At 33.1% G+C, this 144179-nt stretch overlaps 4 protein-coding genes across 5 annotated transcripts; 2 read left to right on the top strand and 2 right to left on the bottom strand.

Annotated features, from left to right (window-relative positions):
* Positions 1-45970: 45970 nt before the first annotated feature.
* On the top strand, positions 45971-58881 carry LOC129216201 (uncharacterized). The gene is made up of 4 exons (XM_054850388.1): positions 45971-46047; positions 51648-51951; positions 56338-56556; positions 58590-58881. The coding sequence occupies exons 2-4, from the start codon at positions 51662-51664 to the stop codon at positions 58750-58752; spliced, it is 672 nt and encodes a 223-aa protein (XP_054706363.1). The 5' UTR covers positions 45971-46047; positions 51648-51661; the 3' UTR covers positions 58753-58881.
* Positions 58882-63599: 4718 nt separating this feature from the next.
* LOC129216200 (tubulin-specific chaperone cofactor E-like protein) lies at positions 63600-95770 on the bottom strand. The gene is made up of 7 exons (XM_054850387.1): positions 95651-95770; positions 89882-90190; positions 81149-81324; positions 74517-74859; positions 69621-69778; positions 67901-68204; positions 63600-63617 (listed from the first exon to the last, which is right to left on the bottom strand). The coding sequence occupies exons 2-7, from the start codon at positions 90164-90166 to the stop codon at positions 63600-63602; spliced, it is 1284 nt and encodes a 427-aa protein (XP_054706362.1). The 5' UTR covers positions 90167-90190; positions 95651-95770.
* Positions 95771-95966: 196 nt separating this feature from the next.
* On the top strand, positions 95967-116656 carry LOC129217550 (PAT complex subunit CCDC47-like). 2 transcript variants are annotated; one of them, XM_054851874.1, is made up of 12 exons: positions 95967-96085; positions 97957-98193; positions 104284-104400; positions 104933-105107; positions 106181-106362; positions 107395-107496; positions 109404-109511; positions 110651-110733; positions 112349-112407; positions 113510-113619; positions 114664-114831; positions 116398-116656. In XM_054851874.1, the coding sequence occupies exons 2-12, from the start codon at positions 97957-97959 to the stop codon at positions 116467-116469; spliced, it is 1413 nt and encodes a 470-aa protein (XP_054707849.1). In that variant the 5' UTR covers positions 95967-96085; the 3' UTR covers positions 116470-116656. The 2 variants fall into 2 exon arrangements, with proteins under 2 accessions (XP_054707849.1, XP_054707850.1); XM_054851875.1 differs by lacking the exon at positions 95967-96085 and adding an exon at positions 96422-96560.
* Positions 116657-117542: 886 nt separating this feature from the next.
* On the bottom strand, positions 117543-143259 carry LOC129217549 (uncharacterized). The gene is made up of 10 exons (XM_054851873.1): positions 143136-143259; positions 140179-140297; positions 137986-138131; positions 133989-134150; positions 131823-131953; positions 125288-125390; positions 124237-124368; positions 123901-123986; positions 122716-122802; positions 117543-117893 (listed from the first exon to the last, which is right to left on the bottom strand). Exons 1-10 carry the CDS (start codon positions 143159-143161, stop codon positions 117791-117793), a joined length of 1095 nt encoding a protein of 364 aa, XP_054707848.1. The 5' UTR covers positions 143162-143259; the 3' UTR covers positions 117543-117790.
* Positions 143260-144179: the final 920 nt, after the last annotated feature.

Here is a 144179-nt window from a genome sequence, read left to right as displayed (position 1 = left end):
ACATTGAACTCTGTTACATGATTATTCCATTTCATATATACGAGAGTTCCCTCCCCCCCCACACCATAAGAGTGATGGTGCACCCATAAAATGATATAAAGCGCCCCCCCACCTTAAAAAAGCAACCTCTTGAAAATGTCAATGGCACAGTCTGCGTGGTGAACGCCCCTCGTCTTCTCACCATATGTGCATTGCATATTAATAACATAGTATTTAAAAACTGATCACTTTTAAAACGATGACATGAACTAATATTACTTTTTATTTCAGCATGTAAATGCAGCTGTTCCATTTTTGCCACTGACTCATTCCTAATGACTGTCATACATTAAACTAGTATATTATTTTCGGAACTAATGTCAAGGAATTTTTCAATTGTTAACCACATTTAACAAAATGAATAAGCACATGAATTAATTTCATAACTATGTTCTTTCTAACAGATAACATGGTCATTTTCTAATGGTATAAATATTTTTAAATGAATGAATAAATTATAATAAAAAAAGATAAATTATACCGGCACATTTTTTGTGAAGCATATTACAATACTAGAAAATATTTGCATTACCATATTTCTAATGAATTAAACAATTGATTTTTTTTTCTTTTTGAACCAAAATGTATGTACATCCAAGTATTTCGAAATAACTTTTCTGTGATTGCTTCTCAAATATAAATCTTACTTCTTTTGCGTAATTAATCAGTTTCAGTTGGTTACAACAAATAGTACACCGCGCACATAGGTATGTAGGATAACTTTAAATTAATTCGATAAACCCAAAAACAGTTACAATTGGAGCCTCATCAAATGCAAATCAACAAAAATATAAATGTATATAACAACATGTTTTAAAATATTCATTAATACTTACAAGTGAACATGAGCGGAAGAAAATCTAAGTACCTCCATTACAACTGAATAAGTAATCCAAAGGGTTTCGTTTCATTAAGTATAAACACGGGTGTTAAAACTATTCACGCTTGAACACACAATATATATCTAATTATGGTCACATTGGAAATTGTAAAGAAGCAAATGGTTATTAACTAACTTAATAGCTGCGTACATCGTCTAAAAAATCAAGGGCAGTCCAAAATGCAAAGGCGTTAAATTAGTTTAGACACATTTTACTACTCTCTAGACATGAAATAACAAGCAATCCAATGCTACACAGTTGCTGACTGCAGCAACCATAGATAAGAAAAAAAGAAGTTCGCGTTATTTCCGACTCATTGGCGCCTGTGTTGGAAGGATGAAATAGGTTTCGAAGCGTTGCGTCATCACTTCCGCTTCTAGATATCTTGAAATAACAAAAAGCTTTCTGAATATTGAGGAGTTCGCTATTGGATGAAGGATTCCTACTATTTCGGAAACGTTTCCGATATATCCAGAAACGTTTCCGAAATTTGTTACAGTGTACGAAGGCGACGGCCACAAACTCCGTTTAAAAATGACCGAAAATGAATTTTTTTTACTACATTCAATGACAATTTTCTCAAAGCGCCTTCATGATGCACCAATGTTTTTACATAAATTCCTAGCTACACTTGCATACATCAAAATATGTAATAAAATTTGTGTCACTATAAGGGCGCCAGAAGATATTGGAACTTTAATGTGGAAAATTTCACAAAAATGCAAATGTTTAAAATCTAACTACTACTCTCGCCCTCATAGCAGAGATCTGAAACTAATTAAGTTTGGTAACCAACATGTTCGTCTAACATATGAAATAAAAAAATCGGTGTCACTCCTATTACTTTCTGATAGATAATCATTCGAAATTAGTATGTTATGGAGTTATTTAAAAAAAGACTTTTCTAATTCGAATGGCTTTTTGCACGGTTTGTTTTAAACTTTAATATAAAATTAAAGTAGTGACACCTTAAATAATATGTTTCTAATGCTTTTCATAAAAAAGCTTTATAAAAAGCATTAGAAACACAGTAAATCGATATATGTACAGATGGACGTATTGTGTAATGTGCATTATGGCTAAAATAGTCGTACTAATATTCATATTTTTTCAACCGTACTAATTTTTTATCTGTTATTTATATTAAAAATGTAACTATTTATAACATAATATCATAAATAGTGATGAACATAATGTATTATATAGCGAGCATTTAGAATCTGAAACATAATTTGAGGATGACGTAGACTAAAACAAAGAAAACATAAAAAATCAAATCACCCAGTTTCAGAAAGACGGTCATCTCTTATTGATATCTGGTAATTTTGTAGCACTAAAACATGGTATCCTGGAGAAATAGTAGAAGTTGACCATTTGCTAATCTGAATACAACTAGCCCCCTCATAGCAGAGATCTGAAACTAATTAAGTTAGATAACCAACACGTTTGTCTAACATTTGAACTAATAAAATTAGTGTCATTCCTACTACTTTTGGAAATATAATCATTCGAAGTTAGTATGTTGTAGTGCATTTTTTTTTTTTGCATTTATTACTATTATTTTTAATTTAATGTTTTTTGTTAATTTAATCTTATCACACCCAGATAGTGTTTTGACCATATTTATTTTTAATTTATTACAAAGAAGCAACGTTTAACATAAAAAGCTTTGGCCAGTAAGAGCGTCTTTATTTTGAATAGAAAATGCTCGTTTTGATATAGGTACAGGTGGATCTATTGTGCATAATATGTTTCGATTATCATATCAATACTCGCCTTTTTTCCTGTCAAATAAATTTATTTATTCCAATCCTTCTTGCCATGCATTTGACCTTTACTTGCAAATGGTCAACGTCTACCATTTCTCCGGGATACCATGTTTTCCCAAGCTTTAGTGCTACAAAAACCTGCCTGATCCTTACAGACAATGGCTCTTAAATTTGTCTGGTTTTCCTTCTTTTTTTTTAGTACTTTTTTTGTATTTACTAGATCAAAACCAAGGGGTGCACCGTTGGAAATTCACACCTTTTTTTAAAACCATTTATGTGCGAACCACACTAGTGTGCTCTTTAGAGTATAGCTATTGAACAGGAGCTGAAAAAATATCTCTCAGTGAGTGCTCTTGTACATAAACACCTCAGGTTTGAGAGAGCAGGAGGGGTAGGTTAAAGCACTTGAAACAGGTATCCAAAATTTTCTGCGATGACAATTACTGTTTAAAATAATGTTGACAGTTAAAATGCTTGCTGTATTTCAAGCAACTAGAAATATTGATGTAGAAAGGGAAAATTTCACTGTGGAAAACTAAAACTTTCGGACATTCTTTGAGTAGAAAAACTGATTTCCACAACCCTTTTTTTAAGGGAAAGTAAGAAAAAGGGATATAACCAAGGGATGGGGAGGGAGATCCGAACCTAATGGCTTCTTCCTTCTTGTTTCCAAAGACGGCCTACAGCTGTAAAAGCACTTAATTTCGTGAGCCGTAATTTTCGCGAAAATTAAGACATCGGTGATTTTGCAAGCTGAAAATTTCGCGAGTTTTATGTGAAGATAACCGAAAGTTGACTGTAAATATAAAGTTAAAACATTTTGCAATCAGTTAATTTTCGCGATTACGTTAATTCGACGCCTAACATCGCCTAAATTAAAGTCTCGTGAAAATAAGTGTTTTTATAGTATTCAGAGAACCTCAGTTTCTTCAAAAATTCTAGATAAGAGTCCTCGAACCGCCACCACTCACAACATCATCAAAGATGATCTGCAATTGCGTTTTTGGAACTTCGATTTCTAAAAGTTTCCAGAGGAGGGTACCGAGCATCATACCTTTGCCTAACCTCATCAAGAGTAGCCTATAACTGCATTTTTAGGAGTTCAATTTCCAAAAAAATCTGGAGGAAAACCCTGAATCCCCCATTTTCCCCAAACCTCATCAAAGTTCGTCTACAACTACGGCTTTAGGCCTTCAGTTACGAAAAATTTCCGGGAGAGTGCACTGAACCCCAATCCTTCCTTCTCCTAACATTTCCATGGAAGATATCCCGGACCCATCCCCCGATTTCCGGACGAACATCACATTTAAGAGGTTGTTCATAGTAATAATTATCTTTCTCCACATGTATTACGCAAAGCTTTCGATTTCTGTGATCATATTCTGATAATGATCCCCTCCAAAACAAAAAGTTGGATTCGCTTAGTATACCATGCTAGGAAAAAAAATGTAAGTCTCCAGTCCCCCTCTCCTGACATAAGTCTTCAGGAGTGCCCTGCAATGCAAGTCCAGTGTTCTATGCCTATTAAAGCCCTACCTCGCATCTCCTTTAGCCATGACTGCCATGACCGTCCACTTTTTGGTGCACCAGCCACCTATGCGGAGAGGGGGACATGTTCGGCATGACGCGCGGACCTGCATTTAATTTTATTTCAATTTTACTTGAGAATTAAAATCACAATGTGATTAAAATTCTCAAGTCAAATCTTTTCAATAAAGCTCAATCTTTTGGTTGTGCATGAACTGATGCACATGTAACAGTAACGAAATTCGCAAAAATGTTGTTGCATATTTGATTTAGGAATAGAATCACTCTGTACGTTCGAGTGTCTATATATGAGTAGTGGCCTATACAAATAATGCTCACGAATTAATAAAGATGGCAGCACCAGCAACCGAACTCTTTTTTTTTTTTTTTTTTTATAGAATAAGAACTACAATACGAGGTGAATATTTCAACTTTTTATGTGTAGATTAATTTTATACCTGAGCTTTCCACTTTCAAGAAAAAAATTGCGTCATTGTTATCGTTGGCATTCTTAGAAACAAAGAATTTAGTGTTTCAGCTTCTTGTTGTTTATAACAACTTTTATGAGTTCGAGTCAGGCGTGTCATCTCGAATTTTTACGGGGGGGGGGGGGGGGCAAAAAGTATGTGCACAATAAGTAAATTACGCCGAAAAAACCCAGCAAAAATCAAGCTCACTGCCGTGCAAATACATTAATTTCGCAAAGCCACGGGCGGGGAGGGGGGGGGGGGGAACCTGCCGGATCACCTAAATGACGGACCTACTTTTTTTTTTCTTTATTATTTCTTCATTTACGCATAGGGCAGGGTGCTCCAAGAAATTTTATATATTTTGAGTTTTTGAGCACTGTAAATGATTCAAGTATCGTTTCTTAACATGCGACTAGCGTTCATTTTCAAATAAAAGGGGCAGGGGCGCCCCGATAGGAAATCACTGATGATTACTGCAACATCCCAAAAAATTTTCTAATGCGGCAAATCTTGTCTGACGATTCGGCAAAACAGACAGTGCTACAATAATGCAATTTTTAAATTCCGAATGTCCCATATTTCATTAGAGGTACGTATATGTGAGCTTGTGTGCATTGCTCGGTATTCTGTGTTCCATTCGGTGTAAAGTGAGCACGCGCCCCGCCTCAAATATAAGCTCAGGGCGACGCGGGGAACTCGAACTGTCTAGTCAACCCGAAATATAGAATCAGTATCAGAAATATATTTTTATCAAAAAAAGGAAGTCACAATAATAGAATAAAACTTTGGTAAACGTTTGATTAAAATATTTTATAGCAAACGTAGACATTCTTTGTTGAACTTGCATTTGTGATTTCAAACTTTAACAGTCATAAAATATAAATATTTAAGCGATTACAGGCTTAAAAACTTTCTTTTAAGGTGGTCGAAACAATGAAAACGTAGAGAAAATATCATAGGTAAAAATTTGGTTAACAACTGCTCAATTAAAATTAAAAACCATTAAAATACAAATTACATTTAATTTCACAGGCGTACTATTAAGTAAATCATTTCCTCTGTCAATGAAACAAATGCACGCTGTTCGTTTTTATATCTTTAGCAAACCACCCTAGATAATTAATCACTAAATTGAATTTATTTCTTTGAATAAAAGTTGAATTGCATTGAATTTCTGCTTTAACTACATCTGTATCTGACCGACTCAAAAGGATAGCATCTAACTTCAAATAATACATCATAAATTATTATTTTAGATTAAATGCGTGATAAATACATTATGATGTGAACCGAACCAAATTTCCTAACAATTGAGGCTCGTTGGTCATTTAAATGTAACGAATCACATTTTCACAATCAAATAAGCAGACAAAACACGATGTAACTTATTAGTCTACTAGAGAACCCGACAGACGTTGTTCTGTTCAAACTTTGTAAAATGAAAAATAAAAAATGTTCAATAAACAATCAAGTGTTTAAACGGTTTTGTTGAAAAAAATTTGTCAAAAGAAAATGTTTTAAAGATAATTCGTGTTACAATGCGTATATTTATTGCAACTTGATTTAGCTAATGCCCACTGAGCAGTCGTTTTATGAACTATTTTTTCTCCCGTACTTGAAACATCTTCATATATTACATAATATGTTCCTTCAGCCACACTCAAAGGTTGAAAATCTTCCTCGGATATTAAATGGAAAAAACTAACTACTCAGTATATCTAGAACAAACGGGAAATCTCGCTGCAACGTTCCCTATACAAAAAATAATTTAACAATCGAGAAGTTAATTTTTAAAGAAATGATAAACGTAAAAAAAGATCCTCGAAAAAGCGAAAATCACTTATTCCCCTCCCTCCTGTAAAATAAACATTTTCTTCAACTGAAATGACGAAACACTCTTTAAAAACCAAAATCAATTCTTTGCAATTTAAAATATTTCTCCAAATAAACAAATAATACATTAACAGTAGCTTTAAAATGTAAATGATCCCGATACTCTATCGTTTATCGCCAAAGTCGTCAAGCCACCACGCTACTGTAATCCAGCCGATTAGTGAGCGAAGCGAACTCCGATCGATTAGCGGTCGATCTTTTGAACGAAAACTTTTCAATCTTCATCACTCGCTGAGCATTTGTTTCACTTAACTATCTCTCCTCGCATACTTGAATGGTCTTAATATATTGCCTGATTGTTCCTTCCACCAAAGACAAAAATCTTCCACTGCACTGATCTTTTGTGCACAAAACTACCCTGTTGTGATTTATCTGAACGGAAATAAAATTTGTCTTCTTTAAGTCTGATTAGTTTAATAATCCTTAAAGTCTTCTTGCCAGTGACGTCAAAACTCATATGGATTTGAGCCGAGAAGCAAATGCTGCTAGTGCGGTACTTTCTGATCATTTGGTTAGGAAAACCTGAGGAATGATCCCGCCACATGGTTCAAATACGACGACAGGAATACACGTTCTGCTTGAACTTAGTGAAAGAAACTCGATTTCTTCCAGATGTACTGTCAGACCATGGATTGTATGGAAAGGCAAACATCCGATTTACAGGCTCACAGGACCTAAGATCTTTGCTTTTAAGAAATGAAGGCTTCACTCTCTCAAAGTTTTACCTACGTTCTCCACTGACGTATCACAGAAGGAAATTTTCACTAAAAAAGCAGAACTGAATTTCTTATTATCCTTTGGCAATGGTTTAAATATTTACTTCTGTTCACGGTCAATAATAGGCTAAAATAAATATTAATCATTTGGGAAATATAACCATCCAATGTTTAAATAAATTAATTCACTACAGGAAGCAGAGCTGAATTTCTTTTTGTCCTTTGGCAACGGGTTGAATATTTATTTCAATTCTCGCTCAACAATAGATTAAAATAAATATTAATCATTTGAGAGATATAACCATCCAATGTCTAAATTAATTAATCAATTAACAAAAACGTTTCCGATTCGATCCATCGCGCTTCGAAACCATGCTTGCCACAACTTAATTACACACAAAAAAATTGATCAAAATCGATCCAGCCGTTTAAAAGCCTTATGGTGACAAACGTCGGCACAGAAGATTTTTATATATTAAGATATCAGCGGTCGGCAACCTAAACTAACTGGCGATCTGCTTTCTAAATTTGGAGGACACTAAAATCGACTTTGGGAGGGGGGTGGGTGGCGGCTGATGCTTACATGATAGACTAAAACTTTAAAAAGTTAAGACTTCTAATTGAAACTTTTTTTTTAATTTTAAACATTTAAAATTCGGAAACCGGTGCTAAATTTGCAATTAAAAAGAAAAAAAGTTTAACATTATATTTCTTTATTCTAGAAAAAAAATAATTTATTAACCTTAATTTACAGTTAAAAATAGCCCTAATGTGGATCTTTTGCAACTTTTTAATTGAAACAATATGTAAAATCCTATTCAAAACATTATCTTACTTTTAAAAAAAATTTTAAACATTCATATCAAATTTAACCTGTAAATCCATAACAATTTTTACAGAGTATTTTTTCAAGAACGAAAGTCAATTTTTTTTTTTAATATTAAAAATTGCAGCACTTCTAGCTCTTTAAAAAAGTTGTGAACATTTTCAAAGAACTTTTGTTTTGAAAGCTGTTATCTCCCCCCCCCCCAGAAAATAATATTCATTGAAGGTACTCTAACAAAAAAAAACACACACACACACACACATATACACACACACTAACACATAAAGTCCTGAATGTAGCCTGTAGCCTCAATCGACTACAATTGAAAATTTGCTCGAGATCTACGGGTTGCCGACCGTTGGTTTGTACTTTTACTTTCTGTTGTCGTTTGTTTGTCTGTAACTCTATATCCTCCAGACTGACAATGTGTAACTTAAGATCAATACTGATACCGTTCGATGCATCCAGAGGAAGCCATTCCGCCTATTTCGAAAAAAATATCGATGGAAGATCTTTTTTTTTAAATCCAATTTAAGACACAATTTTCAAATAAATTCATTATTGGGGGGTGGGGGTGAAAAATTATTCGCTCATATTAACATTATATGCCCTCAATGACGTTTGGATTTTTGGAATATTTTTCCATATTGAAGTTCTGAAAGACAAATTTTAGACGATCTTCAATGATGTTGGCAAGAGTGAAGGAAGGAGTGGGGAGACGTTTTTCGAAAGTTTTTTTTTTACTTTAGCTTTAAAAACGTAGTTCGTGCAGATCTATGGTTGTATAAGTGGAAAAACAATTCGGTGGCATCCCCCAAGAAATCTTTCGAAGTTGAAACTTCAAAAACGCAATTGTAGATTGTCTTCGATTATGTTATGGAGAAGAGAAGTTAATGGGCTCTCTCCCATAACTTTTTCAAAATAACAGTTCGTAAAACTTAGTTTTAGTTGACTCTTAATGATGGGGAGATTATCTTTCGGGCATTATGGTGGGGGCTCTCTACTGGAAGTTTTTCGAAGGTGAAGTCGCGTGAACCAAAAGGATGGGTCTCTCAGAAAAATATTTTTTTCGGAATTTATCAAAATGGGTTCAGCGATTCAGAACACATCAAAGTTCAAAAGTCGAGAATTTTCACCGAATCTAGCACTTCTTTCTAATTTCAACACTTATATGATATAGAAAAAAATAAAAATGATTTAGGAAAAATAATTAAAATACATTTGGAGCAGTCTGTTTTATTTCCACCTGGCGGAATCCAATATCATTAAACGTTTGGTTTAAAGCATCTAATGATTAGTTAAAAGAACAGTCATTTCAAGCATGGTAGAAAAAATGAAAGCAAAGTAAAATAAAAAATTCTACACAAATTTAAGAAATTTTATGAAGAAAATGTATTAATTGCAAATAAAGGGCTAAAAAATATGTTCACAAACTTCAATACTAGTTCTTAACGATTTTTTGGTGTAAATGAATCCATAAAAGACTACAATATAGTGATCAAAAGTGTTACAAACAACAAATAACAGAATTAAAAATAAAAAAAAAACACTAAGCACTTTTCATTATGCACTCAAAAGGACAAAATAACTTTTCTGGGTCAGAAAGGACAATTTCAGTACTCTGTAATTTTCAATTGCTCCAAGAAAATGACGCCACAAACGAAGAAAAGTGCGGTTCAAGTCATGTACAGAATTTCTTATCATTATCTAGCGTTGAATCATAAATTTCAGTGTTGAAACATGCATATAGGGATTGCAATGCCGGACCAAAATTCAATACCGGTATTCGGTATTTTTAAAACGTGATACCGGAATACTGGTATTAATACCGGTATGTGAATTAAAAAGAAAAATGCTTGAAAACATATTTTTCATCACCCATTTCATAATTTTGTACAAAAAATGTATTATTTATGAAAACGTATTGTGAACAAATATAAAATGAAGGAACAAATGTCATAATAATAAATCAATATCAGTAAAGACATAAACATCTATTGGATTGTCTCTAAGCCTGGAACTTATTTTAATGTTCAACTTTCTTAGAGTTGAAAATATACTCTTTTTGAATTCACGCGGATCGGTGATACTGTGAACAATGCGCGATACACCTCCTCTAATTGTCTAGAAGTCCTTCATCTTCAAATAATTCGGTTTGTTGCGTGTTTTTTTTTTTTTTTTTTTTTGATAAGGTTTTTGTGTTTTGTGCATTATTTATGTTACTTTTTAAAAATTTATAGCTAGTTGTAATTCCTTTCCAAGAGTCGATACTTTTCCAATATGAACATCATTCTCTCTTGAGTAAGATAGGTATATGCTTGCTTTTTATTAGCCCTTTGGTTTGAAATTTACGACTAACTTGACTAAATTTGATTTTGTTAGTTTCTCTTATTCGTTCTTACTTTCTTTTCAAAATTCTTTACAATTATAAGTATGTAAATGCCTGAAAATATGTTTCAATTGATTATACTCTACATCTATGTAAATTTTTGAGGCACTATATAATTTTTAAATATTATCTTGCCAAGAATAAAGCTAAATAGCGAGACATGAACACAAACCAATACTGGTGACAACAAATTACTATTTGCTATGCTAGCAGGAAAATGTTTTTGCCAAAGTTAGTGCAGTTGTGAAAATTACATTCGAAATCAATTTTCATAAAAAGGAAAGTGAGTGACCTGGGAAATGGAAAAATAGAAACATGGTGTACAAAAGCGCACGAAAATGCGATTCATCTCACCATCAAGTAATGACAATATAATTTTGCAATCTTTCCGCAATTTTTGTTTAATGATATTCTGTTAGTTCGTGTTTTTGAAGCCAAATTTTTACATCAACAGACTGATTTTGTTCTGTATTATGGAAAAAGCAATGTACATTTAAAATATAAGTAGATATTTAATAAATTTAATTGAATATTCTTTAAGTAAAATCATTTTTTATTTTCAGCTAATATCGAAAATACCGGTATTTTACTTCAGCAAATACCGGTGTTTCGAAATTGCAAAATTGCTCGAAATACCAGTATTCAGTATACCGGTATTGCAATCACTAGTCAACGTATAGACCAAATTTTGTCTGATTCCATCAGTTGCTTCCTAAGATATAGCAGACACGCATAACGGTAAAGACGTTTAATTGCTTCACCTCCTTTGTAAGAACTGGCGCCAAAAACTACTGAACACCAGTTCACATGGGGACACATATGTATGCCAAAGCAAATACCGGTATTACGAAATTGAAAAATTGTTCCGAACACTGGTATTTCGTATCTCGGTATACCGGTATTGCAATCACTACATGCATATTTTTCTTAATGGGAAAGTTTGATTTTAAATGATTCTAGCCGCACCTTCCTTCGTTTCTCGCGTCATTTTCTTGGAAAAATTGAAAACTAAAGGAATACTTAAACTGTTTTTTCAGACCCAGAAAAGTTATTTTGTCCTTTTAAGTCTATTATGAAAAGTACTTAGTATTTTCTAAAAAATTCTGTTGTTTTATTCTTTTTAGGATAAATGTATTTCAGAAATAGAATAATATTAGTGTCACGAAACTTCACCCTATGTTTTCATATAAATGCTCCATTCTAAAAGAAAAGCAATCCTAAATACGTGACTAAAACTTTAAGCAATTGGCACTAAATTAATCCTTGTTCGTCTCTAGGATTTATTTGTGTTATAATTTATTAATCAGAACTATTTAAAGATTGAAGGTTTTTCAAACTAATTTAGGGTTCACAACATACAAGTTACTCGTCATAAAACTCCTAATGTGTCTCTTTACTTAGCCCCGTTATCAACCAAATAAACTTTTTTTTTAAAAAATCTAGTATCAGCCATTTGTGACATCCCTCCTTCTCATCACCCTCACATGATTTCATCATACAGAAATATGCTACTTCCAGAAGATTCATAATAAATTAAAAAGAAATCAAATCGTTTGATCATGTTTTGCATCGAACACTGACTCTATCCCGTCTCTGATGTTCTTTCATTGAACAAGCAACGATAAAACCAAAATTGTTAAAAAACTCCCGACTGAGTCGCAACTGTAGAATCAAGAGGGAAAATTGAAAATCCTTTTAAAAGCCTTATATTATTAAAAATCAATGTCAAGTACTTTATTTGCTAACAAATAGAAACTGGCAACAGATAAAAATTTTAAATCATAGCATTTTATTTTCTTGTAGCCCAACAATGAAGTTGGTTATCAATCGCGTAGATAAAGGCTTAACCGTTATTAAAATCGACTTTAAAAAAACATTATAGTTCGAATTCTATGAAACATAAAAGTTCCAAATACATTCTATCAGACGCGGAAAAAATTCTCTATATTTTGGTATTAAATTTGAAATTTTTTAACTATGTTTTCACTGCAAAAAAACGTTTAAAGGTTGTTAATTAATATCCTCGTTAATAAATGTCATCCAAAGATGCAACCTACCTAAGAACATTCTCGATCAACTCTCCTTTCAAACAAATTTTTTTTCTTCAAAATCGGTCTTCCCGTTTCTCTGGAAAGAGTATTTGAAAAAGTATTAATTAGGCATTTATGTCTTGATGGAAAATATTTTTTTCTTCCAAAACTTTTTTTTTCTTTCAAAAAAAAAAAAAAGACTCCAAACATTTTGATGGGACAACATGCGTCATAATCCTCCTGTGGGCACGACTGTTCGGGGTCAAGAGTGGCGTAGAAGACTAAATTGGGGATACGTTACTAAACGGCTACACACCGTTCTCACTCGTGGTTAAAAGATTAATTGTCGCTTTATTTTTTTTCACTATTTAACGAATTTTTCAAAAGACGAAAGTGTCAATTTGGCCACCTCTAATGTTGACATCCGCTTCTGTTTTCGTTTACACCGCGAGAGGAAGCTGAACCGCAAACTTTCCAGGAATCGCTTGAAGTTATATACTGCGTGTCTTTCCATTGCAAGTTCTGCGCTGACCTTTTTTGCGAAATCAACCATGCGTTAAATCGGAAACTATTCTTTTCAGGCAACGGATTCGACCTTATCATACTTTTGGTTGCCTTGGTTCCTTGGATAAAGTGATGCAAGAGATGTGGCAAAAATTACCTTTTCCTTCGTACGTTTTATTACGCAAGAACATTAAATGAAAAAAAAAAAGAAAACTTTTTCTGGTCGAATTCACTTTTTCTGAACAAAAGCTAAATTTAGTAAATTATTCAAAAACATAGAAAACATTAAGTTATACCATTTTTGATACCAAACAGTTTAGAATACAATAAACAAATGACAAAATACAAACTTTAAAAAGGCACTTAACTGCACTCAAAACCAATTTATTGTTCGTCGAAGGGTAGCTGACACGCCGTTGCCATGCAGTTTATGACGAGATATCTCGTCCATTTAACATGTAATTCTGGGACTGTCCAACTGCAAGGGGGTTAAAACGTAAACAAGAACTCTTACTGATGCCAAGACATGTTTCAAAATATCATAAAATTATACATTAGCAAACGATAAATTAAAAAATTTAAAATAATTTTGATAACAGACAATATTCTAATTTCATTTTTGGTGTCTATCTGCCATATGGCTTAAAATTCTATTTTAAATTGATAGTACATTACATGCGTACAACACAGCCCGTTACTGCATCCAGAGGCTACAGTTTCACTTTTTTAAGAGATTATCAGTCTGGAATAGCCATAACAGAGGTGGTGATAGTAAACCTTTAATACTACTTTCAGCTCCTCTATGATAGCTATTTCACACGGATGATTTTTAATAGAAGTGAAACACCAATCTCTGGCTGCCGTAATAACGAGCTGTTTGGTGCATTGAGAAGAGATAAAATGGAGGGAGTGAAGACTTACATTCGGGAAGCAAAGATCCCAAGTCTCGTGATAGATTTTAACTCAAAGCATTGGAAGAAATCAGGTTTCTTTCGCTGGTTTCCCCTCAAACGTATCAACCATTCGTCGTTGTCGAGTCACGTGACTTGGGGTCTTTGAATCCAGGAGTACCCCCCCCCCCAAGTTCAATGGCACGAATCCCCCCCCGCCAAATCTAACAGAGTCTTTCCCTTTTTATTTTCGTAGCGCACTTTTCTTACTTTATTTACTTTTTTAATGTATATTTTTTATTTTTTCATTTTTTTGTTTCTTTTTTTATTTTATTTACGTTTTTTATTGAATATTTTTCATTTATCTATTTTTAGCTATTATTATTATTAGTGTTATTTCATTAGAAAGTTCTGTGTTACGCCAATGACGTACACACACACACACACGAACGCACACACACAAACTAAATAAATCAATAAATAAATTTTAAAAAACTAAAAATTCCTCCCCCCCCCCCCAAAAAAAGAAATTTTTTATGGCACAACTTGCGCCATAATCCCTCCTGAGGGAACCTCCCCCCCCCCCCCCCCTGTTTCAATCAGCTTTTGCTGAGCAGTTTTGCTGAAGATTAGACTTGTTCCCTCCCCTTACTAATTCCTGCTCTAAGGTTTAATGTTCGGTTGTACTTCTGCCCTGCTCTGGCTAAGGGGTGGAAAGTCTTCGTGGTTCCTTCAACTGAGCTATAGTTCACTGGCTTCCTCCACGAAAAGCATTTTTGTTTTGAGTGGTGGAAACAATTACATGATTTGCCGCAGCAAAACTACTGACAACTTCTCGGTTGTATGTAAGGAAAAATTAAACGTATAAAAGCATTCGTGGTGGATGAACACTAATTAATTACGTGAATTACACCGCCAGCTCAGTCATTTCCAGCCGAGCACTGCAGTTTCGTGCTTATTAGCACTCATCAGCCAGGCATAGGAAAGTGACTGAGCTGGAGATGGAAAACCTCTTAAGGAAGCCAAGAGTGCGAAACAAACTGGTAGCTAATATAGAATTAGCAGACCAGACGAGTGACCGAAGCAATGGTTCGGTTCAACTCGAAGATTGAACGCGAGGCAAGGTATATTCAGTAAATTTACTGAATACTAATTAATTAATTTAACTCGCACGAGTAGAATTTTATCTACACTCATTTTCATAAACCTAGTATTTTAATGCATAAATTATCTTAAAATTGGCAGCTAAATTTAAGAATAGAAATATATTTACGTAATTCAATTTAATGCTTAAAACTTTAAGTTACTTCCTGCTGTTGATAGCTTTGATTTTTTCCTAATAATTAATATTAAAAGAAATCATTTATTTAACAGGTACATTATGTAGTCATAATCAGGGTCCGACAAATCCCGGGTGCCAGGTCATCCGAGAGACTAAAAAGACCTTAGCGACAAATTCTTTTAGAACGAAGGGGATCTAGATCAACTCTGATAAATAATTTGTCTGGTGCCTAAAAAAATTTCCTAGCTCCTAACATTTTGCAATATATATCGGAGTCGGACTGTGGTCATAACTCTAAGTAATTCACCAAATTGGAAAATCCGGTACATTTAACTAAGTGCACTCAAACCATGTGCTATACATTTCTAAAACATTTTTATAAGCGTTAAATGATTTCCGATAACATTTATATAAATGATTTAGAAAATAATAACATCGGAAAATGACGTCGGTATTTAGATTATGGGGACTCCCGAATGTGATCCATTTCTAATTAAAAATTCGAAATAAAAATTAAAAAGTTTGGCCGATTTCAAGAAGAAAAAAAAATGCTCTCAATTCTACAAAAGAGCAGGTTCTTTTCGGTCGCGCTGTGACGCAAATCAATGAGTTAATCTCTTAGTCTTCAGGATATCGTCGAATCTTAACCTTTCTCCGAAGGTCGCGCATCCTAGAATCTTAGATTGCTGTCCAGTTTTAGTTGGACTCGTTTTTCCTCGTTTCATCAGAGGCTGATTGCAACGTGAAATATCCACCGTTCGTTCAACCAATCAGCTCAAAGAAGAAAAACAGGGCTTGAGTAACGAAAAAATTTCTTTTTGCTTTAGATTACTGGCATGTTGTTTCAAGAAGTTATATTTTGCTCTGAGCACATGAAGATTATCTGTATTTAGAATGGTAGGAGGATTACTTTACAGCAAGGCCCCCAATAAATACGCGGTCCTGCAGGTCCATGGACTTGGGTACCACAATTTCAGGGGCATCAAAATCGAGAAATATTAACGTATTTCTACCCTTTCTTTTTTTTTTTTTTTTGGAAACTACTACATTGAAAATGTGCGGCTTTTCTTGTGAAAGGGGCACCAAATTTTGCTAGGACTTGGGCCAGGGAAGGACTGGGAAGAAAATTTGGCAGAGGCACATTAAAAAAATAAATAAATAAAAAACGGCCCCTTGGGAAAAGAAAACACTATGGATGAGAAGATGAGGTTTACGGACTCTCTCCTAAACTACGTTTTTCGGAATTGAACTTCTAAAAACACAATAGAAGTCTTATAAGCAAAAATTAGGACGATCTTGAATGTTGAGTAAGAATAGGTGTTCATGTGCTCTCCCCCAGAAGTTTTTCAAAATTGGGATTTCAAAAAAAGAAAAAAAAAAAAACACACACGCACACACAATATAAACGTAAACCAACTTCGGCCATGTTTGGGAAAGGACTTGGGTTCATGGGCTCTCCCCGATTATTTTCGAAATTTAACTCCAAATAAGTGATTACAGACAAAACGTTGATGATGTTAGAGGAGGGGATTTCAGGGGAGAGGATTTCAAATTTGCATGTCAGCTTTGATGACTTTCGGGGAAGACATGGGACTCAGCTCGGCAGCTCTCCGAAAATTTTTCGAAATTGAGCCCTATGTCCTATAAGCAAAATTTTAGATAAGCTTCAATGATGTCGAGTAGTTAGTAGTAGTAGTTCTTCAGAAATTGGGATGGAAGGATTTTAGGAAAAGATGAAGAGCAACTGATCGCATTTCAAAAAGAGTTTAAGAAATTAGTGTTTTGTGATTTACCATGAAAAATAAGCTATTCAGGGCCGTAACAATACTTGCAGTTCTGATCACCAGATCAACTACAGTTTGATGTTTGATTGACAGCTGTCAACTTCTTTTCTATTTTCTGATATTTTTCCGATATATGTTATGTGCGTGCAAGAAAGAAGTAAACAGAGGACTGAATCATTAAGTGGTGCACCCTTGGCTACGATCTTGCGGTGCGAGGAAATTCGTGATGGCGACCCTGACCTCGGCGAGAGATTTCCGAAGACATTTCACAAGCTCCGAGGACAACACACCTTCCATCCCCCTGGGGACGACGACCTTGTGCCGGAAGGAGCTTCTTCTCCTTCTGGGTCATCGGGCTGAGACGGGAAGGTTGCCGCTTCTTGGCGACGCATCCGTTTTCATGAATAGGATCTCAAAGGGAGGATTTTTTTCATCCTCCTGTTCATTTACCTGAGAACTAGAGGGGGAAACATGAGGGTGAGTCTTTTTAATGCCTGAAATTTGAGAGAGTATCCATCGACACAGTTTTCATATTTTATTTTAGGGGCTCAGGGATAATACCTTCATCCCTCATTGGAAATTTAGTAAGTGTGGTGAGGGAGAGGGAGAAAAAAAATTTTCAATCTCTTCTTTCAAATAAAATGGAATCACGAAAATTCAACCTAATGTGGGTCGAAAAGTGAGCGAAAATACTGTCGTATACAAAGAAAAATTCGACGATGGATATGATTAAATTTCCATTGGATATTTTAAGCTTTAGTCCTTCTCTATGGTCAAAAAATGCAATTTTCCGAACTTCGGAAGGAAGGAGGCAGCCCCAAAGGTTAAATACCCCCTACCCCTGCATACACAACTGAGTGAAAATGCGTGAAAATATCATGGATGCGTGCAACGTATTTTTCGCGCGATATTTCTTTTTTCATCCTGCCAGAAAGTGACCGAGTTTAATGGACCGATGGTATCGACAGCCGAGATCTTGGGATTCTACTGCATTCGGTTTCAGCAATTGCAGAAGTGCTCACAAGGGAAGATCATGGTGGAAACTATGTCATTGTAATTTTTAAATGTGGATGCTTGCACGGATTGTTTTCGAAAGGAAATACTCCGTAGTATATGATGGGGGAGCGCCAACTCTATTACGGGGATGGGAAACCTTGGCTATTGGCTCTTCTCTGCACAAGAGCTCGCACTGTATTCTTGATCATTCTGTAAGCTCATCCCCTTCCACCTCAACCATGACAAGGGGCATAAACTTGGAGAGGGTTCGGGGGGGGGGGGGCAATGTGTAAATTTCTTGTGAAATGGAGAGTAGAAATTTGACATTCACCAAGGTGCATGATTCGCTCATTATTTGTTTTTTCAGTTAAAAATTTCAAATTACAATTTTTTGTGAAATTGATTTTTTCTAACTTTACAATTCACCAAGATATGAGGGGCAGTCAAAAACGTATTCAAATCTACTCCATTCTTTAAGTTTTTTTTTCTTTTAGTAAAACTTTCTCTATTTAACCATTTTCTGGGGTCGGAGTAGAGATTCAAAAAATATTAGGACACTGTTTTGATAAACTCTTTGGACATTTTTGCGTCAACAAGTGTCAAGAGCTATAAAACAAATAGCATTATTTTAAGCATATGCTTCGTTTTTGTTAACTTTGTTACGAACTGCACCTCACCCCTCTCGTTTTTTCTTAAAAGGGAGCGATTCTTTTATTTTATCATAAAATATAAGTATAACATAATTTCCTCTCTCTCCTCTTTGAGTTTAAGTGCAAAACTTTCTCTTCTCAAAGAAAAGTGTCATGCATGAAGATGGCTTGCTTTATGATATCGAAATTCTTGGACGCATATTAAGGGCAATAACCACTAGTTTTGAATCCCATCTGCTGTGTCTTTCCTCCCCTATACAGTTCAAACTTCATGAAACATCATCACAGGGACAGAAATCTGCTCCTATTCCTAAAAGGAGAAAAAATTACCTTAAAACCCGACACATGCTTACTTTAAATGCAACATACCGACAACCCGGTTAAGACATTCGAAGACTACAGTTTCGTCCTTGTTATGGATTCATCATCTGGAATTGTCAATAACCGAGTTGTCGTCTCACTGAAACTGAAAGTTCCAACAAACTGGTAGCTGAAATAAATTTAGTTCACCAACGAGAGTCCGCAATTCTTACTTTATATGGCAAGAAAATATAAAAATAAGGCTAAAAAAATTTTTTTTGAAAAAAAAAAAGAACTGACTTCAAAATTGCTCTAAAAAGTGAAAAATAATTTTATTCTTTAAACATAAACTCGATAATACTTTTAAACATAATTTTTGAAATTTGGCGCAAAAACAAAAAGTAAAATCCAGTGTAACCATACTTCGTTCATATTTTTTGCAGAAAATCATCCTAAGTTAGGAACGAAACATTTACATCGTTGCTCAAATATGCTGTCATCAATGCATAATGTATGTGATAGTGAAGAAACTGGGAGTGGTTAATTTTATAGTTGTAGTTGAGTTATGGCTAAGAATGATTTTATCTATAGTTTTTGTGTCAACTTCAAAAATTATACTTAAAAGTATTATCGATTATGTTTGAAGAATAAAATTATTTTTCACTTTTTAGAGCAATTTTGAATTCGGTTAGTTTTTTTTCTTTTTTTTTTCCTTCAATTTTTTTTTTATTTTAATTTTGTTCTTTTTAGTGTAAATATATTTCTGCAATAGTAAGTAGTTACCATCATAAAACTTCACATGAACTGATAACCGCCTCCTTTTTGAAGTCAGTAAAAAAACGAGCTGATGTGTGCCTCACACGACTTCCTTTTACTCCAATTTAATGTCATTTTCCCATTATTAGTAATTTTAATGTGATTCAATAATTTACTCTCTAAATATCACCAACAGTGCCAAATTAAAACCAGATTTTAAAAAAAATCGCCAAATTTGTCGCCAAGTTGGCGACAAAACTTGGCGACCAAAAGACTGGCGATATATTGCCAAGTGTCCGCCAAATTGTAAGACCACTTGAGTTTACATCGAAATTAACAATGATTTCCCATTAGAAATACCCGAACGCAACCAAAAGGGGAGGTGCACAACTGGACCCCACTAGGAGTCTACATACCAAATTTCAACTTTCTAGGACATACCGTTCTTGAGTTATGCGACATACATACGCACATACAGTGGCTCCCAAAAGTGTTCGTACACTTTGAAATTTTTTAGTAAAACCAAAATAACTCGAAACTGAATTCGAATATGAAGTCCAATATTTTTTTACGTCATTCCTATGTCATTCTAAATGCAACCCATTGGTTTTTTCAAAATATTGAAGGATCTTCTTTTTGAAATGGGTCAGAAAACGAAGAGACAGAGAAATAAAACGCCACAAAAGTCATCGTACACTCAAATATTTTCGAATAAATTCACGATTAAAATTATCATATGCTGTTTTATTAATATTTTTGCATTGTGTTGACCCTCATAAGTCATTTGCCTTTAAGTTTTTGTTTATTTATTCCTTAATATTGTGCTTATTACTGTAAAATGGCTGGTATTCGTAAAAAACCGCAAACACCATTCAAAATTTGAATTTTTTCCCCACAGTAGTGGTAAATTGGTTTGAAATGTCTTTAAATTAGTTAATTTATTTGTATGTATAGTAAAGTGCTTGATAAAATGCTTTAAAGAAAGGAATCGGACCGAAAACAAGGTAAGAAAAGGTCAACCGGCAAAGTTGACAAAACGTGATCGGAGATTTAAAGGTAAAAAATTTATGAAAAATACACATTTGAGTGCTGTAAAAGTTTCTACAGAGTTAAATGAAACATTTTACATTTAATTTTCACCTAAAATTGTCTGCCAAGTTCTCTGATCAGCTGGATTAAATGGGACCTCTTCCCGCAGAAATTTTCTTGGTCGCGCGAAAAAACAGAAAGCTTACGTTTTTGTCGCAAAATCAATGATAAATAAACTAAAAACGTTTTAGAATCACGTCTTACCTGCAGATAAAAATTAATTTAACATTTTTTATTAAATTTTTGTACAACTGTAAATAGAAGAAAAAATTAGGAACTTATTCTTAAGAACTTATTTGGATCAGTTAATCAGGACGGTGGAGGTGTTCTAGTGTGAGGGTGCATATCAGCATCAGGACTTGGTAGTTAGTAATTTTTTGATGAAATAATGAATCATGCTGTTCCTTTAAATATTTTAAAAACCAATTTTGAACTCTTAGCCAAAAATTTGGTTATTGGAAACAACTTCGTTTTTTATCAAGATAACGATAAGAAACATACGGTTTTCAACGTTTGCGTCTAGTGCCTCGAAAATTGTCCTAAAGTTTAGAAAAAAAACATCAATCTCCAGATTTTAACTTAATGTAACGTATTTAGAGATATCTGGAGGCTAGATTACGAAAATAGGGCTTTAAAACGAAAAGAGAGCTAGAAACAGTAAGATTCGAATTGTTCTTGAACACTTACTCAGAAATTACGTAAAAAAAAAGAAAGAAAAAGAATGAAATATATTCCTAGACGTTTAAAAGGGGTTATGAATACTGTATGATATTCTACTAATTAATAACTTAATCAAAAGTTAGATTATTCAATAATATATAGACATTTTATGAAGTGTACGAAGACTTTTGTGAGATAAAATTTCCGGCACTTTTTGGTTTTTGATTTTTAAAAAATTAAGTTTTAATATTTTTTAAAAACTTTTTATGTAGTTTTATTAAAAATTTATCATAGATCTTATAATTAAATACCTATTCCGAAACATTAATTCTAACCAATGGATTGGGGCCTATTTCGTTGAAAGTGGTAGGTGTACGAAGACTTTTGGGAGCCACTGTACATACGTACATGCAGACGTCACGAGAAAACTCGTTGTAACTAACTCTGGAATCGTGAAAATGGATATTTCGCGCGTCTATACGTTCTCAGGCACTTATCCACGTGTGGTAGAGTCGAAAAAAAAAAAACTCAACATTCATTCAAGGGTGAGCAAAATGGATATTTATGCCGATTTTTGAGTGAAATTTTTTTTGCAAAAACAATACTTCCTTTTATAAAAAAAAAAGGAAGTATTGTATTCACAAAAAAATTTTCACTCAGAAAACGGCCTTAATTTCCATTTTTCTCACCCCCGAATGAATGTTTAGTTTTTTTTTCGACCCGACCACACGTGGATATATGCCTAGAAACGTACAGACACCTAAAATATCCATTTTGACGATCCCCGAGTTCATTACAACGATTTTTCTCGTGACGTCCGTATGACGTATGTATGTGCGCATGTGTGTATGTGTCTCGCATAACTCAAAAACGGTATGTCTTAAAAAGTTGAAATTTGGTACGTAGATTCCTAGTGGGGTCTAGTTGTATACCTTCTCTTTTGGTTGCATTCGGATTGTCCTAAGGGGGTCTTTTGCCCCTTTTTTGGGAGGAAATCATTATTAATTTCGATGTAAACTCAAGTGATGTTCTAATTTGCCATTCTTTTGTCGCCAACTTGGCGACAAATTTGGCGACTTTTTTTTTAAATTTGACTTTAGTTTGTCCGCTGTTGGTGGTGTTTAGAGAGTAAACTATTGAATCACATTAAAATTACCAATAATGTGGAAATGACATTGAATTGGAGTAAAAGGAACTCATGTGATGCACACATCAGCTCGTTTGTAAAAGGAAGTATTGTATTCGCGAAAAAATTTTCACTCAAGAATCGACCTTAATTTCCATTTTGCTCACCCCCGAATGAATGTTGAGTTTTTTTTTTTTTTTTTTGGACCTGACCACACGTGTACATATACCTAAGAACGTATAGATGCACGAAATATCCATTTTGACGATTCCCGAGTTAATTACAACAAATTTTCTCTTGACGTCTGTATGTACGTATGTATGTGCGTATGTGTGTATGTCGCATAACTCAAGAACAGTTTGTCCTATAAAGTTGAAATTTGGTACGTAGACTCCTAGTGGGGTCTAGTTGTGCACCTCCCGTTTCGGTTGCACTCGGGTGTTTCTAAAGGGGTTTTTTCACCTTTTTGGGGGGAAACCATTGTTAATTTCGATGCAAACTCAAATGGTGTTATAATTTGGCGGACACTTGGCGATATATTGCCAGTCTTTTGGTCGCAAAGTTTTGTCGCCATTTTTTTAAAATCTGGTTTCAATTTGGCTACTGTCGGTGATATTTACAGAGTTAACTATTGAATCACATCAAAATTGCCAATAATGGGGAAATAACATTAAGTTGGTGTAAAAGGAAGTCATGTGATGCACACATCAGCTCGTTTGTTTTTATTTGCCATGTCTTCGCTGCACGGTTGTATTGCAGTGTGCAAATTGGTATTTGAATTTAAACTTCCAACTTTTTCACTTAATTGGTATTTTCAAAAATATCTTCTTTTTACTTCCTTCTACAGAAAAAAAAAGTATTGTATTCGCAAAAAAAATTTCAATCATAAATCAGCCTTAATTTCCATTTTTCTCACCCCCGAATGATTGTTGAGTTTTTTTTTTCGACCCGACCACATGTGGATATATGTCTAGGAACGTACAAACACCCGAAATATTCATTTTGACGACCCCCGAGTTAATTACAACGAATTTTCTGGTGACGTCCATATGTACGTGCGTATGTGTTAAGTGTGTATGTATCTCGCATAACTCAAAAACGGTATGTCCTAGAAACTTGAAATTTGGTACGTAGACTTCTAGTGGGGTCTAGTTGTGCACCTTCCCTTTTGGTTGCATTCAGATGTTCCTAAGGGTGTCTTTTGCCCCTTTTTTGGGGGAAATCATTGTTAATTTCGATGCAAACTCAAGTGGTGTTATAATTTGTCGGACACTTGGCGACATATCTCCAGTCTTTTGATCGAATTTGGCATTTCTTTTAAAATTTGGCTTTAATTTTACCACTGTTGGTGATATTTAGAGAGTAAAAAATTGAATCACTTCAAATTGCCAATAATGGGGAAATGATATTAAATTGGAGTAAAAAGAAGTCATGCGATGCACACATCAGCTCGTTTAAATTTATGAACACACGCTGTAATGTGTAGTAACAGCTTACATATGTAAGTACTTTTCTCCACATCACACCTTTGATTATAGTGCCTTGAGATTGTGTTATTTTTTCCATAAGAAATCATAAATAAAGTGACTTTTAAGGGGGGGGGGGCTCAAATTATTTTCCCCATGGTTCACAGTAAAAGTCAGATTTCCTTCTCTGTTAGTTTATGCTATGAAGTAAATACACTGCTCGACATTGAAAATGCAACACCAAGAAGGAGTGGTCAGAAATTTATGCAAATTTTAGAGTAGACGTACATTACTGAGTTATGTAAATGATGTGAAATGTGCAGCCCTCCGACACACGTGAAGTTACAGTTGACATTCACTTCGCAGAATAGGGGAGGTAAAATTTGTAACATTTACTACTTATCAGAGAAAGCAAACTGCAAGTTTCGTTTGCTCCTGGAAAACTTATCAATTGCGTATTCATCCAAATTCATGTCGTTGATTCTACCTCCGTGAATATTTAGCACAAACTTAGAAGACGCTCTTGATCCATGGTAGTTTTCAATAATGTTTTGATCCACCTGAGGATACTAAACGATCGCTCAACAGTGTATGTTGTTGGAGGAATCGTCGTATAGAGTTCTCTGAATCGAAGGCAAAAATTGAGTTTCTAAGAGAAGATAGATGAGTTTTATAGTCTGGCTAGAAAATAGCCCGTCAAGGTATGACGGCCGAAAATTGCTTCTTAATTTGAACGAAGCCATTGCCTGTTTGTTGACATTTTGATACTTGAAATTGTAACCCTAACTCCAGTGGATCAACCCTAAATTCCAGTAGGTAGCTTTCATTGTTGACCATTCTTTCGTTTCTTCATTCCCCTGAAATGACGCAGTCTTACCAGTAAAACTGTTAAGTTGCGTATCTGAGTTCAGCCTTGTCACAATAAAGCTTTTCCCAGCATGTTGAACATTACCAAAACATATTATCAAATTATCATGCCATGGCGCGAGTTTCATTGTTGAAACACATGAGTTACTCGATCATCGGCTATTATTTATATGAAGATTAGAGTCGTTGTTCTTCTGAACATCGTACCAGATTCTTGCTCTGCTTCAAGATTTTCAAATTCATTAAAATGAGACAGGTCTTTCATCGCTTTGAGGAATGCGCATTTTCAAGTAGTTTTCATCTTCTGTAATAATCAGAAGGGGAGGCGCAGGAATGTTAGATCGATGAATTTGCCGTGTGTATGTTCTAGGGCATTTCGATATCTATATTCAGGGGAATTGCGTAAATTCATTACAGCTATGAAAATTTCATTAAATTCTTCATTTGATTCCTTCCTGTACTTGCAAAACATTTCCAGAAGCTCATTCTTTATGTGTTGGTGCACGGAAAGTAATGCAAAGTCGACAGATTGTAATTTATTCACAATTGTTTCCAGGTAAGATATCTAGTTATAATTCTGAAAGCAATTTCAATGCAGATTAAAGCAGCTAGACAATTTAAAAATCTCATTTATTAGTGGCTGACTGAGGTTTGTTTTTATATATTTGTCGAAAAAAGTAGTATTAAAAGCAAGGAAGTACTAATATCTAAGTGGGGGGGGGCTCAAGCCTCCACTTGAACCCCCCCCCCCCTATGGGCGCCCATGTATTTTATCTAAGTTTGGATATGATGGGTGATTTATATGAATAGAGAAAAAAAATCGCCCATCTCATATTTAGCTCTGCCTATTCATTTATTTAAAGTGAAATATTTACTGAATAAAAAAAAAAATTTCTTCAAAATATCTTACCTCCTACACGGAAAAATAATCTTACTGCCCCTCGACTGTAGACGTCTGAGTTCACTCTCCATCTTTAAAAATTAATGCTCCTAAATATTTATAATTATCGTTCATATTATTATTACTATTTGTTATTTTTATCATTTACAATTATTACCACCTTTTTTAATGTTACAAATGATGAATTCCAGGAAAAAGGAGACGTGGCATTTAAATTTTAAAAGTTAATATTTGGCCACTTGCCATGCATCCGTTTCTTCCGAAAGATATAAATTCCTTAAATCCTAAAATTTATCCCAAATAACTCAATGACATCCAGAAAATCAAGGGTAAAATCAATGTTTCTCTTTGTATTTTTACAGCGCAGGCAATGCGGTTTTTGTTACATACTGTTATTTTATTAAACTTGTTTATCAGAATATAATAAGTATTATAGCTTTTATCCTTTAAATGTCTATTTAGACTTTCTGTTAAATAGTTTTTAAGAAAATAAATTTTTCAACCATGAAATAAGCCGATTATTAAGGTGATACTCCGAATGTCCTTCCGTTAAAAAAATACTGCAGCCCAATTACCACCAAGAACCTATTAGGTTCAGAAACTAATGTTTTTTTTATGCAAAGCAGAATTATGTCCCTTGTTAATGAAAAACAGTTACAATTTTAATAGGTATATAAATTATGTTTTTTAATGGTAATGGAAGGACAGAAACTTTGGTAACGGAAGAACAGAGAATACGGTAACGGAAGACATTAATCTATAATCTGATATTGGGTTGAAATTTTAGAATTCTATAGAAAATAATAGTTTAGTTTTAAGTTAGTAATCAAATTCAAAATATATATAAATAATATTTATTCAAAAATTATACGTAAAAGTCTTTTATCATAAAAGTTTTTAAAAAATGTCTCATGGTTTTATTTTTACCATTGTTTGCGATGAAAATAGTTAAAACTATGTTTAAAAATTGCAAAGTTTGTGAAAATCATTTTGATATGACATATTTAAATATCCACAACAAAGTTTAATATGTTTAAAATGGGAGTAATGGGACGCAGAAAATCAAAAAGTCTTTTAAAAGGGTACAAAGCTCTATTAAAGAATGCTTTGTACAATCTGTAAATTTCCAATGCACACTTACATCAAAAGACGAAACACAAACTCCTTAAAGAAAGAAAAGTAAACGCTAGAATAAAAATATGTGGTTGCACTAGTAAATTTGGCAGAAAGCTTGCAAAGCAATTAAGATGCAGAATGAAATCCAGGCTGCTCATTGGCATCACCGACAGATACAGATCACAATTTTTTTGCTTATGTTTTTCATTTAAATGAGGAAAGAATTGAATGTGCATATATAAGTGACAAAATGAGTCATGGAAGGGTGGCAGTTTTTGCATTTATTGATATTTGATCCGTAACTTTCTGGTTTCTGTTCCCCAATTGGAAAGCACGTCTTTTTTCGGCGATGAAGCTGCAAGTCAGTTCAAGTAGAAATATTTGTTTACAAACTAGACATTTATTCTGGAAGAATACAATATCAAGACTAGTACTCGGAGCTTTTTCTTTCTTTACTTTTTTTTATTTATTTATTTTTTTTTTAATTTTTTTGCGACGTCGCATGAAGAGGGTTGTTGATCGCATTGATGTAACGATTAAACGTATTGTCTTCTATAAAGGGGAGACCAGGGCTAGTATGCGAAAGGGTAAATGTGCGAATGTTAAATAATTTTCTCGTTTTTGGCTTGACAGCTCTGAGTGAGCTGACACGTAACCACGTTGATGCCTCGCTATTGTCAGTGGATTTTCAGTGATATCTGACAAACCAAACACGTTGTACGAGAGAAAGTTGTTTTTTCGCAGTGTTAAATATTTTTTTCATTCTCAGTTATTTTCTTATAAAACATATAATAGTAGAGTACTTTTCCAAAACTTATTAATATTGAATAGCCCATGCTTCTGCGCAACAAATAACGTCTTATTCGGATTAGTTTATGAAACCATTTTTAATCCAATGTAACTTGATTTCAGTACGGCGAGTTGAGGCTAGTAGGCGAACTTTTTTCGGGTTAAATGTGCGAATTTTCATATTTGCCGCAAGTTAATGTTTTAGAGTCAAAACATTAAACAATTGAAATTTAATTCCTATAAATTGTCAATTTAATGAAATAATTGCATTAGTTGCACTATTATTGAGCTCATCATTTCTTATAGACATGCTTATACAATTTCCAACATACGTGCTCTTCTTTCCGGAAATGAAAAAATATAAAAGGAAAAACAACAACGGGTAAACCGCACCAGATGTAATGCTGCATATATGGTGCATTCCATAGTGGGTAGATGACAGCTGAAATGTTTTCAGATTTCTTAAAGGATTTTGCTTAAAACACTAGATGTTCAAAGAAAAACGTCTCATTCTCTTACGAGACATTTACGACTCCAATGTCAAGGAAACTACTGTACTACTAAAAATAATAATAACACTAATCTCTTTTCCCACCACATTGTAGCCATAAGTTGCTGCCTCTTGATAAGAGTCTATACGGCCTATTGAAAAGTTATGTTCATTCCGCTTGTAAATCTTGGATGGTGAATAATCCAAAAAGTCAGCGACGATTTATGGCGTACCAAAGGTAGTAACAGTTGCTTTTCCACAAGAAGCAAGTCCCATAAATATTATGAATGGTTTAAAAAGAACTGAAGTGTTTCCCTGTAATTTAAACAGTTTCAGGACTGTGACTTCATGCCAAATTATATCACTGACCGGCTAGACTCCCAATCTCCCGGATCTATGAGTAAATCTATTTAACCCAGCAGCAACCATGTTGGAAGAAAGTAATAAAACTGGATGTACCTGTCCTAGAGGAGATTCAGTTGCTACTGCATTTAATAATTCAGATTTAGAGTTTCTTACTGAAGATAACGCTATGTATCAGCATAACCCACATACATCTCTGAGCATTAGTAATCCAGATCATATACGACCTTATCCTAAAGCTGGAGAGGGTCAGATCAAAAAAGAATGGAAACGAAAGAGGTCTACAGCAATAATACTTTTTAATACTCCAGTTAAAAAGGCTCTTCAGGAAGGAAGAATCTTACCAGAAAACATAGGCGGATTTAGGACTGAGTTCCTGGGGGGGGGGGGCAGGATTTTTTTTGAGCAACATTTTAAATCCCCCCCCCCCACGTTTTGGTCTGTTTTCCTCTGATGCATAAGGCCATGCTTTACTTTTTCTTTGTTTCGTTTTCATTAATGTGTTTTCATGCTGTCCTATTTGATTGTGTTCCGGTATCTATATATATAATTCTCTTACGTGCCGGCAAATGAAGGGGTGAATTTCTAAACCTCTGTTGGCAACACTTCGCCGATAAATCATGTAAACAAACTTCTACGTTGTTTTGAAATCTTGAATCACAGAATACTCAACGAACTTTTTTTTTTTTTTTGAGATGAGTTTGAGTCGGGCTGTGGCCCATTTCAACCTTAATCAGCAAAGAAAAGCTCAAAGAAGGCAGGAAACCGTTCTTGAATCCAATTTAAGACGAGCCATTTCCAGAGTTGTATTCTCTGATTCGCTGCCGATAATTTTTAGCGGCTGGGGAATTTTCAGTCAGCAGTTCCTTCAACAGATCAGGTGCGTCACACAATGCCGGTAACCGCACCTTTCCGTCATGGCAACATTTAGTATATTTATTTGCAGTATTACGCTCTTTCTGCCAATAAAGAGCACCACAAAATTCGCATTCTTCACACATTGCTCCACAATCATGTTCATCGGCAATGTTGTTTTGAACGCGTATGCGCTTTGAGCGTCGTCTATTCTCTGCTTCAGTACGACAGTTCAGTTCAAAATGAATAACCGAGAAAGAATTTACTTTATTCCTTTTATTCTCAGCTGAAAGGTTTCGCCAAATTTGTTTAGGGTTATAGTAGTTTTAGTATTGTGCAAGCAAAGTAGCCTTGGCGAGTTTTCGCGTTTTTAGTTAAACCAATTTTTGTTCGTGACGTGGCAAGGATTCAGAATAACAACAAGAAGGACAAACGTTTGAGAAAATATGTTTGGTGCTCTCTGAGCCTGTTTTTAGTCATGGCCAGCTCTATGTGGCATTATCAAGAACAAGATCTTTTGAAGCAGTGTCAGTTGTGGCTCCCAAACGGGACATTTTTAATTGTGTATATGAGGAAGTTTACTCAGATTAGAATATATAAGAGTGTAAATATGTAAATATATATAAGAGTGTAAATAATGTAAATACATCCCTCGGGGGAGCCTGTAACCCCTAGAGGGCGCGTCCCCAGGTGGCGGATAGGGGAATGCCTTCATTGGTTTTCCAATGGGTGGTAGAAGGGAAATAAAATACCTTCCGCGGACCAACAGGTAGAAGTGCAATCTCTCCAAAGCAATGACAGACACTTTTGTATCTATAATGGTAAAGTTGTGCACATTGCCAAGGCAGTCATCTTACATACAGCAAAGTTAAACTGTCGAAAATCTGGCTAAAGCAGACAAATTAACATTATGAACGTAATTTTCATATTGGTTAAATGGATGGTGACCTAAATGCAATTACCAACTTTAATTTTTACGGAAAATTTTAGCTAGGCTAATGTATTGGCATACAGCGAGCGAGCGAAGCGAGCATGGATCGCGAAGCGATCCACAGGGAACTGCGTAAGCAGTTCCGGGGGTTGGCGAGCGATAGCGAGCAGGGGGCGATAGCCCCCTAGTTTTACCGAATTTCCGGTATTTTCGGACGTATTTCCGGTATTTTTATGTCCGAAAATACCGGAATTATGTTTTTTTTTTTTTGTTATGCTTTTATCTCCCTACCTCCGCAATTTTTTAAAATTATATAATACTCATCAAATATACCTGCAAGAGCCTTAAGATGGACACTTATCCCGTAAGATGGACAAATATATGTCAAGATAATTTGTATAACACCAGCTCAAAAGTAACTTTGTAACCCATTAAAAATTTAATCACATGTACGCACAATATTTTGACTCAGAACTATTTAATACTATGGCAAAGATGCACTTTAGTAATAAGGGTCAAAGATTACCCCCCCCCCCCCGGTCTCGCTTTGAAACTTTCAGGTATTTTTTGATGAACTCACAATCACCCCTGATTATTGAACTGACCTGAAGAGAGGTTACTGGTATCAAGAGAGTGACGCAGGGCTCCCTTTTAAGTAGGACATAGAATATTCCCTAATGTGGGGGGTCCGGGGGTTTGTCCCCCGGAGGAAATTTTGTAAAATGGATATATAATTCTGCATTTCGAAGCCTTATAAGGGTTAATTGGATAGACAAAAATCTCTGGAAAAAAAAAGACAAATATATATATTTAAGTTTTATGATTTAAATGTGCGTAAGTTAATACTTTAAAAGAAATGCTATACAGATTTAGAAAATATGTAACATGAGAGTAGCATACTACTTATTAGAACAACTCATAATTTATACACTTGATAAGAAATAAAATTGAAGCACACTTTGCTTAGGAGTTTCAAAGACTTGTCTAATTATTTTCAAGGTTTGGTTGGTTAGATTGGGTGTTTTGGCACAAGAGCCCTAGTAGGTTATAATGCGCCAATTCTTTTCAAGGATTTTAGAACATTTAATAATTTAAGGCGCCTCATTTACACTTTCCAGTCTCTGAAATTGAGTTCTAGATTATACAATTGTACAGTATTATTCAAACTTTGTAAAAAAAAAAGAAGAAAAAAACAGCTACTTTAAGTTTAAAAGAAAAAAATAAACTATAGAATTCTCTCATTACAATAACCTTGTTTTTAATTATAAGCAGTGCAGAAAACGAAAAGGAATAGAGGTAGTGTATCATTTTTTCCGGGCTAAACAGATTAACAATATGCAGTAGAAGCAAGATAAAAGTAATCAGTACAAAAGACTTTCCAAAATACTGCATTTGGGATTAAATAAATAGCAAGATATGAAACATCTGAGTCACAAAAATTTATTTCAAGTAATATGTTAAAAACGTAAGCACCATGATTTTTACACTTTTGATGCAGGATGTAGCAAGGAGCTGAATTTGACATATTTTGGCATTCCTCCCCCTACCATTTGTTAGAAATTTTAAAATTTCAGGTTTGTAGCCACACGTTTTCCAAATATTCAAGGTTTTCAAGCACTTGAAAATAAAATTAGTTTTTTCAAGCACTTTTCATTTTTTAAGGAACAAATCATGCAATTTTTTTGCGAGTTACGGACCCACTTCAAAGCAGTAGCCCGAAGCTATGGCTTATTTATCTTATAGGCAAATCCGGCCCTATATGTAATTCACTCTTACCTGCAGATTTTTGTAATTTTTACGAAAATTCGTCAGTTTTTACGGTTAAAGGATTTTTACAATTTTACCAATCTGAACGTGTGAATTCCAGAAGGTTCTTCAAAATGTTTTGTCTGTAAGAACACAAAATATCTCGTTTTTGAAGCCACGCAAATTGAAAATAAACATTCTGAGAAAGAAAACAAATCATAATGAGTAGATCGTTCTGTTAGCGCAATGGGGGAGGGGGGTTCTCTTTGTTTTAGGTTCTAATTTAATACTTGTCAATTATTATAATAGTTGCAGCTGAATGCATAGCTTGTTTAGCCTATATTTTCATTTATATACTTGCCCAAATGGTTTTCAGTCCAAAATAGTGAATATAGGCATATATTTAGCACCCCAGTGACAGCTGTACTATTTGTATTTAATGTTCTTTTTTTTTTCTTTTCTCCCATCAGAAAAGGACATTCGCTATTCTCTTCATTTTCATTAAACTATCCAAAAAAGAAAAAAAATAATGATTTTTTTTGTTTTAAGATTTTGGAAAATGTGTTCTTACTATTTTAAGTCCTCCCAAAACTGGGGTGCATTGCCCCTCTATGCCCCCCCCCCTCAATAAATCCAAATAATAATCCAAATATAAAAATTCTCCCTTCTGAACAAGTCAAAAAAGAAAAAAAAAGATTTTTTTAAATTTTTTTGGAAGATGTGTTGTTACTATATAAAGTCCTCCCAAAACTGGGGGGGGCATTGCCCCCCTCTGACCCCCCATAAATCCGCCCATGCCAGAAAAACGTAAATCATCACAAAAAGTTTCCGAGACATACAACAAATCTCTAAATCCAAGAAAAAAGGAATCTAAACCCAAAAGAAACATAGAAAAGAAGAACGGAGGCAAATAAAATAGTTCATTTCCAATAATGTTTGCATTTTTCAGCATTTCCTTCTAAAATCAGTTAAACCTTTAATATGGTGTAACCTTCCTAATTTTAAAGCAATTACAAAACTAATTTCGCGTTTTTTCATTCATTGGTAAGTTTTAATTGCTTATTCAAAGCATCATTGCGGCTTTATGTGAAAATTTTTGTCTATTATGAGGGTTTTTCAATTCGCTAACTTACCCCATACGACTCGCCAACTTACCCCGTGACGGGGCAAGTGTGCGAACTCTGCGAAGGTTTATAAAAAAAATTATGTAAAAAATAGATAAAGCATAGTACCGTAAAAACAAAAACACGACTTTATCGCTGATACCACACAGATTATCCAAGTAAAAAAAAAGAATTTTTTTCTGCTTTATTTACAACCTTTACAAAAATAAAGTTTAAAAAGTTCGCCAATTAACTGCGGTCTCCCCTAATATCTTGAAGACACACACAGTACGCACTATTTGAAACCTGTCAACGAATCATGTTACTGAACATAGTGAGTACTCTTTGAAGTGAAAAAGTTTCACTTCAAAGAGAAGACTAATCGTTATGAATGATGTTAAAGATGAAGATACAGCTGAATCAAGTACACCAAATGATGAGACTATGCAAAACGATGCATTAATAGTTCAACAGTTTTTGTTAGTTGAATGGAAAGGAAAGAAATCAACTAAGAACTATGTTGGACAGGGATGTGTTGGACAGGGACCAAGATGATGAAGGAACAAAAATTTCTTGGTTGAGAAGGCATGATTTTGTGGGATTTATTTTTATGTTCCCTGAGAAAGAAAATGAATGTTTTATTGAATCTGTTCAAATTATTGAGAAATTAAAAAATCCGGAAATTGTAAAAAAATGGCTCATTTACTAGAGTTCAATGTAAATTTAAATTTCAGAATGTTTTAGTCGCTGAATAAATGATTACAATCATTTATTCAGCGACTGATAGATTTTGATAGATTGTAAATTGAAATCTATCAAATTTTATTACTTTGAACTTCTTGTCCTTCCGTTACCATTAACAAGTACGTAATTTCTATGCTTAAAATAATTATTTTTATAAACTAGGGGTCAAATCATAATGATTAAACACTCTTGTAAGTGCTTTAACTTTTTCAGAATTTTCCATTTTATAGTTTAGCTGAATTTTAGGGAAAAACATGATATAGAGAAAATCATATCGAAAAAATGTCCTTCCGTTACCGTTTTTTAAAGTTGAACTAAAGAAATGTACACACAAAAAACTCCTAGCTTTGGCTTTTTTAGCAACTTGTTACAGTGTGTATAAGAGTCCATACATCAATTAAAAAAAAAAAAAAAAAACGCATTTCTTTTGCTCACAGATATAATGCATTGATTTCGCTGTATAATTTGTCCTTCCGTCACCGCTGGAATTCACCACATAGTACTAACAACAATAATATTGCTGATGATGGTGATTTGCATTCAGATTCATTATTTTATTCATCACCATCAATAGTAATATTATTTTCATTACCGTTATTATTAGTTGATGGTCATATAGTAATAATAATAATGTATAGAAATAGTAATAACAGTGTTACTATCACTTCTGATTTATGATTATTATTTCGTCACTACCACTATCATTACTATTTTATTATTATTATTATTATTATTATTAATATTATTATTATTATTATTATTATTATTATTATTATTATTATTATTATTATTATTATTATTATTATTGTTATTATTATTATTATTATTATTGATATTAATAATAATAATAATATTATTATTATTATTATTATTATTATTATTATTATTATGTTACTATTATTTGAGTCAACACAGAGGGTATATATCTTTTTCTTTCCTTTTTTCTTTTTTTTGTTCATTGTATTTCCTATGAAATACAAACAGGAAACAACAGGGGAAAAATCGTATGTTTGCATTCTTCGATCCTTAATTCACTGCTAAACTTTGACTACTCGGTCAATGATTTTTGTTTACCTAGCTCGGCGGATATGTCCGTGGCCCCCTTTTCTCCATACCCATTGATCTCAAAGGTTATCAAACAGCAATTAACTAGTTAAGTACCTGGTGAAGAAGAATGAAAATGTTCCGTCGATAAAGAGAAAATGAGAACTTTTCCGTTGCCAAGATGCACTTTTCGTCGCCAAGCGGGATCGGATCCGGAAACTGGGGTACTCGGAGCGCATTCTCGTTCCTTCTATGGAATGTCTTCGCGTGTTGTTCTTCTTCCTCCAAGCGAGAAGATCTCAATCGGATTCCCTCTGATTCGGTAAGTCTCGTTTTTGTTGTTCTGGTTTCGTCATGGGGTGCCAAATTTACATTCGTCCACCAAAGTACTCTTGGGGAAATTGCCTCAAACCACCTTGCAGCTTGTGATGAGATATCTCTTGTATCTTTTGAACGATCAAACCACATGGTGATCGTAAAATAAAAATTGTCTCCTTAGGGGTTGTTCATAAATGATCTCACACTATTTTTGGTCATATTTTATAACTCCCCCCCCCCGTCGAAAAGTGCCATTATAAATTTAATAAAAGTGCTTCTATTATTAAATGCAATATTTCTATTAAATATTGCATTTAATAATAGAAGCACGAGAGACTTCAACACTTTAAATCAGCATTCAAATGTAGCTTCCAAACAGTAACTTAAGAGTTATTGGATTACACAATGAACTATGTAGTGTTATCAACTTATATCTATAAATTTAAATAACAAAATTAAAAAAAAAAAGATACGAAGCACTTTTCATAACGCACTCAAAAGAGCAAAATAACTTTTCTGTGTCAGAAAGGACAATATTTAAGTATTCCTGTAGTTTTCAGTTATTCCAAGAAACTCCACAGAGGAAGAAAAGTGCGGGTCAAGTCAGGTAGAGAATATCTTATCATTATCTAACTTTCTGTCATAAATTTGAGTGTTCAAACATGCATATTTTTCTGGGAAAGTTTGGTTTGAAATGACTTGAGCCACACTTTTCCTCGTTTGTGGAGTCATTTTCTTAGAACAACTGAAAACTACAGGAACATTTTAATATTGTCCTTTCTAACCCAGAAAAGTCATTTTGCTTTTTTAAGTGCTTTATGAAAAGTGCTTAGTATTTTTTTTTTAATTCTGTTATTTTATTCCTTTTAGTGTAAATGTGTTTCAGAAATAGAATAATGTTACCATCACGAAATTTCACCTCATTTTTTCACATAAATGCTTCATACTAAAAGGAAAAGAAACTATATGCGTGTATAAAACTTTAAGCATCTGGTACTAAAGCTCTGGTACTACTTAAGCATCTGGTTGTTCTCCTATAGAACTTATTTGATAGCTAATTTAATAAGAACCATTTAAATATTAAAAGTTTGCTAAATTAATTCATATTTCATAACATACAATTCACTCGTGATGAAAATCCTAATAGGTGTCTTTACTCAGCCCCGTTTTCAATTATTGGCATAGATGAGGATAAAAATCTTAAGAAAGCAATGATAGTGCATACATTTTATGCTTGTTCCAGAAAACCCTTGATTCAAAATTTATAATATGATTACCATTAATATTGTTGTTGTAAGGCAACAAAATTGGTAACAATGGATTTTATATTTAAACATTTAATGGGGAAATTACATGCAATTTGCTGTTTTCTATCCTAACCGAAATAATAATTTTATTTCAGAATTGAATTTTTTAGCGTTTAAGTTGTACCTTAAGATTAAGCAAATCATTTAGTGGAATCCCGAAGTCTCTAAGTAGCCTAGTTGCTGATATATAAGGAAAAACAGGCCTCAGATTTTTACGTGACAATCAAGCCAAGTATAATAAAAGTGCTAAAAAAAGTTTAGTCAAAGAAATTGTGTCTGGTGACTATCCCACGTCGAATCACTCGGAGCTTTTTTTACCTAAATTTCTAATTAGCATTTTTTGTTATTTATTTTTTTAGCTAAAATTTCATTTTGATTGCCTAAAAAGAGGATGAAAATTTCTCACATTCCTTAACATTCTATGTTATTCGAACAAACTTTCCTTTTTTTCTACACAAGATGAAGTTTGTTTCAATTTCTCAGTTAATTAGATTAGGCCATATAAATGTCTCTAGTTTAACGAAAATCCTTGGCTAAAATCATTTCAAGCATGGAACTACAGAGCAAATTTTACTGGAGATGATAAATTTAAAAACTGTTTTAAGCTCAAAAAGCTGCCGTTTTGCTATGTTCAGGAGCTCCTTAGCAACTACAGCTGTGAAACCTGTTACAAGTTAGTTTGCATCCTGGAGGAGAAGTGCTCTTCAGAACGTTCTATTCACTTTTTTTTTTGTTTTGTAATAAATTTGTTAAGTTCTTTTTTTCTTCAAGTGGGAGGGACATTTTCAGGTTCAAATTATTAGGAGCTCCTTAATTAAATTCTATTTCCTTCGGGAGAGGGAACTCGATTTTCATTTTGTTCAAACCGTAACGGGTATTTTAATCTGTTTCTTTATAATAGACGATTTAAATCTTAGTTTACCAAATAAGATTTTGAAGCTATGTTCGATGAATAGTGAGCGTCAAGGAGCACAGGAGGCGAAGCTCCCAAGTGTTTATAAATAAATTGTGGCATCTACATCTTCCTTTCGTGTCAAATATACTAAAAATTAGGAAATGGAAGAAAGATTAATCCACATGGTTCAAAGTAACCCCATACAATTGTAATGTTCATTTTGCAGTCTTTTTTAGAAGACACTTGCGCTGCTTGCTGGAAGATGAATGTGTAGTAATAATTGCTCTTATTAATGGGGTTATTTCCTTCAGTCAAAAGTACTACTTTTAGTCACTGATATTGATAGAGTAAGCAGAATTAAAAAAATTAATTTGAATTTTTGGCATCTTGAATTCAAATTATGTTTTTCGCAATCACGAGCGTGTGTGTTTGTGTAGGCGCAAGTGTGTGGGTGCGTAAGTGTATGTATGCATGTGTGTGAGTGAGTGTTGTGTACGTGCGTGTGCGTGTAGGTGTTCGCGTGTGTGTGTGTGTGTGTGTAGGCGTTCGTGTGTGTGTGTGTAGGCGTTCGTGTGTGTGTGTGTGTGTGTGTAGGCGTTCGTGTGTGTGGGACATGGACGCCACCGCCCAGCAAAAGTGGATTTCGGGGGACAGTGCTCAGGACCAGCCGCGCCGCCGTCGGTGGACGGTGGTGCTGCAGGCCTGGTCCAAGCTGAAAAAGGAACCACAACGCCAAAGACAGTCAAATGAATGCAATAAGCAATCGTCATTGCTCAAAAAAAAATATTAAAAAATTAATTTGAATTTTGACGTCTTGAATTCAAATTACGTTTTTCGCAATCACGAGTGCGTGTATATAGGCGTGTGTGGAGGGTACGTGTGTTTGTGTGTGGGAGTATGTGTGTTTGTGTGTGGGGGTATGTGTGTTTGTGTGTAGTGCGTATGTTTTTGTGTGTGTAGGCATGTGTGTTTGTGTCTATGTGCTGGCATAAGTGTGTGGGTAGTTGTGTGTAGGAATGTGTGTGTGGGGGAGTATGTGTTTGTGTGTGTAGGCATATGTGTTTGTGTCTGTGTGCAGGTATGAATGTGTGGGTAGTTGTGTGTATGTGTTTGTGTGTGTGTGTTTGTGTGTGTGTATGTGTGCGTGTGTGTGTGTAGTTGTGTATGTATGCGCGTGTGTGAAGGACATGGGTGCAACCTGGAGACGGCTTTCGCTATAGGAGCAGCATCGTGAGGACCCGGTTGACGGTGATGCTCCAGAGGGTGGCGGTGGGAAAATAATATGATAGGACATCAAAACAGTCAAGTGAGAACAATAAGCAATCGTGATTGCTCAAAAAAAAAAAAAAAAAAAAAAAACACGGAGCGAGAAAAACTTTTATTTTTCCAACGCGTATTTTTTTAATTAAGTTTTTAAAATGTCCGATTTTGAAAATAAGGCGTGGTCTTTATGACGTCACAAATGATGTACTTTGGCGCATATGTCTTCCGTGTTTCTACGTTACGATAACCAAAAAGCGAATTAAATATTGCACTCTACGCTTCCTATCAACCATATCGTTGCCAGTACGCGTGAGTGAATAAGCAAATTAAGTACTGTGCGCTCTGTGAATGGCATCGGTGAATGGCATTTCATCATTTGTGATGTCATCGGCAGAAGCGTAAACAATGAAAGCGTACCGATTAAAATAATTTAAAAAAAATCTGTGTCCCACTTCCCCCAATTAACTCTAATTTGAATTCCGAAACTTTGAATTCAAATTATGTTTTTCGCAATCACGAGTTGCGACAAGACCCTACTGATAAGAGTTATTGTTCCTAGAAATGGCTCCCCCCCCAAGCATGTCCCTCCTCCTGGGTGGTTACGTGTGTATAGTTGTGTGTGTAGGCTTACGTGTGTGCACGTAGGCGTGTGTGTAAAGGCGTGCGCGCGTAGGGGAGTGTGTATGAGCATGCGTGCGTAGGACATCAGCAAAAGTGGATTCCGGGGGACAGTGCTCAGGACCAGCCGTGCCGTCGCCGGTGGACGGTGGTGCTGCTGGTCCAAGCTGAAAAAGGAACCACAACGTCAAGGACTGTGAAATGAGAACAATAAGCAATCGTGATTGCGCAAAAAATATTGAACATAGTCAAATTATTTAAAAAATGTTCAGATCCTGTTTATAAGCAGGCTCTTTCAGAAAAAATACTTTTAAAATTTCGGGAACGACCCCATTCATTTACTTCAGTTTCTTTTGCTTTAAACTGCTCACGCGAAAGGTTGCAAATCTTTGTTGAGAATTTAGAACCAAAGTACTACGATTGGTCTCCTAAAAACCGGATTAAATGGAAATTTCGTATAAATAAAATAAGCATTCAGTAATGGTAACATTTTTTGGTTTGTAATGTTCTTTCCGTTTCCGTGTTTTCTCATATTATCAAGAAAAAAAAATAATATTTGTGCATTTTATATGTGTTTTAGCCCGCGAGACTCACCTAAATATGAAGTGCGGCCCTCGGGTTAGAGGATTTGGGCACCACTGTTCTTAGTTATGATTCATTTGAATCTGGGATTTGAAATTTGTGGTTATTAGTTCGTATTTCTCTTAATCAAACTTTGACAAAATGTTTTTTTTTAAATAAATTATTTTCATGACCTTTTCATGCGAAAATAAATAGTAGCCATCAGTAGTTGACACTTGAGCCAATCCGCGGTTATATGTGTGACATTTTTACACGTCTTCAGTAGCTCATTATTTATTAAAAAATCCTATTTAAGATTTGATTTTAAAAAAAAGATTGATAAATTTCACATCCAAAATTTTAACTTTTTATTAGTTTGAGATTTTAAGTGAAAGTTGTAGAAAAATCTAAAAAAAAATGTGAGGTTACGAGAGTGATAAAAAAAAAAAAAAAGACAGAGAAACAATGCATCTTTTCTGTGCACTTATGATTCTTCTGGATTTTTAAAACAATTTCCTAATGATTCAAGCATAATCTTTTTTGATTAAAAGTGGCGGCCCTGGGTCCAAGACTCCTCATAACACTTACAGCCTTAAAATTTTGTACAAAATTACTTCAAGTCTCGGGGGTGTGCACCTGGGGTTTTTCATTTCAAGTTTCGAATTCGTTTTTTTTAATTAACTTTTTAAGCTAAAATTTCATGTAAATTGCCTATTAAAAGGATAAAAGATTTCCTACACCCTTTAATGTCGTTTGAAAGATATTTTCTCTTGGATCAAAACGCTTGTTCCATTTTTTTTTTAAATTAATTAGAAGAGCAGATATAAGGGCTCCTGCTTTAGCGAAAAGTCCTAGACTCAACTCAATTTAAGCCAGGAGCTATAGAGCAAAATATGTTACTAGAGACCATGAATTTCAAAGCGACCTTTAGTACCTATTCGGAACTCCAGCGCTCGAATACGCTACCCTGCGGTGATTTACAAAACTGCAAATGAAACTAAAACATTGCCACGTTGCGTTCCACGTGTGTCTGTTGACGTAAACACAGGCAGTTTGTTCTGAGTATTTATTAACGCAATCGATGTGTCTTAGTTTGCTTTCAGCTACAGAAATTAATTCGTCCCTTAGTAGTAATCTCGAGCTTCTCAAAATAATGTTAGTTTTCATTATTTCCTTAATAATTGGTGAAAGCGAAAATTCTGGATTAACAAACTTGGATAACGTTATTCGCAACTCCAACGAACTATAGGGGGCACTGAAGTCACTGTCTAATGGCGGACTTAAAAACTAAAACAAACGCACATGGTAACGAAGAAAATGCTAAAAGTGTTGTGATTTTTGTTCGTACGTATGATTTTTTCGCTTTATTCTTTTTAAATTAATTTTCAAAGTCTTGTGGATATTCTGGCCCACGTAGAAAGAAATGAGAATTCAAGAAGCATTACTAAACGTCAAAGATTAATGCAAACTACGTAGTTCGTAGTTCTAAGCAGCTATTTCCACGATGTTGAATTCGATATTTATCAATTCTTGATAAAACTAAATAATAATTGTGACCTGACAAGAATAACAATTAATGCTAGAAAATTCAATATGACATTACAAATTGTTATCGAAAGAAGATACTTTTTTGCCTTGCTTGGCTAGCGATTATTGTTTTCCATTTGTCATCGAGTTATTTCTCTCGAATTCTCGAATCGGTTAATTTAAAAATTTTCTGTTTCGATTTTTCTAATTTCTGAGTTACAATTTAATTGTGTCATGTTATGCAAATCATCAACAAAATTCTCACGGATATATGGTGGTAGTTTTCTTTTCAGTTGATTGACCATTATTTCTTTTCACTTATCGAATTCTGTAATCTTACTACCATTTTATTCCACTCATGATAAAATTAAAAATGGTTTAACTAAAAACGAGAAATCTCGCCAAGGCTACTTTGCTCGCACTATACTAAAACTATAACCCTAAACAAATTTGGCGAAACCTTTCAGCTGAGAATAAAAGGAATGAAGTAAATTCTTTCTCGGTTATTCATTTTGTTCTACGATAATATATTCAAGAAAATATTTTGCATACTGTACATTCCAACTAAATGCTGATGTAAAATATGGTAAGTTTAATTAATTTAAGATTAAAAAAAAAACCCCATATTCTTACAAATTCATACAAAACAATAAAATTTTTTACCTTGTATAACGTTATCCAACTTTGGTAATCCAGAATTTTCGCTTTCACCAATTATTAAGGAAATAATGAAAACTAACATTATTTTGAGAAGCTCGAGAATACTACTAAGGGACGAATTAATTTCTGTAGCTGAAAGCAAACTAAGACACATCGATTGCGTTAATAAATACTCAGAACAAACTGCCTGTGTTTACGTCAACAGACACACGTGGAAAGAAACGTGACAATGTTTCAGTTTCATTTGCAGTTTTGTAAATCACCGCAAGGTAGCGTATTGGAGCGCTGGAGTTCCGAATACAAGGTAAAAAATTTTATTGTTTTCTATGAATTTGTAAGAATATGGGGGGTTTTTTTAATCTTAAATTAATTAAACTTACCATATTTTACAGCAGCATTTAGTTGGAATGGACAGTATGCAAAATATTTTCTTGAATATATTATCGTAGAACAAAATGAATAACCGAGAAAGAATTTACTTTATTCCTTTTATTCTCAGCTGAAAGGTTTCGTCAAATTTGTTTAGTGTTATAGTTTTAGTATTGTGCATAGACTAATAATAAGAGTAGACCGAGCTATGGCAACCCTTTTGCTGCTCATAAACCAAACCATGTGACTGGTGGATATCCTAGCAACAGCGGGCGTTGATCGTAGCAGACGATCAACGCCCGCGAGAAATAAAATAAATAGATTTGATGGAACACACGGAAGAATGATATTTTATGGAGTCCGATTTGTAAATTTGTTATTCTAAGTTGTAAATATTTTATTAATATAGTGAGTTTTTCGTTTAGATCGTATTGTGCATTTTCTTTAGTCAATTTAAATAACTCTATAAGCAATTAAAGATGCAAGTGCCCAAAAAGAATCGGCAAACGGTAAGATTTTTACCTAAAATTTCAATTCAAGATACCGATTAGTACATTTTTGCGTTAGCGCAAAACGTTTACGCCATTACGTTCACGCCAACGCTGACGTAGCAGTTCCAAATGAAATAAAAGTTACTGAAAACTGTGATCAAAAACTAATGCCAAAATAATGCACAACTAAAAGAAAAACAGTTCAATCTTTGCACCTGGAAAAAAATTATAATGAAAATACATTACGTCTTAAAATACATGTCGAGTGCCAAACTATAGATAATGTTGCCATCTAGCAACCATGCCGCCAAAGTTTTCGCCAACCCTTCCACCAGTCACATGATGTATCCATGAACCAATTTTTTCATCAGCAAGTCTTCAAAAGCTCGGTCTACTCTTATTATTAGTCTATGGTATTGTGCGAGCAAAGTAGCCTTGGCGAGATTTCGCGTTTTTAGTTAAACCATTTTTAATTTTTATCATGAGTGGAATAAAATGGTAGTAAGATTACAGAATTCGATAAGTGAAAAGAAATAATGGTCAATCAACTGAAAAGAAAACTACCACCATATATCCGTGAGAATTTTGTTGATGATTTGCATAACATGACACAATTAAATCGTAACTCAGAAATTAGAAAAATCGAAACAGAAAATTTTTAAATTAACCGATTCGGGAATTCGAGAGAAATAACTCAGCTACAAATGGAAAACAATAAGCGCTAGCCAAAGCAAAGCAAAGAAGTATCATCTTTTGGTAATAATTTGTAATGTCATATTAAATTTTCTAGCATTAATTGTTATTCTTGTCAGGCCACAATTATTATTTAGTTTTATCAAGAATTGATAAATATCGAATTCAACATCGTGAAAATGGCTGCTTAGAACTATGAACTACGTACTTTGCATTAATGTTTGACGTTTAGTAATGTTTCTTGAATTCTCATTTCTTTCTACGTGGGTCAAAATATCCACAAGACTTTGAAAATTAATTTAAAAAGAATAAAGCGAAAAATATCATACATACGAACAAAAATCACAACACTTTTAGCATTTTCTTCGTTACCATGTGCGTTTGTTTTAGTTTTTAAGTCCGCCATTAGACAGTGACTTCAGTGCCCCCTATAGTTCGTTGGAGTTGCGAATAGCTGTGCAAGTTGGTACAAGTTAGTTTGGAAATCGGGAAAAGAGTGATCTTCAAAGCCCCCCGTTTTTTAGCCTACTTTCCCAGTAAAAGTCAGAAAAAGAAGAAAAAAGCATGAAAGAAGGCTTATTGCATCTTAAAAATATCCCGAAAAACAAAAAACAAAAAAAAAAAAAAAAAAAAAGAAAATCAAAAATAAGTAAAATAATTAAATAAATATTGAAAAATTAAAAATTGGAAAGTAGGGTATTGAGATGGGGGAAAATGTCTGTCGGTCTTTCTGCCGGTCTGCCCCCCCCCCCCCAAATAACTTTTGAATGAATAGTCCGATTCGAACAAACTTTTTTTTTGTTTGAAAGATCTCAGCGAGTACACTTCATTCCCATAATTCACTTTTTGATTTGAACTATTTTTTGTTCAATTTTGAACAGTTCAAGAAAACTTAACATTAGCGCCACCTACGGAGAAATTCAAGGCAATTCCGAACTGTGAGGCGAATTTGCTTCAAACAAACTTTGTAGGAATAAACTTTCGATGAAAAACTTGTATTCGGAACTCCAGCGCTCGAATACGCTACCTTGCGGTGATTTATAAAACTGCGTCTGCACCTAAAACATTGCCACGTTGCGCATCACGTGTGTCTGTTGACGTAAACACAGGCAGTTTGTTCTGAGTATTTATTAACGCAATCGATGTGTCTTAGTTTGCTTTCAGCTACAGAAATTAATTCGTCCCTTAGTAGTATTCTCGATCTTCTCAAAATAATGTTAGTTTTTCTTATTTCTTTCAAAAAAGTATTAAATGGTGGGAGCGTAAACAGGAAAACTCTGGATTAACAAAATTGGATAACGTTATACCAGGTAAAATTTTTTTATTGTTTTGTATGAATTTGTAAGAATATGAGTTTTTTTTAATCTTAAATTAATTTAACTAATCATATTTTACAGCAGCATTTAGTTGGAATGGACAGTATGCAAAATATTTTCTTGAATATATTATCGTAGAACAAAATGAATAACCGAGAAAGAATTTACTTTATTCCTTTTATTCTCAGCTGAAAGGTTTCGCCAAATTTGTTTAGGGTTATAGTAGTTTTAGTATTGTGCGAGCAAAGTAGCCTTGGCGAGTTTTCGCGTTTTTAGTTAAACCATTTTTAATTTTTATCATGAGTGGAATAAAATGATATTAAGATTACAGAATTCGATAAGTAAAAAGAAATAATGGTCAATCAACTGAAAAGAAAACTACCACCATATATAAACTGTGAGTACACATTTTATTTATTTTGTTCTGAGTGAATTTGAATAAATATCAGTTTTTCAATTCGATGAAAAAAAAACGAACTTAACAACATTGACTGGACACTTTTCTTTAACGTAATTCCACATAAATGATTTAAATAAAATTTGTTACTACAGTATCCTACTGAAATAGACAGTATGCAAATAAATTTTCTTGAAAATATTTATCGCAGAACAGATTGAAAAATCCAGAAAGAACGTTAAGAATTTGAACAATAAAAAATAAAAGTTCGCCAAAAATCTGTTTATAGTGTTATGGTTTTAAAATTATGTGAAAGAATAATGTATCTTGACAAGATTTCGCATATCAGGTAAATTATTTCCATGACGAATGAATTAAATGCATGATTTCTTTGGATATCCAATCATATAGTCATAGAAATAAATTATCTAGTGTTAAACGTTACTCTTGACAGTCTGCCACGTATGTGCACTATGTGACAAAAATGTCAACAAATGCTGGAAATGTCACGAAACTGAACTTAATATGTACTAATGTATAGAAAAAACGGTACAAAATGAAAATGCCGTTCGAAGCGAACCAAAAATTTATGAATTCCGAATTCAACATCGTGAAAATGGCTGCTTCAGAACAACTTACTGTGTGTTCTACATTAATTGTTTACTTTCGTAATACTTTTTGGTTTCTAATCTCTTTCTATATGGGTCAGAATATCCACAAGACTTTGAAAAATCTTTTCAAACGAATAAAGCGAAAAAATCATACATACGAACAAAAATCACAACACTTTTAGCATTTTCTTCGCTACCACATGCGTTTGTTTTAGTTTTCAATTCCGCCATTAAACAGTGACTGCAGTGCCCCCTATAGTTCGTTGGAGTTGCGAATATAAAATATCTTTTTGATTTGAACAATTTTCCGTTCAATTTTGAACAGTTCAAACTCCTTAACATTAGCGCCTACGGGGAAACTGAAAGTCAATGTAGATTCTGTACTTGAAGGCGGATTTACTTCAAACAAATTTTGTTGGAAACAGCTCTTGACGCCAAACTCCAGACTCCGACTCCGAGAATTTAGGGGCACCTGACTCCGACTCGACTCCTGTGCTCGATAATTAATCGGACTCCGACTCCCCGACTTCGACTCTGATACTTCGTAGCTTTGGCAAAAATTTGTACACGGAGGACAGATGACTAACTCTGATTTTTATATATTCGACTCCGACTCCTTTATCCCAAAATGAGATTGACTCCGACTCCGACTCTGCAGCTATGGTTTTAACTGTGAAATAATTATTGTTGATATGACTTATTTTTATTTTCACGCTAAAGTTTTAATTTAGGCATTCTGTTTTCGGCGAATAAACTCGAAGTCATTCATGTTTCTACATAAAGATATACGCAGACGATTTTTTTTTTTTTTTTGATAATGAAAATTCTTTTTTTAAGTTGACATTTTATTGTTATTTATTTTGGTAAGTGCATTAATTCATTTAAAAAGTTATTTTTGGCAGCAGGGGGAAAAGAAACGATTTTTTTTTGATATGATGTATTTATTTTAATGAGTTTATTAATTTTAATTATTATTCATTCGTTTTGAAAGCTGTTAAAAAAAATTTTTTTAATGGAAAAAAGTGTATTAACTGCTTTGTTTAAAAGGTGCTGCTTTTTTTTATTAAGATGAGTGAGGAATATTTTATTCCTAGAAATCAGCTTAAAATATTTAAAAAATATTTTTGAAACAATTTGTGATTTTAGCTATTTTTGAGAATATTGATCAGGTACTAAAAAGTAGTATGGGTATATGGGAAAGTAGGCTCGTTAAGTTCTAGACAGAACTTCTTGTTTAATATCCCGGTTATGCATATTTCTATCAAGTTCCTTTTGTCTTCGGATGGGAGTGGATTTGGGTTTTAAATATTAGCTCTTTACTTATATTTTATTTTCTACGGGAGGGAGAGGAGGAATTTCATTTTGTTCGAAACGGAACTCGTAATACGTTATTTAATCTGATTATTTTTAAGAGACGATTTAAATCTTTCAATCTTTCAGAATCATATAAGACTGCGAAGCAATCTTCGGGGGTTGGTGAGCGTAAACGAGCAGGGGGAGGAGCCCCTAGCTTTATATTTAAAAAATATAAGCATATTTGTTGAAAACTTGAAGCTTGGAAATTTTTAATTGAGATTACGGGTGTGACATGTGCAACATTTTCAATCGATATAGATGCTTAAAAAAAGTGCACGGCTGTTTTAGTGCATACTTTTAATATTTTTTCTGTAATTACGAAACTTTCAGCAGAAAGGTTTTCCAATAAGTTCATTTGAGTATGATATGAGCCGCTCAGAAGCCAATGCGGTTAAGTCCAAATCACAAAATTTGAGAAAATTAATGTTTTTTGATACATTAGTTTTTAAAATTCTTGGTGTATTAATTTAATTAGAAAAGTGTATAAAAATCTTTTTTCGAAATGAAAACTCTGCAAAAAAACAAGATATGTTCAGGATGTGTAAATAAAAACGTAAGTATTTATTGAAATAATGACAGCATCTTAAAAATTTTAGGACTTATACCTTTTGGCAGATGAAAAATATAAGAAATTTATGTAAAAATAATAAAATAACATTTATTGTCAAAAGTTTTATGTTTATTCATCATAACAAACACCATCTTCTTGCGAGTTATTTAAATGTAAATCTTGATCTCCATATGTTGTCCTTAATGTCCTGTAAAAGTTGTGTTTAATTGGAGGTGTATACTTTAATAAACATATGATGTCTTTTTTTGTTTCTCTTGAAATTGTTCTGAATATAGGTTGAGTTATATTTTTTAAATTCACTGGCCACCTATTTTTTCTTTTTTTTATATCAATTACATGAAAGGTATCATCCTCGTCAAAATTATGTTTGAACTTAATGCTGCTTATGTTTGACCTTTCCAATTTTATGCATCTCATACTAAGCCAATTAATTGACTGTTAGTCCACTTGTTGATTTTTTTCTGTTGGTAACAGCTTCTTCCAATGGTTTTGTGGAAAGAAATGCTTATGGATTCTGTCCTGAACATGAATCTGAATACATTATAATTTTTTGAAAATCCTTTGCGTACAGTTTAATGTGTTCAGTTAAACACGATGACACTTCTTATGAACCCCGCGATGCTTGGGTTATAGGCCAAACATACATGTAGCCCTCGTTAGTCTTTAAATCATGGCAACCAAGTTTGTATATAAATAAGTTTCTCTTGTAATAAGCCACTGATGTGGATAGTTTCGGAAATGGTAATGCTTTTTCTAAATCAAAACTAAACACGTATATTTCGTCTGAAGCTCTTAGTCGATCATTAGCCATACTATTCTATTACGGGCAATTTCTGCATTTCGCAAGTGTTTGTATGTTTAACTTCAGCTGCATTTTTTTCTTCATCTATTGTAGATTGTTTTTTGTTACCAAATAATCAGATTTTGCACAAGTATCTTTTGAAGGTTGCTTAAATTGTAAGTTAACTTTTGTTGAAAATAAATGGTAATAAAACTTTTCCTTTACTGGTACAATTTGCTCTTCATTACATTGTTCGACATACAGGATATATACATTTTTGCAATAGAAAGATCTGAATTCAAGTATCTGCCACTGGATTATGACTTCTTGTACAATGAATTTCTTGTTTTTCAGTGTTGCCAAAAAATATCGAAGGAAGAAGAATAATTTAATTTTTATTTCAAAGTTTATGTAAAAAAATATTGATAAAAGGTGGACTTATTCACAATGGCTTCTGAAATTATTATACAATATGTTCAGAAGCTATTAAAAAAAGTGCTGTATAACCATGAAAAAAATAACCAACGAGTAAATCCTTTAATAACTAAAAAGATTGATATTTATTTCGTCAAAATTTCCAAAAATCAGAAAATATCCAAAAATGGACTTAACCGCATTGGCTTCTGAGCGGCTCATATGTCCTCTCAATGACTAAAAAATTCCCTATTACTGACTATTTTCAACCTAAATGCTTGGATTCGCAAATAAATGTGTAAAAATGACCTAAAATGAAATGCATCACTATGTTTTTTCGTAAAATATAGATCTTTTACCTTTTAAGAGTCATCTTTACTAATTTTAGTTTTTTCTATTTGATTTTCGCTTTCCCGTATTTTACTTTCTTTTCAAAAACGCAGTTCCTTGAGAAACGTAAAATCGGGGTTTCAATGTATAGCAAAAACTTCAACATAAATTAAAAATTACATTATATTTGAGTCAAACTTAACCTGCCAACATTGTGAGGGCTACGCATATCCTAATTGGTGGCATTACGACGCTGTCAGGTTGCATTTGCTCCAACTAGTGTGCAAAATTTAGAGAATTTTCAGATGTGGTCAGTTGTCTCCAGAACTGCAGGATCGATTTTAATGATGTTTAGTATGTGCCTGCATTGATACGATACAAAAGAAATAGACATCCAACATTTAAAATACACTAGTTTGATCATGAACAGATTTGTAAATTTCCAGTCTACAATAGATTTCCATAGTCTAAAAGTAAATGCAGCATCTTCCAAAATTGAAATACTTTGCAAGCTGCTTCCCCGGTCTTTATAAAAATGGAAATAGTCTTTCATTATTTGTAAGCTCTTTAATGCAAAATTGAAAAAAGAGACGGGCTATGCTTCCACTTCTTGTTCATCTTCATTGTCGGACGAAATATCCATAAGCTCAGCTATGGATTGAGCAGTAGCATTATTTCTGTTTTCATAATTTAACTTTCAACAGCGTGGCTTAAAAAAGCACAAATGGAAACTTATTACTCAATTTAGAATACTTTTTTTTACTGCTCACGGAAAACGCAAAATGCGGGAAATTCATAAATAACAAACTTTTCGTCCGGGTTAAAGTAACATTGCTAGTTTGCGGAAAATCTGGGACCTGATGAAAAAACGTGAAATGTGGGGAAAACGTAGTTTCGAGGCACGTAAAACCGGGGTTCACTGTATTTGTATTTATGCTTGTATTATTTACATCAGATTAAATTCTCACCAGGGTAGGTACGGTGGTAATTGGAGGTGTTTAAATAAATAAATAACTGGGACATGGTATAGTGTGGCTCTGATAAGTTAAGCTATTACCTTGACAGCGCTGACATCTGTTTAGAGAGTTCGGTAGGAAAAGGAAATGTTATTGGAGTCGGTTTGAACTGCGTACTACCCCGAAAGTAACTCACCTCAACTCAGCACCAATAACCCTTTCCTAGTGCCAGTGCTGTAGTTAAGGGGAACGCAGGAAGACGCCGTCCCTCAAAATGTTTGATTTTTTTATTACAAAAACAATGCAGATCTTTTGTAAATTGCTTTCAATCCACCTTTTCTTTTGCCATAACCCCCCTCCCCGAAGGAGACTTCCCACAAATTTTCATTTCCAACTACATCACTGCTTATTACCCCAAAAAAGAGGCAAACATTGTCAGTTTTGCCTTAACCAGGGCTACAAACGGGTTACTGGGCCGAAAACCAAAAAGAATCCAGTATTTTGGTCGGAACAAAAACTGGAACTGAATCGGGGGGGGGGGGGGACGGTTTTTTTCTGTTCGATATTTTTTCAGTCATCTTATTACTGTTACCAATTTATCAATATTTTTTAATTTAGCTTCAACCATTTAACTACCGTCATTACATGTGCATTGCTATATTTATGATCGAAATATATTTTTAGAACAAAAAATATATACATGAAATAATCTTATTCATTCGGAACTAAACCGAAAACCATTATCTCTCGCGGAGCGGAAACCGAAACTGAACTGGTATATGCTTTTTTAGTTGAACCAGAAGAAAAAAAAATATGATTCTAACCCCTTCAACTTTTAAGAGTGACGCTAACTTTTAAGAGAGGCACCGAACGGAAGGCCACCGCAATATCCCAAAAAATTCCTTATTCGGCATATTTTGCCTTCCGATTTGGCGAATTGGAAAATACTATACTTGGGGAAAACCTAACCTGGCAGCATTGTGTATTCTACACAGATTCTTATCACATGATTACGACGCTGTCATAGTACAGAATTGAGGTGCTTTTTCCACGTCTATGATGAATTTTCTCATTAGGTTTAGGTTAGTGTGCATGATCATACTTTACCATTAAGTAAAATTCAGAGTTCCATTTGGTAAATTCGGATTCCCCCCCCCCTCCCTCAACTTAAATTCGGGACGCCCCTGACAAAATGAACTGATGTGAGAATTTTCTCCGTAGCATCGACTGAGAAGATGCTTGTCTTGTTGCCTGTCCTCCTGCTACACCTCTTCCATCCTCTCTTCGCCGCAGTAGAGGAGGTAGACCAGAAGACCAAGTCCTCGTTGGAAGAGGTGCTGAAGGTACGCAGCAGACTGCGAATGGATGGCGTCTCCCCGCTCAAAATGTCCGCGCCCCAACGAAACGCCCTGCAGCATATGGCCAAGCACCCCCGCCTAGAGATGGCAGAGGAAGCCCTGAGCTTGATCTACCACGAACTGTTTGAAGCACCTTTCACCAAACACTCAAACGTCACCGAACTCAGGTGAGTAAATACTTTCATTCTTTCCATTTATTACAAAACCTTTCAGTGGCGGATATAAGGGAAAGGTCCAGGAGATCATGACCACTATTCTTTCAATTCATTCTGTCAGTTAATAAATAACGAGGCAGAGGTAATAAAACAGATTTTATTCATCATTTTCCAAAAATACTGACCGAAATTGTTTAAACACTTATCCCTCATAGATCTTAAAATAGAAAGATCTATGTTATCCCTCTGGAAAATTAGTCGCACAATTTCGTGCTCATAAAAGACTTTTGACTGCTGCTGGAACCAACAACGCACGCACTCCTTTACTTCATCGTCCAAATGAAATTGTTGTCCCCAAAGTGCGTTCTTGAGTTTGGGGTGGGAAGTCTTGCACTACCCCCTTTTAATCCAGATCTATCCCCATATGATCCCACATCTTTGAGGAACTTGAGAACGCACTTCGGTAGCAACGATTTCATTCGGACGAAGAAATAAAGGAGTACGTGCGCAATTGATTCCCGCAGCAGCCAAAAGACTTTGATGAGCACGGAATTTTACGACTAATTCCCCAGAAGGATAAGTGTTTAAACAAGTTCGGTCATTATTTTTGAAGAACGTCGAATAAAGTCTGTTTTATAGCCTCTGCTTCGTTATTTATTGACTGACCCTCATATCTTGTATGCGATCATAATTTAATAATTGTATGTAAGATGAATGGCTGTCGAATATCATGCAAATATATTATTACGTATTGTGTTTCAATACTTCATAGATAAAATGCAAGTGATTGCAATACTTTTTTAATACATTATTTATTTTTTAAGTTAAATATTTAAATATTATTTCCTTTCCTTGCTTACAAAAATAATAAATAAATGTTTTACCCTATTTGTCCCTCATTTTAGCCTTTTTGCGGTTTATCAGCGATTTTTATTATCATCGGGAGCTTACTATAAAAGTATATGTTACAAATTTACGCTGAAGTTGCACTACGTTTATTAAAGTAGTCTATTTCGCATCCTATTTCTGACGCGACTCAAACTTACACTGAATGGGTGGATAGCTGTAAACAAGGCTAAAATTTCATTTTAAATGGGTTTAATAACAGTATTTTTTAACTTTTGGATAACTCGACAATAGTTTAGGAGTGTTTCTTCCGTTTTATAGCAAAAAATGGAATTAAACTATTGAAATATGAGAGGGGCAATGAAAACTAGAGAAATTGTGGCTCAAAGTTACCCTCAGTTGCTGTAAAATACTAATGCAAAAATTTTTCATGAATTTGTTATGCAAAAGTAACATTATTACGGTAAAGTAACTAGTTTGTTGTGGCCATTACGAAACATTCTCCTGTCAGCTATATGATGAGTTTTTGGATCTAACGTATAATCGCTCATGCGATCAAAACGGGAAGATTTCGATAATTGAGAAAATGACGATCTTAATTCATTGGCGTAAAATTTTAAAAATGCAGTGTTATTGCAAATGATGGACCCAATTTCAAAAAATTGTATTTATTAAAGTATCAATTCTAAATGAATAATATTTACAGCAAAGGGATAGAGGAAATGTCAAAGTTTTTCCCCGTTGTACATGCGTGAGATTGGACGGCGCACAGTGGTTCAAGGGCGGAAAAAATAGCCATTTTTAAGTTTTAAGATAAAACTTGCCGTAATTACTTAGCCCTTGAGTTGTAGTAACTTACTTCATAAGAGTTTTTTGAAAAAAAAAAAAAAATTCATTTTTACAAAAATAAGCCCAGATTGTTGAACAATTATGTTTTTACTTTTTTCGGACCTACGCCTTATACTTCAGTTTTAATTCATTCGTTCAATAAGGAGGACTAAAATTTAATAAAAGTCATTTCTGATTGGTTTTTCACTTATAGGATACATATTACATTGTAGTTAAAAATTCATCAAAATTGAAAACTACATGAAATAAAAAAACATTATTTTCTTAAAAATATAATGAAAAGTATTATGGAATATACTTTTATCGGCGGCTTCCGGTGGGCTAAAATTTACATATATCAATAGTTTAATCCTTCCTGTAAATAAACAACAACATTTTAGCTGCGACCAAATGCGACTGCAGTCGTGGCAGATGTTTTTGTTTGATCTTCGCTATTTACGAATACCAAAATAATAAGTTAGAAAATAACTTGTAGCGATATGACGGGGGTAAATTGCTTTTTTATCAAAGAAATTGGTCATCCAATTTGACATGCTCCAGACTAACGTTTGTCACAGTTTCACTACTTTTCAGGAGAGCCTAAAAACGTTCGTTTACTGTTTCCGAAAGTTGGGGCTTTTGGAACATTCATCAATAAATATAGAGGATTTTTTAAAACAGATTTACGTTGTTGTGGCTTAATGCGGAGCATTATTCTACAAGCATTAAATAACCATTCTGTTCACAAAACAATGAAATTAGAAAATCATTAAACGTTTTAAATTTCTGATTTCCTTTTCGAAATCATTCTAGTATAAAGCTGTTCTCAGTTTGTCAACATTGCCAGAAAATATTGTTCTTAGGGTATCAATTACAATAAACATGCAATGCATGTGTGTGGCATACGACAGATTTAATTTATATTTTTCACTAAAAACAAATGAATTTGAACTGCACAGAAACCCCGATTTCACGTTTCTCAGCGGCCTGAATCAAACATAAAATACATAAAATCGGGAAAACGTCAATTCAAACCCAAAAACATAAAATATGGGAAAACGTAAAGTACGGGAAATGTATAAAAAGCAAAAATCAGATAAGGAAACAAAAATAGTAATAAAAGTTGCTACGATGACTCTTATAAAATGTAAAAATACGATATTTTACAAAAAGAACATTATTATACACACCACTTTAGATTATTCTAACACATTAAGTAACGAATTCGGGCGTTTAGGTTGAAAATAGTCAGTAATATTGAGTCATTGAATCCAAAGTAAATACAGCATCTTCCAGGATTGGAACACTTTGCAAAGTTTTTTTTCTGGTCTTTATGATAAAGAAAAGTTTTTCACTATTATTAAGCTCTTAAATGCAGTATTGAAAGAAGAAACGAGTTGTGTTTCCTCTTCTTCTTGTTCATCTTCATTGACGGCTGAAAAGTCCATAAGGTCAGCTACGGATGGAGCAGACGCGTTTCCGTTTTCATGGATTAACTTTCAACAGAGTGGATTATATTTAAAAATGCACAGAGGGAAACACTTTTCTTAATTTTAAAACATTTTTTCTTTTTTTTTTTTTAACTGCCAAGGAAAAACGTAAAATGCGGGAAATTCATAAATAACAAATTTTCCATCCGGGTTAAATTAATATTATTAGTGTACGGAAAAACTGGGACCTGATGATAAAAAACGTAAAATGTGGGGAAAACGTAGATTCGAGGGACGTAAAATCGGGGTTTCACAGTGAATACGATCAGCAAGCATGGAGATAAATATTACCATGCAACAATTTTAACAATTTTCCAAAGCATTTTTTGAGAATATTCAAAGATATTAATTTTTTCCCCTTTTTCGTTGTTTCGAACCATTGTGCGGCAGTAGTTGAAGAAACAGCCGCTAGAGTTGTGGTGCCAGTCAAGGGCGCCCATATGCAAAATTGTAAGGGGGGGGGGGCTCAGATATTTTCCCCATGGGTTAGGAGGGTATTTCCTCCATAGAAACTGATTTCAGGACAGAGTTATTAAAATATTTCATTTTTAATAACTTATTCATTAACGGCTGGAAAATAAACGTTTTTACATTTTTGCAAAGAAAAAGTACCAAAAGCAAGAAAGTTCTAATTTCAAGGGGGGGGGGGTCGAGCCCCCCTAAATGGGCGCCTTGGTGCCAGTGAGTCGGCAGCCGCTTTTGTGCTGATCTCACCTCATTAGACTTTTTCTTGTGGGGTTACGTAAAGAAAGCTGTGTATGTCTCGCCTTTACCAACAACTCTCGCCGATCTGCAGAACCATATCACTGCTGCTGTGCATTCTGTAACAGAAGATATGTTTGCACATTTGTGGGACGAATTTAGCTATCGTTCAGACGTTTCCCGTGCTGCACAAGGGGGACACATTGAACATTTATAAGCATGTAAAAAAAACTTTGACATTTCTTCTATCCCTTGCTGTAAGAATTATTTATTTAGAACTGATATGTAAATAAATAAATTTTTGAAATTGGGTCCATCATTTGTAATAACCCTGTACATCTCATAGTTAAAATAGATAGCTTTTATCAGATAGATAAACATTTGCTTGTGAAGTAACTTTAGTACATAGTCCAACACGGGTGCCCTTGCAGCAGTGTTTAACTATCTTTCAAAATAGTGATTTTTACCAAAGGAAAAATGAATTGAAACTTGTAAAATGAAATTGCTAATGAAATCATGTGTCCGTTTACAGGTATCGCTCTTCTGAGCCGAGTGCCCGCCAGGCTTTCTTGAGTGAAGGTTTGGGTCAGATCTCAGAGTGGATGATGCGGGTGGTGGAACGCTCCTTGGACGAGCTGCCCTCCTTGCCCCGCCTCGAGGCCCAGGAGTGTGTTAAGAGGAGTGTCTGCGAGGCACACAACCAGCCCAAAAAATATGGGCTCATCGGGCTCATTCTACAGCTGCTTTTCCCGTAAGTCTCTTTTTTTTCTCTTCTTCCTTCAATCCACTATAATTCTTTCTCAACAATTGAATATTCTGGGCCGCCGAGAGCTTTACCGAGCTCTGGTGGAAAATACTACGTGCAAGCCCTGCACCCAAAAATTTGCTTCCTTCTCACAGATTTTAAAAGATAAAGTGAAATCCCAAAACAATGAATTTCAAAGGACCGCAAATTTTTTTCATTGTAACGGAATTCAATTGATATAATGGCAATTAAATTGGGACTGAAAATGTATTTCGTCGTATTGGTATTCGTTGCAACAGAATTTCACTGCATAAGTAGTGCCTCTGTTTTGGTCAAGTGAGCTAGAAAGGCCATAGCACATGACAAAGATCTTTAGAATTGATCAATCGACTATTGCAGAAAAAAGCGACGTATCCGGACATACATTATTCAGGCACGAGAACACACACAAAATTAAGGTTGTTGAAAAAAATTTTGGAAAAAAAGATTTCATATTAAAATGAAATACTGTTTTGAGAATCGATGCAATACGAAACAAAATTGTAATTAATTCCGTGGCCTTGAAAGTATTGACAATTTTGAAATAAATTTAAGATGACTCTAATTGATACTTTAATTAAACTTAGAAAAATTATTTTCAACATAATGCATACCAGCCAGAACACCATCCATAAGATGTTAACACGCCACGTTTTCAGATGTTTTGCAACAAAACCATCTCTGAATACCCGAAACCAGAAATAACCTTCTGAGTAGGTTTTTTTGTCATGTTCGTAACCAACCTTATATGCATATAAACTACCTCACTAGGATAGGCAATAGGTGTTAAAATCAAGAGCACTGGAAGAGGGGCTTTGATTTCAAAACCTAGCTGCCCCACAAAAATCTACGAGGACATGGTACAGAAATCAGTTATGTTATGAAATGGATGGCGTTCCGGTTAATGCTTATGGCTCTTAAGACTTCAAAGTAACTGTGTATAGCAAACATTCAACCAATACCAACATAATATTGAAAAAAAAAAGGGGTCGGGGTACGCTTATTTTTAGACTCTTCTTTATAAAAGTACTATAACACATATGAGGTAGTGAGAAGCGGATGTAAATGATAAAACAAAAAATTTGGAGACAATCAGCACAAAAGGTAGGAAAACCTCTCCTCTGCATTGGGCAAGAGATAGTTCTAGTAGCCCTGAATATAGCATAATTTAGAAAAAAAAATTCAATACAAGTGCACCTAGGACCAGAACTTTAAAAGCTTTTTACTCAAAACTTTAAAAAGTTCACTTATACATTAGAGATGAGACGGGCTCAGCCCAGGCCCGACAGATCGAGCCCGAGCTCGGGCTCTAGAACCGAAAATTGGTTTCGGGCTCGGGCGGGTTTGGGCTCAAGCACAGATATTCAATCGCCAATCTCCATACAAATTCAAAGCAAATAAACATTTTCCTAATGTGAGAAAATGAAAGGAACATTTAAATCAGTTCAATCAATGTCAAATTTACCCCCCCCCTCCAAAAAATAAATTAATTAACGCTTATTTATAGTGTTTCTTTGCAATTACTATTGCAATATGTCATACAGTAATGCATTTGAAGTGGAGCATTTTAAGAAAATTTAGAAACTTCTGTTAATGAAGAACATTTGATGTAACATTTTTCATTAACAGAGATATTATGTCAGACAGTAGGAGGCTCAGTTTTTGATACAAGAAAGTTTCCTTCGAGCTCGGGCGGCCTCGGAGACAATATCACTCGGGCTCGGTTACAAATTTTCGGGCTCGGGCGAGCCCGGGCTCCCAAAAATGAGCCCGAACTCATCTCTATTATACATCCCTTTGCTTCTCATTGTCTCATATGGTAATCTATTTCCTCTACAATCAGCTTCCAAGCAATCATGGCAGCAATTTGTGTCAAGTAACATATCTTTAAAACTCATTTCACCCGTTCTGTAAAAAAATGAAAAAAAAAAAAATAAATAAAATGAAATAAATTTTGAAGTCAGTCTTCTGCATGCTCCTCATATGTCTTTTTCTTCTAGACCGTACACAAAGGCAGAAGATGCCCAGAACGTAGTGTCCAAATATCAGCTAGCAGCAAGATACGGACGCCAGTCGAATGCCAACTGTGGAGTCCAATATGATGGCTGCATGCTCAACTTGCTGGACATTGTGCAGGCGCTAGTAAATGCCTTTGTCCGGTGAGAGGCAGAGATCAAAACTTAGGATGACCAAACATTTTCCTAACTTTTCAAGTGATTTTGAAACGAATCATTCCGACTGACAAGTTTTTTTTTTTGTGGTTTTCTTCAGACACTTGGCTATATCACTAACCGGAGAGCCAAAGCCATTCCTTTACCTGATTATGCTGGGTTGTACCCACATTCCTACAAAGAGGATACCCATAAGAATTGAACTATGGTTAGCTTATTTACATTCACACTTGGAGCTTTTGCTCTTCTTTTTTTTTGTGAGGACTGCAAACTATGTTTCATCTCCATAACATATATTGTTATCAATTTTTATAGAAGCAATTCCCCAGATAGACAGGATGTATTTAAGCTCAAAGAGAGAAATCACTCAAAGGACATGATTGAAAGTCAACCCCTACCTCAACTGCACTAAACAAGTCATTCAAATCATTCAGTTACAGAGGCCCCGGTTAACTTATGAAAAATGTCTACTTTGGCTATCTCTATATTTAATGAGGCAAACATTTCACTTATATTTTGCATAGATAAACCAAAAGATCATCCATTTTTGAACAGAACGAGAGCGGAAAAGGCTATTGTTACATAAAAAAGTTATTAAAAATCAATCTCGTATAACAATATCAATAAACTTCATATCGTCAGCAAAGTGACTTAAAGATTACTTTTGCTCTATGACAATGAGTTCAAGGTTCCTATAATAACAGTTCTTCAATTTGATGCACAAAATTTGTGTGTAAAGCTTCTTATTTTATGCATGCAAAAGTGTTTTTTTTTCTGTTCTCAAAACAAGACAGAGATGAAGATGGAGCTTAAGATGTGAAGCAGAAATGAAACTTTTCTCTCAGGGTATGGCATTAGTTGGTTCATCCAGGCAGCAGACCACTAAAATGGCACTCCAGATAAATTACATAGCTCAGTGATTTCACTGCACATGAAGTCAAGTACATAGTATTCAGGTGCGGCTATTTCCTGATTTAACAAATTCATCCCCAAGAGCAATGGAAATTAGAGAATGAAAATGCATTTCTTAACTGGATGACCTTTCAAACAATTAGGCTTGATGTTTTGGCTTCATACTTTAAGAGACTTTTTACTTCATACTTGACGGTACACATTTCTAATTATATGTCTTTGGAGGTTCATCATAAAATTAGACTAAATTTTCAGATAATGCAAGCTCAATTCCAGTAAATAAAGTTAGGGATATTTAGACACAAACTGCCACTTTCTTAAAGTTTGTATTATGTTAAATATGAAATTGAAATATTTAACTGTGATCAAAATTTTATAACTTTTATTGACTTTAACAACATGTATTCTAATAATTTCAGCACTGAAGTCCCTTTCTTCTTCCATTAAGAATTGGCAATTCATTAACTCTCATTTATCTGAAACAGTGGTTAGTGACAATATGCTTCAATAAACTTCATACCCCAACACAAGTTGCATAGTTTAACCCTTACATAAAGCACACTTTCCATGACATTGAACACTAACAATAGGATATTACCCCTCTTAAAACTTCTAGTTTGCAGTCCCAGAATCTCAATTCCTAGATTATCAGCATGATATCCCAAAATTTACCCCACCCCCAAATAATGTGATATTATAAATTATTACACACTTCAACAAAGTCTACTTAATATATTTCTGACCATGAACAGTGCAGATTTTAAACTACTTCTAAATGCTAAAACTGTAGTCTAATAGATTGATAATTTTTTTTGAGTAAACTATGAGATGATTACTCAACTAAACGATAGGAAGGATATAATTTATGAACAGTGCAACAATCACAAAAGCAAGACTTGATCACGGACTTATCAACATATATCATTTTTATTTATTAAACTGCCAACATACATATTTAGTTTTCATTCCATTTATTTATTATGTAGTGGTTTTTTCTGATGCATATAAAATGATGTCGGAAAAGTTTTTTAAATAAATAAATAAAAAAATAAAAAAAAATCTACGTAGTGTTCAGTAGCAGTTCTTTTCACCACTTTTCCAATAAAAGGCTGGCCAATGAGTTAAAAAAGACACATAATCAACTCAACATAGTTAATAAATTTTTATTTTTCCACAAGGATTATATCCATACATTGCAAAATATTTGCAGGGCTGGATAAAAAATTATTTTCACCTTTTGAATGTTCAGCTACCAAGAGAATGAGAGGTTAATCACCACCTACCTATAGGGACTTTTTTTTTAAGCATGTAATAATTCTATGTTGAACAACTATATTTAAAAGAGAAAAGGGTTTAAACTAAAAAGTTTTTTTTTTCCTACTAAAGACCATCGCTTTTAAACCCAATGTCCAATAGGAATCTATGCCTGAATACCAACTGCACTTTTATTTCTCTAAACATTTTCATATAGGGCAACAAGACTGTTATCATCACCCTCCACATGCAATTAAGGACTCGGAGCTAGAAAAAGTGCCCCGAGGTAGAGTGGTGTGGAGCTGTGTTTTCTCTGGAGCTCCAGCTCTAAATACTCCTCTGGTTGTTTTTTTCTTGTTTCAGTCTTTTAAATAGACCTGAAATTTAAAATTTTTAGTTCGTGGCCAATGGCAGATAGACATTTTATAAATTTAGTAGCCACTTTTTTACTATTTGTGTGTAATCACTTCATCCAAAAGATTTTTCTTTTCTTCTTGAAAACAATAAAGCAATATTAAGTCAGAAGATAGAAAAGTAGTGTGTGGATAAAAGTTTTGATATATGAAACTTGTAGCAGCAATGTATGCATACTTTTGCAAAATGAAAAAAAGGAAATTGAAAAATGAAAATTGCTTCACCCATCAATTCTCATACAAGAAAGTTTAAAATTAGCTCAGATAAGTAAATGAAATAAAATAATTAATACACTGCTTTATAGAATTAAAAAGACTAAAAAACAAATCATTTCATTCAAATCCATTATGCTATTATTTTTTCCTTTTCAAAATAAAAATTGCAAACATAAAATCTGAAACTCATAAGTTGCTGCTAGGGGCAGGGGCCCCGCTTGCTGGCTCCTAGAACTAGCTCTGGGAATTGAGACTGAATGTATGGAACTAAAATGTGTTTTTCTGCTTTTCCTTTTAAGGAGTTACTTGACTGTATTTAACTCCTTAAAAAGAAACCACCAGCAAATCATGCCAAAGTCCCTGAAATTTGTTATTATATTATAAATAATTATTTTCTTTTAATTGTACCCTTAATACTACAGGGTGCAGGCGGTATTCAAAAGGCATACTATTCCAGTTTATATAATACATGGATTCAAAGTATAGTACTAAAATTGAACAAAGAAGCTTTTTGCTTGAAAATAAAAATCCAAGTCAGAAAGGGATGGTAATTATTCTGCACATAATGTAAGCATGGTCCTGGCAGCCTCCATTCTTAGTATGCTCCATTGAAGACTACGACATTGAAAATAGAATTAAGAACAAACTCAACAATTTTGTCTTTGAGTTTAACACATCAAGACATTGTGGCAACATATGACAGACAAATGCCATCATGCCAATATAAAAACAGACCCCACTCAGACGAGTCATATAAAAAATATGTACATTTAACTCTTTGTGGCCATTTTGTCTCTGCTCACCCCATTGGCATAGTTACAGAACTGTTTGAGGATATATAAGGAACAAAAGTCCACTTGGGTCACAAACCATTCGTCGCTCTCACCTCATGAACATTTCTGAAGTGTTGAACATCATTTCTAGCATTGAATGATTTGCTTTGGAAACCAATCAAACACGAAAAGATCCATGAATGTATGAATACATGGATGCTATACGTTTAAACTACCTTTCTTTGAAGATAGGCAGATATAGCACTGAATGCAGAAATGCATCAAGATTTAAACTTACAAGGCTGCATTAATTGAGACAGTAAAATGAGTGCAGTGCAAAAATGCTATATTCTTTTTAAAGTATATTTGGGGCTCTCAAAATGAGAAAACTAGTGTTTGACTGGGATATGAAACAACTCATTCAATAATAAGTGGGAGACTCACTTATGATCTGAACATTGCTTAAAAAGGCCTCCAATGCATTCAGGTTTTTTCAACTATAAAACATTATAGAAATTATAAAGCATTAAAATTTAAATACAGTACTTTTGGGAAGTAAACTGTAAACCGAAAAACTTCGATTACAGAACAAAATGATATTCCATATGCCTGGAAATGGGTATTGGGGTCTAAGAAGTATTGGTAATGAAAAATACTCTAGCTGAAGTCATGACTAACCACAGAACTGCCAATAAAATGAAACAATTTGGCTTTGAGTGTAAAGCAGCAGACTGCATGGATGATTTTTTTTTCTCATGAAACAATACTTAAATCAAAACTGTACTAGAAATTATTCTTTCCCCAGCTTGCTTTTACAAGATGGGAATGATAATATTAAATACTACATTATTTAAAATACCATGTAAGAAAAAAAAAAGAAGACATAAGAGTATGCTAAAGACAAAACATTCTTCCCAAAACTATATTTTAAAGAGCCTACAACCTCCTTCATCAGAGAAAAACTAAAAATTAAAGCCTATGTATTTTACATATGCATGATTTTACAAATTCATCAACTTCTGAATGGTTATCTCATACTATCTCAGAAAATAAAAGTACATTAATTGGTTAGCAGTAATTACACATAATTCAAGTTAAAAGTAACTAGTTTTTGTAAAAAAAAATAAAAAAAAAACAACACCGAGACTTAATTTTGATGAAAAGCCCTCTTGTTAAGTTCTTGAGTATCACATCTAACAGTTCAAGAAAAGCAACATTGACTTAAAAACAAGCTATAAATAAAGAATATTAAAAATTATAACAAAACAAAACTAAACTTTACATACTATCTAACATGCTATTAAAATAACAAAGGAATAAATCAATCATATACAATCAAATAAATTAACTAGGAAAAAATATTACAAACAGAAAGCTTTTCTTGCAATAATCTCACCAGGAATAATTAAAAGGTTTATCTTGAATAATATAAAACAAAAACTGTACAGTGCGCCTGCACAGTGTACAGACTAACTAATGTTGACTCACACAACATTTAGGCATGAATATTTTCCTTCAGTTTTTGTATTTACACCCATTTTTTATTTCTAGTCATCAGAGGGTTTAGTGCCCTCTTTTCAAGAGACAGTGCACGTTGTCTATGACATTGAAATTTTGTTCACTCTTTCTTGTTTTCCAAAAGAAGATGTTTCATTACAAAAACAGCCAAAAATGATTTTTTCGTCAACATTTCTGGTAAAAAACCAAGGAAAGTCCATAGATCACGTGATATCTTACATTTCACACCGGAAAATATCACAATTATTGCTTTTAAAGACTATATATATATATATATATATATATATATATATATATATATATATATATATATATATATATATATATTTCTTTTAAAGAAAGTTTTCATGTTTTGAAGAGATTAGATCAATTTGAAATAAACAAAAATGAAATATAACAAACAAATATTAATTAAAAAGCAAAAAACCTTTTTGTTAGCACACAGTTTTTTTTTTCAATATCTGAAATAAATGAAATCCTAAAATGACCATTGCACATCTCAAGTTCTACAGTTTTTCTTCCTTTACATGACTGGCACTTTTTGGGATCTTGTGGCACATATTTGTGTCTAGACAAGATTAAAGGGGGAGGAAAATCATCTACTTGCATGCATTGAACATTGTGCATGGAAAACAAGTGTTAGAATTTTTTTTAAAAATGATTTTAAAAAAACTTTAAATCACTTCAAATAAATTACACAAAGTGATGATTAAACAGTAATGATTGTAGTAAAACAGTACAAATGACAGCTACTACAAGCTAATTCAAAACCCTTCAATCAATTAAGTTCTGTATTCAATGAATTGAAGAACCAATGTCATTGAAGACTTTATATGTTGAAGGTTTGAAAATTGAAGTTGTATGCTGGATGAGAATATACCACCCTAAAATAGTAGCAGCCTTTTCACTGCGGTAAAAGTTTGTTGGATCCTTCATGGTTCTAAGAGATATCTTTGATTAAAATTTAATTTTGTTGTGATCCATTTCCTTAGGAGTGGAAGACCTTAAGATTTTTGTACTAAAATGTCTCTGGGGGTTTGAAAAAGAGCCAAAGCAGGGAAAGAAAAATTTGTCTCCGAAGTAAATTTTGAAATGATTACCTGAAAAATAACTACTAACTATACTTGTCAAAACTTTCCTCACGAGGTGCATACAATTAATATATCTGGCATTTCCTTAAAAATGTGGAAAATCTAATTTTTAAACAGAAGGTAAACTTAAGTATAAATGTTTGCAAAATAAACAGCACCATACATTTTAACTTGCACAAAAGTTTCACCGAATTACGTACATATTTCATGAACATAGCTTCTTGTCACTTTAGAATACTAGAAAACATCATCAATGAAATATGGACAAGAATCTAGCACTAAAAACAAATAATTTACAGTTATGCGTAATGATAAGAATATTAAATCATTTCGACTCTTAAAAACAAGTTTTCGAATAAGTTGAAATCCTACATAAAAGTTCTTCTGAAAGATTGAGAACTTATTTTTTGTTTTGGGTTGTCAGATAGTTTTGTCACGTGTTATTTTTCTTTTACCTCATGTTACACTTTTACTGCTTGCCTCATGCAGTATTTTTGAATTTGTACAAATGATAAACACAGATACTACAATTTTGTAGCATTAACTGAAATACCGTGCATAATACTCCACATATTGTGAAACTTAAAAACACTTCTTCTAGCATTCTATTTCTGACAGCTATAAAAAAACAAAAACAAAAATACATTTTGATCACAATTAAAACATACTATAGTTGGACCCTTTTATACTAAGCCAGGTTTCACCAAGGTACTAAGCAATAACTGATTGGTTCAAGATAAAAATAAATGGGGCATAACCCTCATTTATAAAAGTAAAAATTTAACTTTTTAAAATTTCATACTTTGCTAAATATAATTTATAAACTGCTCAAATATTTATCAAAACATAATTTGAGTCGTTAATAGCAAAGGATATTTTTTAAGTAGATAGGAAAAAAGGTCATTTCCTTCATGCAAATAGTGAGGGGCAAACAAACAAAAATTATAATCATGTATGCAAATGTGATCTTTCACATTTGCTATATAAAAAAGGGGGGTGGGGAGGGGCGATCTGTATAGAAACCTTTTCCTTAGGGCTGGGACAACATGTAACCTAAAAGATTTTTGATTTTAAAAACATGAACCGAGAGCCATTCATCTGAGGAATATTCCCTCCCCCTTTCTACTTCAGCAATTTTTTTTTTTTTGAAACAGCCTGAAAATAATAAAGTGGTGATCAAATAAATCTGCTTCGGTGCAAACGTCAAGGAAGACAACTGAAAGCGCTATCTATCTTCAGCAAAGATGCATTCATATTATTCTGATGATCCTTGATTTATCCCTCTTAAGACTGTGTAGAGAATTCATTACAGAACATGAGAACTAGCACCATACAAGGTACATACTTTTACAAGGGAAAGCATTCCAAGATTAGAAAAAATCTTTTGCCTTCATGAGAAAAAGTTAATGCTTTTCATTTACTTTGTCGAAAAGTAGCAATTCTTTTTTTCATATTAATAGAATACATGGATTCTTTCTTTTTTACATGAGGCTTTAAAATCATTTTCTAAAAAATTACTTAAAGATTGAGTGAAAACATGATTTTAACAATAATTTAGTACAACAACTTAGTTAAAACCAGTTCAGTTAGAAAATGTACTTGAAACTCACACACATATAGACACTTATATACAGACACAAGAGAGCAGTAAGCAGTATGATCACTGCTGCCAAATGAAAGTTATGTGAGCTTAATTAAAAATATTTGTTTATAAATAAATGGATGCAAATTTATAGAATTCAAAAATAATTTTTAAAACAAAGCAAAAAAAAAAAAAAAAAAAAATAATTTAGATAAAACACCACATGTAAGCAAATCAAATATTTAAAGAAGAACCACAATGTTGTGGGCCTGTATAAAGTACTCAGAATTTCTGCAGTCAACCTCTAACCCTCAGTATTCAGGACTAAAACTTTCTAAGCAATTTGGACTAACAAGTCCAAAAATCAAAATTAAATTGGTATATGTTTGACTAATGAAAACACTTAAACTAAACAAAATGTTCCTTGAACTTAAATTTATTTTTTATACATAAAGATATCTTCAATTCGTTTTTAGTACTACACATTTAATGCTTAATGTAACTTTTTATTTTCTTTTTTAAGTTATTAATAACACGTTAAAATTTCTAATTTCATTGACTTGATTCTTATTAAAAAAAGTTAAATAAAAACTTCCCTTGCAAACCTTTAATCATTTTTCTAAAAGTTATGGATCAGAGCAAAATTTAAAATTTACTAGTTTAAAATTGCCCGACAAACATTATTTCACAATTTTAAGAAGGATAATAAGTTTGTAGACTCTAGAGTTTGTAGAGAGTGAACTACATAATATTTTCTGCTCTTCACATAATCTTTCCTGTTCTCAATCCTCATTCATTCATCTTTCACTTAAAGATACACTTATGACACTCCTCTACTGCAACATGTGATAAGTATCAACTTAGTTATAATTTAAAAAAATTATAAAAGAGAGTGCCAAACGAGGGGGAAAAAAAGTAAGCAAATAGCTAACTTTTTGAGACAAAGGCAGAAGGCATTTGTGCCAGAAGAATTTTGTTTTCTGTTGACAGGCAAAAGATTTCGACTTTCCTATGCTGTTGACTTTAGAAACTGAAAAAAAAAAAAAAAAACACATAAATTTGTTTTGTACAAACTTTAGAAAACCTTCGGTTCCATGGGCAAAAATAAATTTTAACTCATGACTTCTGACAGTGAAATTCCTTCTGGTAAACATAGTTTCAACCCAGAAGGTGGCACAGATATAGGAGAGAGGAGAAAGGCGTGTGTATGAGAAGAGGCATGGTAACATCTCAGCCTGAAGACCTATAGTCCACGAGGGGAAAATGACATCCTCATCAATGGCTGTACTGTCTAGCAACAATCATTATCTTGCTTGGTACGTATGATACCACAGGTGTAAGATTAGAAAAACAGAAAACAATTCGGTCACTTGGTGTCCACGAGCAGCTCATCTCCATCTCGTATCTGGTAGCTGTAGAGTTTGCGGCCATTGTAGCGCAGCTCGTCTGGTCCGTGGGCATCCTTCAGGTCCTGGTCCAGGTAAAAGAGGCGCATTCGGGCCGGCCGTAGCCCGAATCGCTCACTCAGCGAGTGCTTCAGTTCTTGCACCGACTGCTGTAGATTCACAGTCACCACCGATTGTTCTTCGCAGAAGTTCACAAACACTTGTGCCGTCTTCTTCGGACTCAAGTCCACGTCCACCAAGGGGGCCAGTTTCCCATGCACTGCCTCCAGTTCGGAGACCCTGTCAGAGGAGGAGGAGAAAAAAAATGAGCAGTTGGTTGGTTCCAGAGGTGCAAGAGCTTAGCTAAGCTATACTGCAATAAGCTATTGTTGTAAGCTGAGATAGGACGAAATATAAAAAAGGACTCAGCACACCTCAAAACGTTCAAATCTGTCAAAATTCAAAATTCAAAAATTTGCACGAATCCAATACTTTTTTCTATATATTAGATATAGAAGAAAGTAAAAAGTAAAATGTAAGAAAAAAAAAAGCCAAAGAAGGACTGAAGCTTTGAAAGTTATGTAAAATGTGTACCAAAGCTGAAAAAGGATTTTGAAAACATGAAGAGTAACAGAAAAAGAACCAATAATATAAATTGCCCCAAAAAATAAAGCAATAAATTAGATAAAAAAAGATAACTTTACTTCATGAAGGATGTGAAAAATTTAGAATGAGGTATATCCCATAATATAGTTCTCAAAGAGGAAAAAAAAATGATTAACAATAAAACAGTTATAGAGGACATTTTAAGCTGTCTGATATGATTCCATTTACGAGCTGATTTATGACAAGACGTATGTTCTATCCCCAAAAGATTTGGGAACAACTTTCCCTCAATCAATTTTTTGCGTAACTTTGCTTAGTTTGATTCTTGTAATCAATTCCAATGATGTAACTATCCAAAATACTTTTTAATCTCCCCAACAATTAGATCACAGCTTCCAAATTCATATTTTATTGGAATTCAGACAAAACATGGATTAAAAAATGGTTATAAACTTCCTTCCAAAAGATTGATAACAGTAATTTTCTCGGACTGTGCACGATTAAGGTCAATGTGATAACCTATTGCATGCCTGTCCTTTTCTTTTAGATAGAAACATAAACAGTTGATTTTACTTGGAAAAACAAGAGGATCTTGATTTCATCTTGGAAATATTTTTAAATTAAGCTTTTACTCAAATTTATCACAAAATATTTATTATGAATCATAGTTTAAAAGAAAATAAACGGAAATTTTACAGGCAAGCCTCCAACTTGCTATCCAACAATGCTTAATAATCATCGAAAATGGAAAAAATTGGATTCCCTCAACCCAGCTACAAAAAACTACATTTTTCATCAGATGCATGAAAATGGCAAATAAAAGAATTTTTTAATGAACAAAATAACCTTAGCCTTGTATTTTAATCCAACAATAGTTACCGACAAGATGGTCAGAACGTTTGAGCACAATAAAAAACAATGGAAAGAAAAATCTCAGATTTCAAGTAATTTATGCCAAATTCAACACTTTTTGTAACCTTCCATGATGTGAGGGTTTTCAAGCATTCCTTTAAAATAATTTTATTTTATGTTTCTAAAAAGTGGAGGAAACTCACACATGAGTGGGAAATTGGAAGACGGTCTAAAAGGACGGTAGAAAGGTAGTCTCACCTCCTGGGTCTGTCCTGGGGGTCGTGGTGGAGGAAGTGCCTGATGAAGGCCCTCTCTGCATCCTCCCTCTCTTTCGGGGTTATGGCACTTCCGTTGAGTCGTTCCACCGAGGGCAGGTAGGCGATCAGGTGCTGCCTTCGCTCCGGCTCATTCAGGTCCTTCAAGAGAGATTAGTTTGAAATTATACAGACTAAATGAGGCAGTGAGAAGCAAAGGGATGTAAGTGGACATTTTCAAGTTTTGAGTAAAATGCGTTTAAAGATAACATCCTAGGTAGGCTTTCATTGAATTTTTTTTCTGAATCATGCAGTCCAGTAGCACCTTCAAGGGCTACTAGTACCTTCTCTTGCCCCAAGAAAGAGGAGAAGTTCACCTACCATGTGTACTGGTTATCTCCAAATTTTTAATTTTGCCATTTGTATCCCTTTGCTTCTCAATGCAAATGTTTTCGATTGAATTGCAAGGATGGATCCAGAAAGTTTTCAAGGAGGGGCCGGCTGATTTTTCAGCTAACATCTTACTGCATATCTGATTTGCAAGGGGGGGGGGGGATGATACAGGATTTTTATGCAAAACAACTAAAATATAAAGATTTAGCCAAGGAGGTTCCCGAAATAACTTCTTACCTTTTCTGTTTTCAGAGGAGTTTTAAGATTGTATTTTAGAGCTTTTTGAAATAATTCCAAGGGAACGTTTCAAACTCTCTCCCCTCTCCTCAAACATCACTGAAGGTAGTCTAAAATTGCACTTTTTTTGAAACTTCACTTTCAAAAAATTACCAGAGAGTAGTCAATTCTCCCATTCTATCCCCTAACATTACCTGATGTGTCCAAAACCTGGTCTTTGTGACTTACATTTTGCAAAGTGTCCAAAGGGAGGCTTCTAAACTTCTCCTAACATCTCCAAATATCGTTTAAAATGATGTTTCTCAAACTTCAATTCCGAAAAGTTTCTGGATGGGAGATTCGAACTCAATTCTTTCTCTTAACATCATCAAAAAAAGGGCCTACACTTGCATTTTAGGACTTCAATTCAAAAAAATAGCCAGGTTCCCTTGTATCCGTCCTTGTGGCATTGTCTCCATACTGTCATAGGAGCATGGTCAAGAGAGGACAGCAACTAGGATCATGGGACGTTACTTATATTTATCTAAAAATATCAATGTGATGCAGGTGATCCAAGTTCAGATGGTCAAGAAAATGTTCATTTCATCTTTCTAAAATCCTTGCTTCATCACTCAAGAGCTCCCTATTTTTATCTCTGCAGAGATCCACTCATGGTTTGAAATCTCTGCAGCCTAAGTTGATCAAACTTAAAATCTGCAGCTTAATGAAAGCACTGCTTTCATTTGATCTTTCAACATGTTAAACATCTTGAAAAAGATCCTTGTGAATCTTCCTTTTCTTGGCTATATGAGCTTTTTTTTACCAATACTAGTAAGTTAAATAAACACACATTATTTTAAGTTAAACAATGTGTAATTAAATTAAACTTATGGAATACTTATCTCACTTAAAATCCTTTTTTTTTTGGCAGCACATAAACCAAAATTACTGCATGAAACTGCTCAAAATTATGTACACATAGGTACCCTATGTGAGTTTTGTGTCCATTAGATTTCGGCACCAATCAAATGAGAGTGGAGCAATCAAATGTTTTCTTCATTAAGCCTGACTGCTATATTGCAGGAAGTAACGATCAGAATCAGACAAAAACTGGTCTACAGGTAGATCTTACCAGGAAACATCACGAGTTCAGTAATCATGAAAAAAGTTAAAAATGGTCGCATTCGAAAGAGTATCTTTAGAAAAAAATTTGACCCAAATATTGTGTGCCCTCGTCCTTTTGTTTTTTAGATATGGGGGGTCAAAGTTTGTCGAAATCTTACGAAAATTCGCCAAATTTAAAGACTTGGCAAGAAATGGAAAATACCACGTGATTTCATCGCCTGCGTCTAGCAAGACTCTCATTTCCATTTCTGGTCATCTGCAAAGCGCGTAAACGATGTTTCGAATTAACCCTTTACTTGTGTGGGTAAAATTAAAAAGTAATTATGAAGCCTGTGAAATGGAAACTAGAGAGCTTTATCCAGAGGAGCTACAACTTTATAACGAAATTGAACGTAGGATTTAACTTTGTAATCGTGATAATAATGCATTTCAGAATTTAAGTGCATTTCAAGTGTGTTTTACTTAACTAATTTAAGTTTGTACTCTTGTAATGAAATGTGTTGTAAGTAATTAATAATTATGTACGAGAATTAATATGAATAAGTAAAAAAAAACATGCTTATTAAAGCTTATATATTGAAAATAAAATGGATAGTTTTTGATGTAGAAAGAACATGATCATGGATTGTAGTATCCCAGCTCTTATTTATTTTTTCAAAAGTTATTATCATTCATGAAGTTTTATTGTCTGACCACTGCTAGCGAAAATGTTTAATATAAAATCGAAAAAAAATAATAATTAAAAAAAAGAAAACAATGGATAGTAAATGTCAAAAATTTGCACAGCAAAACTAACGATGTCGGAAATTACTTCATAACAGATTCTTATCAAAAATTTTATAGTCGACGTTCATTACAACAACCCCTGTAGTTCGAAAAAGTCTGTCAATGCAACTGAAAGTCGCTATAACGTAAATGCAAATCATATTGCATGTTATTTAGTCATTTTTAAAAATGCTGAAGTCACTTTTACCAATTATGTTTCACGTTAAAAGGGAATTCAAATACGAGCAAAATAAAAATTAATACAGTTTTTTTTTTATTTGACTTGTTAGAGGGTTTACACATAACTTGAAAACGATACACATAACGAAAAACACACTGGAAATAACTGACAGAAATCGTTTTTTTTTTAAAATTTGAGAACATGGTTTGAAATCTTTAAAAATGTCGTTTTCTTCGTATTTAGATACTGTTGAAGACTTCAGATTTACGACTTTTCAAAAAAAAAAAAAAAAAAAAAGACTTTAAAGAGTGTTTACAGTTTCTCTACGGTTATCATATTTTTTTCAAAACAGTTTCATCATCGAAAAAACTCTTCCAGTGGAAATATTTCACCCGCAGAAGCATAAAAGTTTTAAACATCAGTTTTTTAACAGTCTTAAGAATAACAAAAAATTCTATTGTTTTTACAATAAAATAAAACAAATATTTCGGGCTGTGGCGTTTTCCCCTACACAGTTGCACGTTAAAATCCCGGAACACAAGCCCCTAAAAATTTCAATGCCGCAATCTGTGCCACGACACCCCGCGCCATGGTAGTCACCCCAGTAAAGAATTAATGCGATATTTCTCACGCGCCTTGGTGGTGACCAAATATGGAAGTGAAATGTCTTGTCAGATGCAGATGTTGAATTCGCGCCGTACCTTCCATTTCTGAACAAAACTCGCTAAATTTGGCGACTTTACTAAAAATTTCGGCAATTTTTAAGACATCATATTTCGATAACGTGGTCACGAGGGCACGTAGTTTCAGTGCCATAAACATGTTTTCCAATGCTCTTTCGAATGCCACCAATTTGGATTTTTTTTGAATTTCCTTGATTGTGATGTTTCCTGGTTAGAGGGTACAGGTGTTAATTCAATTTTTGCGTCAATAGCTTCAAGGAGGGTGATGCAATCAAACGTTTTTTCTTGTTCATTGAGATTGCTATATCTTAAGAAGTAACGCTATGATTTAGATGAACTTTGCAATAAAAGTAAATCTACACAAAAACGCTTGCTGACTTGATTTTGGTGTAAATCGCTCCAAAGAGGGATGATTTTGGTCATCTTTTGTGCTTAATCAAATCAACAATGTGAAAGATACATGACATGAGAAGGTTTTCATGTAATTCAATCGATGCAGACAGTTGGAAAAATCTTAACGATTTAAAATTTATATCTATTGCCATTTAATATGTGTTAAAAAATAAAATGCTTGTAGTTAAGGCTGGAGGGACTTAAGACTTTCATTCGTGAAACAAAGATACCAAGTCCTGTGATAGGTTTAAAAGTCGAGCATTGGAAGAAATCAGGTTTATTTTCACGCAAAATATGTCAAGCATTCATCGTTAAATCACATGACCTGAGATCTTTGCTGAAGCTTTTACTAAGTCAATGATTGGACTTGCTCCCTCCATTTGAAATTCCTGCTCTAAGGTGCCACCAAACTCTGCTGATGGTCAGGAGTGGGCTGCAATCTAAACGGTCATTCCGAGTTTTTCCGTTTCACTCACCAGCGTAGGAAATAAGTGGTATCGCATTGCAGTTCGTAATTCAAAATTTATGAAACACGATACAATATCATAAATTGCATTGAAAATTTTGCATTGCAAAAAAATAACTGCATCTTATTTTTTAAAGCTTTTAAATGACTATTTTATCAATAAACAGCGTACAAATGGTTTTAATTTTTTCAATGGTATAAATGTGATTTTTTGAAGTTTTCACATCCCAACTGAGGTAGTGAGAAGCAAAGGGATGCAAGGGGCAAAATTAAAAATTTGGAGATAACCAGTACAAATGGTAGGTGAACTCTATATTGGGACAAGAGATTGTACTAGTAGCCCTGGTAGGTGCTGCTGTACAGCATGATTTAGAAAAAAAATTTCAATGGAAGCCTACCTAGGATCTGATCTTTAAACGTGTTTTACTCGAAACTTAAAATAGTCCACTTGCATCTCATTGCTTCTCACTGCCTCAATTCTCATTGTTCAAAACTTTTTAAATGTACACTTTAAATATGTTACATTTCTCAAAACTTTTTTGTTTTTTTGTTAAAAATGTAATTCAACAAATGTCGCAGAACTGCTATTCAATTTTACAGATTTGACCAACAATATCAAAATTTGAGGAGCTGCACTGCTCCTCAAAATAAATTTTTATTTCCCACACTGTCACTCACCTCCAGCACCGGCATGTTCTGCAGCCGCACGTCCTCCAGCTTGCGGAAGGCGTTCAGGCGGTCAACGTCCGTCCACTCTGCCAAGGGAGCGTTGTTCAGGTTGAGGGTCTGGAGGTGGGGGAAGCGGTCCTCCCATCCCCGGGGCTCGGGGATGCGGGAGAGGGGGGTGTCTGCGGCCACCAGGCACTCCATGTGGGGGAAGGCCTCCCCCAGCCTCATCACGTCCTCCCAGGAGGACAAGCGGCTGCCACACAGGTACAGCTGCCTCAGGTTAGGGTAGTGGCACTCGGGAGGCAGCCCCACCGAGGTGTAGTCGTTCAGGCTCAGATGAAGCTCTTGGAGGCTGCGGATGGAAAATGGAAGCGGTTGCGTTAAGCAAAAATGCAGACGAAACCTCAATAGGTGAATGTGGGGCAAAGTGGAATAGTTAATGTAACTCACCTTTCTCAAAATGAACAAATCAAAAATTTGCTCCGAAAAATTACAGTACATAAGGAAAGAACAATGTTTTTTATGATAAAACTTTATATAAAGTTTGCAGGAAGATGTACAAAGGCGGCAGCTCAAATTTTTAAAATCTTTCACCTGCCTTGGAAAAGTCAAAGATATGTCATTGGCTGTTACCAATTCCCAACTCCAATAAACTATGGGAGGTGCTGCAGCCACTGTCTAATGGCAAATGAAAAAGGTAAAACAAACAAATGCCGTAACTTATAACTTGCTTTGACGCTTAGTGAATAAAGGTAATTTTTCATCGTGTTTGTGGGAAGCTTTCTTTTCTATTCCTCTGAAATTACATTACACCACAAACTGTCTTAAGCCTGTAATTTGCCTTAAAGAAAACACATGGAATTGATTGTTTTACCTTTTTCTTTAGTAAGGTTAATCACCGCAAGGTTGCATATTCAAGCTCTGGTGTTGCGAATACTAAACAGTTTCAATCTGCCCACCGAACTTGCTTTACACACAAAAATTTGTGTGCTCTTTTTATCGTTTAATTTTTACTCTATATTTGGCTGGGGGCTAGCAAACCTGTAAAAGTATTCCAGAGGAGGGAAAATAGACAAACAGTCGGGCCTCGATATAAGGTCACTCCTCGGGACTTCAGGAAACTGACCTTATAAGCGAGTTGACCTTATAACCGATTCATATATATTCATTGATAAATAAACATTCAATTCATTAAATCACTTCAAAATTTAATACATTCAAAATTATCAGTTAATTAGGCTATTATAAATAAATTGATTTGAACCAATTTAAATTTTTGGAATCAATAAGAAATTTTGAAATTATTTTTTAAAACTTTCATTTAGAGTAAAGCTGCTTTCAAATATCCCCAAGCAAACAATTGATGTGCAACTTACCTTACTTAAATTACCTTACTTGTTATTAATACAGGACTAATGGGTTTTTTCTTTAATTTAAACAAAATGGTTTCTAATTATTTTCTGAAAATTTCTTCAGCTTCTCATGACCGGTAAAAAAGTGCAATATGTACACGCCGAGTGTCCGCATTACTGCTTCATATTTTAGTATCACTGTCATAATGCTCACTTGCTACTCCATTCTGTACACTACCTGCTACGTTAATTTGGAAAAACGACTTTTCACTTTTTAAGGATCGTATATCGCAGTGAATTCTTGGAAGTGAATCTGTTAGGCACTGAAATCATTCAAAGAAATCTGACAAAAGTGACCTTATAAGCAATTAATGTATTATGACCTGACCATATATCCGATAATACATGATATAGAATTCCTATTCAGTGAGCCGGGACTTTAGAAAAATGACCTTATATGCGAGTCAACCTATATCGAGGACTGACTGTACATAATACATAGAAGGCAGTGAAAAGCAAAAGCATGTAAGCGACAAAAAGAGTTAAACATCTGGGGATAGTCAGCACAAATGGTAGGAGAACCTCTCCTTTGTATTAGGGCAAGATTTGACTCTAGTTTTACTAGTAGGTTCTGCTGTACAGCATTATTTAGAAAAAAAATTCAATGAAACCCTATCTAGGATCTGAGCTACAAATTTGTCTTATTCGAAATTTTAAAAAGTCCATTTCCATCCCTTTGTTTCTCACTGCCTCATATTAAAGGGAAAAAACAACAAAATACAGCAGTGGCGGAGCAAGGGGAGAATGGGCGGAAGCACTCCCTAGAGCTATTGTTTGAACATAAATGCAAATTATAATACAATGGTTTATGCATATGAAAGGGCTGTTATGATAAAAAAAAAAAACTCTTCAGAAGGTATTTTTGATCAAAAAATTTCCTTTAGAAGGTATTTTTGATCACACCTCCCCCCCCCCCCCACTCCAGAAGGTATTTCTGGCTGCGATAGTGAATTACATACAAAAATGTATATTAATATAATGTTTTAGAAATCCTTTGGGAGTAGAGGGGGGAGGATTAACTCCCCCTGATCCAGGGTCGAATTTCGCTTTATGCCGCCTCTAGGCAGATTTGAAATCTGCCGGCCCCTCCCCTTAAAGTGATTTATCCAAGGTCAATTTAAATGCCGAAAAGCACGTATTTTCAGGAGGCTTTAATTTTCATGAGCCAGTCGGAGTAGAGAAAATTTAAGACTCTCAAAATATTTCAACTTTATATATTACTAGTGGTACATGCACGGCTTTGCCCGTAGTAGAAAATTAAAAGGTCATTTGGTTTGCCTGTATACTTAAATAATGGATGATGAATTTCTCGCCAATTGCCTTCGTTCATTCGCTCTCCCATCCCATGTCATGATAATTTCGTAATTTATTCGTCCATCTTATGATAATTTTGCTCCGGAAAATGTTCTTAAAATTGAAATAAAAAAAGAAGAAAAGCGAATTTTCGAAAAAATCGCTTCGAGGTGCACATTCTTATGTTATGAAATAACTTTGTGCCAAATTTCATGAAAATCGGCCAAGTAATGTTTCGTGATGAACGTTGTCAAGGGTATAAAGGAATAAAATGATCTTTTAAATGCAAAAGATAATGGTCACTCAGTCCTTCCAGTGCTGCACAGTCTTTTTAATAGAAACCAGATGTTATGTCTGTTTTACCTGAGTCTCTCTTCTTGATGTGATACGGAAGGATCTTCTTTGAGTTAAGGGAAAGAAATTCTTGGAAGGTATAGATCAAAGTGCATGTTTTCTAAAGAAGATGTACTCTGTCCCTGCCGCAAGCCGAATCTGAAACTAACCACCTATTACTGGAAGTCTGTAACACCGCATTTTCTGTGGTACCCCTGTACCCTCTGCGTTAATACGCGACATTACTAAGAGCGCCCGATTAGCATCTTCCCTCATTAGTACTTTGATTGATGACCTGCGATAAGGTTCCCGCAGCTTACGGTCAATTACGGACGCTGACAAGTTAGGATCAGTTATGTTGCTGTTTTGGGGAAAATCGAAAAAGAACCGATGTTTTATTTTCAAGAATAATAATTTAAAAACTGAGATTGAAGCAAAACTTGCAGCATCTTAAAAATTTGTCGACCTAGGCAACTGCCTACCCTATCTATTGGAAAATTGGGTTTGGCCTGATCTCCAAAATAGCCACCCTGGGGCTTAGTCTCTCTAGAAGCATAAGTCCAAATGCGCCCCTGCTTCTTAAATGTGAGTTATTTGCTAAAAAAAATCGTAATATTTTTATGAACTCTTATACTCTTTCCACACCTGTAATGTTAAATTATAAGTACTTCTTAACAACCTCTACTGTCAAAATTATTATTTTCTGCAAAATATAAGCGAAATGTTATGGATTTTTGCATTTAAGTTTTTAATATGGCAGTTTTAATGTTAGCGTGTCAAATTTTTGCCCAGAAAGCAGGACAAGGAGTCATTGTTTTAAGCTATTCAAATCACATGCTAACTTGGAAATAAGGAAAAACTACTACTTTAGTAGGAGTGTGGGTTCTTGGAACAGTTTACCGAAAGAGGCTGTAATGAGCAAGGGGGTGATAACTTTAAGAGGGCCATTGATCTTCATTGAGGACTAATAAACTGACTAGGACCCCCTAGCTGGGTCCAGAGTCTGTTGCTGGTTGTCACATTTGTATTTCTTTATTTTAAAAATAGGTTTGAGACTTTGACTGAAATAATAACTTGTGCTAGTATCCAGTGGTGTTCCCATAGGGTATACTCCATATATAACTTATACTCTCAAACATTTTTTAGACGAATACCCTTTAGTGTATACCCTCATGCTTCTAAAATTTTCCTATTGTGTACATGATCGCATACACATATTGTGCGTAATGGATAACTGGGTGTGTACCCTCAGAAAAACTTATGGGAACATCATTGCTAGTACAAAAACCTAAATGCAAGCAGGCATATTTCACCAATCAAGTCCAGGGTTGCTATTTCGTCCACATTTTATAAAAAGTTCGGGGCCCCGGAAGAAATTGGTAAAAAAGGAATAAAGTGGATGAAATGGACGAAATACAAATAAACTATGTTTGATACATAAATTTATTGTTATAATGCAATAAAATTAATGTTCTAATTATAACACATTATCTATTGTCAGCTAATCATTTAATTAAAAATTGAACGATTGTATACTTCAGAATTTAATACACCAAAAAAATTGTTAATTACACATTAATGCAACTAATATTAGGTTATATTTTACTTAAAAGTAATAAAATTTAACAAAGTGAATATTCAAAGTGAGTGTGACTACAGTATTGTGAAGGGTCTGTTAACAGACCCAAATTTCCTCTGGACAAATGGTGAATAAGGAAAAAATAATTACAGATTTGTTATTTTCATCCAAAAATAAACAAGATTTATACATTTTTATCTTAAAGACATCTTTTAGAGTCAAAAATTAAAATTCAAATATAACTTTTGCTAACAGCTGTTTACTTCTAACAGTGAACAAAATCTTTTTTCTAGCACTCAATTTTAAAAAGTGTAAAAAGATCTATTTAATTCATTAAGAGAGGTAACTAATATCCAATCAACATATCAACAAATATTCAAACAATAACAGGCATATTCAGCCAATATACTTGAAAATTGTTAGCAGCTGGATATTACAATTATCCAGCGGTGCATTCAGCCTGAAGCTATATACAACAATAAACAATTGCAAATTATAATAAACCTCAATAATACATGGTTCATACTCAATTTGGATAAAAAAATTCCATGACTTTTCCAAGACTTTTTCATGACTTCATAAAAATTTTCATCATCTTCTTACACGAAGAGAATAGTACTATCAAATGCTAAACTTGCCAATTTTCGGAAATGGGCTTTCGAAAAACTTTTATGTGGGTGCCACTACCTAATTGGAGGTTACTCATCGGAGGGCACTTACTTGAGACTGAAAAATTATCAGTGCACTGCAGAAACTAATAAATTATTCTTATTTCTCCTCATCATATCAAATTAAGTAAAGTAAAAATGCAATACACTGATGTTTAAATGTCTAACAAATATTTAATAAAAAAGGCAGAATAGTAATGAATGGGACAAAAAATGAATGGGTCATTACTAAGTTACCAATAGCAAATTTACTTCATAAAAACTTTGCCCTTTGCTGTCAATAGTGCATCTACTCACCAATGTAACTGAACAAAATACTATATTCGTTCATTAAAGTAAAGTCACGTTTTTCAGTTTTTTCATTTTTCTAAATCAGATATTTAAGCTGGCCACAAGGGGATCAGTTTTACGAGCTGTATGTTGGGCACCACTGTTTTAGAGTATTAGAATTCCCCTATTTCTATATTCTATTGCCTGACTAAAATCTTCACTTTCTAAAGCCTTCAACATGTTAAGATAAACTCTGATAAATTTAATAATGAATTTTTTACAAGTACTTGAAACGAACTCGAGTGCAAATGAATTACACTTTTTGAGGGGTTGTGGCAAAATCAAGAAAGTGTGAGTCCACTATAACAGAATATAAAATATAAAAAGTGCAGAAAATAATGGTGAATTCAAAATTAGTGATGTCCTAGCAGTAAAATCACATTACAAAAAAAAGGCGAGCCGCTGTTATAGAAGCGGATGAAATTGGATTCCAAAACTCGGACTTGTTTCTGAGATTGTTCAAGTTGAATGCAATATTACTAAACCACTAAGTATTTCTAGTGCTCTTTTAGATATCGTTACTTTCTTACTACTCAAGACATTTTTTCATGACTTTAAATAAATTTCTATGACTTTTAATGAAAATATTAATTTTCCATGACTTTTCCAGGTCTGAAATTGGTTTATTTTTTTTCAATGACTTTCCAGGATTTCCATGACCCGTGCAAACTCTGGTAATAACATTAATTTTGTATGTAATATGACATTTTACTTACAGTAGTTTCAATTTCACTACATCAGTAATACTTATTGATAGTTGACAGCTTAGTAGTTTTATTTATTTATTTATTTATTTTTTTTTATTTTAATTTTGCCACTTTTTACTTGTTTGGGCTGGAAACAGCCAGTTATTGCAAGTACAATAGTAGAAACTAGTTTCTGTCAACAGAATGACAACCTAAGTTTCACCACAAATATTAACATATCAAGAATGATAAAAATAGAATATTTGACAAACCTATGCAAGATTGACTTAGTCAGAGTTTCTATATCAATAAAACTGGGATACAATCATCCCTGACTCACTTTGGCATAGCTTCCAGAAAGCCGCAGACAATATCCCAGGGTACATGGGTGCAGTTTAGGACGAGACTCTTCATGCTCTCAATGTGAGTGAGGGGCTTGAGCATGGCCTCACTCAGGTCGTTGTGACTCAGGTTCAGGAAGGATAGGTTAGGCATGTGCTGCAGCAAGACATCAATCTAGGAAGGACAGGGAAGACAATGTTAACAAACAATTGGTTACTGTTAAAACCTGAAAATCATAATATTTTGCTAGTATCATACCTACTCTTTGAAAGCTACATACAATAAAGGATCGAAAACGTAACGAGAAATGTGTTACCAACACTCCCTAAATGGAGTGAAACTATAGAGTCCGAATTAGCATTGCTTCGGAGAAAATATCGATGCAAAAAAAAAAAAAAAAAACTACAAAAGAATATTATTTTTGCAGACAGACCTACCATCATTGCGGAGGGGGGATTGCCAAATGCCTGCAGAAGTTTAAAGGTTTTTTTTTTTTGAGCATTACAAAAAATATTGTTGCAAGTAAAAAAAAAAAAATTACCTGATACTGTACTTTGAAACATTTGAAAAAATATGTTCATTCTATTTGAAAATATCACTGATGACACTAAATTCCCAGAAACATTTTAAAGGGCATAAGATCATTTGTCACAAATATGTTGAACAGGGTTCATACTCAATTTGGATAAAACATTTCCATGGCTTTTTCATGACTTCATAAAAAATTTTATAACCTTGTTACACAAAGAGAACAGTACTATTTAATGTCAAACTTGTCAATTTTTGGAAATGAGCTTCAGAAAACTTTTACGTGAACGCCACTACCTCATTAGAGCACTTACTTGTGACTGAAAAAATATCAGTGCACAACACTGCAGAAATTAATAAATTACTAGCTACGTCGCACGGCTTTGCACGGTCCACCTCGAAAATAAAAGTTATGTCAAGTGCGTTTAACAATCAGGCTTGAACAAAAAAAAAAAAAAATCAGTAATATTTTGCGGCAGATTTCGGAAAAAAAAAAAAAACAAAAAGTAAACGTTTTAAATTCCCCTATTACAGGAGAAGCCTTTAAAATAAAACCCAGAATTTTATTGCCTTATATTCAAGACAAAAAATGGCAACAGATCTTTCGTCTCAATGATTTTCTTCACCCTATAAATTTTTACAAAAGCATTGTTGTGGAAAGTTGAGATGAAGCACTGAATAATAATTTAAATGGAAGAAAGCCTTTGGAAAAAAGGGATTTTATGTCAAAATCTAAGTGTCATAATTAATAGATTTTAATTGATATATCCTCTAATTATTATCGGAGGATTATGTGAAATAGCCAAACATAAAGATGGGAAGATTAAGAATCCATCAGTACCTGGTTTGATGGTCAATTCATTGTCGCTTGGGAGAAGGAACTTGGACATAGATGCAAAGGTGCAGATATAGTTATATACATAGATACATACACTCAGTTTTTAATTATATAAGATACTTGTCTATATCATAAATTCAATAAAAATATAGTGAATGCAATACAACGGATGTTTAAATGTCTAATAAATATTTAATAAATAGGGCAGAATAGTAATGAATGGGAAGAAATTGAATGAGTCATTATTAAGTTTCCAATAATAAATTCACTTCATAAAAACATTGCCCTTTGGTGTCAATAGTTCATCTAATCACCCATGTAACTTGACCGTATATTCGTTCATTAAAGTAAAGTTGCATTTTTCAGTAAATTTATTTTTCTAAACCAGATATTTCAGCTGGCCACATGGGATGAATTTTGCAAGATGTATGTTGGGCACCACTGTTTTAGAGTTTTCGAATTCCTTTATTTCTATGTTCTACTGACTGACTAAAATCTTCAATTTCTAAATCCTTCAACATATTGAGATAAACTCTGATACATTTAATTATGAATATTTTACAAGTAGTTGAAACGAACTCGAATGCAATTGAATTACACTTTTTGAGGGGTGTTGCAAAATCCAGAACGTGCGTATCCACTACTACAGAATATAAGGTACAGATGTGATATACCCCCCCATTTGGCGACATCCGATTTTTTGCACAAAATTGAAATATTTTTCTCGCCAATGAGGCGATAATTTTTTAAGCATGGCATCCCTGGTGAAACTAACCTGTGTTTGGCAACGCGAAGGCAATCTTGTTCAAACTTGTTTACTTGGTTTTACGCAGGAGAGATACGTGTTGTTTCGTGCAATATACCTTACAGGAAATCTTATTTTGTGTTAGTTTAAATTCAGTAGTTGTGTTTTGAAGTAAAAACATTAGAAAATGCCAGTTTCTTCAAACTTGAACGTTAATTAAAAGTTAACTCCAACGTGGTGTGTATCTGTAGCGTGCCATTGTCATATGATGTTTTGTTTTGGACTGAGTGTGAGGACTTATACCATAAAAAGGTAAGTTCTTTATTTTAGAATTCAAAAAAAAAAAAAAACCTCTCATTTCCGAAATTCTTTGTTTTTTTACAAATTTTTGAGGGGTTCTTGTAGTTTTTAACTTTATTTTTACTGTATGCAAATTAATTTTGCAAAAATAGTATGGTTATTTTGTTCTAAAAGTTAATTCTTATAGATGTCACGAATTATTTAGACATATTCTATTAACGTGAATCCTTGAGGTACTGAATTTCTGAAAAAAGTTGACCCCAGCATTTTATAAAAATATAAAGGTGTTATTTTATGTAAAATATAATAGGTATTTTGAGAGCATGTCTGTATAGCAAATAAATGTATAGTATTTTTGTATTGTTTATGTTTAGGATGTTTTGTTGAGACGTTTCTACGTTTCATACATCGAAATTTGAGTAACTAAGCGCTTTTTTGGCTGAAATAGTTATGGATTTTGGGGATGTTTTCCGCTTTAAACATCGCTATTTGAATTGCTTTGCTCTTTTTTAGCAGAGTGTGAGAAAAGTTTTTGTTCGATGAAATGCATGTTGGAAAATAGCTTTTATTTCTATTGGTACATATTTCATTGGTGAGCTGTTATAGTAATTTGTCAATTTAAGAATTTTATATACTTTCTAGTAATTGTTCTTTGTGTACAAAACCTTTCTAGTTTCTGGTATTTTTGAAGCGTATATTCGTGATGTTTGTTGTAGTTTTATGTTGTTTTTATATATATTGTGTTCTGAAGTGCTTTGATCGTGTTTTTTTTTATCTGATTTTTTCCTGTTGGCGCTAAAAAAAGCATCGCTAAAAATGATGTATGACATATGTCGTCATACATCGTTTTCTTGGCGACGCTTTCTTGGCGCCAACAGGAAAAAGTCGCCAAGGGTGGGGTATATCACATCAGTTCCGAATATAAAATATAAGAAGTGCTGAAAATAATGGTGAATTCAAAATTAGTGATGCCCCAAGAGAAAAATCATATTATAAAAAAAAGGTGAGCGGCTGTTACAGATGCGAATGAAATTGGATTCCAAAACTCAGATTTGTTTTTGAGATCGTTCAATTTACATGCAATATTACTAAATAAATCAATATTTCTAGCGCATGTTTAGCTATTGTTACTTTCTTACTACCCAAGACATTTTCCTATGCTTTAAATAAATTTCCACGACTTTTCCAGGTCTGAAATTTGTTTACTTTTTTCCATGACTTTTCTTTTTTTTCCATGAGGTTCCATGACCCGTACAAACCCTGGTTGAAACTTTGGTCATTTTTTTTGTAATGTTTTAAATATTGCCAAATTAGGTGCATACTATTTAGGTTTATTTACCTGCAAGAATGATATAGTGCTTAAAAATATACATTTTCAAGTGGTTGGTGTGCAGGGTGATGACAGGAACAGTGAAAAAAATTTCCCTGATTTATGTTGCCAATGATAATGCTTTTTTTTTTTTGCTCTACTTGAAAACCATTGCATTTTTGATAAAATACAGTGTTTTAAATGTTTTAAGCTGTTAATATATTTTGAAAAGATGCTCCTTTTTTTTTAGTAAAAATAGTATATTAAATTATTGGAAAATATTATAGAAATTCTAAAACATACTTTATTTCCAGTAACATGTTAACACAAGTATTCTAAGAAATTAATAAAATCTCTCTTAGTCTTATTATGATAAAACTAAAAAGTTTATATGGAAATAATTTTGAACTAAATTTTCAAGCAGTATAATTATTGCCGCAAGAATAACAAATGATAGTGAACGTATAGAAGCAATATAGTTTTGCTTACGTAAATAATAGACATATTTATGTAAAACAAATTGAATTCTTTTAACCATTGATGTTCTCATCAATAGTTTTGAGGGTATACTGTCAGAAATCCATTACCCACTACATGTGTATGTGATCATACATAAAATGTCATAATATGGAAAATATTGAAACTTGAGGGTATATGCTATATGTGTAAAAAATGTTTGAAAGTATACAGGGTATATGGAGAAGGTCCTTATGGGAACACCACTACTTTTAACAACCAGTCACATTGAGCTATTCTCTAATTAAGAACTTAGGTTTTAATGAATGAATACAGCATTTTAACTGTTAAAAAATAATAAAAATATTTACTTATGTACACAAGGTAACTGAATTTCAAATGATTTTATTATTTGTCGAAAAAACCCCCTAAGATTACCTTTTTTAACAAACAGGAATGAAATGCAAAAACCCGTCAATTAATTTTAAAATATATATGTATAGACCTTGGTTTTAAAATTAAAAAAAATAAAGTTTAAAAAAAAAATTGTATAATTTGAGGCAACAGCGAATAATATGAAGGCAAAAAGCAAAGTTGATTTTGATTTTCATTCAAATTTAGCAATTAAATTTAAAAGGTTAAAAAATAATAACTTTAAAGCTTTTATCAGTATTAATTTTAAAAAACAAATATTTCTCTTGAAACCATGATTACAATACACTAATTACTTCGTGGCAAGGAGGCTAAGGAATTAATGACAGCTTCCTCTTTGCCTGTAGGGTTGTTCATTTTACGTAGCATGGAACATGGAACGCATGAAAGGAAAATTTAAGCTAAGTAAAACAAACAACTTTACAGACACATAAGCAATCTTAGGAACGGTTAGGAAGAGACACAGAAGGGTCATTCTCCAGAAAAAGTAACTTTTGAATAAAAATATTTTTTCAATTTCAAAACGTTTTTTTTTCTTTTCATTCTTACATGAAAGTGTTACCTACTAGAAGCAACCATAAACAATGGCACAGCTAAGTTCCAATTATTTTACTAACAAAAAAAAAAAAAAAAAAAAAAAAAACTTGAAATTTAAAAAAAAAAAAAAAGAGAAAAAAACCTTTTAATACTTAAAAATCAAGGCCAATTTAACATCAAAGTAGTAATTTTGTTCATTGTGCAAACAATCAGCTATTTTAATGATTAGTGGAAATATAATATCAAGCTCTCTTAATTAAAGTATGGCTTAATTAGTAGTCTCAAATGTATGTTAAAACATAGTATTAAGTATACTTGAGGATATACTGGCAATTTATAATTTTGGTAGAATGCCTATTATTGATGCATTTCCCCTCCATCATTTATTTCCCCGTCAGAAATAATGACATTGATAAGGTCTGTCACGGAGGTGAGGAATTTTTCATTAATATGGGCCTAATAGATACATTTTTCAGGCAATTTTTTTTTTTCGTTGCTACAACCTGCACATGTTAAGCATATGAAAACATGTTCACTGCTGTTTACATCCCTGAGACTAAAGTAAATGGAGGTGAGAAGTCAGAATAACCATACTAAGTTTTTAAAGCAAAATCTATCTTCTTGTTTTTTGAAAAAAATCTCACAACTTCAACTATGGCTGAAAATAAACAAGAGAGCTCCCTTGTATCATGGAAAGTAAAATTTGATGTCATTACCGCCACGTGTTAATGAGGAATGGCATTTTGTGTTTAGGTAACGGAGGTAAGAATTTATTGTATGACATGACTAGTTGTCCTACTAAAAAGAACTAAAATACAATATTAAAAAATTAAATACACTTAGACAATTAGTATTTGAGATATTTGTGAAAGGAATAATAAATAAGTATATACTTTTAATTAAACAAGTTATTAAGCAACATAAACAGTCACACAAGGTGTGTGACATGCCATGGAGGTGAGAGTTCACATGTTGTGAACCAAAAATATACTAAAATAAAAATTATTATTAAAAAATTGTTGGCAGGTTTAAATAAATATATTTTTGATGAAATTAAAAATAATTGTTAAATGAATCGTTCCTTCACGTTTTTAGTGTTAAAGGCCTGTGACAGAAAAGTTACACATTTTGAAGAATGACCCAGAAGCAATCTTCATCCTATGGTTAATAAGTTAAGATTCAATACTTCGATGTTGAGGAAAAAATATGCACAAATGTGTGGCAGTGTGTAATTGCACCTCATTAATTTTATTTTTTGGAACAGATAATTGGTAAAAAATGCATAGAGAATTAGAGTAATTAATTTTGCAAAGCAAAATTCTTTTTTCTTCATTTAATGAATTTTCCCTGATTTTTTTTACTTTTTCGAAGTTTCCTGATATTTCCCTGACTAATAACGGTTTCCTGACTTTTCCCTGATCTGTCACCACTTTGTTATAAAGAAACTATTTGTTACTATTTAATTTTAGGTTTTGAGATACGCCATTAGAAAATATACTACAGCTCTTAACCTGTTTTGTATTTAAAACCAAAGAAAAACAGATCAGAACTGAAGTCAAGCAGGTGGCTACACAAAAAGTTTTAAATGGTGTCCCAATAGAGTGCTTTATTTATTCTTTGTACGTTTTTGGGTATTCCATCCTTTGCGAGTTCAACTTCAGATTTCTTTCTTGGTTGCAGGTGTGCATGATGAAGCAAACTCTTCCTTTTTGACGCCTGGCAAGTTTTAATTGCACTATTCACAGTTAGCTGTGACTTCCAAAATTGCTCCTGATACTATTTTTCAATTTCTTATGATATAATATTTTTTGCGATTGGAGGCTTCCAAGTTCAGTGGTTATCAGTTGATAACCACTCAATGTAGGTAACATTATTCTGTAGCAGCCCTTATGTTCAGTTTGAGAACCTTAATCTTTCACACTCAGCTGATAAGATATCAGCAACTTTAAATTGCAACATATTTTAGTTTCTTTTCTATGCTATTACTATTTCAATCCCCTGGTTTTTGTCAGTTGCCAAGGCTAATAGTGAATTTTCAAGACCATATTATACATTTGTCTGCACTACTAAATGCCATTTTTAACTCATTAATGTGGAAAGAGCAAAACTATCTTCCACAAATCTGTACCTCAGAGACAGAAGGACATCACATTATGGTAATTTTACAAGAGAAAGGAATTTTTTTTTTCAGGGTCATGCAAAAGATGGGACTAGCGCTTTTGATCCTGGGAAAAAATTAGAAATATATTTTTTAAAGAATTACTCACGTGGTTCGATGCGTAATAATATTCTACACATAATGCATATAATGCATTAATAAACTGAAAATCTCAATTTTTTTAACTTCATCAGTCAGGCTCTGAAGTACAGACATGTCTAGATCCATCCATGCATTAAATTTGTTTTTTAGTGAACCACAGACACTCTTAAACTCATATTACAATATTACATACAGCTCAATTGCCCAATCTATTTTACAGTTATTTTCCTTATGTTTAAAAGCTACTAACCTGTAGCTATAAATTTGTGCAGGGTATTATAAGTCACTCAGACTATGTAATCTACCCTGACTTTCTGTTTTGAAGCTCAGGAAGGCAAATTCCAGTTGAAACAGCTGGATAAATGCTTTGTTTGGGTCAGAAAAATATAAGTTTAGTAATTTTTCTATCTAGTTTATTCATTAGATATAGGTTTTATTCATATGAGACCCCAATTTCGAAATCCGAAAATCTGAAAAACCCAAAATCTTTAACTTTTTTCCATATTTTTTTTTCTTTTTAGGGTCATTTTTTTTTTAATTTTTTTCAAGTAAAAAAAATGTTTTTTCTTTTTTTTTCTTTCAATTTTTAAAGTTGTTAACCTTTGGAAATTACTTGTTGAAAACACATTACTTTCAGATAGCCTTTTTCTAACGTCTTTTCGAAATAAGCGTTTCACTGAAATTGTGCAGCAATCTTTTGACATCCACCTTTAGTTAGAGATTTTTTTTTTCTTCTCACAAATATGTAATTTGAATTCACGAAATAGATAATGTAATACTAGGTTTTCAGCCGATTTAGAATTTAATCATAGCACTGTTAAATACATTTTTCTTATCAGTTTAAACTTTACAAATAAAATCCGTATTTGAAAGTTTGAAATTTTTGATGCCTGGCAGGTTTTAACAGTTTAAACCGCAGCCAAAAACTATCATGTGTCAAAAACTTGCCAACGACAATAGAAAATAAACAATATGGGGCTTTTTCAAATTTTAATGCACACTGAAATGCTGGGCAGTAAATACCTATACCACAAAATACACATTTCAGCAAAATAAATTTTCTGTCCCGATTTACTTGTCAATATATATTGCTTGGATTCCATTATAATGAAGAAAATTTGTAGTACTTGGAAATTTGTTGTAACTGGATTTCACTACATTTTTAGGAATGAGTCTTATTCCTCAGAGAAATTCTGAAGGAGGAAAGCGGGGAAATCAGATATTTTACTTACATACCACTGGTCATAGAAAGAAGTTAGCTTAATGAGCTAATACAATCAATTAAAATAAAGTAATATGCATGAAATATATCAGGCAAAATCTTACTTCACTGAGATCGGAGAGGTAGTTCTGTGCTAGATCTAGTTCCTCTACTTTTCCGCAGAGTTCTTCGATTTTCCTGTGCGATCCGGCGCAGTCAATTCCGCAGCGGTTGAGCGTTAGGGTCCGAGGCAGTACCAGTCTCCCACTAGTTGGGCTGGACCTCCCAGGAAAGCTGCCCACCAGAAAGATCTCGGGAGAGCTCTCCTCTTCAAGGTCCTCCCCGTATCGGCACTCCAGGGCTTCCGAAAAAGAGCACTTTGACATGGTCTGCCAGCATGGGGAAAACATCACAAAGCTTTGTAAGGAAAAAGTCTGAAAACATCAAATGAAGTAAATCTAAATATGTAAGATTCTAATACAGTAACCACTACAGGGTGGCGACAGAAACTGGAAAAAAAAGTTCCCTGACTTTTCCCTGATTTCCCTGATTAAGTTCACCAAATTTCCCTGATTTACGTTACCAATGATAATGGCTTCTTTTCTTTACCCTACCTGAAAAGCATTGCATATTAAATAAAATGCAGTGTTTAAAACGGTTTAAGCTGTTAATTAAAAATATATTTTGAAAAGATGCTCCTTTTTTTTTCCTTGGTAAAAATTGTAATGTTAAATTATCGACAGAGAAATATTGTAGGAAATATAAAACAAATACTTTACTTCCAGCAAGCAGTTAACATAAGAATTCTAAGAAATTATTGAAACCACTCTTAAAGACATATCTAATCATGATAAAACTAAAACATTTAAATGGAAATAATCTTGAACTGAATTTTCAAGCAGTAAAATTGTTGCTGCAAGAATAACAAACAAGTGATAGTTAAAGTATGAATGCGATGTAGTTTTACTTACGTAAGTAAATACTGCCGTTTGCAGGTAAACGGCAGTATCTGCAGAAATTAGTTTTCGAGATATTTGGAGAAATATGTGGTGGATTCAGCACTAACAATAGGAAAATGTTGGAATTAGACGTTTTTTTCAGCGGAAACCAAATAAGCAGGTATGTACAATAAAGATAATGTACAATAGACGACAAAAAAGCAAAGAAAAAAAAAGAAAAATGTGCAGTTACTGCTTTTTACCTGCACACGGCATAAGACATATTTATGTAAAACAAATTGAAATCTTTCAACAACCAGTCATATTCAGCTATTCTCTAATCAAGAACTTAGGTTTTAATGAATGAATACAGCATTTTAACTATTAAAAAATAATTAAAATATTTACTTATGTACACAACTCAATTTCAAATGATTTCATTAGTTGTCGAAAAAAAATCTTAGATTACTTTAGTAACAAACAACGTTAAAATGCAAAAACAATTATTAAATTCAAAATGTATATACATATGGTTTTAGAATAAAAGCTTTAAAGTCTGAAATAAAACTCCTTCGTGTAATCTGAAGTGCCAACAAAAAATACCATGGCAAAAAAACAAAAAAGTCAAAATTCAATTTTAGCAATTAAATTTAAAAAGCCAAGTGAGACTTTTAAGATTTTTTCAGCATTGATTTAAAAAACAAAGATTCTTTCTTGAAATCGTGATAACAGTATGCTAATTACTTCAAGACAATGAGTAAAGGCAAGGGACCAAAGTCATAAATGACGGCTTCCTCTTTGCCTGTAGGGTTGTTTATTTTACGTAGCGTGGAATGCATGGAAGGGAAATTCAAGCTATGTAAAATAAACAACTTAACAGACAAAGAAGCAATCTTGAGAAACTCATCCTAAGATTGAATACTTTGACCTTGAGGAAAAAATATGCACAAATATGTGGCACTGTATAATCACACTTCATTTACTTTACTTTTTTAAAACAAATAATTGTCGGAAAATTCCTAGGGAGTCAAAGTACTAAAATTTTGCAAGGAAATTTTTTTTTTTCTTCATTTGATAAAATTTCCCTGAATTTTTATTATTTTTTCAAAATTCCCTGATGTTTCCCTGAGTGATAAAGTTCCCTGATCTCCCTGATCTGTCGCCACCCTGCACTATATATTCTACTTTTCTTTACACAACAGAAAAGCATGATACATCTGAAAATTCAATAAAACTGAGGTGTTAAAATGAAACAAATGAATTAACGTAAAAGTAAATGACATGTGCATCTATAAAAATATTAGTTTATCATCAAATAGGACAATTTTCTTAATAAAAACAAAAGAAAATGTCTTCAAGTTTATCTTATAAACTAATAAAAAATAATTTTTTTTTTTTTTTTTTGCTTCATGGTGAAATACAAATCCAAAGTTGCAATGAATTAAATCTATGGAAAATAGGCCCGTTTTGCTCATTTATTAAAAAAAGAAAACGCTTTTGAAAAATGTAACTTTTATCTGGAATGTGAAATGCAAAACAGTTTTTTTTTTTTTAATACATAATTTTTCAAGATTTTACATCCTATAATGAGGAGTTACAGTATTCCAGTTTGGAAACAAGTTTTGATTAATTTATTTTTAATGAAACTAATAGTCTTATTTCAAGCCTTGTTTTGATGAAAAGTCAATTAAAAAGAAAATAAATACGTAGTTTCTAGGCGTTTTTGATTAATCATGGCAACAATAAATAAAAGTGCAGTGTGAAGTACCTATAAATATAAAGTAAAAAAATATTGAAAAATAATCTAAATGCGAAAATAAAAATCTTTTTCATCTTAATTTAAAACCCTAATAGTTTTTTAAAAAATAGTTAAAAGTTAGCAGAGCTCCAAGAGCTATTTATAAATTGCAAAAAACTTATCATAGGAAAGATCAAAAATGTTTTCTTTTTAATATAAAAAATAAGGTAGCTGCAAGTGACTAAAAGTAATGTAATGCGCTACAGTCTGATAACCGATGAGATGGAAGGGCTAACATCCAGTTTAGAGGTGGAAATGGATGAAACTATTTCACTGGACGTTATCAAGGGTGCCAGCTCTTGTAGATGTGTGTTACTCTAAATTAAGCAGAGTCACATTTAAATTACTGAAACATGCACATCAAATTTTTACTTTTCCCCCTCATTCTGATAGACTTACCTTAACTGGACGTTTGCTAATCCCTATCAACCATTGGCAGAATTTTTGGTACAGATGTGATATACCCCCCCATTTGGCGACATTCGATTTTTTTGCACAAAATTAAAATATTTTTCTCGCCAATGAGGCGATAATTTTTTATGCACGGCATCCCTGGCCAAACTAACCTGTGTTTAGCAACCCGAAGGCAATCTTACAGATCTGTTCAAACTTGTTTACTTGGGTTGTTTGGGTTTCACGCAGGAGAGATACGTGGTGTTGTTTCGTGCAATATACCTTACAGGAATGCTTATTTTGTGTTAGTTTAAATTCAGTAGTTGTGTTTTGAAGTAAAAACATTAGAAAATGCCAGTTTCTTCAAACTTGAAGGTTAATTAAAAGTTAACTCCAACGTGGTGTGTATCTGTAACATGCCATTGTCATATGATGTATTGTTTTAGACTGAGTGTGAATATTTATACCATATAAAAAGGTAAGTTCTTTATTTTAGAATTCAAAAAAAACCTCTCACTTCCAAAATTCTTTGTTTTTACAAATCCTTGAGGGGTTCTTGTAGTTTTTAACTTTATTTTTACTGTATGTAAATTAATTTTACAGAAATAGTACGGTTATTTTGTTCTAAAAGTTAATTCTTATCGATGCTATGAATTATTTAGACATTCTATTATCGTGCCTCCTTTAGGAACTGAATTTTATGTTAACAATTGAAAGTTCTTTCTGTTGTACTCTTAAAAATGCTGAATTTTATTAATAAATCTGCACAATAATGGTGCATATTTCACACTTAAAACTGTGTCATTATTGTACACTGAACGGAAGGAGACACCCTTGGGTGTCTCCATGAAAATATACATAACTGTGACCATACTCCGACTGTAATGTATATTAACAGTCAGAGGAATAACGGACCGAGCGGAGCGAGGTCCTGGCGAGCCAGAGGTCTCATAGTACTTTCGTAATGAGACCGAGGCAGGGCCGGCGAGCCGAGGTCTCATTACGAAAGTACTATGAGACCGAGGGCTCGTATCCCGGAGAAATGATGAAAAAAAAATTAATGCATTAATTTTGACTTGTAATTAATACAATAATTTATTTCATTGTATTTTAATATGTTTACAAAAAACCCCGGCCCTGTACATTTTTGAAGCATATATTCGTGATGTTTTTTGTTGTGCTTTTATGTTGTTTTTATATATATTGTGTTCTGAAGTGCTTTGATCATGTTTTTTTATCTGATTTTTTCCTGTTGGCGCTAAAAAAGCATCGCTAAGAACGATGTGTGACATATGTCGTCATACATCGTTTTCTTGGCGATGCTTTCTTGGCGCCAACAGGAAAAAGTCACCAAGGGTGGGGTATATCACATCAGTTCCTTTTATTTGTGACTTTTAGCAACATAACTAAAATCACAATAGGAAGTTTAATAATCAGTTACCCCCCTGAAGACATGGCTATGACAGAAATACATGCAATATACCAACAGCCTGGTTACAACACCTGGTCCTACCGAGACCTGCTGTTTTGTTATAGACTCATCAGAATGGAACAGTCAATATTAACTATGACCAATAAAATTTATACTCTGAATGTCATAACCAGACTGTTGGTATATAGCATGAAGCTTGAATTTTAGTCTACCAAATATTCAGTATCTGGCCTCAATTTTTATTGAACATTAGGCCAAATCACCATTTATTGTAATCCTTATTCCCTACCCATAGTATCAATCCGCATGATAGTACAACAGACTAGTTTCCGCAGTGCTTGCTCTCTTTTCGATCATCCCTTTGTCATTTTCACTTCATCAACCAGCAAATCATATAATTCATCGTACAAAAAGCAACTTCCTATCACATGGTGCTGTAAATTTTATTTTGCTATTTTCAACGCATGCCTAACTATGCTACAAATGGATTTTAATCATAATTAAGATCAATTGATTACATTCCCAGTTTTCACACTAAATCTTTATGATATTTCAAAATAAATAAATAGTAAAAAAAAAGCTTAACTAACCCTTTATTAAAACTATGTGACACAAAGCTTAGTTTTCGAATTCACTTAAAACCTACTTCGATAACCTAAATCTTTTTTGCAAACCAGCAATGGCAAAAACTTTTCATTCCAATACCATGATTATAAAAATTCTTAAGAGCATTCAAGCCTATTGTTATTTGTTATTTCACCAAGTGGTTTTAATTTAACGCCACGTTTTAAAAACATTATAGATTGTTTCATTTCAATCATAATTATTTTTTATTTTAATAACAAGATTTTTTCTTTTTCAAAGGAAACGAATTTTGATTATAATTAAAATGAAATTGCAATTTTAAATCTTAAAATGAAATTAATCTGTTCATTCTACGAGCACATTTCAAATGCTTGACACATTTATAATTTTAATCAATGATTAATTCAAAAAGATTAACTTATTCACGCCAAAATTCAGAAAACGTAAAAAAACCCATAACAATTCATCCTGTCGAGATAAAAAAAAATAAGCATAAAACCAGAAAAAAATATAATACGCATTTAAAAATCAGAAAATATTCGGCATGTTTCGAAAACTTACTTCACAGAAAAATAATTAAGGCAGATAAAATAATCTCTCCCCCTTTTTTTTAAGGAATCAAGATTTTCGTTACAAGTGCCTTGTTTACTACGTTTAACCACCAACCCAGCTGATGAGGTAAACATTAGCATCACACTGACTTCAATTTGCCTTTTACATGATTTGAGAAGAAAAAAACTGTACTTACAAAATATTACTCAATTCATTCGATAAAATGCATTCGACGTTTGTACATAAATATTCTAAATTTTCGTAAATAAACATTAACGAATCTTTCAACTTTTCGAACATCAAGCTAACCTTGGACCAGAATTTTAATCATTTTTGAGTTGAGATGTGGTTGTTTATATGACCTATAACGCATATAATTATTTGAAAGGGTTAAAAAATTCAATAAGAGAGCAATGGCAAAGTCAAAAATAATTTTAAAGAACGCGACAAAACGAAGAAATAAACTCAATTATTGAATAGAGTTAAAAAAAATAATTTTGTTCAATCGTTTCAACACAACTTCAACTTGGAATTTTTACTCGTTTTGTTTTTGTTTGATTTTTTCCTCTGAATTTTTAAAAGCTTATCGCCCTTTGATTGTCTAGCGCATTGAGCCTATTAATAAAAAACTGTGAGTAAATTTATTGTTCCTTTTCTCTAATTTCAGATTATTTCTCCTCTCCATTGCAATTTATTATTTGAAATTGAAATTGTACCTGTAGGGAATCTTAAGTCGGTCAATGCAGTGTCGAAAAGGAAATAGCTTAATGGTATAATTAGTACCTCTGATATTAATTACCTCATCTGAATCAAATAATATTTTCTGAAATATTAATGAATGTAAACCATGAGAAATAAGTTATTTCTTGAACGAGGTAAAATTTTGAGTAATTTCTAAGCATTTTTTTTTTGTGTCTCTTTTTTCCGAGCTATCGGAAAATACGACTTAGAGTTTCAAGGGCTTCTCTAAATGGATTATATCTTGCATTATTGATGCTTCAGTTGATAAAGGTTGAAGAAGGGCACTAAAGATGAGCACGGTTAATTGATTTATTTAATTGTTAGTTATTGAATCACATATCTTATAGTGACGATTGCAGTCCAGGGTAAGTTTGATTCAAGCTTTATATTTTGTTGCACCTAATCAGTTCACAGTTGATGCGTTATTTTTTTGTTGCGAATTGTTGTGAAAATTTTTGTGACTTTTTCATTAAAGCTTTTAATGACTCAATAATCAACAATTAAAATCCCCTCCCCCCTCCTTCCATTGATTTCATATTGGATAAAAATTAAGATCTTCTGTTATCTTTTGAATTCTCTACATTTGAATAAGGTGCGTTTTCCCTTTGACATTGGCCACTAGTTTTTTTTCTTTTTTGCCTTCATCTCTAGGTACCCCTACAAATGGGGTAAGGCCAGTCATTTAGAGGGGAGGGGATCGATTGCTGGGGAAAATGTTTAAAATAATTTTTTAAAAGTGGAATATGAAAGAGGCATTAAACTTTTTTAAAAGGTTCTATTTTGAGCTCAGTTGCAGATCCGACTTTTGTGCTTAGCATAGCAGCATATAACCCCCTCCCCCCCCCCTCCAAATGTACCTTTGTGTGTCCCAAAAAAATTTTGAAATGTCAGGCCTGGACGAAACACTTTTCTGAATTTTAACTTCATAGTGTATGGAGAAAGGGTTGTGTTTGAGTAATTTTGCAAAAGAAAAAACACTTTTTTGTAGGAATTTTGGAAAACAGCTAATTGTTTTTGATGCTGTTACCTCGCGTTACCTTGATGGAGGTATTATGGTAACCCAATTGAGCACCAATAATTTTCCCTCTTCCTTAGAATTCCCTCTGCAAATTTAAATTCCTAGTGTAATTTCACATCGAATGAGAGCCCAGATTTCTCCATCTGGGGGTGGAAATTGGGCATCCAACTTATCCATGCCATAGACATCCGCACCTTAATGGTGGCATATGAAAGATTAGATGCCGTATTGGGGGATCACACTAGGTCTGTTAAACTGCTAAATAGCCTAAATTACGCACCCCCATTGGAAGGAAAAAAAAACTTTCCAGTAAGCAGCCAAAGAAAGAATATATATAATATATTTTCAAAACCAATCACAAAAATAGTACGCCTCATTGATAAATTTAAAAAATAAATTTTTTTAAAGGTTTTTTTGTTTTTCCCCCGTAAAAAAAAATCATTTTGGAAGGCTGCCCTCCCTTGTCCCCCTCTAAATAGGCCCATGATTTGAGGCTGATTTTTGCTATAAAAGTCATACTGAAATAATTTAATGTGCTATTAACTGGAATTATATTTCTGTATTTGAGTTCGGACAAATACTTGAGACTGAAAAGTAGAGGAATGAGGCAAAGTGAAATGGTAAAATATTTACTCTGTTTTTAGCACCACTTACCTAGTAACATTTCAGCTCTGTGGTAACATATGTATTCTATTCCAGTCAAGAAAAAATTACAGTCTAACTTTTCTGCTTTTATATTTCAGATGCATTCCAAAATTCGTCATTTAGCCATCTTTTTCCTGCTGATGTGCTTTGCTGTAACGTCTTCTGTCCACCACCACAAGGCAGACATAGAAGATAATGAATTTGCTGAGTTCGAGGAATTCGATGAGGAGGAGATGACCAGTACAGAAGAACCGACTGCCCGAAAGCCTGGCTCAGAGTCTTCTAAGCCGACAGTCGCTCCTTCTCGGCAGTTTGATGAAGAAGTACAGATTGAGGTTAGTCATTACAGCATTTCCACTTTTTTTTTGAAACAATCAGGAATTGCTTATTACTCTCACTTGCAGGGCCAAATTAAGGCATGGGCACATGGGTCCAGGCCACCTGCATTTGGGGAGCAACAAATCTGTTGCCAAAGGGTCTTTTTGAAATGGAGCAAATTCAAATCGCAAAAGTAATCCAGGCAAAAGTTCGGTAACATTTCATATTATAGTGTTTTTGTTATTTATAATACAATTCATATTTAGCATGGTTGCAGAAAATACTTAAGTATCAAAATATTTTATTAATATACAGTATAAGTTAGGGGGGGGAGGTCACCAAATAAAAGTTCGTGCCCAGTATCCTCAAAAGTTTAGTTGGGGTTTACTCACTTGGCCACAGTTGATGTTCCTTTGGTTTTTGATCCTGGGCTTCCACGAGCTATCCACCGGCCTTTTGGTGGTGGTGTCCAAGCCCTACATACACACCCAGATACATCAGCACCTCGGAGGAGGAACATGCCCATAGAGGCCCATAAACCAGAGGACATGGGCACCATTGCCCAAGAGGAGGGTCTTAATCACGTAGGTTTATTCTGTGCTGCTGGTATGCTGTTTTTATCTAATGAGGACTGTGTTAAGTTGATAGGGTCGTGTAAAAATAAAGTTGATTTCAGGGGAGAGGAGCCATTTTTAGAAACAAGAATTCTAACCAAGAAGGGTTCTATTGAAACTAGCGTTTATGAAAAACATAATTCGAATCCAAGATGTAAGAATTTAAGGCATTTTTCTTTATTTTTTTATTTTATTATATTATATGTTTTTTGAGGGGGTAGAAGATTCTGACCAAAGGGGAAGAAAAGAAGCACTGCTCTTTAGATCTGTTCCATCTAAGCAGGGGAGAAGGAGAACTTAAATAAAGTCTGAAGAGTTGATGAAATTTTCAATAGTTTAAAAAAAATCAAGTAGGTTACCAGGGGTCTGTCCAGGATTTTTCACAAAGTCCGTTTTTTGTGAAAAATCAATTAATTTTTTGAAAACAAATAATTTTGCAAAAAAAAAAAAAAATTGTAACAACAAAATTTTATAGAATTTATCATTGAAACTTAAAAATGAATGTTTTCCTCCTTTCTGTTGAGAATATCATTCTTGAGTGTTTTTCTAGTATTTGATGGGGTTGGGGGGGGGGGCATCGCTCTCTGGGGGCACCCCTCGAGTATCAATATTTATCTACCATTCTACAGTATGTTAAATTATACCAGAAATGAGGCAGTGAAGAGCAACGGGATGTAAGTGGCAAAACTAAAAAGTTGGAGATAACCAGTACACATAGTAGGTGAACCTCTCCTCTGTCTTGGGGCAAGAGATGGTACTAGTAACCCTGGTATTGCTGCTATACAGCATGATTTAGAAAAAAATTTCGATGAAAGCCTACCTTGGATGTTGTCTTTAAACGCGTTATACTCAAAACTTGAAAACGTCCACTTACATTCCTTTGCTTCTCACTGCCTCAAGTGTTATATGTATAGTATTTGAAATAATTGTTACAAAAAAAAAAAAAAAAAAAAAAATCAGACAGGGATTCAGCATTTAACTTTTTAGCCTAAGATACTCTTAAAAAGCACAGAATTTCGTGTAAAACTTATAAATTCCGTTATTTTAACAAAAATAAAAAAGAGATTTTGTTTGTTTGCCTCTTAACAAAGTGTACTAAACCAGTGGCGTAGCTAGACCCGACTTTCGGGGGGGGGGGGGGGGGGGTTACTTCTTATATATATATATATATATATATATATATATATATATACATATATATACATATATATATACATATATATATACATATATATACATATATATATACATATATATATACATATATATATATATGTTATATATATACATATATATATACATATATATATATGTTATATATATACATATATATATACATATATATATGTTATATATATATATATATATGTATAATCGCTTGGAATTTTTTCCTTTTCTTCTTTTTTTTTTCTTTCTCTTCTCTCTCTCTTTTTTTTTTTTTTTGAGACTAACTTTTCGGGGGGGGGGGGGGGTTTGTCCCCAAAACCCCCCCCTTAGCTACGCCCCTGTACTAAACATCGAAAAATTCAAAATATCTGATTTCTATAGTGGATGCAAGGATATTGCAATCCTCGAAGTGAAGGCATCAAAAGTACAAAACGGCTTGTAAAAGAAATATTTTGAATAAAATTATTTTATAAATGCAATTTAGAGTCCTATGATAAACATATCATTAATACCTGTAGACACAGTTGAAGCAAAAAAAAAAAAAAAAATTAAACCATTGATTCAGCATTTTAATATGGGACTCATTAAAGAAAATGGAATTTCGCTTTGAAAACTTGAATTCTGCGTTGCAACAAAAATAAAGAGACTTTTCATTTATTTGCATCCTAATAAAGCAAAGTTAGCTTGAAAAAAATAGTAAAATATGATTCTCAAACCGGATGTAAAAAGATTTCATTTTTCAAAATGAAAAGAAAAAACAGAAAGAAAAAAAAAGAAATCTAAAGAAAACAAAGTGGTAAATAAAAGTGTTTATTTAAAGTTAATCATCCTTGTTAGTATCGAAAAATCAAAACTATATAATCTTCTCCCAAAATAAGAGTTAAACATCGCATCCTAAAAACACAAATATTGCCAAGCTGGTAAAATGATGAGAATATTTACTAATCAAGTTAGTACTATAAAGGTTTAACGCCAGACACTAAGTGGTGATACTTTTGAAAATGGTAACCCTATCTGAAGGGATCACATGATCACATCATTTTTCCCCACTCTTACTATCCGTTTGCAGTTCTAAGTTCATTTGGCTAATATATATTATTATTATTGTTTATTAAATCATTAGTGGGGAGAAACATGCATCATCTATTCAGAGTAGTTTACAACAACAGCGCTGCAAAATAGCTATGATCAAACACACAAGCAAAATCATTTGAAACCAAATTGACTTTCAGCTGTTAATTTCTTTCAAAGAAACAAACAACAACAGGGGTCTGGCCAGAGGAAATTTGGATCCGTTAACGCACCCTTCACAAAAATCTGATCAACCAAAATGGACCTTTCACAAAATCCCGACTAACCAAAACGGACCTTTTACAAAATCCCAACCAACCAAAACAGACCCTTCACAAAATTCTGATAAACAAAAACGGATCTTTCACAAATTGTTTATTGGAAGAGCAAATCTCAAATCAAAATAACGAGATAATGTTTGGAACCTTTTTTAAAGCTAAATTATAGGGATCAACTTATACAAAATCTGCTGATTTTGCAAAAGAAAAAAAATTGGCACTCTTGTGATGCTCCTGCAAGCGATATATAACAACTAAGACCAAATAAATATAATGCTTGTTGTTGGTTTCTTTGAAAGAAATTAACAGCTGAAAGTCAGTTTGGTTTATAATTTTGCTTATTTGTTTTATGCAGAGGTGTTGTAAACTTCTCTGAAAAAGCGTCAACCGCTAATGATTTAATAAACAATAATATGCAGCAAAATGAACTTAGAACTGCAAAGGATGGTAGGGATGGGGGGAAGATGTGATTGCTTCAGATAGGGTTACCAACTTCAAACTTATCGCCACTTAGCATATGGTGGGTGTGATGTTTAACTGTTTATCAATGTTTAACTGTTTATCGGCACTTAGAGTCTGGTGGGACAATGTTTAATTGTTATTTTGGGAGAAAGTTATATGAGTTTGATTTTTCAATGCTAAAAAGGGTAATTAATTTTAAATAAACTCTTTTATTTCTTGTTTTTTTTTTCCTTTATATGTCTACATTTTGAAAAGCGCATTCTTCTTACATTCTATATGAGAATCATATTTTATTCTTTTTTCAAGCTAACTTTCCTTTATTAGGATGCAAATAAATGAAGTCTCTTTATTTTTGTAACAACGCTTGTTTTAAGTTTTTAAAGCAGAATTCCATTTTCTTTTATAAGTCCAAAATTTAAATGCTGAATCAAAGGTTCATTTTTTATCTTATTATTTTATTTATTTATTTATTTATTTATTTTGATTCAACTGTGTCCAGAGATTAGTGATATGTTTATCATAGGACTCTAAAATGCAATTCTAAAATAATTTTGTCAAAAATATTTATTTTACCAGCTGTTTTTATACTTTTGATGTTTTCACTTTGAGGATTGCAATCTCTTTGCATCTGCTATGGGAATCTGATTTTTCAAATTTTCGATGCTTAGTTCACTTTGTTAAGAGGTAAACAAATAAAATATTTTTTTATTTTTGTAAAAATCACAGAGTTTATAAGTTTTAAACTGAATTCTGTGCTCTTTAACAATGTCTTGGTTCAAAAAGTTAAATGCTAAGCCTCTGCCTGAATTTCTTTGTTACAATAATTTTAAATACTATGCATATAACATTTCTAGTATAATTTAACATAATGTAGAATGGTGAATAAATATTGATACTTGAGGGGTGCCAGAGAGCGATGCCACCCTCCCGTACCCCAATACTTGAAAAACACTCAAGAATGATATTCTCAACAGAAAAGAGGGAAAACACTCAAGTGTAGATGATGCAGTTTGCTCCATCTCAAAATTCAAAAATTTTGTTTTTACAAAACATTTTTTTTTTTTTTTGCAAAATTTGATTTTTTACAAAATTAACTGATTTTTCACAGAAAACGGACCCTGTGAAAAATCCTGGACAGACCCCTGAACAAGCATTATATTTATTTGGCAGCAGTGGCTATTTATCGCTTGCAGGAACATCACAAGAGTGCCTTTTCTTTGTTGCAGAATCAGCAGATTTTGTATAAGCTGATCGCTCTAATTTATCTTTAAAAAAGGTTGCTTTTCTATATGAAAGTAAGCCTTATTTTGATTTCAGATTTGCTCTTTCAATAAACCATTTCTGAAAGATCCGTTTTTGTTTATCAGAATTTTATGAAGGGTCTGTTTTGGTTGATCGGGATTTTGTGAAAGGTCCGTTTTGCCTGACCGGATTTTTGCGAAGGGTCTGTTAACGGACCCGAAGTCCCTCTGGCCAGACCCCTGGTTACATTACAATAGATTACTTATATCAAATAGGGGCCAATCAGACAAGGCTACCGTGGTTTTAGATTGGGTTGCATCAAATATTCGGTTGGTATTCCACAAGTTGCCTCTTTCGTAGACAAACCAAATCTTCTGTTTGACTGGATACTTTAATGTCAGGCTACCAAATTGTAAACAAATTCAAATATTCATAAATTAGTAAACAAATAGATATATACTTTTTAACACAATGAATGAAAGTTTTAGCATAAGTACAACATTGTTGACATTTTTACTTATTATAATCACATTCAAAGTAGTTTCAATGTAAAAGAAAACACTCGGATGTTAAAAACTTTTTTTAAACCCAGCTGTTTTGATTTGTATAATTATTCACCTCTTTTTAACAATTGTATATTCTGCAACCATTTCTTTATGACTTCTGCTTAACACTTAAGCTTAAAACTTTTATTGCAGCATGAAAGAGATTCACACTGCAAAGGTGATTTACAACCCTGAAAAATGTTGCATATTTTTGAAAATTTTTGTCTTAATAATGTTAATTTTGTCATATTTCCTTTCTTATATTTTCTCTTTTTGTGCTGTTAATTTCTTAACTTGAAGTAAAGTATATTTTAAGGTAAAGTTTCTTTTCTTGATTTATTGTTTTATTGCTCTGATCCTATTCTTTCATTTTTTCATATTACAATGCTGTAATTTTTGCTGTATCTTTCATTTCTTAAGTGCTGTGCACATTTCTTGGTTCATGCATTGTGATATGAATTTTGAAATATTGCAATTCTATTAGCATGTTCAGTATGAATACAAAATCTGAAAAATAAACTGAAAAGTACTGCAGCTTTTGGAAATGCAGAGCCATCAGTTGTAGAGCATAGAAATTTGAAAAGAAAAAAAAAAGAAAGAAAAAAAATGTTTAAAAAAAGATAGGGGGCGAGGAATGAAAATCAATAGTTGAAAACCTGTCTAAAATCTTTAATTGTGAAACTTTTAATTTGTTGGAAACAAGTTGACTTTTTAATTTTTTATTTTAGGAAGATGGTGAAGAGTTTGAACATTTTCAGGATGAGGAAGAATTTGAAGGGTTGGACCAGGAAGCACCTCTGTCCAAAGGGAAAGCTGCAGAAAAACCAGATTTGAAGATTACGAAGGTGAGTGAACGTATTTGTCTTCACCTTGCAACTAGAATTTTTCATTTTCCATAGATTTCTGAATGTAACTACTTAGCCAGTTAATCAACCTTTTGTACTTTTTGGTGTACTATCCTTTTAATGTTAACATTTTTCTTTCGCAACATAGAATATATGGATCAGTATTATTGATGCAGTATGGTACATAGAAGAGTAAGAATGTGAATACTTAGTAGATTTGCGTATAAGATAACATTTTGAATCAATACCCAAGTGGAAGCAAAATACATTGTCATTGCTTTTACTTGATAACTACATAATTCATTTCCTGGTTTAAAGAATTATTTTGCATTCCAACAGGTTCATGTTGAGATAATTACAAATGATAGTATGAATTTATAAGAATGCTTGGAAGCATCCAAAATAAATGAATTCTTCGTGCCTCCAACATCTGCAGAGTATCTGCCTGAATTAAGATAATGTTCTTCTAAAAGTAATTCTGCTATAAAAGCTGTTTAATGGTTTTATTGCATTTCATGCCAATAAATTGCAGGTTCCTCTTCATCTTAGAAGAAATTGGGAAAGTTTCTACTTAGAATTCCTGATGGTTGCTGGTCTGCTTGTGTACTTTATCAACTTCATAGCAGGAAGGAACAAGAATCAGAAACTGGCAATGGCCTGGTTCAATTCTCATCGTCAAATTTTAGAAAATAACTTTGCTTTAGTTGGTATGTTGCAGTTTTTTTTTCTTTTGAATTTACAGCAAATGCTTGAGAATCGTCAAATTTTAATGTCTATTCTGTGTTACTTTTAATTTGTATTAGTTGCACCTGTCTCAAAAATGTTTTACTCTTGTGATATTTTATTGATAAATTTTTGATATTGTGGAAAATAAAAACTGACTTTAGAAAGTAGTTAATTTTGCTGTGCTAAGCGCAAAAGTCGTATCTGCATCTGAGTTCAAATGAGAAATTGCCGTTTAAAGTTGTGTGCCTCCATGTATTTGATACGGATGCAGCTTTTCAGAATTTTTTAAAAAATATTTCCCTCATCAATGAACATAAAGCATTGTATTTAGGTAAAATATGTGACAAAGAATCACCTGGTGACTAACTCAATTTTGATAAAACGTGCAGATATGACCTTTGTGTTTAGCACGGCAGAATTATTATCTTCCATTTAAATCTTTCAATACTGGGAATTCAGTTATATACTTCCATCACTTTGTCATTCGTTTTTACTAAAACCAGAATCCCGGCAGCACATTTTCTTAGTTGTCTACAAAGAGGATTAAGGTTTAAAAATAGTCTGCAAGGTAGACCAATGCTAGATTTAGTTACACCGGAGTATGATTTCTTTAGTAGTTCTATTTGGAATCAACAGAAGATTAAACAGAAAGATTAAATACTGTTTAAAAATTATTAAGGTTGATTCAGTGATTGCATTTGGAATCATAAAGATGGAAAAGTTTGATTGTTCCAGCATATCAGATGTTTATTATCAAAATATGCTCAATCACTTTTTACCCTTTTACAGCAGAGAAAAAAACAGTATATAGCTCAAGCTGTTTTTCAAAAAAAAAAAAAAAAGTGGTAGTAATTTTGGACCTGATTGAGCTGAAAGTGTTCCAAATTGCTTTGTAGCAAGACAGTATTTCCTAGAAAGAGTCATATTATTAAAACACTTTTGAAAATTCATGAAATGAGCTAGTTTTGATACTTAATGCCTTATGTAAATGTTTCTTAATTGCTTTTAAACCAACTGTTGTTAGTCCTTAATATTTTTCATGGTGGAATTGCAGGGGATGATGGCAAAAAGGAGATCGAAAGCCCTGGTTTGCAAAAGGAGTCTGAGAACGTGTATACCCTGTGGTGCAGTGGGAGAGTATGTGTGGAGGGGATGCTGGTTGAGCTCAAGCTTCTGAAGAGGCAGGACTTAGTGAGCCTCATATCCAACATGTTTCGACCGGCCTCCGACCAGATGGTAAGTCTGAAATTCTTCCATGCCTGGTGTTTTTTTTTTTTTTTTAAGTTTTATTCAAGAACTGACTTCGGATTACACTATAGGACCCGAGATACAGAAACATGACCTTTTTGGATTTTCAAATATGCTAGATTTTAGATCTTGATGCAAAAAATAGCGAAATTTATAGTATATGTGATATTTGGCACACATTTTTAAATTTCGCCATTGTTTGCTTTTGTTGAACTTTTTGTTTTTGTTTATTTTCATCCTCAAATTTCAAAATTGAATTTTATCTTCAATTGATGGCTCATTCCGTTTCCACTAGAAACTTTCTAGCAGATAATAAAATATAATGATAAGTAATTTATTTTTCTCTGAAACTGGTCAGCTGAAAAAAATACCCTCTTGTCAAAGTGCATATTGTTGCCTTAGAACAACAGTAAAGTATCAATTCTTAGAAATGACACTAAGATATCCTACTGTTGCTCTGAGACAACAATATGTTCAAAAACTAAAAAAAAGCATAAAGGAGCCTACAGCACCTGAGTACCCTGCCCTTTCACTGTTCTCTGCTTCTCTTGCCCCAATTTCCTAACCCTGTTCCATACTTTTATTAGAAAAAAACTATGAAAGAGTATATGCCGATGTTTTGTAACTTTTAAACTGGTTTGTTGTGAAATAAAGGCTTCTTTCAACCCAATTCATCATCTCTATTTCTCTATTAATCATTTTTGTAGGAAAAAAGTATGAAAAAGTTCAAACTGGTTTCTGTTGATGAGTGACTAGGGTAAAATGTCAAATAAATTTCGCTTCTGTAATGCTACCTTTATCTGAATCTATTAAGTATGTAATTGAAGAATTTTTAGTAGGAAAATTGAAGCTGAATCCATTTAACTTACTTAATGCATCCATTCTACCTGAGTTAACAATAAATTGCTCATATTATTAACTCGGGTAGACATTATGCATTAAATGTATTAACTATTATGTTTTAAATGTATTGATATTATTTTAAAAATATGAGAAACATGCTTTGAATTGATTTTCCAGATCATCAAGGTCACTATGAGTGCAGATTCCATGGAAAATTTTGTGTTCTGCATTGCAAACAAGAAAACGGCTGTTCGACTTGTTAAAGAAATGAGTGATCTTGTGAGTTCCCTTTCTTTAACTATCTTTGTGGTGAAAGGATATGTTTTACATAAGTTTGCTGTGCTGTCCATATAATGTCTAAAGACAAAAACACCCTGACAGGTTTTTTATCTTTAGACACTACATATCTCATATTAGCTGAACTCTATCTGATACTGTCAGTAAATCTAATAATGTCAGACTTTCCAAATAATATTTGCTCTTTAAGCAGTACATTATTTATACCTATCTTTCTTGTGAACTAACTTAAACCGTACAAAGTAACTGCTGAGCGTATGTTCATTAATGTTATTAAATCAATAATGTGAAATGGGGTGTCAAGTTCATATTTAGTATCATTAGCAAGACACATGAAATTATTTTTTTTAAACATTTTTAGTTTGATCAAGGATGATTTAAAAACCTTTTTATGGAGAATTGCTCCTGGTTTGGCATACTTTTTAGTATTATGAACTTGAGAAACATTTCTTGAACAAACCGCATTTATTTGTGCTGTTAGAACACCGATAAACTGAAAGTATTTGTCCAATTTTAGAGAATCAGTCCGTTTTGTTGTCAGCAGCATTTTTGCAAAATTTTTGTTTTATGGTCACAATGTTTGTGTTTGTGTTCATTTTATGATCAAAAATTTTATGAAATGTTCAATTTAGGACTAAAATGAGCAACTACACAAGAGCTTTAATAAACAAATATTAAAGCTCTATTGTAAGCTAGATTTTTATATTGCCTGAGTTTTACAATTATTATTTTTATTGTGAAGCAAAGTTACTTGTGTTCTACCTGTCAGCATCAATACTGACTAGGAAAATATCAGAGTAATACAAAAGCAAGCCGGACGCAATTGTTACTTGTGTACATTTGGGAGCAATTTTAATGCAACACCGAAACTTCTGAATTATGTGTAAACGTTAGAAAATTTCTGTTTTTAATAGATTGTTTGACTTAAGCAGATATATTCAATTAATTGCACTTGATTAGAATGATAAAAGAAATTGCCTGCTGGTGATAGCAGTTAATTTAATAGCTACAAACAGGTTTTATTTCAACTAAAAAAAATAAAATTACAATGTCAGATGTTGCATTTTTAAAAAGACATGTGATGTTTTATTTACACCTAGCCATTTTTTATCTGGGGAAAATCATTTTCTTCTATATTCTTTCTGCATATGTTCAATTCTTGTTTTTTTTTTTTTTTTTTTTGAATGACTACTATTTTTTATTATCCATCATGTATGATTAAGCAAAATGGTATATGGACTTTTCATTTAGATGTCTAGAAAACTAATTCCAGGCTATGAAACCACTATTATGTGTGGTTTCTTGTTTTTAAATTATTTCTTCTAATATTGCTTTGGATTCAAGAAAAACTTGTGAGTAGGTATTCCTTATCTTAGGTTATTGATTAGTTGTGCAAGTATGCAGTGCTGCAGCTAGCTGGCATGTATACTTGCTGGCAAGCATGCAGCTTGCTGCCATGTAGGCCTCTCTTTCACATACACCTCTGTGACTTTACTAACCCAGGCTAATCCTAACATGATGCTACATTTTTTTTCAATAATCATTTTAAAATAGATTATGAATATTGTGGATAATAGTTGCAATTAGAATCATGCAAACTATTTGTTAGATTGAGTTTTAAAATAAAACAATTCAACCAATTTCAATCAAGTAATTTTATACTACAAAAAATTTCTCGTTTTCAGCATTGCGACTTGAAGGAAAAGCTATGTCCTTTCATGTTTTCAATTTAACGGCTTTTCATAGATATTAGTTCTGCCATTTTCTGTTTGACATTTTTTTCTATATCATTCTTAATCCAGCCAAAATTTTGTTTTAAATACTGAAACTGCAAATGAGCCTTGTTCTTGTAAAATCTGTACAAAACTGATGCTTCACTGTAATTTCAGAGTACTTATTGTCCAGAGAAGAAGAGCGTGGAGCGGCACGGTGTTCCCGACAGTTTCGTGATGCTGAGCGAGCTTGGAGAGGCAGCTTCTGCCATGTTGGATGGAAAAGTGAGTCTGTTGGAGTAAAATACAAATTTTGTGGGGAAAAAATGCTGAGGTGTGTTTTGGCACTGTAAGGAGCACCCTTTTTTTATGTGAAGGAGGGAGCTTATAGATAAAAAGCGTCCGAACATTCAACCGTTACTTGATGCCTTTAGTCAAATGCTTTCAATCCATGAGCTTCTTTTTTTGAATTGTGTGTGAAGAAGAGGTTCTTTGTGACCCCAAAACACAAAACCCAAAGCATAATCTACGGTATGATCATGAATAGTTCTGTTAGACAATGAATTAATGAATGCTTGTTCACTAAAATGGTACAGTGAAACCTGTGTAAGTTGACCACTTGCGATGCAGTACTCTGGTGGTCAAGTTAGACAGGTGGTCAACTTATACAGGGTAGTAATGAAAACTTTTAAAATTTCTGTGAATCGATCAAAAAAAAAAAAAAAAAGCCTCATTGCCTATGAAACATTACTTACTTGATATTAACAATTCCTAAAACTTCATAACAAGTCAAAAGTCACTCAAATTCTTCATTTGATTTTTTTTTCTGTACATTTTTAACCATGGTAATCTACTTTACAACAAAATACCTCCTTATTGAATTTTAGCTCATTTTCTGGGACTTAACATGAGCCCAATATTTTTCGATGGAAACATAAATATTTATAGATTTTTCTAAAATGTCTAGTTACTTATTTGAGGCATAAGTGATGAAACTTTTAGTACAATCTAATGCTTTTGCCTAGTGGTCAACTTACAAAGGGTTTTTTACAATGCTTCAAACCAAAGCTGGTGTATATTAGTAGTCAAGATAGACATGTTTTCGAGATAGAGAGGTGGTCAAGTTACAGAGGTTTTCCTTCATTTTATAAGACAGGACTAATTCCGTTCCTGACAAAAGCGGTCAACTTAGACAAGTGGTCAACTTACAAAGGTGGTCAACTTTACAGGTTTTACTGTATTTTACAATAAATTTTCATTGAGTGAGCTGTGATGAACTGATTTCGTTAAAATTGACATTGCTAAAAAATTAATTTGTTAAATAAAAATGGAAAATATGCTGTATTTAGAGAACTGGATTTTTTAATAAAAAGTGAGATTTTCTTCCTTTGGTGCTCTTTTTCATACTTATTTATTTTTTCCAGCTAGTCACAGTCTTGCAAAAATATGAAGAGTGCATTGATTTCATTCATTTCTCGGACCAGTTTTGTGGCCCAAAGATACAGGAGTAAGTGTCATGTTCTTTTTTATTTAAAAGATGAACTTGTTCAAAATTTGTTTGTTGAGTATGTTTATTAAAAGGGTTAATGTAGGCCTTATCCTCTTTGGAAACTATTTTAGGATCCTTACATGTTACAAAGCTGTACAAAAGGCTGCAAATTCAATACAAATTTCAGCTGGAAGAAGTATATGTTGAAATTGGATTTTATTCAATGAAAAGTTTTTTAAATCCTTTAAATTTCTGTTTTTATTTCACTTTTTTTACTAATATAAAGCTTTTTATTTTAGGATGTTGGTTAGTGTTTAAATTCTGTTTGATATGCACCTTTTTCTTAATATTTCACTGCATAATTGTAATGGGGGAATAATCTCTTAGGGGCACTCTGATGCACCTTTTTTCAACTTTTTTGTCTCTTCTCCCCCCTTTTGTCACTAAGTGTCACACATCACCATTCCTCCTCCCCTTGTCACTCCCCCCCCCACATTTTTCATAAGCATATTCTCATAAAGAAATGCAAAGATGTCACACTTCTTGATACTGCCTTCCTCCCCCTTGTCAGAATTTTATGAACCCCTCCCCCTCGAAGCCTTACATCATTTATGGACTATTGACTTACTGGAGAATGAATTTTTAAAACTCTACTTATGAAAAATGAGATTTCTTATTTCCCTGTTCTTAAAAGGAATAAAGTAGCCATGAGAGTTGTTACCAATCATAGAAATTTCCATTTGTATAAAAGCTGTGTTGTTTTTGACAAAAATGTTCATAGATTAAAATTGTACAATGCTACAAATAAATAACCTTCTTTGAACCTTATCAGTTATCAATCTATATGGACTCAACATGGGACAGTAAATTGATCTGTATAAAAATATTCTTTAAGAAAGACATCTGCCTTGGAATTGTAAATATGTGATTAAATGGAATGCAATATTTGCATCTACTTTGATGGATAAAATTGCTATTACTGTGAAAAGTTTATGAAAGCTGGGATGCAAAATGGACTGTATTAACATTACATTTTTATTGCAATCCACAGTTTGCTTGTTGGCACGCTTTTAATGCAGCAGGCTTTTTTATTTAATGCAATAAAAAATAATAGTTAAATGATTTGCAGGTAGTAGAAAATGCTTATAGTTCTTTAACATGCACTTTGTCATTAATTCTCTCAAAGATATCATGCAGTTTGTACCTAATCTTGTTTGAATCTGCCAAAGATTATGGATTTGTATTATGTTCATACACAAAATGTTTTGTGTCTTTTAGGATTTGGTCCGAAACATAAGCAAAATTTTTTTTCAAAGTATTAAATTTATGGTCTGTGATCATAGTCAAATTGTGATCATAGTCAATAATCTTATTGATCATAGTCAATAAGAATTGTCTTATCGTGGTAAATGATTGATGTGCAAAGTTTAATATTCACCCTATTATAAAGTCATCCCTTCGCTTCCCCAAAATAACGCCTTAACAGAGCCTGTTGAGAGATTCCAAAAACCAGTATTTTGTAAATTGACAGTAATGAATATTCTAACAATGCAATTCCGTTTTCTCAACAAAAGATTTTTATAATGAAGTAAAATCTGCAGCAGAGTAAAGGAAATATTTTAAATCTTCTCAGGGACGCTCAGCTCACAAAGCTGCCGGACACAAAGAAGATGCTCATCTTCGGCTTCAACAGTAAGTATCCATCTCAAAGAAATCAAACTTTTTTCAAAATTGTTATTCAGGTAGATATTCAATGTATTTATACAACAAACGTCGCTAAATAATAAAATTACATAGCAATAAAACAATCAACATATTTGCAACAAACTGGATTTTTTTCATCCATAAACTTACTTCTTTTGCATTGAAAAAAAAAGAGGTTCATTGCAGGATTGGCAAGTTTTTTGACACACTTTCTTTTTTGACAGTTTAAATCATGGTTTAACTGTCATGTCTCAAACTTACTAGTCCAAAATGTGAAATACTGACAAAAAACATTTTTATGAGTAAAATTTAATTTATAAGAAAAAAGTTATTTGTGTTATAACTGTTATTGAATTAATATATTGAAAAGAAAATATTACAAGAACTGATCTATCGGGTGAATTTCAAGTTGAAGTAGAATATGTATTGAACCTCATATCATCTTTATGCTACTGTACTAGCAAACAGAGCAAGTTCGAAGTAAAATGCAGATAATGGTCAACATTGTCATTTAGTAGCTAAGTGTGAAATTAAGATCATGTCATTTAGTAGGTCAGGCGATCAAATGGGATCTAAAATTTATATTTAAATTTTAGAATGTCTTCCCTTAAAAAGATCTTTGCCAGTTTGTGTCGGGTTGTGTTATGTATACAATACCACAACCCTAACTATTGCCACAAGTTAATTTTATGGTTACATAAAGCAACTTTTAGATTGAATTTGTGGAAGAATTTTTGCTAGTTGATTGATTTTTGTAGAAAGTGCAATTATAATGACAGAAAATAAACTAATTAATGGCGTTTAATGTCATATCAGCCAAACTTAACCCTAGACTAAAGGAAAAGGAATAATGACAGAATAATTAATTCCAATTGAAAATTTAATGATTTGTTGAGTTTTAACAAATGAAAATTGGATGATTTTTTTCATAAATCATTATTATTTATTTACTTTTTAAAAATGTATCTTTTAAATAAATTTCCCCCCAAAATTAAATGTAATTTACATTTTTATACTTGTCTGTATCGAGCCAAATTAAAAATCTTGTTTTCATGTACCTTTGTTTAAACTTATACATTATTTTTCACAGTGCCAGGAAAAGGCAAAATAACTCCTGAAACTATGGAAACTCTGAAGCCTTTACTGCAGCTGGTTTTTTACTCGATTGATAAAGTGAAACGGTTCCATCTCAGCAAAGAGGTAAGTTTCTTGCAGAATGCTTCATGTACAGAAACACTAGTATGTAAGACCTCTCGCCAGAAATATTTCCCACAATCTCCTTAATCTCATACTAAATTGTGTTTATGCAAAGCTACAAAAATTGTTCAGTTCAGCAATTAAATATTAAGTTATCATGGTTTTCTCGGTATACACTTGTTATTTTAGTGTTTTCCTTTTGTGTTCTAGTTTTTAGATATTAAAAACCTCTTTTATGTATAATCTAATTTAGATATCATTAAAGTAGTCTTCGCATGCTGGAACCTTTCAGCAAGTTGTTATCAACATAACATAAAGAACATTTTGTTGAATAATTGGTATTTTTTTTGCAAAATTTCAATTATTGTTTCAGCTTAGTAGTACTTTGCAATCAAACCTACTAGCGAAGAAATTCAAAGTGGCCACTCGACCCAAAAACCTGTAAAAGTTGGAAAAGTTTCTGAAGCCAAGAAAAGTTATGAAATTTCGCCAAAAATCTGAAATTTGAAAAAAAAAAAAAAAAAAAAAAAATCAGCAACATTTTTTAACAAAAGTTTTTAAAACTTCTGAAATTCAAAGTCATATGATTTTTTTTTTTTTAAATGACATATCGTACTTAAATATAGTTTAAAAAAACTTTAGTTACGAAATTATTTTTTGTTTCTTTAATTTACAAAAATGTTTTGGTGGACAGTTGGAGGCATCACACTTGTAATGATATTTTTGTACATTAACTTAAATGTTACTAAAATTGTAAAATTTTGAAAACTTGTTCTTCATACACTTTTGTTTACCAAAATTTGAAATTAAAAAGTGTCCATGAATGTTTTTCAAAATGGTGTTTGTTTTAACACTTGTGTTTTAATGTGTCTAAAAGATTGAAAAACTGTAAATTATTACCAAGTGTATTAACGTGAGGCAGTAATGTTAAATTTGTGTCTGTAGAAGTTAAAAGAAAATTTGCTGGAAAGCCTAGAAAAGGCAGTAAATTTTGTTGAAGACCTGTAAGATCAATTTGTTTAATGAGCGTTTTTGATCATTTTCCAGGCCAAGACAAAAGCAGAGCGCAACCGCCAACGAGCGGAAGAAGCATTCTTGAAGACCCGCCACGCCCAAAGACAGGAGGCTGCTCAGGCACGCAGGGAAGAGAGGAGGAGGCAGGAGAAGGAGAGGATCATGAACGAGGAAGATCCTGACAAACAGAGGAAGTGGGAGGTGAGGTCGCATTTCTATTAATACTAGAAAGTCGCCTGTCAAGGTATGACAGGTCAAAATTGCTTCTACTCTTCTACACTTTAACAAAGCAATTGCCTTTTTGGTGACATTTTGATAGTTGAAATTGTAACCCTAACTCCAGTGGATTAACCCTGAACTCCAGTAGGTGGCGGTCATTGTTGATCATTTTTTCGTTTCTTCATTCCCCTGAAATGACACAGTCTTACCAGTAAAACTGTTAAGTTGCCGGATTGAGTTCAGCCTTGTCACAATAAAGCATTTCCCTGCATGTCAAACAATACCAAAACATATTATTGAATTATCATGCCATGGTGCAAGTTTCATTGTTGAAACAAGTGGGTAACTCGATCATTGATTATTATTTATATGAGGATTGCTAGAGATGGGGGATGAATTGGAAAGCAAGTTTTTAAATGACAAAAAGCAGCATTTGTGACCCCCCCCCCCCATCAGCAAGTAATGTGAGTTTTTTTGGGGTTTTTTTTTCTGGCATTATGAATAGGTAAGTAAACTAAAGTCTATCGGTATTGTTTTTGTATCTTTTTCTCTACATATGCCTATCAAGATAAAAATATAAAGTATCTATGCACATAACTCAAAAACAATCTACAAATTATAATAGTTGATGACAAGAGAAGAGTACTAATTTCAAAAATATTAAACATTTTTCGGCAATTGTGGGGGAGGGAAATAATTTTACAGCAATCCAGAAGAAACTATATCACAGGTAATAAACATCACATTCTTAAAACTCGGTCACAATGTGCAACTGCTCTGCATTTGGTAAATAACATTTAGTCATATGAGGCAGTGAGAAACAAAGGGATGTAAGTGGCAAAATTAAAAATTTGGAAATGAAAAGTATACATGGTAGGTGAACATCTCCGTCTGTCTTGGGGCTAGAGATGGTACTAGTAGCCCTGGTAGTACTGCTATACAGCATAATTTAGAAAAAAAAATTCAATGAAAGCCTACCTAGAATGTTATCTTTAAACGTGTTTTACTCAAAACTTGAAAATCTCTGCTTACATCCTTTTGCTTCTCACTGCCTCATATTAGGTGTTACTCTCATGACACATAAAACAAATTGGAAGTAAAGAGTGAGAACTTTAACGCCTTTGTCAAAGAATGGGCATATATATTTATGTGTATATTATCCAGCTATTTACGTAACTCCAAATCTGAAAGGTATGCTTCTCAAAAAATGTTTGCTTTTTGAAAACTAATAACTGCAAAATGATGGAGTAAATCAAAGAAATTTTTTAAAAATGCATCTTCTGTTTAATTTTTTTTCTCCAAAAATACATTAAGTTTCCAAAATCTGAAGGTAAATTTTACTAATCTGAAGAGAAAAAATAACTCAGAAGATTCTCTAAACAATTCTTTTAATTATAGCATTTTAGCTATGCAGTTCACTGGATTAAATCATTTTTAATTCAAGTGACTTATACATCAGAAATATTTTATGTATTTTCCAGGGTATTAATGTTTCGGAATTTCCTAAACAATTTTGCAGTTTTTTAATAAGTGTATTTTCCTCAACAGGAACGTGAGCATCGACGTGAACTGAAGAAGAGGGCTCCCAAAATGAAACAGCTGAAAGTAAAAACTTTGTAAAAGTTTTAAATCCATATGTTGGAGGTTATGCCACAAAGGCAACTGTTGTTCTGCTGTGGATTGTTGATTTTGTAAATAAAAGTACTTATATAAGTTATTATATTTAAGACTAAGCATGTGGAATTATATTCCGCAGTCATCATAGTTGATTTTTATGCTTCATTTCAAAATAAAAGACTTAAAAGAATGACGTTTGTTTTCATTAAAAAAAAAAAACTCTGTTGACCTATTTTGTTTATTTGTATGCAGATTACCATGATTACAAGATGGCACTATGTAAATAGAAAGTTTCATAGTTACAAACAGTATTTCCTTACTTTCACCAAAGCTGGTAAACCGAGTGAAAATTAATTTGGCTAGATTTTTTTTCAGTTTCTAAATTTGCTTCTAAAAGAGAGGTTGGATTATCCTTTTGTTTTTAAATTCAAAAATGTAATATTTTTCATGCATGTACTTGAAACTAAATGCTGAGTTATGCAAACGACATAACTTCAGCTTTGGTTAGTTTAAGAAAATATTAAAAATAAATTACTGGCGTTTAAAAAATAATAGTAGATTGTATAGCGGTAATTCATATACGTCTCTTGAATGTAATTTTGACACATAGTAAACTGTTAATCTAGCAGACTTGTTTAATTTTTTTGTAAAAGTGAACAGAAAAAAATAACTTGAAAATTAATAAATTATTCCCAGTATAGTAATTTTTTAGATGTTTAAATTTATCAAAAATGTTTGTTTAGAGCTTTCAATTAGGTTAGGGGGGGGGTAGTATCAGTTCATTTCAACGGTGCTGACATGATTGAAACTTGTTCTACTGTAATTCATTGTGTTACAAATTCATTAAGCCGATCAGTACAACAGTACTGGTTTTTTATTTAGTACATTTGTTGATTAAAAAAAAATGTTAATATATTTTAGCTAACTTTAGTTATATACGTTAATGCAAGTAATTATATATTTTTTTGATCGGAAAAATATTTGAGTTCTTAAAATTAAGAAGGTAGTCAAACAAGACAGTAGTGATTTAAACCCCAGGAAACTTGCATTGTAACATATTGACATGTTCTGGAAAATAAATTAAATTTTATTTATTATTCTCATGAACTGTATACACATATACAATAAATAACGTTTGAGCAATTGCACATTTTTCAACAGTTGCAACAATGTAAATTATTAATTACAAAATTGATTGGGACATCATACAGCTGAAAATACAAAGCAGCTTCAATTATTTGAATTGCAAGGAATTAATTCCCATCATCAGTACAAATATAACAGGCACCACTTTGAAGAGAGCAGTACAATGGCTGGAGTATGTTCATGTAGGTGAAGTTCTCGAAGAGGATACTTTTTTCAGCTCTTCCCAGTACTTAATAACATCCTTATCTTCCCAATGGTTCTTTGGAAGGGGTGAAAAGTATCTGCAATGGAAAAAATGTAGAAAATTTAAGTTGCATCAGAAATACATGAAATTTATAATGCAGTATAAATACTAGTCTTGTTAAACAATTTTGTTATGTAACGTAATTTCGTGTAGATAAGCGGCCCTATCGTATACGCTGCACATGCAATAATTTACTAACTAAAAACAAAAGTTCATCGGATAAGCCGCCCCATCGTATACGCCGCAGAAGAGCGTATCAAAACATGGCACCCCGCCCCCTCTATATATATATCTCTCTATATATATATATACATATGTACGGATGCGATCATTTATTATAGTTGGAACAAAACTGTAACAAGCAACTGCACTTGCTGACAGATAGAAATGGAATAAACTTCGTGTAAAAAAAAAAGGTCAGAAAATGCTACGGTTTTACACAAAAAACTAGTGTTGCCAGATGACATCTACATTTGGTTAGTAGGCCTCGACCGATGCATCGGCGCCGATGGTTCAACAATTTAGCCATCGGCATCGGCATCGGCGGCCGATGCTAACTTGCGGGAAACATCGGCCCATCGGCCTTAAAAAACATCGAAAAGCCGATGGAATTGGCCGATGATTTTGAAAAAAAAAACCGACCTTTGCTGTTTTACTTTTTAATACAAAATAAATGGAGTTGTTATTTTCATATAAAATTATTTACTTAAATTTCAGTATGAATTTCTATTTTTAGTCATCCCTAGAAGAGTTTTTAATACTACATTCAGGTACCAAACAAGTTAATTATTGCGTTGTTTCTTGCAGCAGGATGTACGTATGTATCTGTCATAAGTCATAACTCAAAAAGGATAATCTGTAGAAGGTTAAAGTTTCGTATGTGGGGTTTGCGGACGTTCCAGTTGTGCAATTCCCTTTTTGTTTTCGATCGGGTGTTCTGAAAAGCCTGTTTACTCATTTTTTGTGGCTATTTATTTCTTATTTCAATGCAAAACTAATATAGCGTCTCAGACTGACGATCATTTTTTGATATATTGCCGAATTGGAGACCATGGAAACAAATATGAGATAGCGAAACCGATTTTTGTGTCATTTTATTAGATTCCCGTTGAACCGACGGTAATTTTTAATTTTTCGATATTTGTAATATGCATCACAATAATGCAGTCTTTTCTGTATCGCTTCGGCGGAGTTACAAGTTTGGGGCCCGTCGAAATACATTTTGGGGATCACAGAAGTTGAAAAACATTTCTCATTCGCATTTTTGTAACTCATTCGGTGGCCCTATGGTTATGGGGCCTCTCGCGCAATTGCAACATTTGCTATATTTTAAATCCGCCATTGCACGTCAAAACAAACTCGGGTGCAAGTTTTGAAAGGGTTTTCTGCTCAATGTTTATGATTATTTTGAACTCTATTTTTACGACTATTTTTTGAATTTCCGAGAACACTTGCGTGCTCCTCCTCCCACTCCCTCAATTTCTGAAATTAAACTCTAGTTGTATTTCTGAGTTGTTTAAAACTAACACCATTCATAAAATTGGAGATTTTTTTTTTCAAACTTTATCTATTGTTTAGAAAGAATTTAGGGCATTAATGTAAGAAATTGATTGAAGACGTTTTGAATGGTGAAATAATTCGCAAATCAAAGGGACTTTTGATTTTTTTTTTTCGGAAGTGCTGAAGTAAATTTAGAAACTCTTCCGAGGCGTTGGTGGTAGCTGTTCTGTACTAAAAAAATGAGGCAGAGGTTGGGGCCGAAGTGTGATTTACTCCAAAATCAGAGGGTGACCCCCCTAACCCATCCTCGTCGTTTCAAGCATTTCTTAAATATTTAGCGATTATTTATTTTGGTCAAGAAATGTCATTTTGCGTATTTATCATACTTGTTTCACCTATATTTCGTAAATTGCCATCTTTTTTGCATCATTAATAGCGATTGATTTTTTTTTCTGTTGTAAGTAACTATTTTTATGTATTTATATAAAATCAATGAATAAGTTATTTTCGTTTTTTATAGAAAAGTTTCAAGGATTTTCTATTATGCAATTTTTCAAATTTCAGAAAATTATTGTTAAATTGAAAAATTTAATTTGAACTTGTTTGTAAAGCTTCATAAAACATTAAACAATCAAATTGTTCAATACTATGTGTGCAAACATCAGATCAAGTAGTATATGTATTCAGTTATTAACTTGGTGAGTCAGTCAGTTCAGTCAGGACAGTCAGTCAGTCAATTCAGTTATTAAATATTGAGTTTGTTTATTGTACCTGCGTTTTAAGAACCTTGCTCTTTTCATGGCTATTTTTTTTTCAGCAAAATGTATGTCACTGTTATAACTTTTATATTCATAAATTTTAAATAAGTATAAAAATATTACTATTTTGATTTAATATTGTAATTTATCTGTTACCTTTTTTGTTTAATTTGATAACTAAAAAATGTCTACGTGCAATCTTTCCACTTTAATTGCGTAATTTGTTGACGGTTTCATAGTTCTATTCTTATTTTTTTTTTTTTTTTTGAATGATTAAACAACGTAATTTAATTTTTTTTAACTATGTTTAGTGTACCTAAATCCATACATTATTACAACATTACTGAAATCTTAGTTATATACTCAATTAAAAAAAAAAAAAACCAAATCAATTGGTTATTAAACAGTCTCTTTGTTTTTCTTCCTTCTTTTGTTGGCTATTGTTCTTTCTCTTTCATCATACAGCAGTCAAAAAAGGAGAAGCATAACTACACCCTATACAGATTGTACGTAGTACGATGCAAAAGTTCGGGGACAAGCTGTATAAAATCTTGACCAGAATAGTTCACATTACCGAAGTACATTCACCTTCAAAAGGTCGCCTTAAGGGACTATGTACTTCTGCCAGTGTTCATATAACTTTTGGAAACACTCCTGGAAGCCATTTTTCGCTAGCTTCTATGATGCAGCTTCATCTTCTCCTGACAGAAAAAAGCGGCGTCTATGCAAATGTTTTTTTTTTTTGCTGGGAACAGGTAAAAGTCACACGGAGCTAAGTCCGCCGAAACGTTATGCTATTTGTTTGTCATATCAGAGTGTTGACCAATCGAACCGTGCATCCTCAACATGAAAGTCGCCATCTTCCCCACGATGAAGTTAAAGCAGCAGCGCAAGAGGCCTTACAGGAATTTGCGAAAAATGTCTTCCAGGAGTGCTTCTAAAAGCTATACGAACGTTGGCAGAAGTGCATAATCGTTCAAGGTGACTATTTTGTAGATAGATATATGCTTCGGTAATGTGAACTATTCAGGGTAAGGTTTTATACAACTTGACCTCGAACTTTTAGATCATACTACGTACCTATAAGTTTTCAATTTACTATTTCATAACGTTTTTGAGTGACGCAAGTTTACGCGTATGAAGACATCACAAGAGAATTTGCGATAATTAACTGAGGAGGCGTTCAAAATGGATATTTGGTTATCTATATGTTCTTAAGTACATATGTATGTGCAGATGTGCCGAAAAAACTTGTGAAGTATAAATTTGGTGATAGTAAAATAGAAATTTAGGTCGAAATCTGATTTTTTTTCTTTTTTGTGATTACAATTCTTTATTCGTAGAAAGGAAGTAAAGTGAAATGAATCAATGATCCTTTAAATCCATGACAATCTTATCAATTTATTTCTGTTTGATTTTTTTTTCTTTTTCTTTTTTTTTTGCCAACGGCATCGGCCATCGGCAATCGGCCATTTGGAGGAAAACAATCGGCCATCGGCCATCCTTGAACAATCGGCCAACAATCGGCATCGGCCAAAAAATGCCATCGGTCGAGCCCTATTGGTTAGATGAGAAGTTTTCAAATCATTGTGTTATACTTAGCAGTTCATCAAAAAATTGTTCACCCTTTATCAATTGATTCTTTTTTTTTTTAATTTATCATCATTGAGACATTTTAAAAATTACTCAGACTGTAGGGACTCTAACTCAGACAAGCTAGCTATTCCTCCCTTTTTCAGGCTTGTGAAATGTATGTTACCATCACGAATCTGGCAACACTGGAAAGAACAACATTAGCGGTACAATCGGTGCAAACTAACGCAGGTTTAAGAGAGTGAGAAATTAAATCTAATGAAAAACCTGTTTCATGTTGCAATTTGAGAGTTCTACTATTGTTTTTAATGAATTTTAACATTGCCGCTCGATTGGGCGAACATGAAAAGCACTAGAAAAGAAGGGTGGGGGTGGGGGGGAATTCCTTCAGATACACCGCAGATGTTAAATTTCAACTTTAAAATGCGCATAAGCTGCGGCTTATCTACCCGAAATTGCGGTAGTTCTATAAAGGAAGAGATTTAAAAATTTACCATTTTTTCCCTATTGTCAATAAAATGTACTGAATGACAGCACAGAAAGTATTTTACCTAGGCGAAATGAGAGCTATATTGATTTATTTTAGCAAAAGTATTCCCTAAAACAGGAAACCATTTATTTAATCAACCCAACTTGGGACATTAACTTACAGCTTCTTATTAATTTAAATGATTTTTTAAACTAAGGAATAAATTAACATTAAAGTAACTAAATAAATTGATTTAATGTGTAAATTATGTTTTTTTTTTGCAATGTGATTTAGCAACTTCATCCTTAATATGGTTAAAATAACGTTTTTGCATGAATATTAGCGTTGCCAAACCATTCAGGATGTTGCTATCATTGAGTGTTCAGTAGAGAACTAGTCAACTGTGAGAAAACATTATGGACATTATAATCAAGGCAACCTGAGATGGTACAATAGAACAAGACAAATAATCTTAAAAACTGAGCCTTCTCGAAAAGTTTTTGTTCGTTTTTCAAAATCAAAAAACTACTTAAACTTACTTTTGAAAAATTTCTTCCTTTACCGCCATTTCATGTGGAGTGAGCCCATTGAAAAGGGTGTCCAAATTCACTTCTAAGAGATGTTTCCTAAAAAATAAAATGACTATTATTCAATTTACTGTCTATAGATTTTATCCGACAGGAAAATACTAAGTAAATATTTAAATAGACATTATTTTAGGGATGAGTAATAAATTACTTAGTGCAGCTACATTTAGAAACAACATAGAATTTTTTTAAGCTTACTAAATGTGCATTTAACTTGTAATCTAAAAAATAAAAAAATAAATACTGGTATTATTTGGACAAAGGGCATTTTAGGGGAGGGAAGGGAGGATTTCCAAATTGCCAACATCAAGGGCTTCCAAACTTTTAAACTGCAGATCCACTTTAGCCTCATAGCACACTGATTTCTTGTTCGATTTACTAATGAAGTACATTCAACTATTGAATCTTTTTATTTTATTTAAGTCACAATCATTTTAATGTCAAACCTTAAATAATATTTCATTTTGCAGCAATACAAATAGGTCGTCACAACCAGGCAAGAAAATTTCTACACATTAAAAAAATCTTTACAAGATATTTTTCTAAACTTTAACCACTGCAAAAGATTTGCAAAGTTGTTTTGTTTTATACAAAAATTTACATTTTCTCAAAGAAAAAAAAAACCTGCTTATTTCTCATTATTTTATTTTCAAAAACAATTTTATATGTTCAAGTAGGTAATTAAACATTTCTGTGGTTCTACCTTAGCACTGGCTTTGGTGCGGTAACTTGCTGCTCTATTTCTGTGGGTTACCTGTGATTTTCTCTAGAAGTGGTACCTGTGCCATTCAACTTGGCGGATATACAGGAATTCACGTCAATAAAAGCCCAGCCCAATATTTCAGGAGGAGGACAAAGAGGGTGTTTATTCAATACATTTTATTTGGAAAAAAAAAGCAAAATATATACAAACATGCATAATTATTTTTTTTTAATCCGAGGGGTCGATCAATTGCCACCCACTGCCCCCTAAGATTGTCCAAATAACAGGCCTGTAAGAACCTATAATTATATTTAACCTAGAGTACAGCATGCTAACAGAGTTAGTTCATTTGTGTCAAATATTTATTGAGCCAAATTGATGTCCTACAAATATGAGAGGTAAAACAAATGCAAAAGAAAAAACGTCAAACTTACTTCTCCATTCCTATCAGATGAACATTAATGTCAGGTTGAACATAGCAATGATGGGCTGCAAGTTTGGCAATATTTACATTTCTAGCCTACTGAAAGAAGAAGCATTTAACACATGTGCACACAAAAATGATTATTAAATTGTCTTATGTTAAAAGTTATCAAAAATAATGAGCAAACTCTCACGCTAATTTATTTTCTTAAGTATACTGAATGTAATATGATTTTTACTATTTTCTTAGTATGATTAACTTGATGCAAAAACTGACTCGTTTGCACCTATGTTTCCTACGTTCCTACATTCCCTTCCTCGATTAACAAAATGAAAATGCAACTCACGGAGCAATACTCTGCAGCTTCACGACATGCTTCTTTTATTTCCACCTCAACAGGATGCCAATCTGGAGGACCACCATTTGTTAGGAGACCCATTCCCAGGCCTGCAGCACTCACCACAGCCACATTTTTTTCCTATTGACAGAAAAAAATGTTTAAGATGGTTATAATATTATGTAAATGTACAATATTATTTACTAAATGCAAGCCATGTATTGTTATTTTGTCACAAATTATTTTGCTCCTAATCAAATATGCTAGCATATGTCGCCCCCTTCACCACCTCCTTGAATTCACTCTAAGCATTTTAGTAGTTGAGAACTTATAAACAGTTACTGGTGCTATGCTAGCTTTTAGGGAGCTTTTTTTTAATTGAAAGTGGTCAACAGGAGGTTTTAAAATAAACGAAAACTGACGAAAAACAATGCAATTTCATGACAATTGCGAATAAGAATCTGGAATATACATACAGTAGAACATTACTGAATCAATATCTGATACAACAATGAATTTCTCTGCAATGATTTTTTGTGACCCCCATGAATTTACATATAATGTAAATTGCTCTTCAATATAAAAATATTTCTCAGTTTTAAACCTCTATAAAACAATGTGTTTGTCTCAAGGATAATTGTTCTTTCTTAACCTTCCTTATACTTTCAAAAACTGAGAAAAGAAAGATCCTCTAATGCTCCCCCTTTCCCATAGCTTTTTTCACAAAATTTCTATAATAATGAATAAATGCCAATTCACCCAAAATGTTGAACTCCTTGTCCCTTTTCAGTTTCTACATCCTATGTCAAAGCCTGAAGAACACCTTTTTTTTTTTTTTTTGGATCTGGTCTGCATATTTTTCCAGCACTGAAAAGAAGATACTGTGAAAATTTCAGCGAAATTGGCCAGGTAGTTCTCAAGTTTTGTGCGTTCAAACAAACAGACGCTTTTTGGCGACTCCATTTTATACTATGTAGAGATATGTTTGTTTTTCAGTTTTACTTCATGTTACTACAGCACAAAAGCAATCATTTTCAATTTCACTGTAAAGTATACTTACTTTAAAGTAAGGTATGTAACTTTTCAGCGTATCATCAAACAAAGTGCATCGACAGTAAGATAAAATGACATCTATTTGAACAGAACTTTTCATCAACACCTCTCTGCAATGATCAGAAGCAATTTAATCACAATTAATGGTCAATTAGGATAATTTATTAATAATGGTTTTAATTAAGTTTTAATAAAAATCAGTAATTTTTTCATTCAGTCAAGAGAAATTCTAAACAATAAAGCAAAGAAAGAATCCCTAAAACAGGACCTCTTTTGTTAATAAATGTAGAAATTTTGCATTTGGGCATATGGCAAGTATTGACTCCACTTTAGAGAGAGCTGGTTGCATTTACCAAGGCTTACAAAAATTAATAAGCTTTCGTAGTCAGTGTTGGAGAGACAGGATCCTATCCATCTTTGTCATCATTTTTTTTTAACATTAAGCTCCTATAATTATTTTTTCTAGATTAACCAGGGTTCCTACACACTTCTTCAAAGCAAAAGTAATAGCCCGGTCAAAATATACCAAAAAAAAGCGAAAGTTCGGAAAAATTCCCATAAAGCTAAAAATTGGTACAAACCTTAAGAACATCATTATACATGAAATGTCGAAAATCCTCATCGATCCCGGTGTACCTAAAAATTTTATTCAAGGTCAAAGGTCAAAAAATTAATTTTTCATATATATCTTTTAAACGATAATTGTTACCGTAAAAATGGAGGTTACAAAGTTTGAAAGGTATGCAATTGTGTACAAACAAGTGGGGATTCCGAGGATGGGTCATGGGGGTCATACCCTCCACCCTAAAGCTATTAAATATAGCTTAAAATAGCATTGAAGACATATTTTTAAAAAAAAATCCCCTTAGACCCCTTATTTGTACCCAAATTTGGTACTTTGACTATGAAATTAACACCAATATAGTTAAGGACAACACTAAAGTGAAGTGTCAGAAGTCCCCATCGATCCCGGTGGAGCTAAAAATTTTATTCAAGGTCAAAGGTCAAAAACCGATTTTTCGCAAATATTTCTTAAAGGGTAAGTGTTATTGTAAAAATAGGGGATACGAAGATTGTGTGTGAAAATTAGATAATTATGCACAAACGGGAGGGGATTCAGTGGATGGGTCAAGGGGTCATACCCCCTCTCCCTAAAGCGATAAAATAAAGCCTAAAACTGTAGTTCAGAGTTATTTATGGAAGGTAAATTATGGATTCAATATTTTCATATGGTGTCGATTTCAAAGGAGTTCATCAGAGCTGAACGCATGGGAGATTGGCAAGCTCATTTGAATTGTGTTAAAGAAATGCTTTCTTATTTTCACTCATCAGGACATTTTCTTTACGCCAAATCCGCTCATTTGTATCTCCAGGACACGCTGCAATTAGAAAATTTGATTGATCCTAGTGTTTTTAGAAGTTTTAAGCAAGGATTTTTCACTGTTAGAAGGTCTGCTAAATTCAGCTGTGGAACTTGGACAGATATGATCATTGAGCAATCACTGATGAAATCAATGAAAACAGCCGGAGGTATTGCTCGAGGAAGAAGCACACAGGAGAGTGTCATAAGTAAATGGGTCTACAGCATGCATGCAATGACTACTGTATGCGAGGGGTTGGAAGATCTTGCTAATGTAAGCATGAACACAACAGATCAGCATGTATATGCAAGTGATTCACGTGTAAAAAGAGATACTGAAGACATAAAAAAACTTTTAGAGTGGTTTTCATCACATGATCCCTTTCCTGCAATTGAAAACATAATTTCTATTTCAAATGGAGTCATTGGCGATGGAAACATAAACTGTCATAATGCTCGTGAAGTTGGAATTCTTTCTATGACTAAAATGTCTGGCCAGACTTTCAACAATATTAAATTGAAACGTGTAGACAAAGTTCTCCCTCTTTTAACTGTCCGCATCTCTATAAAAGTTCATGATGAGAAGGTATCAATAGATCCTGTATTACTGCAGTTAGTGTTGTCTTTAGTTCATGTGATTGAATAAGCAAGTTAATGTCCTTTGATTTTTCAGCCTCATCAACCAAGTTATTTGATTTTGCATTTGTCTCCATTACGTCTTTTTGGAGAAACATTTTCTTCTTTTTAAAAAAATTTACTTCCTCCTCTAAAATGTTTTATGTTTCTATTGTTTTGTTTTATTCTTTTCCTTTCATTTTTCATTTTACAAATACTGGATGGATGGATTTTGCTGCAGCGGATGCAGCAGCTGTCCTCATTTTTTGGTTATTTTAATAAATTCCTTAATTACACGCTGAGAAATTTAAGTGCCTGCAGCGATCAGCTATTCAAGTTGTTATAAAGTAAGTATTTGCTTGCACAGTGTGTCAAGAGATGGGGCCACTAAATGTTGTTATGCAAACACGCTCTGCTCTAGGGCAGAGCCACCCCCCCCCCCCCCACCAGCAATGCAGGATGTTGGATGTGTAATCTAGAAATAAAGCATTTAATCTCTCCAATGTGTTTCCCTGCTCTGCAGAACCAACATTACAAAGTTTACATAAAATCTTACCATATAAATGAATAATATAAAAATGCAGTCAATTCGCGATAACTTGAAGTCCAATAACTAGAATATTACTATAACTCAAAGTTTCTATCAAGTCCCGACCCCTTTGACTTTAATTCCATGCTAATTATTCTGAATATCTCAAAGTTAACTTCCTTTAACTCGAAGTTTTTTCAAAGACGACTCGAAATGTATTTCGAAAGAACGAAAAAAAAAGAAAGAAACAAGTGACTATGAGAGAAATTAATCCACCTTCACTTGCAATTTCTGAACAATAGACCTCTAAAGCAAGAAGAGCACCTGTTGAGCCAATGTGCGATGAAGGAGTGCGGAAATGAGTTGGCTTGTTTTCTTTTGCTGTACCGTACTGTTTACACTTTGACATGTTCCTGGACTACAAATTTGCTTTTAAGCTGCAAAGACAGCTGATTGTACCTTTATTCACAAGCTGACCTAAGTTAAGATGCGTTCCCCTACATTCTTTAGTTCGATCATTTGCTGATAAGTTCCTGAGAGACAGAGTGAATTTTCTTTACTACTATTAAAGATGTCTAAACAAGTATTGTGTCAATGATATTAAAAGAAAAAGAGAAACTTCTAAAGTGGTAGAATCCATGAATCTGAATTTGAAACGAAGGAAGATCCTTTCCTGAAGTAGAATCAGCTCTATTTAAGTGGTTCCAGCAGTATTGAAATCAAAACCATGTTTTGATTTTTTTTCTCTCAATATTTTTGATTAAACTGTGCATATTACGCTTAAAAGCTTTTAAATTCTCTAATTTTGTCTGTTATATGTACATGTTAATATATAAATATTCAATGGTTTTTAATATTAAAATGTCGAAAACCCAAACTAGCAGTAAATCGAACATCCGATAAATCTAAGTTTTTCGTTGGTCCTTTTAGGTTCGAGTTATCGCAAATTGACTGTACCTGTATACTTGGGGAAAAAACTATCCATATAGTGATTTGAAAAAGTTATGAAATAAACATTTAGTATTTTTCATAACTTTTTTAAATCATTGGTTAATTTCGCCCTTATTTTTTCTGATTATCATTGTAAAATTATTTTCAAATAGTACACTTGCAAGACTTAGTTATAGGAGAAACTATTTGGTCATTTACAATGAGATTATAGCACTTAAAATTTACTTTTAGCCTGGATTTTACCATAAAATACAAAACAAGTGCCTTTATTGATCAAGAAAACACGACTTTAACATATGTTTTCCTGGAATTTTTTCTAGGTGAAAACGCCGAACAGCCCCCCCCCCCCCCCCAACTACCATGTAGTATCAATTATCATTGGCAATTACATAGAAATAGAAGAAAGAAATCGCAAGCGAATAAAGCTAGCGCAAAAATCGCGATCGCAAAAACCAAACCATTCTCTCACATGAGTGTGAAAATTTCTCATTTGCAATCTCTTAATTAGTATATTTGACTTTATTTTGACTCTTTCAAAATATCTGCTTAAGTATTTGTGCTATTTTGAAAATCGCGCCGTTTTTAAAATGGCGTAAACGATTAATTACTGATTTTTGCTAGTCCAAATAAAAATAGCCCATCAGAAAGAGTTGAATTACTAGAAATAGAACAAGGTTATAGTGTTTTTGTATCAAATTCAAGTATTCATAAGCAATTTAACAAGAAAAATGTGTGAAATTCAGAACTTTGTGTTAAGCGCAATCGGGAAAATGTTCACCATTTTTTTTTCTCCCATACTTTTATTGAGGATGCAAAATAATGATTTTCAAAAGTAATTTTGGTTACATGAATGCAAAATAGATGCGCTTTTACTATACAGTTGTCTTGTATTAATCCTGAAGATTGCATTGAAACCACATTCTTACTTTTAGTCTTGTTTGCTGTTTTCAGGAATTTCCCCAAGATAAAAGTTCAGGGAGAGCCTATTCTTAGAAAGCAGTACAATGGGCTCTGTAAACTGCAATATTTTGCTCCTTGTGTTCTGCCCAGGAGGTCACTGTAAACTCTAGTCTTATCACTACAGCTCCATTAACTAGTCAACAATAGGTGTACTTTTGTATAGCTGATGAAGAGATAGGGACATTTTAATTCCTCTTTGTTAACTCTCCTGGTGATTGAAGCTTAAATGCAATTACTAAATAGATCTTCATCATTTTCCCCATTTTTTTTCTTCTGGTTCTTATTTTTTGGGTTTTCTGGGTCCTCAGGACCCAAATTTTCCCGGAAGTTGTGTCCCTTTCCCTCGAATTTGTGTAAAATAGCGCTTTAAATGCAAACCCTGTCTGATTTTTTTTTTTTAAATAATGGCAGGAAAAATAAACTCTTGGGACATTAAAATAAGGACTTGCAAGCACTTATAAAGCAAAATATAAAAGTAAGAACACATATGAACCCTGTTAACTAGATGAAGAGACCAGTTTATATTCAGAGAAAAAGGAAATTTTTTCAATGTTCTGTAAACAGTATATGCAGGTTTCCTTACAAACATTATAGTCTAAGTGTCATGGACTGGTCTAACTTGATACTAAATTACGCTTGAAACAAATTGAGGCACTGCCAATATCAACTTAAAACCTTTAACAATTTTCATTTTATGTATTAAAAAAAAAAGCCCATGAAAGTTTTAATGGCACATCCCACAGTCATCTTTTTAAAGGTAGATGACAGAAACAGCACTCTTTCTATTTTATACCGTACTTTTTCAAGTACTCAATAAGTATTTAAAAGAGTTTTTTTTTCGATTTCCTGATATTTTCAAAAATTTTATTGCAAATATCTCTCTTCCACCCCCAGGGGTAGAAGTGACCGATTTGTCACATATAGGGCATTTTCCACAAAAAATATAGGACACATTATATGAATAATTATGCAATAAAAAAAGAAATAATACATATCATATATTATTCAGTTACTCTTTTCGATGATTTTGTTTAAAAAAAACCTCAAACAAAATACCTTACATCTATAATGACTTTCCTGTAGTTGAAAGAATTTTTGAAAAAGGTGTACTTTATAGACTAAATAACTAAACAAAATTTGAACAAAGATAATTTTTATTTTTTCTTCCTCACTCATGACCCAAGTACTAATTCCACTGCTCTTAGATTTTATATCTAAACTGAACCCTTTACCACTTGTATTAAGAACAAACAGAGCTTAAGAAGGATCCTTCTGAAGTTTTTCAGAGTTTTTTTTAGGCTTGAATGTTTTAGCATGCTGCCTCAATTGCGAAAATCCACTATTGCTTATGGGCACTGAACAGTTGCAAAAATGGCAAAAAGCTGTAAAATCATCTTTTCCTTTAGTGCACCATGCACCAAAATATGTAGAACTGTCCTCCTGGTTCAACAACTCCACACGAAATGTTTTTAAGCGATGTGATTTTGCCATTATAATTCCACTTATTACAACAAACTACGTTTTAACATCATAAGGAACTAACCATTCCACAACCCCAAAATTCCACAAAAAGAAAGATTGCAAAAAGAAAATCAGAACATTCTGATCAGAAAATGCACTGAACGCAAAAATATACCAATGAAAACGAAAACCATGATGGAAAACAAAACAAAGGGCTGTTGCCCCTCCCCCCAAACGCAAAATTTTAAAACCAACTTCAGACTTAGTTCTCGAAACTCCACCTACTATAGAGTGACGTCACATTGCTGTAGCAAATGAGAGAAAATGTTTGTTGTAGGATTTAGTCAGTTGCGTTTTTTAATTTAAAATTCGATGGGGCACGTACTTTCAGCGAAAAATCCGATGTCAGAAAGTTTATTTGCTGTTCTTTTTAAGAGAGATATATAGGGTAAAAAACGGAAATATAGGAAATATAGGACATTTTTGAAATATATAGGAAATATAGGACGATTTTGATGCTTTTTTTGAAAATATAGGAAATATAGGAAATATAGGACTACTTCGACCCCTGCACCCCCCATAATTTTTTTTCTCTTTTTTGATAATTCTATTACGGAAGGATTCTGAATGAAAACTACAATTGGATAGACGACATTTTGTACTTACTTTAGTAACCTGAGAGGGTACCCTGTGATTCCAATAAACTTAGTTTTACCAGCATCTTTCAACTTTTGGAGAGTAGGGAGAGTTTCGTTAACAATGATGTCTGTGCTGGCGGCATACTCAATGTCATGAGCCTAAAAAGACAAGCTCTAATAACTAATAATGATCCATCACTGCTTTTGTTGACACATCCATGCTCCAACAAGTGCAAAATAAAAATAAATTTAAAAAAAATAAAATAAAATATACAACAAAAAGAAAAATAAGTGGAAAATGAAATAATAAAAATGGAGAAATAAATTGCACTAAAGCCTGGGCTATGTCCAAAACTTGATCAGTATCTCATAGTCATCAGTTATCAGAGTCTCAGTTGAGTAGTTGGTTTCAAACTTGAAAAAATGAAGACATGACAGCACAACAGTTAAGAAAGTGTTTTGGATCCGGCTGCATGCCCAATGGGCAACACTGCCTATGAACTCAGTGTATGACTGAGTGCAGACACTATCAAGCACACAGATACATCCATTCACAAATGTAAATACATATATATATATATTTCTTTAAAAAAAGGTTAATGATTTTGTCCACTAAACTGTGAATAAACCACAATTCGCATAAGTAAGCAGAAATTCAAAGATCACTTTTTTTTTTTTTTTGAAGCTACCAGCGTGTCATTTCATCAACACAAAAACTGATTAAAGCACACCAGTAAAGTTGTGAGAGAATCAGAGCTGAGTAGAAGCAAATTTGTAAGTTGCTGCTCCATTTTTCTTTTCTTTCTTTCTTTTTCTTTCTTTTGTTGCCACTTTTTTTGTAACCCTCCTCCCCCTTCCCCCCAAAAAAAACTTAATAAGCAATTGGCACTTAAATTGCTATAAAAGCAGAAAAATCATTCTGCCTTCAGATTGAAAAAAGGCTCATACATCTAATTAATGGCATTAATGCTTATTAATTGCATAGGAGATGTTGGAGAAAGTGGCGACTAAGTGGCAAATGATACTAAGATTTTTAATAGCTTTCTTTTTTATTTAGTCACCATGAGGCAAGTAGTGACCACCAATATTGATGTTTGTTGGTAAATATGATATGATCTAATTTAGCAAGCTAAAAATCTTGTGTCTTGATTTTTCTTTTCAGAAAATGACTTCAAATAAGTGCAAATTTATGTATGCATATGGTAGCATATGTGCACTCGTTGAAAGGACAATTTAAGTATTTAACGAGTGATGACCAATTTAAGGAGGAGTACTGGTCATGAGGGTCTAAATGTTTTAATACTGTCTAAAGCTCCTATATATACAGCGACTCTAGTTCTGTCTGAGGGAAAACAGTGACATCAAAAACTCTGATTTGTAAATAAATAAAAAAAGTTAAAAATTAAGATATATTTAAAAAAACAATAATTTTAAGGTTAAACTTTTTCTACTTAAATTTAAGTAAATCATTAACACTTTTGTAATTAAAGCACATCAGTATTTCTTTTCCTAATTAAGAAGATATTTTAATCATATAACTCATGCATAAATTCTGAGGTTATATATCCCTTTTAAAAATTCTGAGTATTTCTCAGAATCACAAATAGGAGTGCACTGGTATTTTACAATAAGAAATAATAATTAGCAAACATCAATAATTAAACTGATCTATAATTATGTATATTTAATAAGCGATTTAATGACGAATAGCTAATGTGATAGTCTCTTTGAGGTAAGAACCTGGGCATTCTCTGAAACACAGAATACTGACTACGCCTCTGCAAACTATTGAAAATCAGGGGTTCCTCAAAAGAAGTAAGCATTAAAAAGGGTTCCACTAATTAAAGAAATTAAGAAACGCTGAGCTAGAGCAATAACTATTAGTTGGTTTTTGTGCAATGATCTGTTTTTAACAGCTTCAAAGACTGGAAATGACAGAAGATAAACATAAGAGCATGAGTGATTTACCTTAAGTATTTAAAACATGATGGCACATGTAAATATGGCAAACTTGATGACACAAGAAGGCTTTTTAAGAAAAAATAGTTCTATAAAATAATGCATCACCTACAAATAATCATTGCAGTCAGAAAAGGCAATGCTTGAATGCTTGTAGGAGTTGTAAACACCTAACAAAAATTTGGTTCAAAATTAAACAATTTTAAGAAGACTATCCTTATCAAGGGGAACTTACCAACAAGACATCAACAGCATCAAGCCCAAGTCTAATTAGGCTCTCTTCCACACTGCGAGTGATACGATCAGCAGAGAAATCAAACAACTCCTCCACATTGGGACCATACCTTCCCACCTTGGTAGCGATAAAATAGGCATTACGTGGCAAACGCTTCAAGGCCTGAAAGAAACAAGAAGTTGATCCATAAGTTTTGCAACACTTGACTGCATGAGCTCATTCTCAAAGACTTACTTTCATGAATAAATATTTTCACTGAATTAAACATTTTTATAACAACATAAAATCTATACACTATTTTAGTGTTTATGTTTTAGAATAAAAGTTGAAAGCTCATATTTGACAATCTTAGCAAGAAAGACATTCTAAAATCTGGGTTCATACTCGATTTCAGAAACAAAATGAAGGAGTTTTGGAGGAGTTTTGCAATAGTAAAATGAGATTTTGAAGGAGTACTTTTGGGCTATCCTTAAAGGCAATCGGTTTTTTCAACATATTTGACCCTTTTCAAACTTTCTCACACTTCACCTTACTCCTTCCCTTGTCATATGTCATATTTTTCTTAAACATATTGTTATTATAACTGTGTGGTGTCACTTTTTGACACCCTCTCTCTTGCATTTGTCACAATTTCATGAGCCTGTCTCCCTCAAGGCATCACATCACTTGTGGATAAATTCTCTTTTTACAATGCCAAAACTCTGATTTACTAAACAATAGTTTTTTTAACACAACCCACTTAAAATAGTAGTACATCTATTTATGTATTTTTAAATATTTAAATAATAGTTAGACAAACTGACTTGTGCTGCTGAAAGCATTGGGGAGGGAAAAGCAATAATCATAAAACTTGAAGAAAAAAAATAGCCAAGCACCATTTAATCATGTATTATTTCATTTATGTAATATCTTAGTCATCTAATAATATTTTCACATTCAACTTTTATGAATTCTATAACAAATTTGTAAATTACATCTTTTTTTTTATGAAAATAAATAAATATATCAAACTACTACATTAAAGTCGATCTTATACCTTCGCCCTTGTGACGAAGTTAAGTTGTCGATCAAAGTATTTTAAATTACTGTCACAGAGGAAGATTATGTAGTCTTGATCTAAAAAAGAAGGAGTTTTGAAGGAGTTAAAACCAAAATGAAAGAGTTTGAAGGGCCCTTCAAAAAAATTTCTTAAATGAAGGAGTATTGGAGGAGTTTTGAAGGAGCGTATGAACCCTGTAAAATTTGAATTCAAAATGAGAACATTCTTTCTATGTTTTACAAAATTTCAAATCTTTCTAAATAACTTCAAACCAAAACTCTTTTTCATACTTTGCTCAAACTGAGAATTAAATATTTTGACATTTTTTAACTTGGCAATTGTCAGTTGTTGTAAAAATATTATACCTGATTTTTGTACAAATAAATTATGAGAATTGAATGATATCATTTTAAAAATTGTAAAATGAATAAATACATGCATAGGCTACAAATTACGTAGGCATTGACCAGAATAAATATTCTACTTTAATTGAAACTTAGAAGCTACAAAAATAGTTAATAAATAGTTACTTGCTGATGTAATAGAAGAAACTGAGTTTAAAAATCAAAATTATAAATCTTCAGAAACATCTGGGTTAAATTAATTATGCAAATGTGGAAAGCTTCCTAAAATAAATTTTTACTCATTGAGTTGGGTGATTCTCCAAAAACCTGACATCTTTCAGTCACCAAGTTTTTTAAAAATAAAAATGCTGAAAAACATCTGAAAAAAATATTATTACTCTTTGTTAGGAACTTATTAAGGGGAAAATAGAGGGAACTCACTTTAACTATATTACACCCTCAAAAGAGGAGGTCAAATTTTCATACAGCAAGAGATTGACAAGCAGCACCAGGAGAGTTACAGAATAAATTTCTTGATGGGTTATCTAAAATGTAACTAAAGTAATAAAGAAAAAACTGAAGCCTAAATAAAAAATATGGTTATTAAATGACAAAATAAAATTTATGTAAAACCTCCCTTAACGGATACCCCAATTTCTTCAAGTACAAGTCCCATATAGGTTTTTCCATATTATTCACTCTGAATAGCTTACACTCCGAATAACGGGCATTCATTTCAATGAAAAAAAATCGATTTCTATATTAAAACTTTCTTTAAGTTAGCCATGCATAGTATGATCAAATTTACAAAAAGAAAAGTTACATTCTCATTACCTGCGAATCCTTTTATAGTTCAGGAAATAGAAACATAAAACAGAAAGGGAATTAGCAGTATTAACAGATATTTTACTTTTAATTTAAAGCAAACGCGAAATTTATAGCAACTTCACTTACCTATTCGAGCAACATTTAAACAAATGTCTAACCAATAAAACTCTTTTGGAACGCATTGTCTGAACAACAACAACAAAAAATAAATAAATAAATAAATAAAAATAGAATTATTCCTCTGATACATTTTTCATTTATCATTTGCCAAATTTAACTTTCTTTTTTTTTTCAATCAATCTTATTTTCAAACTAATGTAATGGAAATATATCCTTCTATTCTATGGGATGCATTAGCAATGCTTGAGAAATAATGCTAGGAGAGTGATTGTTTTAGGACAGGAGTTTGACTTTTTTTTAAGGACAGGAGTATGACACTATTTTTAGGACAGGAGTATGACAAGTTCCATACAATTTGCCTGTTATGTAGGCCCAGAATTGTATTTAAGGTAAATAATGTTATTTTTCTATTCTAACCTCTTAATTCAACTACACACTATGAGTAGAGTTAAAATTTTTTGGTTATTTAAAACAGAAATATTGTCCAGGAGAATGACAGCAAAAATGTTTCATACTCTATTCTTGAACTTCAAAATTTTAATGAGAACAGCAAATTATATTTAAAAAAATACTCAAGGAATCCAATAAAATGGTGATGATAAACCGTTTTATAGAACAGCAGATTAAAAATTCCTTTTTTTTTTTTTATCTTTAATAACTGAGCTCATTCCTAGGACAGGAAAATGACATGAAAACCTGGGGACAAAGTTTAAAGAGATGTACTTAGATGATTTAAATAATTAAATTTATTTGAAGAATGCTATTTTACACCCTTAATTTTGTACTACAAATTCAATTTGTGGAATGTTGATATAACACTTTAAAATAATTTAAATCCATTTGAAAAACGGATGGGGACGCGCCAAAAGTGTGACTTTCTGGTTATTCAAAAAATTTTGTTGAAATAACTAAATGAGTTATTGTTTTTATAAGAGTAAAATAACATCAGATCAGATATTTCTAACTATTAAAAAGATGAAAACACTTTCTGGGTTAAACAATTTTAGTGTTAGGCTACAGGGACATAATATTTTTAGGATTTTGGAGAATGGCCCAGTTATTGATTGGAAAAAATCTTTTACGGAAAACACAAAAATTATTCCTTGTGTTGACTAAATTTAGTGCCAACTGAAAAAAAAAATATTTTTTCAAAATTAGATAATTCAAAAAAAAAAAGAACTTTTACAACAAACAAATAAAAGCTGAGAAAATGGAGCTATGATATGCCTTTTTTGGCATACCTACAAAGTATAATTAGGAAAAAAATGGTGCAGAATCGACCATAAATGCAGTTTTATGGCAAGTTGATGCTAAAAACCTATATGTAGTAGCAAAACATATAATTTGGATAAATGTTTTTAAAACCAAGATAAATAGACTTTGGGGCTCTCTAGCGTGATTGTCCTGGAATTCCCATCAATGGAGAGAAAAATGGGTTTGAGTCTGTATTCTTATACACTGTATGGATTTTAATACTCCTCTGGCATTGGTAGATGACTAATACGGGTGCCACCTATAGAGAAGAAAGTGAAACTTTTTGATGATTGATTGGAAAACTTACAACTGGAGAAAATCGTAAAACATTGAGAGATGGACGATAATCACTCGTCTAAAAATAAAAGACCTTTATATGTAGTTTTTTACACTTGTATTTAAATGACTTCACCTTTCCCAGAACAGTTTCTGCTTTTCCATGACCATAGTAAGGCGCTGTGTCGATGTAATTGATGCCACTCTTGATGGCTTCAACCACTGTCATAATACCTTCTTCCTCTTTGGGTGTACCATGGCAAAATGCCAGTTCAGAACCACCTGCAGAAAGTAATTACTGAATTCATAAAAGAATGCATGAATAAAACTTGGCATTGAACTTATAATACAAAGTACAAAAAATTAGTTTGAATTCTGAAATTTTGAATTCAAATTGTGTTTTTCGCAATCGTGAGTTGCGGCAGGGCTCTACTCATTGGGGGCTATTGTTTCTAGAAACAGCTCCTGTCCCCCCCCAAGCCTACCTGTCCTCCTGGGCGGTTACGTGTGTACAGTTGTGTGTGTGTAGGCGTGTGTGTATGTGTAGGCACGCGCGCATGCATGTGTAGGCTTGTGTGTATGCACGTATCCATGTGTGTTGTGTGTGTGTATGAGCGCGCGTGTAGGATATGGACCAGGAGAAACAGATTCCAGGAGGCAGTGCTCGGAGCCGCGCCTGCATAGGCCGGTGGGCGGGGGTGCTGGTGTCCCAGGTCCAAGCTGAAAAAGGAATCAAACACCAAGGATGGTGAAATGAAAGCAATAAGCAATCCTGATTGCTCAAAAAATATGGCACAGTAGATCACAAGCAGGTTCTGCCAAGGTGGTTAAAACCTGGTAGAAACTGGCATGGCAAAAACCACTTTCTGCCACATTTGCCGCAGAAACTGGCAAAAACTCAAAAATGACAAAAAATTAACTATTGACATACAATAGAAAATGCACGGAGAAGACAATTGGTTGTTAACCAAAGCACAATTTAATTACAATATTACCTCAATTCAAAATCAAATGTTACATTGTTTGGACCCCGAAGTTGCTCCTTAGAAAAGGTGGTTTCTAAAATCTAACCAGTTTCTCAATTCAATATGCACAGATGAGAAACTTTAGAATATTCTTTGAACAGAAGGGCTAGCAGGCAATGTATCAAGGAACAGGCAATTTTTGTGAAACTTTTACATATTTTTAAATGACCCAACTTGTAGTAATTGGGGTAATGGTAAAAATTTGATTGGAAAAATAAGTTTCAAGAAATGGGGCCAATTTGTTTCACAAAGCTGTGATAATAGGTACAAAGTCTAGCTTAATATTGGCAAGTAAAATTCTGGCACTTTCTTCTTGAAGCACATGATAATTTCAATCACAAGCACTTGAGAAGAAGCATATAAGGGAGCAAATTACAATCAGTAATGCCTGTTTAACTCTCTATGTCACTCCTCTTTCCTAAGCACTCATATGAATTTTTGTCCTTTTTTAGATTAATCCAAATATTACAAGCATCTGCAATTGAAAAGTTCCCGTTCCAAACTAAATCAAAGGCACTAGCATAGGATTTTATTTTTTTAAATTATGAAATGAAGTTTAATTTTTTATTTTATTTAAACAAATATCATTTAGTAATTATTTGAGTTATTAAAGTCGCTTTTAAGTTTTTGCCAGTTTCGGCCGGTTTTTATCAGTTATAACCAGTTTCTGCCACTGGCATGGCAAAAACTAGTTTCTGCAGGCAGAAAGCCAACCCTGGTCACAAGAAACAAATAATTTTTGTGATGAACTTTGTTTATCATACAATTTGCTTAAAATTATAAGCCTTAATAGTTATCTCCAGGAAATTTGTCAAGGTGCATTTTGAGTGATTTTTAACCATTTTTGAGAAGATATAATTCATTTCATGAGAATGAAATTAAGATAGTGAAAATTCTTTTAATTTCAAGAAATGTACTACTTACTGCTATGCAAAAAATTTGATAACTGAATTAACAAGCAGAGCCAGAATAAGACATTGGCACATGGGGCACGGGTCTAAGGTACCACAATTTGGGAGACACCAAATCCAGCTAAAACTTTTAAAGATTCGAGTAATTTTATATGCTATTAAAGCAAAATGCAAACATTAAAACTGACAAAACATTTCTCCATAAAACTAAATCTTTTTCACTAATCCTAAGGTCACTCCATTTATTGGGATCAATTTATAACAAATCTCTTGTTTAGACCCTGAAGTTTTCATTGTTTTATAATGGATAAGAAAGTCAAATTGACATTATATAAGTTTTTCTTTTGAATCTCCGAGTCCATTTATGAATTCCAAAGATCCAAAACAATTTACCGAATCCTAACAATGAGACTTGAAGACCAGTTCTCCCAAAGTTTCTGTACGGCATTTGCCGGATCTTGTCCTCATAGTGAAAACCTTTCTGATAGGTAGGCAGATTTTCAGGTTCTTCACTGAAAAGAAATAATTTCTTTTAATATATAAATTTTTAAAACATTGATTCAATTAGTGGTCAGAAAAAGGTGCTTTTTATTATTATCTTTTTAATAGTTTAGGTTCTATGACCTCTTTAGTCTTATTAGTGTCTATTAGCTACGTGTGATTTGCTGTGCTTCAGTCTTGTTGCTATTTTCATTATACTTATGCACATTAACTTCAGTTCATACACTAGTTTAGAAATTAATTTTTTTATTAACATGAGTTTAAAAAGGAAAAAAAAATAGAGAAAAAAAGGAGTGGATAAGGAAACAAACTTTTCTAATTGCTATTTCCCTCTCAGAAATGGCAAATGTGAGACATACATTTCAACTATTTTAATAGAGAAATAAAAACAGCATACAATAAAAAAAAAAAAAAATCAGTGCCAAAGCTTTATTTAAGATTTCAAATTGCTCATTTTTCTAACTTTAAGATCTAGTAGCAGCTTTGAAAAAAAAAAAAAAAAAAGGAAAAAAAAAAAAAAAAAGAAAAAAAAAATCAGGACACAGTATTACAAAAATAAATTAGGCCACTTCTAATATTCTTCAATGTGTGTAACATGCTGTTTGACTTTGCATTATCTCCATATATTCATGGAAAGTCAATCTTTCTTCCAAGAAAAAAACTGATATCGTCAATACTCAAGGTTTAAGCTGAGTTCAAATGCTCTTCAGCAAAAAACATAGCATTTTGAAAAAGGCTTTTTAGCAAAATGCTATAAAAAGTTGAATGTTAAAAATGAATAAGTTTACTCAGAGCCTGATTACCGCAGAGGCATGCAGGGCACAGGCCCCTCTTCTTTGATTTCAGGGATGCCTAAATTCTCCTTAATTTATCATTCTAATTAAGAATAATTAATGATGTCATGTAGAATCTAGAGTACAATGATATAATTGATATTTTTGCAAGTGCCAAGACAAGGAAAAAATCTCCTATTTGTTGATAAAAATTCCCTTTAAAAATTTGATCTCTTTGCAAATCCCAAAACCACTCCAAGTTTTAGTCTGTATTTACTATTAAAAGTTATATCATAGATAATTTTGATATTTATGGCTTACTGCCATGGGCAAAGTTTAACCAAGTCTTATACAATTATCTTATACTGCTCTTCTACTTTTTAAATGTTGGAGGTACCACCACATTTAGTATGGTTGTGTTTCTTCTACACAACAATCGAAATATTTTAAAGCTTCATTATATGGAATAAGTGGGAACGCGGGGGGAGGGAGAGAGTACAAAATTAATTTCGTGCTCTTGTCTTCAAAAATCTTAGTCGGACCCTAGGGGGGGCCCTGAATTAGAAATGTGTTCCATGTGCAATCTCAGAATGATCGGGCTCTGAGTTTACTTATTTTCTAATTGCCTCTATGTGTTTCATCTTTAGTTGAAAGCTAAATTAAAAATTTGGCATTGAAATCTTTAGAAACGAGTAAATGTGCAGAAGCTAATGTTTTTTTTTATTTATTTAAATTGAAATAATGTTGAATTGTAATATGGAAAAAGGATTTCGTGATACCCTCCCCCACAAAATTTGTGAAATTGGAGAACTAAGCATGCAATTGTGGGCCATCTTTCCTACGTTAAGAGTAGGAATAGGGTTCACAACTCTCCTCCGGAAATGTGTCAACATTATAGCTCCAGAAACATAATTTAGACCATTTTTTTGACATTATAGCAAGGAGAAGTGTCTTTACTACTTGCATAATAGATACCTTTTGCTCATTTTTCTTGATCAAATTACTTCATTCCCAGCAAAGGCATCTGCCATTTGCATTGCTTTTTAATAACAAGGACACACCTGTACTCGGGCAAGTGAGCTTAATCTTAATAAGGATAAAAATTATTCATCATATTCATCACATTTTTTATATTACTTACATTCAATCTAAGATTGTTAAATTTAGTAAGATGATTATTAAAATCATGTTTTGCTCTCTAACTGTTATTAACACCCTTTCATGGGGCAATTCGGGTATATAGTGAAACTGATAATTGCTGAGGAAATAATCCCTTAAAATAAGTTTTTTTTTTTTTTAAGTCAGGAATATCAGGACAAAATGCTAAATCAAAACAAAATATTTTTTTGTCGGGGAAATCAGTAATATCTACACTCAAATTCCCCCATCTATAGCTATGGGATAATTTAGGCATATAGTGAAACTTATGTTTGGCATGGAAAAAATCCCTTGAAATAAGTTTTTTTTTTTCAACCAAAAATGCAGGACAAAACACTGAAATCAGAAAAACATTTATCAGAGAAATTAGTAATAACAGAACAACTTTGAACTCTGAAATTCCAACGTATTTTATTTAGCAGAACGAAAATAAAGTAAAGTAATTGAAAAAAAAAGTTCTGCCACTGACAACAAGGATAGCTAACAATTAAAATGTTAGTGGTTTTTTAATTTGAAGTAGTTAGTTGAAAATTTGACTTATCCAAGCTAAAAAAAAAAAAAACTTCCAACAAAATTTCAATAAAAATAACAGTAGCGTTTAAAAAAATGAGATGCTTCCTTTATTTATCAGAATCTAGTAACTAGTGTCAAGTAGTTTAGAAGAGGTTATGATTTTTTTAAAATCATTGAAGCAGGAAAACTTTAGCATTTTCTAAAACTATTAGCGCAACTATGTGAGGTCCCATTTTTAAAGAGAACTCAGAGCAATGGCCCCGTGTGCCTCCTATCGTTTCTAGGCTTTGAAGGAACCTATTATAAATTTTATATGCGTGAAAAGCATGCACCTTCAGCAACAGCTAGTATAAATACATTTAAGTAAAAGAAATACAATTGACATAAGGTTTTCGCTAGTCTTACACCGTAGATTCCAGCATACTGATCATTTAATAATAATTTATTTCAGGAAAAAGGTATGGATAGTCAATATTCAACCGTTAAAGTTTTGTTATCACATGATACATCCCGCGATTGTGGTTTGTTTACCTTCATGTTTTTTATTTCAATCTAATCTTTACAATTTAGAAATGGCAACATATCTACAAATCGGCGGCGACGATATAATTTCAACTTTCAACTCTCTTTAGTTTTTTGGGATAGTATTTTGCTAAAAATGTATTTTTAAGTCATTTTGTATATGATTTTAATTTTAGAGCTCATTTGCGTTTAGTTTATTCAACGATGTTTCAATTTTGACGCTAATGGTCTGATGTGTCGTTTGGATATCAGTAAGCTAATTTCTGTTAAGTAAATTGGCAACCGTAATTTTCAAATCGTGCCTCAATTTTTAAAATGAATGAAGGTCGTTCTTTGTTGTTTATGGTGTAATTAAAATTGTTGAAGATTTTTCCTCTGCGTACAAATTGTACAATTGATTTAGTGTTCTGGTATTTCTTTTTATCTCCTTCATTTCTACTCTTTTCATTTTATTGCTTTATGAAGTCATTTGTAATTCTAACCTTAAACAGCTTCTCAATGACGGTCTCAGAACTCTCTTCATCTCGATAAAATTACGGTAACGTTGTTTTAGCGTGTTTTAAAAACTCGTGACACCACAGTCATTTTCCAATAAAACATTTTTTGCATAATTTTCCTTTTTTTGCGTTATTGTACTGCCTACAGTCGACTCAAGTGTGGAATACCTTGATGGGGTCAGGTGGGGTGAAATGGGTCATGCTGTGTATTTTTATTAATAAAAATTTTTGGTCTGGCTGAATTTTTCTCAAACTTTACACAAGTTATGAGGGGCTTTTTGGCTACAATTCTGATTTTTAAAAAGTTTCTGTGTAAATTGCTGGGAGCACTACACTGACATTTTGTTTCTCAAGTCACATGTGAATTTTTAGGAAGCCTGACAAACTTCTTAAAATCTTGCTATACATTTTTTTTTCTTGAAATTCTCAA

This window comes from Uloborus diversus, chromosome 2 (assembly GCF_026930045.1).
Source record: "Uloborus diversus isolate 005 chromosome 2, Udiv.v.3.1, whole genome shotgun sequence".
In the NCBI taxonomy this organism is placed as follows: Eukaryota; Metazoa; Arthropoda; class Arachnida; order Araneae; family Uloboridae; genus Uloborus; species Uloborus diversus.
Note: the sequence above shows the minus strand (reverse complement) of the source record. Positions and strands in the feature narration are given on the sequence as shown.

Coding starts and splice junctions, on each gene's coding strand:
- LOC129216201 (XM_054850388.1), top strand. CDS start 51,662: ATGCTTGTCTTGTTGCCTGTCCTCCTGCTACACCTCTTCCATCCTCTC. Junction 51,952..56,337: donor TCAAACGTCACCGAACTCAG/GTGAGTAAATAC, acceptor GTCCGTTTACAG/GTATCGCTCTTCTGAGCCGA. Junction 56,557..58,589: donor ATTCTACAGCTGCTTTTCCC/GTAAGTCTCTTT, acceptor TTTTTCTTCTAG/ACCGTACACAAAGGCAGAAG.
- LOC129216200 (XM_054850387.1), bottom strand. CDS start 90,166: ATGTTTTCCCCATGCTGGCAGACCATGTCAAAGTGCTCTTTTTCGGAA. Junction 69,779..74,516: donor AGAACATGCCGGTGCTGGAG/GTGAGTGACAGT, acceptor TCTCTCTTGAAG/GACCTGAATGAGCCGGAGCG. Junction 68,205..69,620: donor CCCCAGGACAGACCCAGGAG/GTGAGACTACCT, acceptor CTCCTCTGACAG/GGTCTCCGAACTGGAGGCAG.
- LOC129217550 (XM_054851874.1), top strand. CDS start 97,957: ATGCATTCCAAAATTCGTCATTTAGCCATCTTTTTCCTGCTGATGTGC. Junction 106,363..107,394: donor GACCGGCCTCCGACCAGATG/GTAAGTCTGAAA, acceptor TTGATTTTCCAG/ATCATCAAGGTCACTATGAG. Junction 114,832..116,397: donor ACAAACAGAGGAAGTGGGAG/GTGAGGTCGCAT, acceptor TTTCCTCAACAG/GAACGTGAGCATCGACGTGA.
- LOC129217549 (XM_054851873.1), bottom strand. CDS start 143,161: ATGATCAGTATGCTGGAATCTACGGT. Junction 134,151..137,985: donor CAGAAACTGTTCTGGGAAAG/GTGAAGTCATTT, acceptor TGTTTCTTTCAG/GCCTTGAAGCGTTTGCCACG. Junction 125,391..131,822: donor TACCCTCTCAGGTTACTAAA/GTAAGTACAAAA, acceptor TGATCATTGCAG/AGAGGTGTTGATGAAAAGTT.